General features: G+C 40.4%; 4 protein-coding genes, 1 long non-coding RNA gene and 31 other non-coding genes across 39 annotated transcripts; 20 read left to right on the plus strand and 16 right to left on the minus strand.

The window, feature by feature from the left end:
• Positions 1-6,387: 6,387 nt before the first annotated feature.
• On the minus strand, positions 6,388-9,209 carry LOC124321025 (scoloptoxin SSD14-like). Its single transcript, XM_046783942.1, has 10 exons — positions 9,078-9,209; positions 8,619-8,804; positions 8,326-8,546; positions 8,061-8,253; positions 7,798-7,995; positions 7,474-7,723; positions 7,212-7,402; positions 6,900-7,140; positions 6,727-6,840; positions 6,388-6,650 (listed from the first exon to the last, which is right to left on the minus strand). Exons 1-10 carry the CDS (start codon positions 9,086-9,088, stop codon positions 6,483-6,485), a joined length of 1,773 nt encoding a protein of 590 aa, XP_046639898.1. The 5' UTR covers positions 9,089-9,209; the 3' UTR covers positions 6,388-6,482.
• Positions 9,078-11,779, minus strand: LOC124321027. 2 transcript variants are annotated; one of them, XM_046783944.1, is made up of 6 exons: positions 11,700-11,779; positions 11,186-11,237; positions 11,055-11,112; positions 10,848-10,973; positions 10,619-10,783; positions 9,078-10,543 (listed from the first exon to the last, which is right to left on the minus strand). In XM_046783944.1, exons 2-6 carry the CDS (start codon positions 11,204-11,206, stop codon positions 10,449-10,451), a joined length of 465 nt encoding a protein of 154 aa, XP_046639900.1. In that variant the 5' UTR covers positions 11,207-11,237; positions 11,700-11,779; the 3' UTR covers positions 9,078-10,448. The 2 variants fall into 2 exon arrangements, with proteins under 2 accessions (XP_046639900.1, XP_046639901.1); XM_046783945.1 differs by lacking the exon at positions 11,700-11,779 and adding an exon at positions 11,481-11,626.
• A 5,127-nt stretch (positions 11,780-16,906) lies between these two features.
• LOC124321024 (scoloptoxin SSD14-like) lies at positions 16,907-22,041 on the minus strand. Of its 3 annotated transcripts, none has more exons than XM_046783939.1 (12): positions 20,202-22,041; positions 19,788-20,142; positions 19,406-19,722; positions 19,213-19,320; positions 18,931-19,151; positions 18,670-18,862; positions 18,395-18,592; positions 18,082-18,331; positions 17,818-18,014; positions 17,505-17,748; positions 17,320-17,433; positions 16,907-17,246 (listed from the first exon to the last, which is right to left on the minus strand). In XM_046783939.1, exons 2-12 carry the CDS (start codon positions 19,983-19,985, stop codon positions 17,082-17,084), a joined length of 2,205 nt encoding a protein of 734 aa, XP_046639895.1. In that variant the 5' UTR covers positions 19,986-20,142; positions 20,202-22,041; the 3' UTR covers positions 16,907-17,081. The 3 variants fall into 3 exon arrangements, with proteins under 3 accessions (XP_046639895.1, XP_046639896.1, XP_046639894.1); XM_046783940.1 differs by having other exon boundaries at positions 19,788-20,151; XM_046783938.1 differs by having other exon boundaries at positions 19,788-22,041.
• Positions 22,042-22,368: 327 nt separating this feature from the next.
• Positions 22,369-29,851, plus strand: LOC124321023 (nuclear factor NF-kappa-B p100 subunit-like). The gene is made up of 20 exons (XM_046783937.1): positions 22,369-22,569; positions 22,695-22,825; positions 22,894-23,069; positions 23,501-23,679; positions 23,752-23,866; positions 23,961-24,099; positions 25,062-25,166; positions 25,234-25,345; positions 26,326-26,450; positions 26,854-26,979; positions 27,045-27,124; positions 27,196-27,606; positions 27,691-27,816; positions 27,885-27,910; positions 27,971-28,305; positions 28,386-28,555; positions 28,671-28,922; positions 28,995-29,169; positions 29,239-29,396; positions 29,468-29,851. The coding sequence occupies exons 2-20, from the start codon at positions 22,696-22,698 to the stop codon at positions 29,561-29,563; spliced, it is 3,036 nt and encodes a 1,011-aa protein (XP_046639893.1). The 5' UTR covers positions 22,369-22,569; position 22,695; the 3' UTR covers positions 29,564-29,851.
• Positions 29,852-30,194: 343 nt separating this feature from the next.
• Positions 30,195-31,020, minus strand: LOC124321028. Its single transcript, XR_006914106.1, has 2 exons — positions 30,614-31,020; positions 30,195-30,435 (listed from the first exon to the last, which is right to left on the minus strand). It is a non-coding gene; the product is annotated as an uncharacterized LOC124321028 (long non-coding RNA).
• Positions 31,021-39,348: 8,328 nt separating this feature from the next.
• On the minus strand, positions 39,349-39,430 carry Trnas-cga. Its single transcript has one exon. It is a non-coding gene; the product is annotated as a tRNA-Ser (tRNA).
• A 13,415-nt stretch (positions 39,431-52,845) lies between these two features.
• Positions 52,846-52,929, minus strand: Trnar-ucu. The gene is given in 2 exon segments: positions 52,846-52,881; positions 52,893-52,929. It is a non-coding gene; the product is annotated as a tRNA-Arg (tRNA).
• Positions 52,930-53,049: 120 nt separating this feature from the next.
• Positions 53,050-53,131, plus strand: Trnas-uga. Its single transcript has one exon. It is a non-coding gene; the product is annotated as a tRNA-Ser (tRNA).
• A 412-nt stretch (positions 53,132-53,543) lies between these two features.
• Positions 53,544-53,616, plus strand: Trnak-uuu. Its single transcript has one exon. It is a non-coding gene; the product is annotated as a tRNA-Lys (tRNA).
• A 508-nt stretch (positions 53,617-54,124) lies between these two features.
• On the plus strand, positions 54,125-54,197 carry Trnar-ccu. Its single transcript has one exon. It is a non-coding gene; the product is annotated as a tRNA-Arg (tRNA).
• A 636-nt stretch (positions 54,198-54,833) lies between these two features.
• Positions 54,834-54,915, minus strand: Trnas-cga. The gene has a single exon. It is a non-coding gene; the product is annotated as a tRNA-Ser (tRNA).
• Positions 54,916-55,539: 624 nt separating this feature from the next.
• Trnas-uga lies at positions 55,540-55,621 on the plus strand. Its single transcript has one exon. It is a non-coding gene; the product is annotated as a tRNA-Ser (tRNA).
• Positions 55,622-56,033: 412 nt separating this feature from the next.
• Trnak-uuu lies at positions 56,034-56,106 on the plus strand. Its single transcript has one exon. It is a non-coding gene; the product is annotated as a tRNA-Lys (tRNA).
• A 508-nt stretch (positions 56,107-56,614) lies between these two features.
• On the plus strand, positions 56,615-56,687 carry Trnar-ccu. The gene has a single exon. It is a non-coding gene; the product is annotated as a tRNA-Arg (tRNA).
• A 636-nt stretch (positions 56,688-57,323) lies between these two features.
• Positions 57,324-57,405, minus strand: Trnas-cga. The gene has a single exon. It is a non-coding gene; the product is annotated as a tRNA-Ser (tRNA).
• Positions 57,406-58,027: 622 nt separating this feature from the next.
• Trnas-uga lies at positions 58,028-58,110 on the plus strand. Its single transcript has one exon. It is a non-coding gene; the product is annotated as a tRNA-Ser (tRNA).
• A 993-nt stretch (positions 58,111-59,103) lies between these two features.
• On the plus strand, positions 59,104-59,176 carry Trnar-ccu. Its single transcript has one exon. It is a non-coding gene; the product is annotated as a tRNA-Arg (tRNA).
• Positions 59,177-59,820: 644 nt separating this feature from the next.
• Trnas-cga lies at positions 59,821-59,902 on the minus strand. The gene has a single exon. It is a non-coding gene; the product is annotated as a tRNA-Ser (tRNA).
• Positions 59,903-60,328: 426 nt separating this feature from the next.
• Trnar-ucu lies at positions 60,329-60,412 on the minus strand. The gene is given in 2 exon segments: positions 60,329-60,364; positions 60,376-60,412. It is a non-coding gene; the product is annotated as a tRNA-Arg (tRNA).
• A 120-nt stretch (positions 60,413-60,532) lies between these two features.
• Positions 60,533-60,614, plus strand: Trnas-uga. The gene has a single exon. It is a non-coding gene; the product is annotated as a tRNA-Ser (tRNA).
• Positions 60,615-61,026: 412 nt separating this feature from the next.
• Trnak-uuu lies at positions 61,027-61,099 on the plus strand. Its single transcript has one exon. It is a non-coding gene; the product is annotated as a tRNA-Lys (tRNA).
• A 508-nt stretch (positions 61,100-61,607) lies between these two features.
• Trnar-ccu lies at positions 61,608-61,680 on the plus strand. Its single transcript has one exon. It is a non-coding gene; the product is annotated as a tRNA-Arg (tRNA).
• A 655-nt stretch (positions 61,681-62,335) lies between these two features.
• Positions 62,336-62,417, minus strand: Trnas-cga. Its single transcript has one exon. It is a non-coding gene; the product is annotated as a tRNA-Ser (tRNA).
• A 419-nt stretch (positions 62,418-62,836) lies between these two features.
• Positions 62,837-62,920, minus strand: Trnar-ucu. Its single transcript is given in 2 exon segments — positions 62,837-62,872; positions 62,884-62,920. It is a non-coding gene; the product is annotated as a tRNA-Arg (tRNA).
• A 120-nt stretch (positions 62,921-63,040) lies between these two features.
• On the plus strand, positions 63,041-63,122 carry Trnas-uga. The gene has a single exon. It is a non-coding gene; the product is annotated as a tRNA-Ser (tRNA).
• A 412-nt stretch (positions 63,123-63,534) lies between these two features.
• Positions 63,535-63,607, plus strand: Trnak-uuu. Its single transcript has one exon. It is a non-coding gene; the product is annotated as a tRNA-Lys (tRNA).
• A 508-nt stretch (positions 63,608-64,115) lies between these two features.
• Positions 64,116-64,188, plus strand: Trnar-ccu. Its single transcript has one exon. It is a non-coding gene; the product is annotated as a tRNA-Arg (tRNA).
• A 655-nt stretch (positions 64,189-64,843) lies between these two features.
• On the minus strand, positions 64,844-64,925 carry Trnas-cga. The gene has a single exon. It is a non-coding gene; the product is annotated as a tRNA-Ser (tRNA).
• A 426-nt stretch (positions 64,926-65,351) lies between these two features.
• On the minus strand, positions 65,352-65,435 carry Trnar-ucu. Its single transcript is given in 2 exon segments — positions 65,352-65,387; positions 65,399-65,435. It is a non-coding gene; the product is annotated as a tRNA-Arg (tRNA).
• Positions 65,436-65,555: 120 nt separating this feature from the next.
• Positions 65,556-65,637, plus strand: Trnas-uga. Its single transcript has one exon. It is a non-coding gene; the product is annotated as a tRNA-Ser (tRNA).
• Positions 65,638-66,630: 993 nt separating this feature from the next.
• Positions 66,631-66,703, plus strand: Trnar-ccu. The gene has a single exon. It is a non-coding gene; the product is annotated as a tRNA-Arg (tRNA).
• Positions 66,704-67,347: 644 nt separating this feature from the next.
• Trnas-cga lies at positions 67,348-67,429 on the minus strand. Its single transcript has one exon. It is a non-coding gene; the product is annotated as a tRNA-Ser (tRNA).
• A 625-nt stretch (positions 67,430-68,054) lies between these two features.
• Trnas-uga lies at positions 68,055-68,136 on the plus strand. Its single transcript has one exon. It is a non-coding gene; the product is annotated as a tRNA-Ser (tRNA).
• A 412-nt stretch (positions 68,137-68,548) lies between these two features.
• On the plus strand, positions 68,549-68,621 carry Trnak-uuu. Its single transcript has one exon. It is a non-coding gene; the product is annotated as a tRNA-Lys (tRNA).
• Positions 68,622-69,129: 508 nt separating this feature from the next.
• On the plus strand, positions 69,130-69,202 carry Trnar-ccu. The gene has a single exon. It is a non-coding gene; the product is annotated as a tRNA-Arg (tRNA).
• A 642-nt stretch (positions 69,203-69,844) lies between these two features.
• Positions 69,845-69,926, minus strand: Trnas-cga. The gene has a single exon. It is a non-coding gene; the product is annotated as a tRNA-Ser (tRNA).
• Positions 69,927-141,785: the final 71,859 nt, after the last annotated feature.

The following is a 141,785-nucleotide window of genomic DNA, read 5'->3' on the forward strand; positions in this document are numbered from 1 at the left end:
TCAATCTCTAAACTATTAAACTTAAAATGAAACATTTGGGTAAATAATGTAATCCATTGACTTGACCTATGTTTTGGTGTGAGCATTTTTTTCACTCTTCATACTTGGGTACAATGGCATCATTAGTGGGGAAAAAAATTGCGATTTTTTCCTGGTTATTTTTATTTCTTAAATATCTCAGGAAAAAACCAAGGCGACGTCTCACGGAGACCACAATGGCTTTTTTTTGGCTACGACCCTCGTTTACTTTCTGTGTAGAAGCGGGAGTTTTCTTCTACTGAAAAGAAAAAGGATTGAAAAATAGTTATGCAGTTCAGCTGGAATGCCTATCTCCTTGGGTGTGTGTTCATGCAAGGGCTCAATTCAATGCAAGGAATGAAGAAAGTTGTTGTTTTTGTTTGACTTAATTCAACTTGAAGGTTGAATTGGGTTGTTATCGGAATTGACCGGTCGGTGGAATAGTTCATTTCCGCTTGGCGCTCCTTCCTTTGGAATTGACCGTCCTCTTCCTCTGGGTGCTTGTGGTGATTGAACTACTCCCGGTGCAGTTTTAGCAGCCCCTTCCCAAAACACGACGTCTTCTACTTTCTTGTTGTTCTCTTCTCCTCCTACAGCTCCTTCTTCCTCTCCTTCCTGCGCTCGTTCTTCCGCTTATTCCTGGATTACTTGTGGCTGATGTTGTATATTGGAGCAGTTACCTAACGGCCTCCTTTGTCCCTGACCAAAACGAATACCTCCGCAATATCTGGGTCTTAGGTTCAGTTCAAGTTCAAGAGCGAAGTATGGTTGTGGATGATTGGAACTAATCCGATATACGGATTTTCAGGTGCTCTCCTGACTCTTGCTTCCTATCGGAGCTGTATGTTCTGTAAGTCTTCAAGATAAAGTGGGCGAATCATTGTGCCGTATTCTACCCTGGATGGCTCTACAATTGAAAGGCGGTGAAAAGCTTCAATTTTTCCCTCGCGTGTGTTCTTGTAGAGTGTGTGGGGGGGGGGAGGATGGGGCCTGTCCCCTCGGGCATCTGTACCAGTCTGCGGGCCTTGGCCCGTTTGGGTTTTTTTTTGCTACAAATGTTGAGAATAGAATAAAAAAGTTCTAAATGGATCTCCACTAAAGTGCTAGAGGATGAAAAAGAAAGAAAATGTAGGCTATCTCATTCAAGTTTTAAGTTCAAATGAACAATTTTATTACTTTTATAGAAGAAATCAGAAATGTTGTTACAGTCGAGTGTCTGTGTGTGAAACGGTTCTGACGCCCCAGGCCGATGCGGTTTTGGTAAAAATGGCGATGACGACTGGAAAATTTCACAAACACTTAACTAAAAATGTTTTAATTCTACGAGGTAAGATTAGAAAAAAGCACATGATGATAGAATAGGGTTTTTTTTATTAAAGTTTGGGTTTTTTAAGTTTTGTTCATTTTAGGTGTTTAAGTTACAAGTAAACGAAATACTTCACAATTATAAAGTTTGAAGGGCCATGTTTTGCAGGGAATAGTGTCAACTTTGCTTACCGAATTGAGATGAATAAAGTAGTTGATGATAAGTTTTAGTATCTGCGATCCGTTTGTATTGGAAGACTGATCAGTACAAGACAGTACAATACACAATCAGTACAACACAGGAAGAAAGGGGGGACGAAAAGGTATGAAACAACGAGCTGTCAATACGAGTGGCCACCTAGCTACGGTATTCCCGTAAATGGACCGGAAGTGTGATGATACAGCTGGATCGCGTCGTCGGCCGTTTGAAACGAGTTTCATTTCTAACAACAGGTGACGTAAGTGATATGAATTTTTTGTAATAACTGTGTCACTCCCCATCAAGCTGGAACACTCGGTACAACAATGCTTTAATTATGTTTGGCAGAATATCCATGATTTTTACGCCAATGATTGCAACTGCTGTTTCGTTTTGTAAAAATTGGTCTTTGATGGTGGTGTCGTTTGCATCCAGCGCATGTCGTTGATGAGAATCTGGTAAGAGCAAGTTTTTTTAAATTGACGTGTTGTTTGGATTTTTGAGGAAAGTTACCTTATTGATGGAGTTGTTTTGACGGTTGACAATGGATAAGTGTTCCGGGTGTCTGACATTCAGGCCCAGTAATTCGGGCCCACGTCTTTCAGGACCACTTTTATTGGGTCTGAACGTCGTAAAAATTGAGCCTAAATGACGGAGTTGAATGTCATTTAGGCCAAAATATAATTTTTTATATTTTTTACAGAAGTTTGTCATTATCATTTTAAATCATATTAAAATGGAACTGCAATACAATGCGGCCCAATGATGCGATAAAGAAGTCAATGGTTGAGCATAGGTTAGATGCATAGCTTTGTCTGCGAAAAAACCGAGGTTTGAATCGCGATTTGTCAGATGGAAAAATTATGACATGATTGGCTTCTCATTTTCATGGATACATTCAATTAGACGCTAGGTTGAGAGGGCTAATGAAATGAATAAAAACCATGCGACCATGAAAGAAGACAAGAAAAAGATAAGACAAAAGCAATTGATGAGCAATCGACTGAAACAAGGATAACTTGAAAGACCAATCAGGCAAGGGAGAACAGGAAAAGCAACTACACAGGGCTGCCACCGAAATCACATGAAGTGGGAGGAAAGTTTTAATTCCGAACATTAGTCATACTGATGCCGTAGCGGACGCCAGATTCCCTTGTGCCAAACAGCGCTCTTTCTGGCACACCAATGGGATCATATGATGGGCCCGCAACAGCAGGAAGACCTATGGCAGGGGAACTCGTCACCCCAAAATTAATGAACATGCCGGAAGCTAGGACTACTTTCAGGGCAGACAGGATTAAGGCTGGGTGGATGCCGGAACAACGGGGTGTGCGGCCCCGGTAGGGCTAACTGCGTTGCCATCCTGATGAGACCCTGTTTACCGTGGTACCGAGAAAAACTGACACTCTGGCACTCTGCTTCCTTTTTTACTTAAGGGGCGTATAGAAAAGACACTAATTTTTCGGCCTACGGCAGGCGATAGAGGTTGCAAACCCTAAATGAACTCTTCTGTAGTCTCTTATTTTAGCAACTGGGGAAATTAATAAATCTGGGAAAATTCGGAAATGGTTCCGATCATAATGGAAATCTTACAGTTAATTTATAAAAAGGAAATGTAAAAAGGGTTTGAATATAAAAATTCCTTCTTAAAATTAAATATATAAAAAGCAATATGAAAAGCCCATTTGCGCCATCAGACAACACGGCCGGCGTCGGAGTGATCCGATACTTTGTGCGCCACTTTTCTAGGCATAAAAAATAGGGGAAAAAATCTGAAAAAAATTCAGACAATAGAAAAGATGTAAAATGACATAAATCCCAAGTTTGGTGAATTTATGTCATTTTTTCGATTTTTGCCACCCGAAAAACCCATATGAAAAATACACGCCGCCTAATGGAACGGCGCGGGGTGATCCCATACTTATGGAGGGGACTGTACAAATAAAGGCGGATGAACTAGAAAAATTTAAATGAACAAATGATTCTTTTGAAAATCCAACTTAACGCAAGTATTACCAAACTTCAAAAAATGAAAATTACACAACTAACTCAATTTTTGACGTTGAATCGGAATATCAGGTCAGAATTAGCCTAAAATGAACAACCGCATGTGTAACTGCGAACGAATTTGTACTTTTACGCACGCTACTATGCGGCTGAACTACGAAAATTAATGAAAATTACAATTCTAATTCAAATTTTTACGCTGAATCGTAAAGTAAGAATAAGCCTAATATGAACATACGCATGTGTATTTAACAGCGGGGGGGGGGGGGGGTGGCGGGCGGGGGCGGGGCGAGCTATATCGATTGAATTCGGAATGCAGAGAGTATAGTATAGGAAGAAGAAGAGTCTTGTCTCGGATCACGTCTCACAGCCTATATGGCTTTATATATAAATATAATAAGAAAGAAAAGAATTTGTGGTGGTGACTCGGTGGCGGTGCATGCGAAAGAAGAGAGGGGGGCGTGCTGGCAGCAACAGCAACGGCACATATGCCTATAACTATAACTGTATACATACATATACATGGATACTTTGTCTTCTTCTTTCAACACTAGTCTATAAAGGGGAGAGTTGTACTAGTTGACGCTTTTTTTGTTTATGAGCCCCCACTTCTTTATTTCTCAATATTTTTTATTCCCGCTAGGCTTAAAAAAAGAGAAAAAATTTGCTATCAAAAGCGTATTTTTAGTTTGTAACAATTTTCTTCGTTTACAACCAAAAGCGCTTTGAAAATGAAGGAGGGTTGGTCGATTCTCGGGGCAATTTGCTGGAGTAAACGGGGTAGAATGGCCCATCCTATTCTTATAGGAAACAACACACCTAGCGATGGCGTCATGAACTAAATTTTCCGAAAAATTTTCCCTCCCATCTCTAACCCAGCAACACAAGTTGCCCCCAGAAAAGGTGTCTTTGTTATTATTGCGTTTTCAAGCAATACTCTTCCCCCCGTCACTACTAAACCCCTTTGTTTCAGAAAGACGTGGGGGAGAGTAAGCAATTCCGTAAACCCGGCAGCAGCGCACGGCTCTCAGAAGTGGAGATCTGAACAATTTTGAGGGTGGGTAGGGAAAGAACACTAATTGTTTTAAAAATTCGTGACTCACGGGTGCCATAGAAGAAACGCAGATCTTTTTTTAAGACCATTTGCGTTTCTCTAGCATTTCCCATAGTGAGTCACAATTGGAACCTAAAGTAAACCCATTTACATATGGGCCTCTCTACTGTCTGGACACTTTTAGGTTCGCCAAACTCCTACCCTTCCCATTATTTTAAAATTCTAAAAAGAATTGGGATTGTTTCTAGGACCCGAGAGAACCTACAGAAAAATTTTCATTCAAATCGAATGAAAATTTGACCACTTTTTCGCCTTGCGAAAACAGCGGTTTCCCGTAAGGTTCTCTCTGGTGTCCGGACACTTTTGGTGCCTACTGTACAACCATTATTGACGTTTTCGGTGTTTCTGCTGAAGAGCGGTCGGTTCCCAAGTTCGAAGTCTTAGGTTCAAATCTGGGTCTAGAAAATGTTTATTTTTTATTTTCCGTGTTTTATTATTTTTTATACAGAATTGATAGAAGACCTAATTTTGTTAAAAAATGCGAGATTCATCACATGTTATTGAACAAAATTCGAATGTTTTTCCTTTGGCCAGGGCATAGAAAAAAAACTGTTCTTTTGCTTAGTCTAGTAACGCTACGCATGGTGGCAGTAGCTGCTCTGATGTCGTTTTCTGGACCGTCCTTACTTTCCTTCTCCCCCTCTTCCACCCACCCGGGGGATCTCACTTTGAAACACAGCCTCAAAAAGCTGTGACGAGGCCTTACGGCCAAATCCTACAAGGTGACGGTACCATCTCCTCATAGACCATAATCATGTTTTAAAATAAACACCAAGGGCGTCCAAGAGGCTTTATAAATAATGGCAGCGTTGCATCGAATCCCTGAAATTCAAATTTTCGTGTATTTTGTGCAGATATCCTATAATTCTTAGTAGTAAATCTGAATAAGTCGTAAACTAAATTTGAATAAGATAATCTAAGTATTGAACTATTGATTTCATGATTTACATGAATTGTTGATCTTTGAGCTTGAGCTTGAGCTTTCAGAATGTGTAAAGGAAGTGGATATGTCTTGATTAGTTTAAAGACTACGAGAAAGCGCTGTTTTTCATGGTGAAATGGCAAAATAATGGAGTGGCACTGACGATTTCGTTTTCCGATGGATTTTCTCCGTGGAGAAGAAAGAAAAAATTTAAATCTTACAAAATATTGAAGGAAAAATAATGACAAACAAAATAGTCGGGGGGGTTTCCTATAGTCGTATCAGTCAGTCCCACATTGCTGCAAAGTAGGATCAGTGTTTTGTGTTTTTTTTTTATTATTATCTATAGCGAATTCTACGGGTTAATTTGAATTTTATATTTATTGCTTATTTTGAATGGCCTACTTTGCCTTATACGTTGCGATTTTTGTAAGGGAGAGTTTCCAGGAAAAATCGGGAAAAATTCTCGCATGCATGGGAGACTTGAGGGGAACCTCAAGGAGATTAAATAATTAACTGTAGTCAATCAGCAATTAGGATCTATGACTATTCGAAACAGAAAAATGGTGTTCATAATAAACCTCATCAATCATTTCAATTATTAATTACATTAACTACTTCTTTTAGATAATAAGGGGATGTTAACGGGATTAGCAACACCAACCTATAAGGTAAATTAATTGGATAGAAGAAACGTATTATAATGATCCAAACGGGTTTACTTACCTGTAGCCTATACAGAATACCTATTAGAACTAACAGAAAATAGCCAGTATAAAATCAAGGTTTTCTCGAGTTTTCTAGGCACTTGTAATATTAAGATTAACGGTTGACTCGTTTCCTGTATAATGGTACATGTTTTACAAATACAAAAAGGTGATATGATAAATTCAAAATAAAACTATCGTCCCTTGATTCTATGAGTTTACTGCGTCGATGCCATCGACACCTCCACTTTTCCCCCAGTCAGAATTTGCGTAAATGAATCCGTCCTTTTCCACCGTTACGCCGCACACCGTAGCCCCACCCGTGTACTCGCCATCGGTTACATTGTGTCCTCTTTCCACCATGTCCTTGATTATGTCCTGTCATATAGATTTCAATAGTTAGCACAGCTTCAAACTATCCGGTAATCGAAGTCCAATAGCAAATAAAATTTACCGCTGAAAAACCCTTTTCATATTGAAAGTTCATGGGAAACAATTGGTGATGGATCCTCGGACTGTCGATGGCTTCTTTGATCGTTTCACCAAACCAGAGATTTCGGATGATTGCCTAATCAACTATATGAGCTAAAATATTTGATATCTTGAATATTCCACATTGGATCTTACATAGGCTGTTGCTGTAGTGATTTTAGTGCCACCGGCCGCTCCTATGACAGAACGGACACGGCCAGTTGTCGAATTGACGAGGATGGTGGGCGTCATGGAAGACAAGGGTCGTTTACCCGGTTCAATGAAATTCACTGGACTGGGAGGCATCTCGTATTTGTGGACGTTCGGGGTAGAAAAGTCATCCATCTCAGCGTTCAGGATTATACCAGTCTGCTCTGAAGCAAATCCAGCCCCAAAGCTGCAACAATTCAATTAACTATTTTAGTAGCTATTTTCTTTTGGTGAAGTGTGCATTGTTTTCATGCTTACAAGTGATTCAAAGTTGACGTGATGGCGACGGCCATTCCATTACCATCCAGGACAGAAATGTGAGAAGTGCCATGATCCTCCGGACTGTAGGAAACTGCGCCGTAAAATTCTGGGTTGTTAGAAGTAAATGAGTCGTTGATTTTAGCGTAGGTTTCAGAAGCCAGAGCTTTAGACGACAGGATATCAATCAACTAGAACAAAAAAAAAAAATAGGTTTAAGGTACTCTACGAATGATTTCGTGACTTTATGATTTGATCTAACCTCGTTTACTTCAGGAACGAAATGAGGGTCGGCCAATTTCGATCGTTGAGCGAAGGCGTGCTTAAAGGCTTCCGCAATCCGATGGTAATTAGTTGGATCACGAGACGACCTTGCAGTGTTTTCGCTTTCAATGTGACCGTCTAAAATGTTGAGGATGAAAGCAGTCAAAATTCCTGATCCTGGTGGTGGCATAGAGTACACTGTAATTTTGTTTTTCAATTCCACTTTGATGGGAGCCTTCCATTCGGGGCTGTTGAACAACGCAACGATTTAATAACTGCCTTGATATAGAAACGGCAAATCATTCGTCATGATTATAATTACCGATATTGCATCAAGTCTTCTTTGGTTATAATTCCACCTTTCTTCTGTATATTCTCAACTAATGTGTCGCCTAGGATTCCATTGTAAAAACTGCCAACACCTTCGCTAGCGATCGTTTTCAATGTCTGAGCGAATGTTGGATTTTTCACAACGTCGCCTAATTTCTTTACTTGGCCCGTTTCCTCATTCAAAAAAACTCTAATTGTAAACGACATCACAGTTTGTAACAGGTTAATACATGTAGGGCAATATAATGAAATTACCGCATTGAAGGCTCTTCCATGATCAATTTCTGTTCCACTTTCAACGCGTTGGCGAGGTGACTGTTGACTTCAATTCCTTTTTCAACCATTTCAGCAGTTGGTAGAACTAAACGAGACCAAGGTAGTTTCCCGTACTTCTGATGGGCAGCCCAATATCCAGCTAATTCACCCGGAACCGCCACGGCCAAACCACCTATACCACACGCAAGAACACCAAGATAGCTAAATTAATTTAATCACGGGGGTTTTCTACCAACTATCTGACCATATTGAGAGCTGGATGACTTCTTTTGAAACATATTTTTGGTGGCGGCGATAGGCGCTACTTCTCGTGCGTCGAGACATTGAGCTGTTTGGTTCACTGGATCGTAGAGGGTCATAAAAAAGCCTCCGCCAATTCCGGCACTCTGGGGATTAACTGCGCCGATGCAAAAGGCGGTGGCGATCGCGGAATCGACTGCATTTCCTCCGTCCTCCAACACCACACTGCAAAAAAAGAAGAAGAATTAAGAGAACCACTCAAATGTTATTAATTATAATTGTAATCCGCGATAATACCGTCCGATTTTCGAGCAAGGTATGCCGCCAGAGCTGACAGCCGCTTTCTTGAATTTTCCCAATTTGGATGGGGTCGTGACCTTCTTGAGATCGAAAATTTCGAATATCATCCCAACGCCCAGTAAGGCCATTAATACCAAAGCAACGGTTGTCCAAAATATTCTTGTCAACAACTTTTTTCTGTTTCTGCATTAAAAAAATAATAATAATAATAATAACAATAGTTTGAAATCGTTAATTATTTATCCGCTGGTTTATACAACAATTTCACAATTCTCAGTTAAAATGCGTCTCTTTGTAAATGATGATGTTATTCCGACTTATAGGCAAACACAGCACAAGAAACAAAACAATGTAAATACGTCATGTCTACACTATTCAAAAATCTGTTGTTCGCAAAACTAGGAAGTTGTCAAGTTGTCTATAAAATATCGAGGAATGTGATAAAAGGTTTCCTACTCTTTTGCCATGATGTGCTGCAGAAGATACGTTGCACAGATGGAACAACGAAAATTAAGAATTTGAAACGACGTAAAACGAAAAACACGTGAAATCAAGGAAGCAGATTTCGTTCGCTGTGATTAACTGTTGATGTGCGCTTTTGCTGTTGTGCGCTGATGGACTTTCAAAGTTGAATTCTTGTTCGGCTGTATACCTTTTTCCAACTGAAGACAAATACAAAGAGAACAACCGGTTTGCCACACTGCTGACCTTGCAGATATACACACTTCACTTCTTTTGTTCACGATTTCGTCTTTCAGCTAACATGTAGTTGTAGCCAATCAAGGCTACCTTTTCTATTGATTTGAAAAAAAAAGTGATGCCTTTTTTTTTAAGATTTACTCACGGCGTTGACCTTGAGTCGAGAGTTTTCAGGTTTCCAAATCTCCGACTCCCCCACTGCACTTTTACTTTTACTCTGCAATAATTGCGTAATGCGGCGTGATGTTTACATCGATTTTTCTGAATTGAATTTTCTTAATGGGCGCACAGAATTCAATTTTGTCCCAACAATGCACTGGGTTAGCGCACGGAGTCACGGTCCTCACGGGCTGGATGACTGGATCACTAAAGTGACGTCTGGTTCCCGTCTCCTCCTCAACCTTCCTTCTCGCGTTATTGCCGGCTTTTATTGATACATCGTCACGAAAACTTCTGGTGTTTTCTCTTTGGATTGAGAAAAAGGGTGTGGCTGTTACACTCATAAATGAGGAAACCTTGACCTCTCTACAGACAGATATGGCAAAAATATGTCAGTTTCAGAGCACGCAAAACTCAGGTCTTTGAGAATGCATTACACTTCCGTTTTCCGCGGAGCCGGTGAGTTTCCCAAGTCCTTCGTCTGGGTAACCAGGACAGACAATGCAATAATCATTAATAACCGAAGTTATTCCCTGGTGACACTCCAACAAACAGTGGCCAGTATCAAACAAAAAGTAACACTATATGGACTAAAGTGTGAATTTCGACACAAGAACGTTGACGGTTCAGGCCTTGTGAAAACCTTGACCGGTATACTATTTTTACCCGAGCCACTTCAGAAACAATTACAGTTGTTTCCGGTCAATACAAGGGCATGCTAATAGATTCAATATTGGGTCAACTCACCAGCAAACTGATAGGAAAATGAGATCATCAAACCAATTGACTACGTTGTTGAGGTTTGAGGTTCACCAATGAATTCATTCAATCGGAGATGATGAGATTTTGAGTTGCAGACCATGAAACATTGCGTTATAAATTTATTTAAAACTTTAAATAAATATTACTGAATTAAATATCTCAAGAAATGCATAAATAAATCGCCATTCAATAATAACATTTGTTGTCTCAGCCGCTTACTTGAGGAATTCCGCTGTAGCAATAATTGCACGTTTGTGATCCATGATTATACAAATATTCTTCAGCATTAAAAGCCGAACCACCTAATCCGAATTGTTTCAACATAATAAAATTATCAACTCGTGTAATTCATTGTTAAATAAAAAATTGAACCAAACCGTTCGACGTTGCATCACAGCATACACCGCCAAGCCTCTGGCAGGATTCAGCCCCCAGACTGTCTTCAGTTTTCAACAAATCGTCGGTGCATTTTACGCTGATGTTGCTGTTATAGCAAGTGTAGCACAGAGCACTGGATTTCATCTTTCTTGGGTCTTCGTTAGCTAACAAATGTAAAGAATAAGATCAGGAAAAAAATAAATATCAAGTAATCTATTTTAATTATACCTTTGTCAATGGCAGGTTCGGTACCGCAGCATGTGCCAAATAATGAAATGCATTTGCTGGCTGTCATAAATTCACCTTTTTCCAGCCTGTCAACTCTTAGTCCTTCACATGAACCCAACGAACCACCTATTCGTTGAATTATCGTTTAGTTTAAAAAAAAAACAGAGGAGCTAAATTTTAAGGGTGAAATGACAAATTCAAACTAACCGGAAACAGTTGATGATTCAAAGCTAAAGGTTATTATTAGCACACAGGCAACTACTGGCTGCACAATAAAACACCAGAATATTAATTGGTATCTAACTAACTTTAAAAATAATTCAAATAATATTTCTTACCTTCAACAAGGAAATTGCCATTTTTTACTTCACGAAGGTTTTGTAAATCTTTCTAAAAAAAGTTTCAATATTTATTTCACAGTAGGCCTAGTGAGCTCAAATATTTATCTTGATGATTTAAATAAAAGCCTATCTAATGTTAATTAACTTTGTCTAAAACCATGGTTCAAAAACAAAAGAGCGGGTTGAACAACAGCAGAACGTAAAATAAAAGCCTATGAAACTTGCTCCCGGACTCGGGAAAGAATAACGGGACTTGATCAATGTATAATAAAAATTCAAAAGAAGCTATCACCCCAAGTCCGTCATGTATTGCATCGGTGCCCCCGGGCTTAAACTCGTGAGTGTCCCGATCGACACACCCAACTAAAGCAACAAAATGATTATGAAATCATTTTTCAAAAATAAAAATAAAAAATCTGATTTCATCAGATGGATATACTGGGTAAATTAAATCTACATCAACGAAAAACAAACGTAAAATAAAAAGTTTGGACCGTTTGTGGACACTGACCTTCTGGGAGATGCGCAGCGGGCAAAGTAACGTAATGGATAGTGCCGGAATCTTTTTGATATTCAAGATTCACTCACGGATGTATGAGAGCCAGGGTTTTTTTTCCGTTAGATTTTCCGTACCTACCCTTTTATCTGGTATTGGCGGACAGTGCCGCCCTATAGGCAACTTTTAAAACAGGCATACTGTTTGCTATTCATATCATAATATTTTTCACGTTTCTTCTTTTTGGTTTGGTGCATAGTATTCTATCACAGGCGATAATGAATTAAAGTTCACGGATGTGTTAGTTATCAAACGATTTCTTCCCCATAATTCAAATGAATTAAATCGCTTCAAAAAACCGAAAGTTTCGGTTTCATCACATCGATACGTAAATAGGACATTTTCGCGCCGGTTTTTGAACCGGGAAGGAATTCAAGGTAAAGCAGAATAAGAACGAGAAAATCAGTAATGGGGTCCACACTCATGCTCGCTTAGATTTGTTGGCTGATCTGTTTACAATGATAGTGAAGCGTCAAGCGCGCTTCCGAAATTCAAGGTTGGCAAAATTAAAGCCAGACTCGTTTCGGGGTGGAGTAGCCCCCGAGCATCGGAGTGCCGATAGCAGAAGGACGAGTACGATCCACTCCCATAAGAATGTGAAAAGATGGCCGTGAAAGGACGATTACCGTGGATCACTTTCAACGTATAAAAAGAGCGCGTTTCTTGCACTAATTCAGAGCAGTTCTCCGCTTGCAATCAGTCTTCAACTCCCAAAAACTTCCACTCAAAAATGTACAAGGTATTTCAGCATCATTTTTCTAATTCATTTTTTATTTTAAAGTTAAGATTAAAGAAATTAATTTTGTATAACTTTATGTTTAAAGGTTTTCGTTTTCCTCGCTATCGTCGCCGCTGCCAGCGCTATGAACTTCGGCTTGGGAGCTCCTCTCCTCTCCAAAGTCAACTACCAGCCAGCCGAGTATACCCACGTCCGACCGGAAGTGACAATTCAGCAGCCGGAATATAAATACAAGAGCGTGCCTGTTCCAGTCCCAGTTGCCCAGCCGTACTACACCGCTCCCGTTGTCCGCAACTTTGTCGCCGCTCCCCAGTTTGCCGCTTACCCCGGCTTCGGTGGCTTCCCATTCGGTTATTAAGCGAAAACGTTTATGATTCCTCCACGTACATTGTTTCTATAGTCTTCGACCCTTTGATCGCAACAATAAAAAAAATTTTTTAACGACGTCAACTGTCAACTTCCGTATCGAAAATCGTAAATCGAGCTATTTTGGTTTATTTTTATATGAGCTGGTATCAAGGCGGGTTAGATCCATTTCTCACAATGGATTCGCGGAGTTAATATGCCAAGTTTAGCATCGAATTTCATTCAATCAGCATTCAATACATATTGTCAGCTGAACTAAACGTGGTTTACTAAGAATAAAAATTTTAATTCAAAATCGTGAGAATAGTTTATATACGATTTGACTACAATTGTGGGAGTCAACGAAATACCCCCTCGATTTTCATTCATCGAAAATCTCTCCATTATACTTATGGGAAAACCTAAGTCCCAATAAACGCTCCCATTTATACAATTTAACACCCAAAAATACCCTTAGAACTCTCTTTTAAAATCTATTATGTCTAGAATTTCCGAATTTCTGAAGTTGTTTATATTCTTACAAAAATTTTGACAAGATTAAAATATTTTACTGTAGATTTTATATCACAGGATCGTTTTTTTTTTTCATTTATTCGTACTTTTCAAGGGGTTTACACACTGCCCTATATGCTATATCATACTGATTAATGAATAATTGAATAGTGACAATTTATTTGGAATAAACCCTTGTATTTGCCTATTTCAACTATTCTTAAGGTGCTAAAATGAACCAAAAAAAGAAGGTGGTAAAGTCGACCAGAAGCTATACCTACAGGTGTGCTGAGCGTCACTATACAGGTTAACGACGCACGCACCAGTCGTTCTGCTTTACTGCTATGCATAAAATATACTACCACTAATTCGAGCGAAGTTGTCCACCAACAGTCAGTCATAAGGTTCTAAAATTTCCATGCAAAAATGTATAAGGTACATCAATATTCTTCTCAGTAGATTGTTTTTAAATAAAAAGATAATTATATTAAAAGAGACGTGTTGCGTTGGAAAGGTTGTCGTTTTTCTCCTTATCGTTGCTCCTGCTAGCGCTATGAGCTCCGGTTTAGGACCTCCATTTCCCCAATAGTCAAATGACAGCCAACTAAGTACACCCACGTCCGACCTGAAGCACCAGTTCAGGAGCGTACAATTCAAGTACAAGTACAAGAGCGAATACAAATTCAAGAGCGCGCGTACCTGTCCCAGTTCCAGTCGCCCAGCCGTACTACACCGCTCCCGTTGTCCGCAACCTTGCTCCCCAATTTGCAGTTTATCCCGGCTTCGGTGGTTTTCCATTTGACAAATGGGTTATGATTGGTCAACGGGTGCGTTATTCACGATACAACCGCACGGTATTAATAATATGTCAGGTATCAGGTCTAGCGTTATATTTTATTTTGTCAGCTGAGCATAACGTGTTGGTTACTAAGTATAGACATTTTATTTCATAATCGTGAGAATAGTTATATGATTTGACTACGACTGTAAGAAATAAACGTATGATACCCATCAATTTTCATCCATTCAAAAAATGTCTTTTTTTTATAGTATTCACACTTATGCTGTTTTTCTCCTCTTTTTATTGTTTTAAAACAGACGATCACTGAGTTTCCTGCAGTAATTTTATTCCCAAAGGATGTACAAAATAGAAAAAAAATTTTGCCGAAGATAAATGACGTTAATATTTCCCCCTCTAAACATTAAAAGTGAAGTTCATCAAACAACATTCAAGAATTTGAGCACAGGTTGGAAGAATCAAAGCCAGACTCGTTTCGGGGTGGAGTAGCCCCCGAGCGTCGGAGTGTCAATAGCAGAAGGACGAGTATGATCCACTCCCATAGGAACGTGAGAAGATGGCCGTGAAAAGACGATTACCGTGAATCACTTTCAACGTATAAAAAATCGCGTTTCTTGCACTAATTCAGAGCAGTTCTCCGCTTGCAATCAGTCTTCAACTCCCAAAAACTTCCACTCAAAAATGTACAAGGTATGTCGGCATCGCTTCTCGTTAATTCTTTTAAAATTAAGCTAGATAATTAATTCTAGCTTTATGTTTGAAGGTTTTCGTTTTCCTCGCTATCGTTGCCGCTGCCAGCGCTATGAACTTTGGCTTGGGAGCTCCTCTCCTCTCCAAAGTCAACTACCAGCCAGCTGAGTACACCCACGTCCGACCGGAAGTGACAGTTCAGCAGCCGGAATATAAATACAAGAGCGTGCCTGTTCCAGTCCCAGTTGCCCAGCCGTACTACACCGCTCCCGTTGTCCGCAACTTTGTCGCCGCTCCCCAGTTTGCCGCTTATCCCGGCTTCGGTGGCTTCCCATTCGGTTATTAAGCGAAAACGTTTATGATTCCTCCACGTACGTACATTGTTTCTATAGTCTTCGACCCTTTGATCGCAAAAATAAAAAAGATTTTTTAATGACGTCAATTGATTTCAAAATCTTAAATCGAGCTATTGCGGTCTATTTTATATGGTATCAAGGTGAATAACGGGAGCGATTCATTTCTCACGATTTACATGGAGTTAATACGCCAAGTTTAGCATCGAATTTCATTCAGTGCGTGTTGTGCTGTTGTAAGCTGAACTAAACGTGATTACTAAGAATAAAAATTCTTATTTCAAAATCGTGGGAATAGTTAGACGATTTGATTACGTCTGTGGGAATAAACGTAATAACCCATTGATTTCCATTCATCGAAAATCTCTCCGTTATACTTATGGGAAAACCAAAAACCTATAATAACGTCTCCCATTCATACATCAATTTAACACCCCAAAATGCTTCCTTTCTTTTGTTTTAAAATTAGTTATGTCCAGAATTTTTAAAAGCGTGATTATGTTTAAAATACAACATTTGAACAAGTAGATTGGATAAAAAATGTTAAGGATTTTTATATGACGGGATATTAATTTTTTATTTTTTTTTCAGTAGGCATTATCGTAACACTATAATATGAATAAAATTCACGGAAAAAATTACTGACAATTTATTTGCAGTACACCTTGCTTGGAGTTGTTATATTGACCTCCTTTATCTGCCAAGTTTGACTATTCCAAAGGTGGGAAATTTGATCAGAATCGGTGCAGATGTGCGGTACGTCACCATTTAGGTTAACGACACGCATTCGCCGTTCTGTTTTGTATAGCTGCACTAATTCAGGGCAGTTGTCCGCCAGCAGTCGGTTCAATCAAAAGGTTCTAAAATTTCCACGTAAAAATGTATAAGGTATTCCAATATTATTCTCATAGATTCTTTTCAGATTAAGAATAAGGAAATTAATCCTTTAGCTTCTTTTAACCGGAAGTCACAGTTCAGCAGCCGGAAAATAGATTCAAAAAAGTGTCTGACCTGCCTATCCTAGTTATGGTCGCCCAGCCGTACTATTACACCGCTCCCGTTGTCCACCCTCTCCTATCCCCTATGAACTTCGGTTTGGGAGCTCCTCTCCTCTCCAAAGTCAGCTACAGTACCAGCCAACCGAGTACTCCCACGTTCGACCGGAAGTGACAGTTCAGCAGCCGGAATACACACATAAGAGCTTGCCTGTCCCAGTTCCAGTCGCTCAGCCGTACTACACCGGTCCCGTTGTTCGCAACTTTGTCGCTGCTCGCCAATTTCCAGCTTATCCTGGATTCGGTGGTTTCCCATTGGGTTATTATTAAGCGAAAACATTATTATTCCAAAACATATGTTGGGCTAACATTTTAATGATGTTTATCAATAAGGATAACGGGTGCGCTTCATTTCTTACAATATAAGCTCACGGTAGTCATAGATCAGGTTTAGCACTGAATTATATTGAATACGTGTTGTCAGCTGAGCTAAACGTGGTTACTAAGCATAAAATTCTTATTTCATAATCGTGAGAATAGTTATATGATTTCACTACGACTGTGGGAAATAAAGGTATGATACCCGTCAATTTTCATCCATTCAAAAAATTTCTTTCTTGTATAGTTTTCACACTTATGCTCTTTTCTTTCCTCTTTTTATTGTTTTTTAAATCAGATGATCGCTAAAATTAGATTTCCCGCAGCAATTTTTATTGCCTAACAATGGGCAAAATAGAAAAAAAATATATTGCCGAAGTAAAATGACGTTAATATTTCCCCCTCTAAACATTACAAGTTAAGTCCATCAAATAACATTCAAGAATTTGTGCAAACAGGAGAAATTGTTAAAAGGTTGGCATTATACGTTTCAACAACTGTTGAATCGAAGAAGAGAGGGGCCTTCTACAAGTCAACTGGGTCGATGCCTTGGACATCGCCACTTTTCCGCCAGTCAGAGTTGGCGTAAATAAATCCATCCGCTTCAACCGTAATGCCGCAAACGACGGCTCCGTTCCCAGGGAACTCGGTGACGCTGTGTCCTCTGGTCGTCATGTTGTTGACAATGTCCTGGGATTTAAAAAAAAAAGCGAATAGCGAATATAGAATTCAATCTTTCTTATCGTCAAACGAAATTATTTACCGATGGGAAACCCTTTTCGTATTGAAATTTCATCGGGAACAGCTGGTGGTGCATTCTCGGACTGTCGATGGCCTCTTTGATCGTTTCGCCGAACCAAAGATTTCGGATGATTGCCTGTAAGTTAATAAACTCGGTTGAATGAATTCAAATATTTGGGTGAAATATCTTATTAGGCTCAAATCTACATAGGCGGTCGATGTGGTGATTTTAGTGCCACCAGCCGCTCCTATGACGGAACGGACCCGTCCAGTTCTCGAGTTGACGATGATGGTGGGCGTCATGGAAGACATGGGCCGTTTGCCCGGCCGGATGAAATTAGCCGGACTGGGTGGAACTCCAAAGTAGTTGATGACGTTAGGTGATGAGAAGTCGTCCATTTCGTCGTTCATCAGGATTCCGGTTTGCTCCGAGATCCATCCAGCGCCAAACCTGCGAGACGAAATGCAAGAAATTTGTGAAAACGTTTGAGCTGATTGGTTTGTCTTGTATCGTCCGCACTTTAAGTTGACAGTTGAAGTCACTGAAACGGCCATTCCGTTGCCATCAAGGACGGACATGTGGGCAGTGCCGTGGTCCTCCTGATTGTAGGTAACAGCACCGTAAAATCCCGGATCGTTGTAAGTAAACGAATCGTTGATTTTTGCGTAGGTTTCAGCGGCCAGTGCTTCCGGATCTGCCATCAGAGTTCTAGTGAACTAAAATTATGCAATCAAAACGGGGTTTAGGTTATTTTCGTTATTATTATTATTATTTTAATTCCACCTCATTCACTTCCGGAACGAAATTAGGATCGGCCAATTTGGTACGATGGGCGTAGGCGTGTTTGAAAGCCTCCGCAATCCGGTGGTAATTCGTCGGATCGCGGGATGCCTTTCCATTTGTCTCTCCTTCGAGGTGCCCGTCTAAAATGTTGAGGATGAAAGCGGTCAAAATTCCTGATCCGGGCGGAGGCATGGAGTACAACGTGAAATTGTTGTTCAATTCCACTTTGATGGGTTTCTTCCATTCGGGGCTGTAAAATAGTGATTGCGTCAATTCAGAAAAAGGTATAAATCTTTGGTAAATCATTAATTACCGATATTGCATCAAGTCCTCCTTGGTTATGATTCCGCCTTTCTTCTGGATGTCCTCAACTACTTTATCGCCTATGATTCCGTTGTAGAAGACGCCAACGCCTTCGTTAGCGATCGTTCTCAATGTCTGAGCGAATGGTGGATTCTTGACTATGTCGCCTAATTGTTTCACTTTGCCGGTTTTTTCGTTCACGAAAATACTATTTCCCCGATAAGGTTGAAATGATAAACCATTACTCTCAATTTCAAGTGATTTAAGATTAACTAGTGCAATTACCGCATCGAAGGCTCGTCCAAAATTAATTTCTCGAATTCTTTTAGCGAGTTGGCAAGGTGACTGTTGACTGGAATACCTTTCTCGGCCATTTCAGCAGTCGGCAGGACTAAACGGGACCAAGGTAATTTCCCGTACTTCTGATGGGCGGCCCAAGAGCCGGCCAGCTCTCCCGGTACAGCCACGGCCAAACCACCTTCATTGACAATTAATTGAATAGTAAAGGAAATAGTTGAATTGCTCAATCCGGAATTATATCCGCACCTCTTTGAGAGATGGAAGCGTTTCCTTTGAACATGTCTTCGGTAGCAGCAATAGGCGCCACTTCTCTTGCATCGAGGCTTTGAGCTACCGGACCAACTGGATCGTAGATAGTCATGTGGAATCCTCCACCGATTCCGGCGCTCTGCGGATTAACTGCTCCGATGCAAAAGACCGTGGCGATAGCGGCGTCGACTGCGTTTCCTCCATCCACCAAAACATCACTGCAGATAAATCAAATCATGGAAGCGATTGTTCGTTTCAAATTCAAAATTCAAAATTTACCGCCCAATTTGTGAGCAAGGAATGCCATCTGAGCTGACAGCCGCCGTTTTGAATTTGCCCAGGCGGGAAGGTGACGGAGGAGGGAAAGGTTCGTCAGCATCCGCTAATCTAAATTTATTCAAGCACAAAGTACAAACCACACAATCGAATAAAAAAAAATGAAATAAAATTAATTGTAGCTCAGACAACTTACTTTGGTTGCTCAACTTTAGGAGGACTAGGCTGTGGCTTTCCGGAAGTCTCGACTGTCTTGACGACATTGGGTACGAAAGAAACGTCCTGTTGATTGGCGTATCGATAAGTGTAATATGGAAGGGTGTACGGGTAGTTAAGGTATGGATAAGCGTTGGGGTAGGCAAGAAAAGGAGTGGCCATAGAGTGGGGGGACACTCCTCCCGGATAGAATCCGGCATACGCATTATTATTGTCAATGAACCACCCGAAATTATCGTAGGGTGCCGGAATTTGGACGAATGCTTTGGCACCCAAGCAAAACAAGAGCAGCGTGATCTGTTGTAAAATATTTAAATGAAATCCAAAAATAGAACAGTGAAAAAATAATAAAATTAACTTACAATCTGCATGTTAACAGATATTTTCCCCGCTGAACGTAGGGAAATAAGAACAATCACAATTCGACTAATGCGGGAAATATAAGACAGGCAGACCAGTTCTCCTGCCAGCAGCAAAGCCAACTGACAAATACTTGAACTTGTTTTAGTTTGGTTTCTTTTTAAAACATTGGCACGGTTTTCTGTCCAATGAAGTGACATGACAACAGCGTACGGCGACTTATAGTTAAACCATAATAAACTTCCTTGTGGGCTATGCAAATTTTTCGCAATGACCTTGCTAAGAGCTTACATTTTCTCTCCGTCAACGCCTTGTCAGGGTTATCACTATTATTCTGTGGATTTTTTCGGGTATATCCTGCCAAAACTAAAAGTCATTTATAATTCACTTAGTTACAGGCCTTGAACGGAGGACACCTGGTAAAATTCCCCGTTCTTTCCTGGCGAGCGAAAGTAAAAGTGTATATTGAGATGTTCACGGGTGCACTGTAAGGATTCACGAACGGCGTTCCCTGTCGGCCAAAAACGTGAAAGGACTTATTTGCCAGTGGGCTTGGGCCAGTCTGTATTATAATCGTATTTATAAACAATTGAACTATTGATGATCGATACTACTGGTTTTCAGAGGCACGTGACTGGTGTTAGTGTAAGTACACGCACAGCGGAAGACCAAATATTTGATCACGTTCTTTCATCGATAGACAGGGTGTGGCAGCCTGGCAGTCACAAGCTTGAGGGTTGGGTGGGGTTGTGAACAATGTCACCTGGACGAAAATGCTCCAGTTGCTGAATCTAGGAAACAAAAGAAAACTCCCTCAAAGATTAATCAATGGTTCCAGATACCCGGACGTCCTGGTGACCTTCGCCCGTTGATCAGCTCGATTTGCGATCGTCTGTTTTTAAATCTAGTTAGCTATCAAAGCAATCAATGCCAAAGGTGAGCAGCTACAGTTCCCGTTACACTTGTTTTCCCATGCTGCATGATCTACATTCTTCATTTTTTGTCAGCGACTTGAAGCCCTCATTTCGATTTCCTTAGAGATGCGCATAAATGGAAGATGTCAGTCCAAATTGTTATCAAATTACATAACAAATTAAGTGACGGGAATTTGATTGGAGAGATATAGCGATATCGTTGTTCTGGCCCATCGTTATTTTGGCATGGAACTTCCGCCTCCCTCTCTCGTTTGCAAAGAGATTTTCTCATAGAAGTATTGAAAGTATTGGAAATAATATATTTACTTCCCACAGAGAAGCAGTAACGGGCGTGCAGCACAAAGATTTCAGGAGTCTATAGCTCTGATTTAAGCATAGATAAAGAAGACTTATGGTGTCTTATGGTGACTTACGTGGTCTTTATCTGTGATTTAAGTACCTGAAAATCTGAAATCTTTGTGCTGCACGCCCGTTACTGCTTCTGTGGGAAGTAAATATATTATTTCCAATACTTCTTTCTATACTTCGCGTGCGAAGCAAGGGATCTGCATTCCGTTTTTGCACCAAAAGCCCGGAGGGAACCTTGCAACGCAAGTCGTTCGGTGCAATATTATTCGCTATTTTTTAATATTTTTGTACCTATAATTAAGTATTTCCCACTTATTGCCTGTACCATTAGATGTGTTACTCAATTGGTCATCTTTTAATTTTTACTTCAAGCTCAAATGCAATCTAGTCTATTTTATATTAAAATTATTCTTTAGTTGTTTACCCTTCTTACATGCTATCCCCGACAAGATTATGGCGGTCATTTTGATGATAAGCCTTAGAAGTGTACTGACCATAAATTCTTAATTCCCTAGCAAGAATCTAAAACTATTTAATTTAATTTATTAAAAACAAACGAGTTAAAAAAATTCAAAAGAGGTCAGACCCAGACCAAGTTGGAAACTCGAAAGCGAACGAGGGGTCTGATTATAAACACCTGTAAATAAATTTTGTTATAAAAGTAATTGTAGCCTATTTTAAAAATGAACGTTTTCAACGGTATTGTGCATGGAATATTCTAAATACCATACTATATTATTTTAAATATTGCAAAATTTGCGCACGTCATTGCTGTTTGCATATAATATTCGATAACATTTGATTTAATGAATGCACCAGCGACTTGCCATGCTAATCTTTGGTGTTGGAATCAAAGTCGAGATATGAAACGTAACATGTGCATACCACCGAAAGTTTGTTTATTACACATTTATGGACTGGGAAAGTGGACGTCTCTCGAGTGCAACATGAGGCAATGTATCCACAAATAAAGGGGAAAAACCCACCAGTTTTCGAAAACATAGCGTATGGAATTAGAATGTACATTTAAGAAGCGGAGAGTTATGGCGCTGTCCGCTGCGGCAGATTTTTTTTTGTGTTGTCAAATTCACATTTTTATTTATCCAAAGAAAAACTACGGCTTCATATGAAAGTTTAAAAAAATATTAAATATAAATTAGCTGAGAAATTAATTTTTTACTTTAAAGGTTTTTAACTTTTTACAATTTATAATTGTTTGTGTTTCAATTTTACGCCGACAGAGGTCTTAGGTTTTACAACTCCGACTATGGAATATAATCGAAAGTTTTGTTTATACACATGGGTTTTCCCCTTCTGTCATATCAATGAAGCTTCAGGCGAAAGATTGCGCGAGCAGTGCTAAATTTACTTATAAAACTTTGTAACTTTGTGAAAGGTTCCAGTTTGAACGGTCTTTGTTGAATATAACACGCAAATCGAAATGATTTTTAGCTAATTCGTTTGCGTTGAATTAATACGAGAATTCTTTCGTGTATTCAAGGTTAGTTCCGTTGTGTATCTTATGAACTGTGTTGACTGTTGATATACATTATATCATTTATATCTCTTTAACATATAATCAAATGTTATTTAATAAGTATGATTATTAAAATTAAAATTATGAAGAATGCATCAACCAATTGGTAGTAGTCCTTACTCACCTGAATCATCACATTCCTCAAGTTCTCCGATAAGCCACAGCTTCTCCAGTGGAAACTCTCCTATGATGTGTGCCTCACCAAACAGTGCCTACATGGGTAATCAGCAGTTTTTTTAAATGAATTTATGTTAAAATTGTGTAAAATATGGATTCATTTAATTACAGGAAATTCTCCCAGTTCAATTCCTATCAGACCAGGCAGGCTATCCCCATGTTTATCTATACTTAATCAACCACAAGGGAAGTTTCGTTTTCGTTATGCCTCTGAAATGACTGGAACACATGGATGTCTTATGGCAGAAAGCAAGGAACGGAACAAAAAAGAATATATTCGTGTTCAAGTATGTTTCACTTGCTAATGTAAATATTTACCAACTAATCCATAATTTCAAATCTGGAATCTTAAGTATTTAATTATAATTACTAGGTTGTAGTAAATTATATATGGGTTGAATTATCATTCAAAACTGTTGATCTTTAATCTCCACTTTATAACTCAGAAGTCAGAATACCTTAATTTAAAAAGAGAGGTAGGGGTTAACGCCAAGCGATTCCTGCTATTGCGTTTAATGTTATGCCGTTGTAAAACAGTGTACGATAATTCCACCTATAGAACTGTATTTCAACTTTTTCAGTTGACACTTATTTCTGTCACACATATTAGTTGTGTTAGAATTAGTCTGTTTTGTATTGGTATATTTTCATTTTGCCAATTATTCACAATTATTTAGAATTAATAATAATGCCAGTATTACTAAATGACTGTCTTTAGTTGGAAGGCTGTCAAGATCGAGAAGCTATTATTCGTTGTACATTAGTTACAAACAGTTCAAAACCTGTTCCACATGTCCATCGTCTTGGAGGGGAAGGAAACTCCAATGGGAACAATGGGAACGAAGGAGAATACCAAGAAATGATAGTCTCCGCTGGTAAAAACGAATGGACTGCAACGTATGTATAGGCTACTCAATAAAATTGTTAATAATAGTAATAATAAAATTTTTTAAATATTTTGTTTTAAAGTTTCTCCGGTTTAACAATTATACACACAGCGAAAAAACAAGTCCGTGAGGTGGTTGAAAGGCGTTTGATAAATGAACTGGGGAATGCACCCATGAATCGTAACCAAGGGCAACAGGTATGGAGTTTTCAATGATTATATTCTATTTTAAGTAGTCTTATTTGTTGTTGCATTAGTAAAGTTATTTAACATTCATCCCCGGTCATTATAGTTGAAGGACGAAGCAGACAAGATAGCCAATACAATGGATCTTCATTCGGTTAAACTAAAGTTTGAGGCCTTTGTGGAACAAAACGGTTTTCGTGAACAGATCTGCCCACCTCAATATTCCCAAGCTATTCACAATTTAAGTAAGTTTTAAAAGATATCTATAGTAGTGGAAAATGTTGCTAATTAAAACTACCGCGTTAAAGAAGCGTGAAAGGAAAACGGAAAATCTAATTCGTCGTCCTAAATTTCGTATTTTTTTATGCACGTACTGTAGTTTTTAATACTAGCTAAGTATATTAATGGAAAAACAACAATAACCAAGGAGTTTGAGCGTTATTCATTTTTATTCCATTTTATATTAATTAACGGTGACCATTTTTTTTTTTTATTGTTTCGATTATTTCTCTCCACTTTCAGAAGCGTAAAAAATGACGCCTTCGAAATCCAAGTAGCAAAGTCATTTTTAAATAGTTAAACGTAGGAATCCACTCAAATCAATTTACATGTGAAACCTCATTTCGGATTGAGAATTTTTGTAAAAAAATCACATTGATTTGATTCAAGTAAAAAAAAAATTAATTTAAATCGATTCGAATCAATTTATGTTAAGATCTTTATCCACAAAACATTTGTATGGTTAGTACAGAAAAAATAAATTACTTTTTAATCATTTAAAGAATAAAAGCACAAAAATCGAAATTTAAAAGGTTTCCATAAAATTGTTATCCTGTCTGTGCTTCTTTAAACGATTATAAAGTATTTTGAATGACACACATTTTGATACTTTTACATATGATTTTATTTTAAAAAATTACGGAAATCAGCATTAATGTATACATAAAAAAATATCCGCAATAACTTCAATGAATATTCACCTTCAAATTTTCTATTAATTCAATTGACCCGCGAATTTGGATTTTGTCAATTTAAGTTAGACTTCATTTTAAGTTTCGAAAAACTCGAATTCGAATTTCGATTTATACGGGATTTGATTGGAAGTCCTAAACATGAAGTGGATGTTCAGTCTTCCTAAACGAAGTGGAATTTTACTAACGCAGCAATACTGTTCTAACCTAATCTTACCGTGTTTTTCAAAATCTAGAAAGCACTCATGCTGGAGACTTACGCATCGTCCGAATAGATAAGGTCTATAGTTGTTGTACGGGACAGGAAGAGATTTTCATCTTCGTGGAGAAAGTCAATAAAAGTAAAATAATTAGATTAATTTCATGCAACATTTTCCATCTAACATCCAATTCAAAATTTTATTACAGAGGACATCAAAATTCGTTTCTTCGAGACAGATGAAAACGAGCAAGAAATCTGGAGTGCATTTGCCGACTTTTCTGAATTGGATGTTCATCATCAATATGCTATCGCATTCAAGTAAGTTATTACGGAAATTGTGTAGCCATCTTACAAGTATGGAAAATCTTTTTTTAGTCCACAACTTTTACTGTAGTCAAACTACCAGCTATGTTGATAATAATTTAATGAACTCGACAGCAAAATGCGTTTTCATTTTAACAAGTAGTCCCCCATTCCAGTTCAAGAAAATATGCGGAAGCCGTATTGCAACAGGAATCCGGAAAGGGATTTTAGAAATCCGGACCGGGTCTTTCGTTTTCAGCACAGATCGGAATTAAATTAGCTATAGTTTGGGATATATTTTTTGGCCGCTAATCATGAAATCGTTTCAAAAGCGAATGAAAAAAAAAGCTAGCGAGTGGGAAGGGGGTATAACGTGAGTTCCTAGAAATAATTTTTTTTTTTTTTTTTTAATCATTTGAAAGGCGGCCTACTGTTAAAATAGATGTAATATAAATAACCTATTCTTCAATTTCACACTTTTTATTACGCGGTATTTTTAAGCTTTGATAATATAAGAGTTTATGATTGAATTTATTTTCCCGATAGACGTCGTACTTGCCACTGCAAAGATACTGTCAATTGTTTACTGCAACATATTTTGCGGCAATAAGTAAAAAAATATGTCTTTTACCACGGGACGAACTGAAACATTTTCAAATTTCGTCTCCGACATTCTTCTTTCAAACAACTAATTTTCATACATATGTAAAACATAAATTTATTTGTGGTGTTAAACTTTGATTGTATGTTGCTTGAAAATCTTGAAAATTCCTTTACATATCCGTACAAGAAGTGGTATGAAGAGAAATGTTAGACTTATAAAATTTTTAATGGCATTTCATTCTGGAAATAGTCACGAATGTAGTCATGAACGCAATATTGCCTTTCAGTCATTTGAATAACTACAGCCTTTCATGACAAATGATACATTTAACCAGTGATCCATATAATATTAGCTTACTTATATTTTGACTACAAATATTTTTCTACTTTAGGACTCCCGCTTATCAAGATCCGAATATTCAATCAGATGTGACTGTTCAGTTCCAGTTATATCGGCCCAGCAATCAATCTACCAGTGAAGCCAAATCTTTCACCTATACTCCAAGAGAAAGAGTTGGTAAACGCGGCTATTTTGCATTTCTTACTTCAAAAATATCATGTCGATATTACCTGTCACTCACTCCTTTATTATTAAAAAATAATATTAAAGAAAAGCTGCAATCAATATTAAAATTTTGTGTTCAACGATGTCCCAACGATGTTATCAAGGGTTTCAAATCGTTTCGTTCGTCGTTTTCTACGTTAAATGGCTATTTGAACGATCATGTTTAGCCTTGTAGCACTGAAATCCTATTTGATTTCAAGAAATGCGCCAATTCTATTAAAATTTTTGTTTACTGGGGTTTGATTATATTAGGTTAGCCCACTTAAGCAAGACTTAGAAACATATCACAATGTAGCCTTGTCCGTGCACGTCTCTATTTCTTTACAGCCTCGCTTAATTGTTATTAACGTTTTAGGTATGAAGCGACCTCGACGAGATGTTCCGTTAAACTCCGATTCTAATACCAATAAAAGAGATTATAATGCGACGCGGACATTACCGAATAATGATCCTGTTGCTCCTAATACATTTCCCTCAAATTGTAAGTTTCATCATCAATTATCAATTTTCAATTTCTGATAAGTGCTAGTATAATTCTCTTTCCAGGCCCTTCTGGTGATGAAAATGGAACACCAAGCTTTACGTCTAATTTCGCAGACCAACAAAGGAAATGTTATGAAACCTCGGTAAAACATTAATAAAGTGTTATTATTTTATTGCCAAATGATTGGATTGACTTGTTAATGTTTTAATAAAGATGATGAATCCTTGTAACATTTTTGAAACTACGCCGCATATGATGGAGCCATTCAATTCAGTATATCCAAATGCAGCTATACCTGATCTACAATGGCCGACAATGTCGGCTACCACAATTCCCTATTCTGAATCAAATGATCAACAATGGCGCTCACAATTAACACAAAGAGGTGCTACTGACGAACCGCTAAGGGTGCCCTTTGAACTGGAAAATTTAGCTTGGCCAGAACTCAACATTGAACAGGCTGATGACGATCTTTTGGCAGAACTTCTAAAATTAGATACTTATGGCTCAGATGCATCTGGATCAACTATCGATGCACTTACTCCGCAACTAAAACATATGAAGATATCACCAAGGAAGTCTCCTTTCAGTGATTTTAAGCCTTCCCATAGGATTAACCAATTAGTAAGAGTTTTTCTGTACACTTATTTTGTGTTATCGTTTGAAAAGTGGTGCACTTGTTACATATTATAAATCTATGCATTGCAGGTTTCATCACCAGTTACAACATCCAAATTAATGTCTGCTTATTCAATGAACATGGCCCGGGCGATTCGCTGGTACGCCACGACTGGGGATTTGGGTCATATTTTGACTCGTATGCGACATCTTATGGTATGTCCATTAGAATTCCTCTTTTAAAATCACCTTTTTATTTATTTGTGTTTTTTTTCCTTCTTCAGGCAATGCAAAGTGAAGATGGAGACAAGTAAGCCAATTTTCGCTAATATTACTTAAGTGAGTTAGTTTAACTGGACAATTTTTGTAGTGCACTCCACGACGCTCTTATTCACAATCAAACCGATGTTGTGCGCGCTATACTGCATGCGGCTTCCTTTCATAACACAGAACTGAATTTCGTCAACGCTCAAAATAATGCAAACCTGACACCTTTACACATTTCTGTTCTTAAAAACCAAATCGAGGCTACAGCTTTGCTTTTGCAAAGCGGAGCAAACCCTGGATTGGTTGATGCTAATGGAAATTCCCCAATTCATCTTGCTGCAATGGACAAACATCTCATTGACTGTCTTCAATTACTTTTAAATACTTCCAGCTGGAAGCCAGCCCACGCTCTGAAGTTGAATATGAGAAATTACGCTGGTACGCATAAATTAAAAATAATTGATTGCGGCTTTAATGAAGTAGGCCTACCGTACTCAAATTCTCGTTTAAATATTTAGGTCTTACTCCTTTACACATTGCGGTTAACGCAATGAACGTGAAAAGCGTAGAATTGCTACTTGCCAAAGGAGCTGATGTCAATTGTCATGAAACAAAGCGCGGGAGATCAGCTTTACACATTGCCGTTAAAAAGCAATCGGAAGAGATGGTGACGTTATTGCTGAGCTGTGTATGTATTACCGTAGTCTACCATGTACTTAAATTACATGGCTTATTGTTTTATACCTTTATTAGTTTATATTCATGCAATAATTTTATGGCCTTGTTTTTTTTTTTCAATTTAGACATCTTTGAATGTGAATATGCAAAGCTATGATGGAATGACTGCTTTACATCTGGCTGTGTTGGACGAACTTGATAAAATCTGTAGTTTATTATTAAAGAGCGGGGCGGATCCCTCAATTCTTAACTACGTGAATTCTTCCGCATCGTCGGAAAATGAAGAATGTGACGAAAGTGACCACGAACACTTGTTGGGAGATGGTAGTGTTGAAAAAGGACAAAGTTCCTTAGATTTGGCACAGTGCAATTTAACGGTATAACAATCAAGAGGAAACAATATCAAGATTAATTTATTGACTCATTAAACTTAATAACTTGAATTTTAGATAGCTGAAGTGTTACGTGATGGTACTCGCTCGTCAACGAGCTTGGCTCTCTGCGAAACTAATTTTTTGGTGATGGATGAAGATGAGCGGAAAAGTACCGCATCGGACGCTACTTCAAATAGTAGAGTTTTAGACTCGGGCATCGATTTGATGACTAGCAAAGAGTTGCCTAAAGGTAATTTACCAATGCACTACAATATATTCACATCATCATTTTATAATATGAATAACACGCATTTTTCAGAGCTGGACAAACGTATCATCAGTGACTTGGCTAACATATTAGATTCTCCCAACAAAGAATGGGAACAGTTGGCCGATAGCCTGGATCTCTTATTGAGCATGCGAACCGTTTTGGACAAGCAGCAAAGTCCAACCACGTATTTGCTATCAAATATGGATGTAATTAATAGAGTAAAAAAATTTCTAGTCGTCTGTTTGTAACACATGATTTTTCTTTCTTCAATTTTTAGCTTTGGGAAGTGTCGACTCAGATCGTATTGGAAAAACTGCATTTCCTCAAGTTCACAGATGCTGCGACGCTGCTTGAAAATTATTTGGCAACTTAATAAAATAATAACCAATTAAGTATTTGCTAGTTAAAAGAAATGGACTAAATTGTTCACTTCTTTGAAACAACGCTGTAGCTGTATTTCTTATATCCATCGGGTAACAATTAAGATTATAATATGCGTTTAAGCTGTTATTGTTTTGGCAAACTGCGTAATTTTTTTGTTTGGGATGATATATAACTTTAAATATCGTCGGTTGGACCAAATAAGTTAGTTTTCAAATATTTTATAGATAAGGTGTTGGAAAATAAAACGAAAATAAACAAGATTCTTTTCAGTTACTAACTTTCGCCACCCAACGTCGCACTCTTTTTTTTAGCTTAAGCTCTAGTAATACTTAAGGTTACCCTAAAAACTATATAGGATCACCACGAAAATTGTTCTTTAAAATGGCGTTGAATAAAGGTGCAGATGATATCCTGTTTCCATGGTATAATAGCTCTAAGGTAGGAAGACTTCATCAGAAGTTCCCTATGAGGGGGGGGGGGGGATAGGCGCGTTTTTCAGGAATGTAGATATCGCTGCTGTCAGCCAGGCTCGAGATTGTTAGGTAGATATAAGAAAAAAGCATGTTTAGGGGTAAAATTTAATCTTAGAATTAAGTTGGGGAAATATAACATTTTATGTGTATAGCTTACACTTAATCTTTTATTGTTCATGTTAAAAAATTGATAATAATCAGTTAACATATTAACGGTATTAATTTTGGCAGGCTACCACTTATTTCTCCAACGGTGTTGCACATATTTTAAGGGGGTATGAGAAGTTAGAACAAATTCCCCATTTCCAGTTCCCCTCGATAAAGGGGTGCACGGGGTTCTCTCTTTCATTGGGGCAGGATATGGTCTTTGTAAACAAAATGCCTTTTTCTGAAAAATTAACAATAAATAACATTTGCTTATTAAACCTTAAAATTTGTCAAAAATAAAAAAAAAATGTAATAAATCGTGTTGCCCTACATCGATTCTAAATGTCTGTAAAAAAAATTAATGAATTATCGTGTAAATTGAGATTTGCATTTTATGAAAAATAGCTTTCTCTGCCCACCTCAACTGCAGTAAAATTTAGTGTCCCAAATTTCGCAAAACTTCTCTTTTTTTAAAAGGTCCATATTTTCTAAAATAATGGGTCTGAAATTCAAATTTTTTGTAAACGATAAAGAAAATAAAGAATGTGACGAAAGCGTGACCACGAACCATAGCCTTCTACAGTCACGGCCACAAGGCTGTAATTCACCCTGGGTGTCAATTTTGTTCGAGCCACCCACCGACCCTCAGCTGCCTGTGGCAGTTATATCTATGCCACATGCGTTGCCATTTTACGAAAGTATGATTTTAAATTCCTGTTTTCCGCAAAATCTTCTCATCGTTTCCACCACGATTCACTATGAGTAAGCGAACGGCAGCCTAGTGGGTATAGCGGTGGATTCTCATTAGAGTAGTATTAGTTTCAAATCTATGCAGATAATAATCCATTTTTAATCATTTTTTCTTGTTTTTGCTATATTTTTAAAACGAAATAGATGGAATGCCGAGATTCTGTAAAAAATGCGAGTTTTTTCTAAGGGTTCCCGTAGAGCTCAAAAGTCCCCATGGAAAGAAATGGGAAAAGGCGGAGCTAAGAAAGAAAAAATACCCCCACGTGACCGAAATCGGTTCGCGCTATTGGCTCCGTCTCGATTTACCGATCGATATAAAATTAAGGATTGCTCGAGGGTCGCGAAGCGACCCGATGAGCAATCGGAATTATAAGAAATATAGAACGAGACCTTAACGGTGTTGAACTCTTTATTTTAGCTCCTCCAAAGATACAAACAAAACACAAACTGGCAACGCCGCCGCCTCCCAGCCGGCTATAGCCAGTCCCCTTTCTCTTCAGAACTTTTTGCTCTGATTATCGCGAACACAAACATAATGAAAAACATGATATGAAAATGAGAAAATTTTTTATCTGTGTTGATCCATGGGGAGTGAATTGCTTGTTAATTGTTGCCAGTCTTCTGGAAGGGACGTTTCCTGAAATAAAGACAAAAAAATATAAAAGATTAGACAAAAAAGGGCAGGTGAGGGCGGGAAGAATGAGACCGTTAAGGTCTCGTTCTATATTTCTTATAATTCCGATTGCTCATCGGGTCGCTTCGCGACCCTCGAGCAATCCTTAATTATAATCCTATATCTCTCGACCTTAACGGTGATTTTAAAGACACCTTTATTGTGTTTGTGTGAGCACTGTGTTAGCAACAGAAACCAAGCTAACACGATGATAATAGCGTTTAAAAGTATTTTCTCTTGACCACGAAGCGGCCTTCAGAATCTGGTCTGCCGGCACGCCCAATTTAGCCACCTTCGAAGCAGCCGAACCTCTAGTCGAATGAGCCGAGAAGGACTGATTAATCCCGGCATCTAATAAACACTGCTTGATCCAACGAGCGACCATAGAAGAACCAACTGGCTTATAAGGCTTCTTTGTTCCAAGAAAAAGGGAATCTGATGACTGATCGCGCAAGGAAGTGGTCCGGTCGATGTAACTTTCGAGGCATTCAACTGGGCAAGAACGACCTGTTAGCCTGGGCAAAACGAACGAACGTAACGGCCCTTTACTCTGATTCTTACTCCAACGAGAGATTGAAAAATTTGCAGCCTGAGGGGAAAAACTAATGGATGAGAGGGAAATAGCGGCTAAATCCGAAACTCGCAGAAGCGAAGCCAAAGCGATCAAAGTCACCAATTTGTATGAAAGAACCGCGAAAGACAAATCTGCATTGTCCTTCGCGGACATAAAGAACTGAATTACATCATCCGGGTCCCACATAACGTCGTATCTCGTACGAGGGGGCTTCGAATTAAAAATACCTTTCAACAACTGAACTACAAGGGGGTGCTCCCCAATATTATGACCTTCTAATGGCTCCAAAGTCATTGACAACATGGAACGATGCAAGTTGATAGTACTTTAAGCTAAACCTGAGCTAAAAAGCTCGGTTAAATATTGCAAAACGATGCTTAAAGTGTTTGACAAAGGATCGGAACCCCTCGCCAAGTTCCAGCGCAGCCAATTGTTCCAGGCCGACTGATAGGAAGCGACAGTAGTTCTTCTTGAACTGGCCAACAACATCTCAATGACCTCTGACGAAAAGCCTCGCAAAACGAGGCGTTGCCTGATAACCTCCAGGCGAACAGAAGGAATTTCCCCGATTGCAGAAGAGGATGAGGCTCCAACAGACTGGAGTGTAATAGAATCGGGTGCGATCTGAACACGCGCGGCATTTCTACTGCCATCTCTATCAGAAGTGGAAACCAGGGTTGGGAGGTCCAGAGCGGGCAGACCAATACCATTTCTGCTCTCTCTTTCTTGATCTTTGCAAGACAGCGAGGAATCAACGCGAAGGGGGGAAACAAGTACCCCTGAAGGGTCGACCAACTGATTGAAAAAGCATTCACCGCCATGGCATTCGGTTGAGGCATCCAGGACACGAACTGAGGGAGCTGAGCGTTCCACGCTGCCGCAAATAAGTCCACTTGCATTGGCCAAAGGTTGTGGAGAAGTCTGAACGCTTCTTGATACAACATCCAATCGCTTGCGTCCAGCGTGGAACGAGATTCCCTGTCTGCAACCGAATTGAGAATACCAGGTAAATGCGATGCTGTTAAGGTCAAGCTACGACTTTCACACCAAGAAACAATCTTCGCGGCAATCGCCGTCAGCGAACCAGAACGTGTACCCCCACACTTATTTACATACGCCACTGCGGTCGAATTATCCAAAAATAAATGCACTGAAATGTTTGCAGAATCCTTTGTAAAAGTCTGCAAAGCGAACAACGCTCCCATCAACTCCAGCTCATTAATATGACGTGAACCGTCCTCTTTAAGCCAGGGGCCCCGAGTCGTAATACCATCACACACAGCACCCCAACCCTTCAACGAAGCGTCAGAACAAATCTCTAAATCGGGGTCAGAAAGAAAAAACGCTTTCCCATTTGAGTGTCTAAGATTGGCCACCCACCATTCGAGATCGGCGCGGGCTTCCGTAGGCAAAACCACCGTCTTATTTAAATCTTCAAAATAACGAACTGAACGAATGTAAAATTTCTGCAACAAACGACAGTGTCCTTGGGCAAAGGGGACCGTTGGTATTGCCCATGAAAAATTTCCCAAAACGGACGCCAGATCTCGTAATTTGACAAGATTCTGATTTAACAATAAGACACAAGAGGCAATAATAGATTCGACCTTAGTCTCGGGCAGCGAGAACGATAATGCCAGAGTATCCACTTGGAGACCCAAAAATTCGATGACTTGGGTAGGGGAAACTTCAGATTTAGCCCAATTGATAATGAAACCGACAGAAATAAACAATTCTGTCACAATTTTTAAATGACGCTGCACTTCCTCGGGAGACTCCCCCATGATAAGAATATCATCTAAATAAATAATAAACCGAATTCCCATCGCTCGTAACCGACGAATAATAGGCTTCAACAGTTTCGTAAACACCCTGGGGGCTGAGCACAAACCAAAGGGTAGACAAACATATTCGTATAAAACTCCCTTCCAAAAGAAACGTAAATATTTTCTATGCTGAGCGGCAACGGGAACCAAAAAATATGCATCTAGCAAATCGATTTTAACAAGCCAATCATTCGGTTTTAACAAATACTTGACACTGTCCAATCCTTCCATTTTGAAATGCTCGTAACGCACAAAAGGAATTCAAACGCTTTAAATTAAGAATAGGCCTAAATTTTTTAATGCCCTTAACCGTTTTCTTAGGAATAACAAACATGGTACTAATAAAACCAGATTCTGTCTGAAATTTAATCTTGAAAATAGCACCTTTTGCCAATAAAGTAACAACTTCTGCGTCACATAAGGCTGATTTTTCGTCATCCATTACACATTCGGCTGGAATAGAATTCTGAATTGGTGTCTCAATAAAATCAATCAAATAACCCTCTTCGATAATACGCAAGACCCAAGGATCGTCAGTTAAAGAGCGCCAAGCTGTGACAAAATGAGAAAGTCGACCGCCGACGGGAACAACAACATTAGAATCCACAATGGGAATAGTAAAATCCACGTACTTGTTATTGTAGGATCCAGACTGCTGATTGCTGTACTGCTTCCCTTTGCCGGAGTACTGCTGCTTGTTCCAGTTCCAGTTGTAACCGCCGCCACCAGACTTGAAATTGGCGCCACCGCCTGAACGACCGTCGCCTCTGCGATTTTGGAAATTGTTATGGCCTCCACGGCTAAAATTCTGACCGCCAGCGCGTCCAATTTTGTCCAACTTGACATCAGCAGCAGCCTCTTTTTCCAAGGCATTAATGAATTTCTCGCCAAAGAGATTATGATGATCGCGTGTAGAGAAAAGAAGTGGATCAATCAGCATAGTGGAATACTTGGGGGCAACATGGCGCATAGCATTCGACCGACGCATCTTGGAGAGATGAGAAAACACGTGGCACACCATACGAATAGCCGTCTTTATCGGTAACTCAGCGTCACATCCACTCGGCATCGAATTGAGCATGAAAATGAGAGGCTCCAACGCGTCTTTTACTTCTCTTTGCAGTCCAAGAAGCTGCTTCTCCCAAAAGTCTTTCAACTTAATTGAGGACGAATTAGGGTCGTTGACCAAACGAAGCCATTTACGCACCATGGACTGATCTAAATTGGGAGCCATCAACTCAAAATCTCCTTCAAAAGCTGGCTTGTAAGAAGCACGCAGAGTAGTAGCCTCCTTGGACTCGATGCCCTCCTTCATCCATTTGCGAATCTCACGAACACGTGAACGAGGAACCATAGACACATTGGCTACACCCGCAGATCCGCTCGAATCGTCGCCATCCTTGCGAGATTTCTTGGGAGAAGGTGAACGAGAACTAGACGGGCCACTTCTAGAGTTGGAGTGAGATCTGGAACGCGAATAGGAGCGAGAACGCTTACGACCACGTGAGCGGCAATCACGAGAGCGGCTACGACCACGCGAATCACTACGACGAGAACGGCGACTCGGCGAAAGAATTGAAGAAGCGCCACCCATCGGAATCGATAAAGCGTTTTCTGAGTCACTTTTCACTGAATTTAGAGCAGCACGCCTTAACTTAGCCGAATCGGAAGAAGAAACACTAGAAATACTACCACCCGCCATTACACAACTTTACTCGGACGGAGCTAAAAAAGTTCTGAAGAGAAAGGGGACTGGCTATAGCCGGCTGGGAGGCGGCGGCGTTGCCAGTTTGTGTTTTGTTTGTATCTTTGGAGGAGCTAAAATAAAGAGTTCAACACCGTTAAGGTCGAGAGATATAGGATTATAATCAGAAATTCAGGGAAGCCTATACTCCCTGCGGACCCTGCCACGCGATTTTCAACCCACGGTCCCAGATTTCTTAGTTGCCGCCGAAACAGAGTTACACTCATTCGAGTAATACGTCGATAATACGCGTAATATAATTTTCCCTTGTGGCAACGACTCTGCAGAAAAGTTTGGGAAATCAAAAAATGATTTTTATAATATTTTGGCTGTCCAACTCGAATTTGCATGAACATTTTTACTTCAAATGAACTGTGAAGATGTAAAGAAGCTAAAATGACAAAAAAACGTGTTTGCTGACTTTTGCAGGGGAAAATTTGATAGTAATTTGAGTAAAAAAATCGATAGCATAAAATGTGAAATATTTCCCAAACAAAAATTACATGATTCAAATTTTTTGAGAAAAAACGCATTTTTTGTACTTTTAAAAATAAAAAATAATACTTTAAACTAAAGCTAAGAGTCTGAAATTTGGACCACACAATACTATAAGCCTCTAAGACATCTTCACCAATTTTCGTGAACCTGTGTTTATTTTAACTTAATTTTTTTCAAATCAAATTCGATAATTTGTTCACTTTTTAAATTTCGCACCACTTAGTGGCGCAACCTTCGATTTAGTGGCGCTTGGTCTTAAAAAAAAGTTTATCCTTATGACAACATGTTCTGGTAGATAAATCAGCCAATCAACGGATTTCAATATGCTCAAAAGAATTTTAATGATTATATGGTCAAGCGGACTTCTAAAAAATTCTTACGTTCGCGCCAGGCGAACGCGTATTTTTTTTTTCAAAATCACTCTAGGAAAAATTTGTTTTTATTGTTATGAATTGAAAAAGCCTAGTGGCGATCAAATTCGTGAGATGGTCGCCATAGGTTTTGATCGTTTTCATATGGAATCACCCAGGTGTGAAATTACATAAACATTGTAATGTTCTATGCACAAATTTCTCATCATTAGGTGCTATATGTCGAAAAGCTAAAGTGTTTTCCACTGTAAAGTGTTTCCCACGATTGATTTTGAATCTATGTCAATTGATTTAATGTCCATAAGTGAACACTGGACATAAGATCTATGGTCCTAAAAGTATATCTTACAATTTAATTTATGATTATTTTTTCGATGTAATTCACTGTGATCTCTCTTTTTCTTTTTTTTTGCATCATTCGTTTCTTCAACAAAAGGTGTTGGTGCTCTTTACGTGAGACGCCGATCACGGGTTAGAATTGAAGCTCTGCAAAGCGGAGGTGGTCAGGCACGAGGGATACGTAGTGGTACAGTTTCTACTGCACTGGGCACCTAAAGTGTCCGGACAAACGAGAAAACCTTATGGGAAACCGCTGTTTTTGCGAGGCGAAAAAGTGGTCAAATTTTCATTCGATTTCAATGACAATTTTTTCGTAGGTTCTCTCGGGTAACAGGAACAATCCTAAATTTTTGTTGAATTTAAAAATAATGGGAAGAGAAAGTTTTTGTCCGGGGCAAAAGTGTTCGGACAGTAGAGAGGCCGATATGCAAATGGGCTTACTTTAGGTTCCAATTGTGACTCACTGGGAAATGCTAGAGAAACACAAAAGGTCTTAAAAAAAGATCTGCGTTTCTTCTATGGCAGTCGTGAGTCACGATTTTTTAAAGCAATTAGAATTCTTTCCCTTCCCACCCTCAAAATTGATTTCGTTCAGATCTCCGTTTCTGAGAGCCGTGCACTGCTGCCGGGTCTACGGAATTGATTATTCCCCCCCACGTTTTTCTGAAACTTAAAGGGGTTTAGTAGGGACTGGGGGGAGAGTAAGCAATGACTTGTCCTGTCCAGGGCCATCACATATACTAAAGACCTAAAGACCTTTCGTTCTTCTGTCACTGTGTACTCCCCTACTGATTTTAAACTTGGATGTTCTCCCAAAAAATGACTAGAAATCATTTCTGGCGTCACTTGATCAAATGTTGTGTAGTTACATTAACCAATAAAATGCCACAAAACGCAGATAGTAGGATTCGAACCTACGCTCCAAGATATACACTGATTTCATTTCAGTCGCCTTAACCACTCGGCCAGATCTATGTTAACTATTTTAGCAAAATATTTCGAAACTATCATTACCTTTTTAGAGTGAAAAATATTTAATGGAAGAATTACAGTGGCCCATAAGAGAATCGAACTCATGACCTCCGCGTTATAAGCAGAGCGCTCTAACCAACTGAGCTAACAGGACTATGAATATTTGAGTCCCTTATCGGGCGGCAATTCTTTTGATTTTAGTTAGTATTGGTCGTTTTCCACCATTAATTATCAAGTTAATATCATTTGAAATCATTCACCATTATGGGCGGAATTCATAGATGTTCATAGACGACAACACGAGTTCTCGTGGTGTTTCTTTATGTCCCTTCGATGTGGGGAAAGTGCGAACCAAAAGGAAGTACATTCAGATATAGGTCGTGGAACATACACAAATAATGAAATGAGATAGTGAGAAAGAGTATCCCTCATTGTGAGAGTAGAAAGCCTTGCTATTTGATACAACTAATTGCAATAGTAAATGTATGTCCACTTATAGAACTCGAAAGCTGTAAATAGAGTTTGTAGTTAAGATTATTCAAAAAAACATGGTTTTCAAGAGTGAGACGATGCCCACAGACGGTAATCGCTGTATGTTTATATAATATAACATGGGACGTTTGGCTATCTTCTAGGGAAAAGCTTTGCAATATAACGTCATTCATCGAATAGGAGATTCATTATTACTCTGCCTTTGTGGCCTAATGGATAAGGCACCGGCCTCCTAAGCCGGGGATTGCGAATACGAGTCTCGCCAGAGGTAGCGAGCAACCGAAACTATAATGATCGAAAATCGTCGTTAAATTGGCAATTACTTTTCTTTTGTTTTACTGTTTTCAAGCAAAAATTTTCATTTGTCCAAGTGTTGGGAAATCGTTGAAATGGCATGCTTAAACTTGGAAACCTTTGCCAGCGAGAATTACTTGGCAGCGGAACTTATTCTGCTGTTTTACAGGTGAACTCTGACTCTCTCATCCTCCTCTGCCGTCTCCACTGGTTCCTGGAGCAACAACGCGCTGACTTCAAGACGCTGGTCATGATGGTAAGGTGCATTCTCGGCAACGTGTACTTGTTGTCTCTCATCTACTTTTAGAAACTATCTAAACCTGGCCTACGATCACAGACCTCGACTTCGATGAACCTGACTGTTCTTACTACTCGTACGGATCATTGTTGAGAGCATGCCTTATCCAGGGTCACCCCGTTGATTAGTTTGTCTTGTCTTGACTTATCTTGTCCAGGGTCATCACATATACTAAAGACCTAAAGACCTTTCGTTCTTCTGTCACTGTGTACTCCCCTACTGATTTTAAACTTGGATGTTCTCCCAAATATGACTAGAAATCACTTCTGGTGTCACTTGATCAAATGTTGTGTAGTTACATTCACCAATGAAATGCCATAAAACGCAGATAGTAGGATTCGAACCTACGCTCCAAGATGGAAACTGATTTCGAATCAGTCGCCTTAACCACTCGGCCAGATCTATATTAACTATTTTAGCAAAATATTTCGAAACTATCAGTACCTTTTTAGAGTGGAAAATATTTAATGGAAGAATTACAGTGGCCCGTAAGAGGATCGAACTCATGACCTCCGCGTTATTAGCACGGCGCTCTAACCAACTGAGCTAACAGGCCTATGCAATTTAATTAATTTCTTAATTTATTAATCAAAGTGTAAGGATCGGCTTAACTATATGTATCTGTCATGTACTGTGTCCGGAACCAGCCACGGGAGCGCACGAGCAGCCAGCCAAGTATAGCGGCGCATCTACAGTTGCGCGCGCATGCGCAACACACGCGCATGCGCTACCCGCGCTCATACGCAGTGCACGCGCATGCGCACCAGGGACGCGCGCAGTTCAAGTGCGGGTGCACGCGTGCAGCTCAAGTGCGGATGCACTCACGACCTTCACAGTAACTCCGTCCACCACCGTCTACAGTTCAACGGCGACACCGGCGTGACCTAAATACCCAGACGATGACTCACGATGACTCACGCGTCTCGGGCAGTATAAAAGGCCCCGTGTTTCCCTCCAGAAGGCAGTCTGCTCCGGACTCGCCTCTGGTAATATAAGCCTTAACTATATCTTGTGCTCTCTTGTGAACTGTCTGCTTGTACTGTATGTGTAGTGTTAAAGTGTAATACATAAGCGTCATCCTCTGATGATCACTTGTGTGTTATTTAGTATAAGTAAAAGTAAGGTCTCGAACGACCCTTACAATTGGTGAACGTGCCATTTCGAACTTTGCCATTTTGAACGAGTTTTTGGACTCTGCCATTTGCGTGGATTTATGAACTCTACCATTTGAGTGAGTTTATGAACTCTGCCATTTGAGCAAGTATTTGAACTCTGAAATTTGGGCGAAAGTGTCGAAGTGTTTCCACACACGCATCTACACATCACCACGTCCGCAGACCAGAGGCAAACGAGAATTCTGAGAAAGAGCTGTCGAAGGGACTCTTTCAACGAATTCTCCGTCAACAGAGTAACAAAGGCACTCTGTTGATCAACACGGCCATAGTTCGAGAGGCAAGCGAGAATTACGAGAAAGAGTTGTCGAAGGGACTCTTTCAAACGAATTCTCCGTCAACAGAGTAACAAAGGCACTCTGTTGATCATCACGGCCATAGTAGCTGAGCCAACGAGAATTTTGAGAAAGAGCTGTCGAAGTGACTCTTTCCGGCAAAATTCTCCGTCAACAGAGTAACAAAGGCACTCTGTTGATCTACCCATCTACACATCACCACGTCCGCAGACCAGAGGCAAACGAGAATTTTGAGAAAGAGCTGTCGAAGTGACTCTTTCCGGCAAAATTCTCCGTCAACAGAGTAACAAAGGCACTCTGTTGATCAACACGGCCATAGATCGAGAGGCAAGCGAGAATTACGAGAAAGAGTTGTCGAAGGGACTCTATCAAACGAATTCTCCGTCAACAGAGTAACAAAGGCACTCTGTTGATCATCACGGCCATAGTAGCTGAGCCAACGAGAATTTTGAGAAAGAGCTGTCGAAGTGACTCTTTCCGGCAAAATTCTCCGTCAACAGAGTAACAAAGGCACTCTGTTGATCTACCCATACCAGAAGCGGAACCATCAAGAATTCTTGAAGGAGCCATCAAAGTGACTCTTCAAGACGACGGATATCACCCGTTGACTCTTCAAGTCGACGGATATCAACCGAGGACTCTAACAACGTGGGAAACTCAGCACGGAGACAAGAGCTTCAAGGTCCTACATGACCGACGAATATCAATCAAAATTGGAGGTAAATACAAAATCTGAGCCATCTCCTTCAATTAAAGAGAGCGTAGAGGAATCACCAGGCGCTAACGTTCGAAGATCCGAAAGATCAACCGCAATAAAAAATCGATTGGAACAATTAAGCACAAAAACCTTGGAACTAAAACATAAAATCGAATACGTAAGGAATAAACCACAAACTGAAAGGAGACTAACTATACTCGCAAATCTAGAAAGAGAATTAATTGCCACCGATAAGGAGCTCTTCGATACATTTGACAAAAGTGCAACCCCAGACCGTGTATTCAACAAAAGCCTGACAAACGTCGAGAAAGAAGACACATTTAAACAAACAGAGACAGACGAAAAAATGGATGGAGCTAGGGCGATACCACTAGGACTACTGGGTCAACAAGGACCACCTGGTCAACAAGGGCCACCAGGCCAACAAGGCCCACCAGGCCAACAAGGGCCACCAGGCCAACAAGGACCACCGGGACAACCGGGGCAGGATGGCCAGCCGGGGCAAAATGGCCAACCGGGGCAAGATGGACAACCTGGACCACCAGGTGCTCCAGGGCAAGTTGGTCAGCAAGGACCACCAGGCAACCAAGGACCACCAGGCAACCAAGGACCACCAGGACCCCAAGGCCCACCTGGACCTCTAGGACCACAGCCAGGGCCAGGAGGAATTGATCCGGCAGATTTTCGCACTTTTTCAGCAGCTATAACAGCGGGAATGCTAAATCTCGCGGCAGTAAATTACAGAAAAGATATTCCCGAATTCAGCGGTGACCTTGATGATAATACTACATTTGAGGAATGGCTGAAGAAAGCTAATCGAGTAGGAACAGAAGCCGGTTGGACAGATGATCAGAAATTGAATTTTTTTCAATCGAAGCTTATAAGAGCTGCAGCGTCATATAATAACTCGCTGGGACAAAATAATAAAGCAAACCTAAACGTATGGACAACAGCTATGGAAGCTGGATTTAATGACGCAACCATTCAGGATATGAGAAAGGCACAGCTCAGCAAGATAGAACAAAAATTCAACGAGCGCATTCGAGAATACAAAAATCGCATCGACGAACTATACAAATCGGCTTACGGTAGAAACGCCGCAGCAAGCCAGGACCCAGAGGTCATTCAACTGAGAAATGCTCTTAAGAAGGAAGCTTTGTTGAAAGGCATGCGCTTGACTATAAGGACAAGTCTATGGAATAGTTTGAAAGCAACAGACACCTCACACAAGAATCACTCATCACAAGAATGTGAGCAAATAGTAGACCTGCGTCGACTCACAGAAGAAGCTGAGTCACACAAGAAAGTTGAACAAGAAAAGAAGGAACAACAGTCGGAACTGCAGCAAATAATGAAAGCAATAGCTAACATCAATTTGTCTGCAGGGTCCGCTGTGGCAGGAGCAGGAACCGTAGCACACATAGCCGAACAGAAGCAAGAAGAACAAAAACAGGTGCGTTTTGCAGAAAGGAACCGAAGTTATAGTCCCAGAAATAGAGACGGACCGAACATTGAAGAAACAAACGGTCGCGCTCGCACATATTCGCAGGGACAATCGCAGCAACGAGATTACAACTGGAGAGGAAATCGCCAACAAAGAAACCAAGGAACCCAGACTCAAAGAAATAATCAACAAAATAGTGACTCGAACTCTTGGGATAATCCAAGAAACGAAAATCTCTCAGCTGAAAGGGACGACAGAACATGCTACTTTTGTAAAAATAGAGGCCATATCAAAAGAGCATGCCGAAAATACCAAAGATGGCGTACCGAAAGTGCAAGGGCAACCCAAACCCTAAGAGAACATTCAAGGAACACGTTCAACAGATACAGAAACGCACGGAAATAATCGCATACGGCCATACTTCAACAAAAACATGTATGCCGCCGCCGTGTAAAGTACAATACAAACCATTTACTATAGAAGTCACAGTAGGTACCAAACGAGTAGCAGCATTGATCGACACGGGATCAACTACAAGCGTAATTTCAGCAGAATTCGAAAAACAAATACCGTCATCAGCAAAGAAAGAGCAAACAATAGACAACCTCAACCTAATCACGGCATGTGGAGACCCTACGGCAAAATTAAAAACAGTAGAGCTGAAAGTAAAACTACACTCAGTGGACGACAATCTAGTTACAAATAACTTCCATGTAGTACCTAACTTAGCAGTCAGCTGCATTTTAGGAATGGATTTTATAACAAATCTCGAATTCAGATTGAACACTGCCAGCAGGCGAATTTCTTACAAGAATGACGGTAGACAATTTCACCTAATAGCCAGCATATCAGAACTACAACCATGTCAGGTCTGTGCCATAATACATCAGAAGCTCGAAGAAGAAATCAAGAAAGTAATCCAAAAGACAGAAATACGAGCGGAGGATCTACGAAAAGTATTGGAAGGAAATAAAAACATATTCGCCACTTCAGACGCAGATTTTGGCAAAGCAATTGGAGTAGAGCACTGCATAGAGACAGTGGGACCACCAATTTTTATGCCACCAAGGCGTCAGCCAAGAGTTATGTTACCAGTAATCGACGATCATGTAGAAATGATGTTGGAGAACGACGTGATCGAAGAAAGTACGAGCCCGTACAGTTCAGCAATTTTATTAGTAAAGAAAAAAGATGGAACGATACGATTCTGCATAGACTTCAGATTCTTGAACGATATCACAATAAAAGATAAATTCCCAATTCCTAGTATCGAAGCGATAAAAGATTATTTGAGAGGAGCAAAATTCTTCTCAACTCTCGACTTCATCAGCGGATATTGGCAAATACCAATAAGGAAGAAAGACAGACACAAAACGGCATTTACAACACATAATGGTCATTATCAATTCAAACGAATGGCGTTTGGATTAACTAATGCACCTCCATCTTTCCAACGAATCATGACTAACATCCTAAGGAAAGTGATTGGAAAATTTGTGTTAGTATACATCGACGACGTGATAATATTTTCGAAAACAGAAGAAGACCATCTCAGGCATATTAACGAGACATTTGCACTCATTCGAAAATCAGGAATGAAATTAAAGCTAATAAAATGCTGTTTCTTCCAATTGAGTGTATTGTATCTCGGACACATAATGTCAGAGGAAGGCTCTGCTACAGATCCAAAGAAAATCGAAGTAGTAAGGAACTATCCAAGACCGGAAGATAAGAAGGAAGTAAAAAGCATCAACGGTTTCTTCGGATATTACAGAAAGTACATAGAAAATTATGCCGCAATCGCTCATCCACTTACGGAACTAACGAAAAATGAAGTTGAATTCATTTGGGGTCCAGAACAGGAAGCAGCTTTCCAAACATTAAAAATAAAGTTGACTACAGCACCCATCCTAGCACACCCAGACTTTACAGAAGAGTTCATAGTGCAAACCGACGCATCTGGTTATGGCGTTGGAGTAGTCTTGGGGCAAACGCAATGGGTGAAAGGAAAAAGAAGAGAGGTAGTAATCGCGTATGGATCAAAGCACCTAGCAAAAGCTCAGACTATCTGGTGTACTTTGGAAAAAGAACTTTACGCCATTATTTACGCTCTGAAAATCTTCCATCCATATCTCTACGGTCCAAAGTTTACGGTATATACGGATCACAAAGCGCTAGTAGACCTATTAAAGAAACCTTTAGGAGTGGAAACAGCAAAGGTGACAAGGTGGGTCCTGCAAACACAGTTGTATAATATGGAAGTTAAGTATCGACCCGGCAAGTCAAACGGAAACGCAGACTTCTTGAGTCGAATACCAGTTCCAGCAAGAAAATATCTACCTTCAGGTGTGACAACGGCGCCAATCTGTCTCATCTTGAAGGACCTAACAACTGACCAGGAAAAAGATACCTACTGCAAGACAGCCCGGGAGAAATATGTAAAGCAATTAAAGAAAACCGCAGTAAAGGAGGAAGTGAGAAAAATACAAGAAAGACAAAGGAATTCAAGCAAAAGATATTCCCTCAACCCACGGAATTACAACTGGTCACTGCCTCTACCCGCAGAAGAGTCTGATTCAGAAGACGAGGAATTCAAAGTCCTGAATAATGGATTATTGGCAACCAGTTACGGAAAAATCCTAGCCCCAGAATCTTTAAGAGAGAAAATTCTATTCAGATACCACGACGACCCATTGGCGGGACATTTGGGAACAAAGAAAACAATAGGCAGAATACGTTGCCGATACTTCTGGCCTGGAATGGTCAAAGACATTAAAGCATATGTAAAGCAATGTGCTATATGTGAAAAACGCAAGGCTTTAGGGTCTAGTAAAGCACCACTAGTACCCATCACACCGCCGGACAAGCCTTGGCAGCTAATGGCAATGGACATTGTAGGTCCATTGGACGTAACAGAAAATGGAAATACGTACATACTCGTCATGGGCGAGTACTCAACAAGGTACATGATAGCTGCACCCATGAAGGACCAGACAGCGGATAGCGTACACAACGCATTCAGAGAGAAAATTATCCTAACGCATGGAGTTCCAGAAGAAGTATTAACGGATCAAGGAAAAAACTTCTTATCAAAAACTATGGACGATTTCTACAGTCAACTAGGCGTGAAACGGAAGAAAACGACGGCGTACAGACCTTGCTGTGATGGACTGGTCGAACGATTTAATCGTACCTTGGTAGACATGATGGCCAGCTATCTATCAACTAGTACAAACAAGTGGGACGACTACTTATCACATGCAACGTTTGCATACAATACGTCGGTACACGCCAGTACGGGATACACACCGCATTACTTAATGTTTGGACGAGACGCAATGGAACCAGGAGACGTTCAACCACCAGGAAGGAACGAATTAATAACGGATCGAAATATGATATTCGCAAAAATGTGGCACCTAGCAAAAGAAACAGCGAGAGATCGCATTATGGAAGCACAAGAAATACAGAAAGCCTACTACGACAGCAAAGTCAATCCAGCAAAAACATACAAAAAAGGCGAAAAGGTACTGATAAAAGTAGATGACGATATTCCAGGAAAATTCAACATGAGATGGAAAGGACCATATACAGTACTGGAAAAGAAATCGGATGTGAACTATAAGTTACTGACGCCAAAAGGAAAAGAATACGTCACACATGTTGATCGAATGAAAATGTGCAATAGTGAAAATCAATCAAGGACCACAAATCTAGCAGGACAAACAGCGGCCGTGACAAAAGCAAATGAAACTGAAACAACTTCAACAACAAGTGCAGCAGGATCAGATGCTCTAGTCACAGCCACCAACAATCAACCCAATCAAGCAGATGTAATGGCGACCGAAAAACGAGTTGATGAAACTGTCACAGATGCAACAACTACTGTGACAGAAGCACAAACTCAAGTATCGGCCACCAATATTCCAGCGATTGATATAACGAGTAAAGACGTGCGACAGACGGACGCGATATCAGCAACAGCAAAAGCCACAGTCTTAACTAAAGCTGTGACTAATGCTGGCGCACAAATCGCACCATCGGAAAAATTACAAACACAAGCAACGAGTAAAGCACCAAAGAAAATCAATCAGGAAGATCGTACAGTGACTACGACCAAAGTAAAGGCAAAAGTCACAGCCTCACCAACAGCTGTGACAAATGCCATCACTAAGGTCGAACCACCAAGAAGAATACTTACGAGAAAAGTTACTTTTCCAAGGAAATACAAAGATTTCGTCGTGCATACTAGAAAAAACTAGAAGAGCAGATGAGTAGGGTGTATTGTGATAAGATACGTATTAAAATATTTTATCACACCTCTTCCTCTCTGTCTTTTCTTATTTGACCAAGTGTGCAACTAGACGCTACAAATCTGCATCACCTTCAATTACAGATGATTTTCGAGCTACTCATCATTGGAGCAAGTTTTCAAGCGACATGGGGGAACAACATTACCGTATGCGACTGCGGACGCGCAGAAGTGATCGGATTAATGGACATTGAACTAATACTGCGACAAAACTATAGCTTCAAACCAATCGGTGTTGGAAGCCTATAATTTCTATGTAACGGAGGAACCACACACAATATGGAATGCAGATCTGTGTATGACCTGGCGAAAAGAAAGAACAACTACGGGATATTTCTTTGGAGCATTCGATACCATCGACTCGATGAGCACAACGGTAACTACGAAAGAAGAATGCAAGCAACTCGTCAACACTCACATGTGCGACGGCAACAAAATGAAAGAAGTCAGTAAGAATTTATACGAATATAGAGGAAATCCTAAAGAAAAAGGCACTTGGATGCAGAAAATTACAGAAACGAAAAAGAACTGTGCGACAAAGAAAGTTATTTTGCATAGAGATTGCCTTACCTGCCCAGTGATGTCTCCATTTGGTGTGTTAACGAACAAAACGGAAGTGACGACAGTGATAACACGCGACGTAACCATCACGTGGGAGGACCCAATCCTACAGAAAGACGAAAAATGCAAATTAAAGAAAGTGATTAGTGCTACTGGAGTAAAAACGAAACAAGACGACGGATCATTCAAAATGATAGACGAACTAAATCAACTGGAATTTCACTATGAAGAAAGACCGTATGATTTTTGCAACCACACGTTTTTCAAACTATCAAATTTGAGAAATGCATACATCGAGCTACCCAAAATAGCTGACCAACAAGCTATGCTCTTGTTCAATCGTCAACACGGAATGTGTTTGAGCTATAAAACGCTCAAACTAGTTCAATGTCAGCCGGTTGAAGAGCAATGGTACAAACTTTCTCAAGCGATGGTTATACTATCATTCAAAGATCCATCTTCCTGCATGGGATTCATTGACTATGAATTACAACATACCAGCAAGCAATGTATAATGGAAAGATACCCATACTACAAACCATGGCCCATCCCACTGGTTTGGAACCCAAAAACAAAGCAAATAACAAATGGAATGCACTGCCTAGAAGCTTATAAAGACCTTAGAGTAGAAGCAGTAAACTGCTCTGAATCAAAGACAAATCAGCAATGGCTGTTTGAACCAGACAGAAGCCAAATGATTGGTTCAAGAGAAGAAATCGGACCACTATTGGCCCAGCATCATCAATATATAGAGGATAAAAATCTTGAAAGAGAAAATGCCTTACTCAGTGAAATAAAAGAAATCTACTGCGGAAATCTACAACACAGGAAATATACTACACAATTGCTAGCAGAAAATAATGGAATACAAGCGGCTATAGCTAACAACTTACCTCGATGCAGTCGATTGAAGCCCAATGGAGTGCATCTGATTGTGCAACAGTGTAAAGAAATGAACGTTACAGTTCGAGGAGAGAAAACGAAGTGCGGTTATGAGCCTCGGTTCGACTCTTATACTATCGGCCGGGACGGCTTTTCTCTCCACCCATTTCAAGAATGTTTTTGGAAAGATCAAATAATAAATCTTAATGGTCAGTCATATTCATGGAATGAAACAACAGAAAACTTTACACTTGTGCACCCCACTTACCATCTGGCGACGATAAATTTACAAGAAAAGTTTCCAAATATTGACGATAACGAGTTGGAATATCAATTTCTTCAACATAAGGCCTACGAAACAAGTGAATTTGAGCAGCAAAATGTATTGAACGAGCTCATAACAAGAATACATGAAGAAGGAGGCGACTCAATTTCAGAGCTCACGCTGAACAAACATGCTGAGTCTCGATTTTGGAGCCTAAGTAACTGGACCACTTCTTTGAAAACAAGCTTGATTTCAGCCACAGTTATCGTACCCATAGTCGCATTTGCCTGCCTAGCACTGTGTTATTACAGGCTGAAACAAATAAAGCATCAAAAAGAGCTAACAGAATTTGCTCTACAGCTGCAGACTAACAGAGCAGTGGAAGGAGTTTAATTTCGGGAAAAACAAGCATAAATTCACGTATCAAACAACGGAAGAGAGAAGCAAATAGCATGGGAAAAGATTTCAACCAATAACAAAATATCGACGACTAGTTTCCAGCCTCAGCCAATAGGAAAGGCCGGGCGGCCATCGCGAAAGAGGAGGAGCCTCAAATTATGCAGAACTAGGGTCGCGGAGGCCAGCCCCTTTTTCCGATGGGTGTGGCCATCTAACGGAGGACTACAGCTCCTCCCACCCTCCTATACCAGTACACAGTAATATTTCTTCAAGCTCAAGAGGCAAACTGCCACCCCACAGATGTTCAGCTATAATTCACACGTATATACAGTGCATACAAAAGTTCACGCAACATGTACACGAAAATAATACCCAAGAAAATACTGAAGAAGTAACAAACTATAAATCTCTTTGCGTGGGAAACACGTACAAAGTCAGAAAAATCAATATCAGCAACCCCATTTTACACTCAAGAAATATAAGTAGGCCTAACAGATGTTCACGGATACAATATCATATCAACAAAGAAACTGGTATATAAAGGAGAACGACGGCCTACAAAATTCAGAAGAACTTTTCAGTACAAATCTTGCACTCAAACAAGAACAACCAGTAGACATCGAAATGGAAGTAGACGAGCAACCCACACTGTCTGTAAACGAGCAGATCGAGGCGGCTGCAGCATCAGGAGCAGCGGCAGCAGCGGCGGATGAAGCGGCCTACAACTTGCGGCCCAGACCCAGACTACCAGACGCTGACGACGCTGCCTTTCTTCTAGCCAGTAGAAGTAACACCACCATACACGCCATGGAGTTGCTGCAGGAGCCCCCAAGTCAATCATACCCTCAATCAAGATCAGCATTCACCTGCGTGCGTGAAATCATCATGGACAAGCCAGCAGAACCGGCGCAGCCTGAAGAAGACATAGAGGTAGAAGACGCGGAGGTAGAAATCATCGCGGAACGAATCATAAGCGACTGGAGGCAATTGCATCAAAATTTGATGCATACGTCTCCTGCATCGCCGGACGAGCGAAGAAAAGAAGAGGAAGCGCCTACCCAAGGACCTGCGCTTCCCCCAATCAGAATGAAGAAGCGGTCGGCGTATACCACCGACCAGGAAGTAGAGGCATTAATGACGCATCAAGGCAGCTGGGACATCGTGGACCCGCAGCCAGCAGAAAAAAAGTCAAAGCGTCATCAAGAGGGACCTTTCGAGGTGGAAGATAGTCTGCCGGGGCATTTGAAAGAGCTCCGGCGCACACTAACACGCCTTCGAGATACCGCAAAGCAGGCTAGGCGGAACTTAGACCAACTTCGCCGCCTTGCTTACGACGCTGACCTCATCCAGATCGGGATCCAGCAGCTGGTTGGCGAAAGGATGTTGGAGACCGACTCGGATTTAAAAAAAAAAGTAAACATTATTCTTCATTTTTTTATAAACAAGACATGTATCCTGTACTTTGTTTTTACCTTCAAATATTGTATCACCTTTCGTCTAAATATCTAGCAGCTTATACAGCTTTTCTTTTTACTCCCAAATAAAAAAAAATTTAAATGAGAATAAGGGCGTAGTAAAAAAAAAAAAAAAAAAAGCCTTTTGCTCAGTTAAAAAAAAAAAATAAATACAAAAAATATATAATAAAATGAATGAGGGAAAAATCGAATTGTATTTTCAATAACACTTTCTTTGTTGAGATACATTGATCAGGACAAATTAAAAAAAAAGGGTTAATGACGATCTGGGAGTATAACTGAATACTCGTCATCAGGCGACAAAGTATTGAGTATACATCCATCTGTGTACGGAAGGCGCGATAAGCAGCGATCCGTTCCAAAGTAGTTTGGCCTATAAAAAAAAAAGAAAAAAAAAAGAAAAAATTTACAATAATAATAAATGAAAAATGTACTGAGCATTCATAATTATGAACGTAGAAAAATGTTTCGAAACAACTTACTTGTTAGTAAAGCCCCCAGATAGGAAGCTTCCAAAACTTGCTGATAGCCGAAATCATAGGGAGACGGAACACGAAAGCTTTCTTCTTCGGCGGGGAGGTGTGTCGGTGGAAAAATAGGCTCCAAAGGAGGCATACTGCTACGGCTACTTGCCCTTTCGGGAACAATTTCAATAACAGAAGGCGAGGCAGGGGAGAAGGGGAGTTGATCGCGTGCACGACGTGAACGACGTCGTGACGTATCATACACTTGTGAACTAGGTTCTGTGAGTGAACTAATATCCGATTCGGCGTAATTTACACTTTTGCGCACTCGCTTAGAACGTGGCATCTTCACAAGTGGACGAACAAAGTGAGAATGAATCCGTACAATACATACAAAATCTACCCTAAAATAAATTTTGCCAGAAGCAAATTTGTTCGCCAGTTTTTAAAGAACCTCTACTCTCACATGCGGGGTAGGCAGCCAAGAGTATATATTACAAAGTCAACTGGTTGTAACTATTCACCCTCCCGTTCGGGGAAGCGAGACTAATATATATGTCAACAGCTCCACTTGCGCTAACCACCCCCTCATTCCCCTTAGCAGTAACAGTAACCACCCTAATAAAATGTAAGCGTACTCCACTTGTCCTATCCACCCCTCTCTCTCGGTCAGTAGCTAAAACAATAAATAGCCTAAAACATATAAAGAAACGAAAAAAAAAATGTTTTTTCTAACAATTTGAATATTAATTTGGATTTTATATTTCTTTTTCCATCATTTTATGAACGGAAACAACATATAACCATTTACTTTTAAACACATTTCAAAAAGAGGATGACCAGTATTTAAATTTTATGTCTTTGAAATATGATCTTTTATTTGTCTGCCTTCATTTCTGGACAATGTTTCACTCTCCATTATTCCTTTTCAGTTTTGTATGACATGTATTTTGAAATATTTTTTCAATAATCATGTATACTGTATTAGTGTACCGATCCTTATCCCAAATATTTTGATTTGCCCGGAGTGCAAATTAAAGAGGGGGAGTGTGTAAGGATCGGCTTAACTATATGTATCTGTCATGTACTGTGTCCGGAACCAGCCACGGGAGCGCACGAGCAGCCAGCCAAGTATAGCGGCGCATCTACAGTTGCGCGCGCATGCGCAACACACGCGCATGCGCAACCCGCGCTCATACGCAGTGCACGCGCATGCGCACCAGGGACGCGCGCAGTTCAAGTGCGGGTGCACGCGTGCAGCTCAAGTGCGGATGCACTCACGACCTTCACAGTAACTCCGTCCACCACCGTCTACAGTTCAACGGCGACACCGGCGTGACCTAAATACCCAGACGATGACTCACGATGACTCACGCGTCTCGGGCAGTATAAAAGGCCCCGTGTTTCCCTCCAGAAGGCAGTCTGCTCCGGACTCGCCTCTGGTAATATAAGCCTTAACTATCTCTTGTGCTCTCTTGTGAACTGTCTGCTTGTACTGTATGTGTAGTGTTAAAGTGTAATACATAAGCGTCATCCTCTGATGATCACTTGTGTGTTATTTAGTATAAGTAAAAGTAAGGTCTCGAATGACCCTTACAAAAGGTTCATTCATCATTAGTTAGGTATACTCTGTGTGTCTTTAGAGAGAATGATTTAAGTTATCTACCAATCTACGCTATATCAGCAGCCAATTTCAATCGTTGCAGCAAAGGCAATGCAAGCCAGTGATAGTCATTGAGTGTTCGAGATATATTTGTAGTTTTATTGATCTGACATGATTCCCCATGGTTAACTTCTACTCACCATGAACTAATAATTTCGTCATATGCTATTAATCGTGGCGGGACTCGAACCCGCAATTTTCGGATAACTACTTTCATAGAAGTCCGACGCCTTATCCATTAGGCCACACGACCTACACTTAAATAAAGTGCTAGGATTTTGCAACTCTCATTTAACCTGCTCTTCAGTAAGGTAAAACGGAATTTTCGGTAAACCAAAATAAATATTATCACTAGATTGTCTAAACATTTGGGGCAGTTGTGGCCGAGTGGTTAAGGCGATAGACTTGAAATCTATTCCTCTCTGAGGGCGTAGGTTCGAACCCTACCAACTGCGGTGAATTGCCATTTGTTGCACATGCTAGTATTTTCTAGTGGAACCACTCATTTTCAATCGTTTACTAATATCTCAAATTTACGCATTATTACAAATATGAACTGTGCAGTCATGGGTATCCTAGGTCCCGGGATCTATCTCGGAACCGTGGAGCCATGACCTGTCAATTGGTGTTTCCAGAAACGTGTCTATTTTTCAGAGGCCAGTTCCGAAATGCATTATGGCGGTCTTTAAGTGTAGTTTACAAACATCAAATGTAGTCAGAGACAAATTATATGATGAAAGAATGTGTACCCATTTTGTTTACGAAGAATAGAAAAACGTCCATACTTCCGTCCGTAAAAGATCTATAAGCAATCGTAAAATTTAAAAATGAACTCGAACCGGAAACTATTGCAATACCAAATATCAAGCCTGGTTAGCTCAGACGGTAGAGCGCGGGACTTTTAATCCTGAGGTCAAGGGTTCAAGTCCCTTATCGGGCGGCTAGTCTTTTGATTTTAATTAGTATTGGTCGTTTTCCACCATTAATTATCAAGTTAATATCATTTGAAATCATTCACCATTATGGGCGGAATTCATAGATGTTCATAGACGACAACACGAGTTCTCGTGGTGTTTCTTTATGTCCCTTCGATGTAGGGAAAGTGCGAACCAAAAGGAAGTACATTCAGATATAGGTCGTGGAACATACACAAATAATGAAATGAGATAGTGAGAAAGAGTATCCCTCATTGTGAGAGTAGAAAGCCTTGCTATTTGATACAACTAATTGCAATAGTAAATGTATGTCCACTTATAGAACTCGAAAGCTGTAAATAGAGTTTGTAGTTAAGATTATTCAAAAAAACATGGTTTTCAAGAGTGAAACGATGCCCACAGACGGTAATCGCTGTATGTTTATATAATATAACATGGGACGTTTGGCTATCTTCTAGGGAAAAGCTTTGCAATATAACGTCATTCATCGAATAGGAGATTCATTATTACTCTGCCTTTGTGACCTAATGGATAAGGCACCGGCCTCCTAAGCCGGGGATTGCGAGTTCGAGTCTCGCCAGAGGTAGCGAGCAACCGAAACTATAATGATCGAAAATCGTCGTTAAATTGGCAATTACTTTTCTTTTGTTTTACTGTTTTCAAGCAAAAATTTTCATTTGTCCAAGTGTTGGGAAATCGCTGAAATGGCATGCTTAAACTTGGAAACCTTTGCCAGCAACAATTACTTGGCAGCGGAACTTATTCTGCTGTTTTACAGGTGAACTCTGACTCTCTCATCCTCCTCTGCCGTCTTCACTGGTTCCTGGAGCAACAACGCGCTGACTTCAAGACGCTGGTCATGATGGTAAGGTGCATTCTCGGCAACGTGTACTTGTTGTCTCTCATCTACTTTTAGAAACTATCTAAACCTGGCCTACGATCACAGACCTCGACTTCGATGAACCTGACTGTTCTTACTACTCGTACGGATCATTGTTGAGAGCATGCCTTATCCAGGGTCACCCCGTTGATTAGTTTGTCTTGTCTTGACTTATCTTGTCCAGGGTCATCACATATACTAAAGACCTTTCGTTCTTCTGTCACTGTGTACTCCCCTACTGATTTTAAACTTGGATGTTCTCCCAAAAATGACTAGAAATCACTTCTGGTGTCACTTGATCAAATGTTGTGTAGTTACATTCACCAATGAAATGCCACAAAACGCAGATAGTAGGATTCGAACCTACGCTCCAAGATGGACACTGATTTCGAATCAGTCGCCTTAACCACTCGGCCAGATCTATATTAACTATTTTAGCAAAATATTTCGAAACTATCAGTACCTTTTTAGAGTGGAAAATATTTAATGGAAGAATTACAGTGGCCCGTAAGAGGATCGAACTCATGACCTCCGCGTTATTAGCACGGCGCTCTAACCAACTGAGCTAACAGGCCTATGAATTTTTAATTTATTTCTTAATTTATTAATCAAAGGTTCATTCATCATCAGTTAGGTATACTCTGTGTGTCTTTAGAGAGAATGATTTAAGTTATCTACCAATCTACGCTATATCAGCAGCCAATTTCAATCGTTGCTGCAAAGGCAATGCAAGCCAGTGATAGTCATTGAGTGTTCGAGATATATTTGTAGTTTTATTGATCTGACATGATTCCCCATGGTTAACTTCTACTCACCATGAACTAATAATTTCGTCATATGCTATTAATCGTGGCGGGACTCGAACCCGCAATTTCCGGATAACTACTTTCATAGAAGTCCGACGCCTTAGTCATTAGGCCACACGACCTACACTTAAAGAAAGTGCTAGGATTTTGCAACTCTCATTTAACCTGCTCTTCAGTAAGGTAAAACGGAATTTTCGGTACACCAAAATAAATATCATCACTAGATTGTCTAAGCAATTGAGGCAGTTGTGGCCGAGTGGTTAAGGCGATAGACTTGAAATCTATTCCTCTCTGAGGACGTAGGTTCGAACCCTACCAACTGCGGTGAATTGCCATTTGTTTCACATGCTAGTATTTTCTAGTGAAACCACTCATTTTCAATCGTTTACTAATATCTCAAATTTACGCATGATTACAATTATGAACTGTGCAGTCATGGGTATCCTAGGTCCCGGGATCTATCTCGGAACCGTGGAGCCATGACCTGTCAATTGGTGTTTCCAGAAACGTGTCTATTTTTCAGAGGCCAGTTCCGAAGTGCATTATGGCGGTCTTTAAGTGTAGTTTACAAACATCAAATGTAGTCAGAGACAAATTATATGATGAAAGAATGTGTACCCATTTTGTTTACGAAGAATAGAAAAACGTCCATACTTCCGTCCGTAAAAGATCTATAAGCAATCGTAAAATTTAACAATGAACTCGAACCGGAAACTATTGCAATACCAAATATCAAGCCCGGTTAGCTCAGACGGTAGAGCGCGGGACTTTTAATCCTGAGGTCAAGGGTTCAAGTCCCTTATCGGGCGGCTAGTCTTTTGATTTTAGTTAGTATTGGTCGTTTTCCACCATTAATTATCAAGTTAATATCAATTGAAATCATTCACCATTATGGGCGGAATTCATAGATGTTCATAGACGACAACACGAGTTCTCGTGGTGTTTCTTTATGTCCCTTCGATGTAGGGAAAGTGCGAACCAAAAGGAAGTACATTCAGATATAGGTCGTGGAACATACACAAATAATGAAATGAGATAGTGAGAAAGAGTATCCCTCATTGTGAGAGTAGAAAGCCTTGCTATTTGATACAACTAATTGCAATAGTAAATGTATGTCCACTTATAGAACTCGAAAGCTGTAAATAGAGTTTGTAGTTAAGATTATTCAAAAAAACATGGTTTTCAAGAGTGAGACGATGCCCACAGACGGTAATCGCTGTATGTTTATATAATATAACATGGGACGTTTGGCTATCTTCTAGGGAAAAGCTTTGCAATATAACGTCATTCATCGAATAGGAGATTCATTATTACTCTGCCTTTGTGACCTAATGGATAAGGCACCGGCCTCCTAAGCCGGGGATTGCGAGTTCGAGTCTCGCCAGAGGTAGCGAGCAACCGAAACTATAATGATCGAAAATCGTCGTTAAATTGGCAATTACTTTTCTTTTGTTTTACTGTTTTCAAGCAAAAATTTTCATTTGTCCAAGTGTTGGGAAATCGCTGAAATGGCATGCTTAAACTTGGAAACCTTTGCCAGCAACAATTACTTGGCAGCGGAACTTATTCTGCTGTTTTACAGGTGAACTCTGACTCTCTCATCCTCCTCTGCCGTCTTCACTGGTTCCTGGAGCAACAACGCGCTGACTTCAAGACGCTGGTCATGATGGTAAGGTGCATTCTCGGCAACGTGTACTTGTTGTCTCTCATCTACTTTTAGAAACTATCTAAACCTGGCCTACGATCACAGACCTCGACTTCGATGAACCTGACTGTTCTTACTACTCGTACGGATCATTGTTGAGAGCATGCCTTATCCAGGGTCACCCCGTTGATTAGTTTGTCTTGTCTTGACTTATCTTGTCCAGGGTCATCACATATACTAAAGACCTTTCGTTCTTCTGTCACTGTGTACTCCCCTACTGATTTTAAACTTGGATGTTCTCCCAAAAATGACTAGAAATCACTTCTGGTGTCACTTGATCAAATGTTGTGTAGTTACATTCACCAATGAAATGCCACAAAACGCAGATAGTAGGATTCGAACCTACGCTCCAAGATGGACACTGATTTCGAATCAGTCGCCTTAACCACTCGGCCAGATCTATATTAACTATTTTAGCAAAATATTTCGAAACTATCAGTACCTTTTTAGAGTGGAAAATATTTAATGGAAGAATTACAGTGGCCCGTAAGAGGATCGAACTCATGACCTCCGCGTTATTAGCACGGCGCTCTAACCAACTGAGCTAACAGGCCTATGAATTTTTAATTTATTTCTTAATTTATTAATCAAAGGTTCATTCATCATCAGTTAGGTATACTCTGTGTGTCTTTAGAGAGAATGATTTAAGTTATCTACCAATCTACGCTATATCAGCAGCCAATTTCAATCGTTGCTGCAAAGGCAATGCAAGCCAGTGATAGTCATTGAGTGTTCGAGATATATTTGTAGTTTTATTGATCTGACATGATTCCCCATGGTTAACTTCTACTCACCATGAACTAATAATTTCGTCATATGCTATTAATCGTGGCGGGACTCGAACCCGCAATTTCCGGATAACTACTTTCATAGAAGTCCGACGCCTTAATCATTAGGCCACACGACCTACCCTTAAAGAAAGTGCTAGGATTTTGCAACTCTCATTTAACCTGCTCTTCAGTAAGGTAAAACGGAATTTTCGGTACACCAAAATAAATATCATCACTAGATTGTCTAAGCAGTGAGGCAGTTGTGGCCGAGTGGTTAAGGCGATAGACTTGAAATCTATTCATCTCTGAGGGCGTAGGTTCGAACCCTACCAACTCCGGTGAATTGCCATTTGTTTCACATGCTAGTATTTTCTAGAGAAACCACTCATTTTCAATCGTTTACTAATATCTCAAATTTACGCATGATTACAATTATGAACTGTGCAGTCATGGGTATCCTAGGTCCCGGGATCTATCTCGGAACCGTGGAGCCATGACCTGACAATTGGTGTTTCCAGAAACGTGTCTATTTTTCAGAGGCCAGTTCCGAAGTGCATTATGGCGGTCTTTAAGTGTAGTTTACAAACATCAAATGTAGTCAGAGACAAATTATATGATGAAAGAATGTGTACCCATTTTGTTTACGAAGAATAGAAAAACGTCCATACTTCCGTCCGTAAAAGATCTATAAGCAATCGTAAAATTTAAAAATGAACTCGAACCGGAAACTATTGCAATACCAAATATCAATCCCGGTTAGCTCAGACGGTAGAGCGCGGGTCTTTTAATCCTGAGGTCAAGGGTTCAAGTCCCTTATCGGGCGGCTAGTCTTTTGATTTTAGTTAGTATTGGTCGTTTTCCACCATTAATTATCAAGTTAATATCAATTGAAATCATTCACCATTATGGGCGGAATTCATAGATGTTCATAGACGACAACACGAGTTCTCGTGGTGTTTCTTTATGTCCCTTCGATATAGGGAAAGTGCGAACCAAAAGGAAGTACATTCAGATATAGGTCGTGGAACATACACAAATAATGAAATGAGATAGTGAGAAAGAGTATCCCTCATTGTGAGAGTAGAAAGCCTTGCTATTTGATACAACTAATTGCAATAGTAAATGTATGTCCACTTATAGAACTCGAAAGCTGTAAATAGAGTTTGTAGTTAAGATTATTCAAAAAAACATGGTTTTCAAGAGTGAGACGATGCCCACAGACGGTAATCGCTGTATGTTTATATAATATAACATGGGACGTTTGGCTATCTTCTAGGGAAAAGCTTTGCAATATAACGTCATTCATCGAATAGGAGATTCATTATTACTCTGCCTTTGTGGCCTAATGGATAAGGCACCGGCCTCCTAAGCCGGGGATTGCGAGTTCGAGTCTCGCCAGAGGTAGCGAGCAACCGAAACTATAATGATCGAAAATCGTCGTTTAATTGGCAATTACTTTTTTTTTGTTTTACTGTTTTCAAGCAAAAATTTTCATTTGTCCAAGTGTTGGGAAATCGCTGAAATGGCATGCTTAAATTTGGAAACCTTTGCCAGCGACAATTACTTGGCAGCGGAACTTATTCTGCTGTTTTACAGGTGAACTCTGACTCTCTCATCCTCCTCTGCCGTCTCCACTGGTTCCTGGAGCAACAACGCGCTGACTTCAAGACGCTGGTCATGATGGTAAGGTGCATTCTCGGCAACGTGTACTTGTTGTCTCTCATCTACTTTTAGAAACTATCTAAACCTGGCCTACGATCACAGACCTCGACTTCGATGAACCTGACTGTTCTTACTACTCGTACGGATCATTGTTGAGAGCATGCCTTATCCAGGGTCACCCCGTTGATTAGTTTGTCTTGTCTTGACTTATCTTGTCCAGGGTCATCACATATACTAAAGACCTAAAGACCTTTCGTTCTTCTGTCACTGTGTACTCCCCTACTGATTTTAAACTTGGATGTTCTCCCAAAAATGACTAGAAATCACTTCTGGTGTCACTTGATCAAATGTTGTGTAGTTACATTCACCAATAAAATGCCACAAAACGCAGATAGTAGGATTCGAACCTACGCTCCAAGATGGAAACTGATTTCGAATCAGTCGCCTTAACCACTCGGCCAGATCTATATTAACTATTTTAGCAAAATATTTCGAAACTATCAGTACCTTTTTAGAGTGGAAAATATTTAATGGAAGAATTACAGTGGCCCGTAAGAGGATCGAACTCATGACCTCCGCGTTATTAGCACGGCGCTCTAACCAACTGAGCTAACAGGCCTATGAAATTTAATTTATTTCTTAATTTATTAATCAAAGGTTCATTCATCATCAGTTAGGTATACTCTGTGTGTCTTTAGAGAGAATGATTTAAGTTATCTACCAATCTACGCTATATCAGCAGCCAATTTCAATCGTTGCTGCAAAGGCAATGCAAGCCAGTGATAGTCATTGAGTGTTCGAGATATATTTGTAGTTTTATTGATCTGACATTCTTCCCCATGGTTTGTGGTTAACTTCTACTCACCATGAATTAATAATTTCGTAATATGCTATTAATCGTGGCGGGACTCGAACCCGCAATTTTCGGATAACTACTTTCATAGAAGTCCGACGCCTTATCCATTAGGCCACACGACCTAAACTTAAAGAAAGTGCTAGGATTTTGCAACTCTCATTTAACCTGCTCTTCAGTAAGGTAAAACGGAATTTTCGGTAAACCAAAATAAATATCATCACTAGATTGTCTAAACATTTGGGGCAGTTGTGGCCGAGTGGTTAAGGCGATAGACTTGAAATCTATTCCTCTCTGAGGGCGTAGGTTCGAACCCCACCAACTGCGGTGAATTGCCATTTGTTGCACATGCTAGTATTTTCTAGTGGAACCACTCATTTTCAATCGTTTACTAATATCTCAAATTTACGCATGATTACAAATATGAACTGTGCAGTCATGGGTATCCTAGGTCCCGGGATCTATCTCGGAACCGTGGAGCCATGACCTGTCAATTGGTGTTTCCAGAAACGTGTCTATTTTTCAGAGGCCAGTTCCGAAATGCATTATGGCGGTCTTTAAGTGTAGTTTACAAACATCAAATGTAGTCAGAGACAAATTATATGATGAAAGAATGTGTACCCGTTTTGTTTACGAAGAATAGAAAAACGTCCATACTTCCGTCCGTAAAAGATCTATAAGCAATCGTAAAATTTAAAAATGAACTCGAACCGGAAACTATTGCAATACCAAATATCAAGCCCGGTTAGCTCAGACGGTAGAGCGCGGGACTTTTAATCCTGAGGTCAAGGGTTCAAGTCCCTTATCGGGCGTCTAGTCTTTTGATTTTAGTTAGTATTGGTCGTTTTCCACCATTAATTATCAAGTTAATATCATTTGAAATCATTCACCATTATGGGCGGAATTCATAGATGTTCATAGACGACAACACGAGTTCTCGTGGTGTTTCTTTATGTCCCTTCGATGTAGGGAAAGTGCGAACCAAAAGGAAGTACATTCAGATATAGGTCGTGGAACATACACAAATAATGAAATGAGATAGTGAGAAAGAGTATCCCTCATTGTGAGAGTAGAAAGCCTTGCTATTTGATACAACTAATTGCAATAGTAAATGTATGTCCACTTATAGAACTCGAAAGCTGTAAATAGAGTTTGTAGTTAAGATTATTCAAAAAAACATGGTTTTCAAGAGTGAGACGATGCCCACAGACGGTAATCGCTGTATGTTTATATAATATAACATGGGACGTTTGGCTATCTTCTAGGGAAAAGCTTTGCAATATAACGTCATTCATCGAATAGGAGATTCATTATTACTCTGCCTTTGTGACCTAATGGATAAGGCACCGGCCTCCTAAGCCGGGGATTGCGAGTTCGAGTCTCGCCAGAGGTAGCGAGCAACCGAAACTATAATGATCGAAAATCGTCGTTAAATTGGCAATTACTTTTCTTTTGTTTTACTGTTTTCAAGCAAAAATTTTCATTTGTCCAAGTGTTGGGAAATCGCTGAAATGGCATGCTTAAACTTGGAAACCTTTGCCAGCAACAATTACTTGGCAGCGGAACTTATTCTGCTGTTTTACAGGTGAACTCTGACTCTCTCATCCTCCTCTGCCGTCTTCACTGGTTCCTGGAGCAACAACGCGCTGACTTCAAGACGCTGGTCATGATGGTAAGGTGCATTCTCGGCAACGTGTACTTGTTGTCTCTCATCTACTTTTAGAAACTATCTAAACCTGGCCTACGATCACAGACCTCGACTTCGATGAACCTGACTGTTCTTACTACTCGTACGGATCATTGTTGAGAGCATGCCTTATCCAGGGTCACCCCGTTGATTAGTTTGTCCTGAGTTTGTCTTGTCTTGACTTATCTTGTCCAGGGTCATCACATATACTAAAGACCTAAAGACCTTTCGTTCTTCTAACACTGAGTACTCCCCTACTGATTTTAAACTTGGATGTTCTCCCAAAAATGACTAGAAATCACTTCTGGTGTCACTTGATCAAATGTTGTGTAGTTACATTCACCAATAAAATGCCACAAAACGCAGATAGTAGGATTCGAACCTACGCTCCAAGATGGACACTGATTTCGAATCAGTCGCCTTAACCACTCGGCCAGATCTATATTAACTATTTTAGCAAAATATTTCGAAACTATCAGTACCTTTTTAGAGTGGAAAATATTTAATGGAAGAATTACAGTGGCCCGTAAGAGGATCGAACTCATGACCTCCGCGTTATTAGCACGGCGCTCTAACCAACTGAGCTAACAGGCCTATGAAATTTAAGTTATTTCTTAATTTATTAATCGAAGGTTCATTCATCATGAGTTAGGTATACTCTGTGTGTCTTTAGAGAGAATGATTTAAGTTATCTACCAATCTACGCTATATCAGCAGCCAATTTCAATCGTTGCTGCAAAGGCAATGCAAGCCAGTGATAGTCATTGAGTGTTCGAGATATATTTGTAGTTTTATTGATCTGACATGATTCCCCATGGTTAACTTCTACTCACCATGAACTAATAATTTCGTCATATGCTATTAATCGTGGCGGGACTCGAACCCGCAATTTTCGGATAACTACTTTCATAGAAGTCCGACGCCTTATCCATTAGGCCACACGACCTACACTTAAAGAAAGTGCTAGGATTTTGCAACTCTCATTTAACCTGCTCTTCAGTAAGGTAAAACGGAATTTTCGGTAAACCAAAATAAATATCATCACTAGATTGTCTAAACATTTGGGGCAGTTGTGGCCGAGTGGTTAAGGCGATAGACTTGAAATCTATTCCTCTCTGAGGGCGTAGGTTCGAACCCTACCAACTGCGGTGAATTGCCATTTGTTTCACATGCTAGTATTTTCTAGTGAAACCACTCATTTTCAATCGTTTACTAATATCTCAAATTTACGCATGATTACAAATATGAACTGTGCAGTCATGGGTATCCTAGGTCCCGGGAACTATCTCGGAACCGTGGAGCCATGACCTGTCAATTGGTGTTTCCAGAAACGTGTCTATTTTTCAGAGGCCAGTTCCGAAATGCATTATGACGGTCTTTAAGTGTAGTTTACAAACATCAAATGTAGTCAGAGACAAATTATATGATGAAAGAATGTGTACCCGTTTTGTTTACGAAGAATAGAAAAACGTCCATACTTCCGTCCGTAAAAGATCTATAAGCAATCGTAAAATTTAAAAATGAACTCGAACCGGAAACTATTGCAATACCAAATATCAAGCCCGGTTAGCTCAGACGGTAGAGCGCGGGACTTTTAATCCTGAGGTCAAGGGTTCAAGTCCCTTATCGGGCGTCTAGTCTTTTGATTTTAGTTAGTATTGGTCGTTTTCCACCATTAATTATCAAGTTAATATCATTTGAAATCATTCACCATTATGGGCGGAATTCATAGATGTTCATAGACGACAACACGAGTTCTCGTGGTGTTTCTTTATGTCCCTTCGATGTAGGGAAAGTGCGAACCAAAAGGAAGTACATTCAGATATAGGTCGTGGAACATACACAAATAATGAAATGAGATAGTGAGAAAGAGTATCCCTCATTGTGAGAGTAGAAAGCCTTGCTATTTGATACAACTAATTGCAATAGTAAATGTATGTCCACTTATAGAACTCGAAAGCTGTAAATAGAGTTTGTAGTTAAGATTATTCAAAAAAACATGGTTTTCAAGAGTGAGACGATGCCCACAGACGGTAATCGCTGTATGTTTATATAATATAATATGGGACGTTTGGCTATCTTCTAGGGAAAAGCTTTGCAATATAACGTCATTCATCGAATAGGAGATTCATTTTTGCTCTGCCTTTGTGGCCTAATGGATAAGGCACCGGCCTCCTAAGCCGAGGATTGCGAGTTCGAGTCTCGCCAGAGGTAGAGAGCAACCGAAACTATAATGTTCGAAAATCGTCGTTAAATTGGCAATTACTTTTCTTTTGTTTTACTGTTTTCAAGCAAAAATTTTCATTTGTCCAAGTGTTGGGAAATCGCTGAAATGGCATGCTTAAACTTGGAAACCTTTGCCAGCGACAATTACTTGGCACCGGAACTTATTCTGCTGTTTTACAGGTGAACTCTGACTCTCTCATCCTCCTCTGCCGTCTTCACTGGTTCCTGGAGCAGCAACGCGCTGACTTCAAGACGCTGGTCATGATGGTAAGGTGCATTCTCGGCAACGTGTACTTGTTGTCTCTCATCTACTTTTAGAAACTATCTAAACCTGGCCTACGATCACAGACCTCGACTTCGATGAACCTGACTGTTCTTACTACTCGTACGGATCATTGTTGAGAGCATTCCTTATCCAGGGTCACCCCGTTGATTAGTTTGTCCTGAGTTTGTCTTGTCTTGACTTATCTTGTCCAGGGTCATCACATATACTAAAGACCTAAAGACTTTTCGTTCTTCTGTCACTGTGTACTCCCCTACTGATTTTAAACTTGGATGTTCTCCCAAAAATGACTAGAAATCACTTCTGGTGTCACTTGATCAAATGTTGTGTAGTTACATTCACCAATAAAATGCCACAAAACGCAGATAGTAGGATTCGAACCTACGCTCCAAGATGGACACTGATTTCGAATCAGTCGCCTTAACCACTCGGCCAGATCTATATTAACTATTTTAGCAAAATATTTCGAAACTATCAGTACCTTTTTAGAGTGGAAAATATTTAATGGAAGAATTACAGTGGCCCGTAAGAGGATCGAACTCATGACCTCCGCGTTATTAGCACGGCGCTCTAACCAACTGAGCTAACAGACCTATGAAAATTAATTTATTTCTTAATTTATTAATCGAAGGTTCATTCATCATCAGTTAGGTATACTCTGTGTGTCTTTAGAGAGAATGATTTAAGTTATCTACCAATCTACGCTATATCAGCAGCCAATTTCAATCGTTGCTGCAAAGGCAATGCAAGCCAGTGATAGTCATTGAGTGTTCGAGATATATTTGTAGTTTTATTGATCTGACATTCTTCCCCATGGTTTGTGGTTAACTTCTACTCACCATGAACTAATAATTTCGTCATATGCTATTAATCGTGGCGGGACTCGAACCCGCAATTTTCGGATAACTACTTTCATAGAAGTCCGACGCCTTATCCATTAGGCCACACGACCTACACTTAAAGAAAGTGCTAGGATTTTGCAACTCTCATTTAACCTGCTCTTCAGTAAGGTAAAACGGAATTTTCGGTAAACCAAAATAAATATCATCACTAGATTGTCTAAGCATTTGGGGAAGTTGTGGCCGAGTGGTTAAGGCGATAGACTTGAAATCTATTCCTCTCTGAGGGCGTAGGTTCGAACCCTACCAACTGCGGTGAATTGCCATTTGTTTCACATGCTAGTATTTTCTAGTGAAACCACTCATTTTCAATCGTTTACTAATATCTCAAATTTACGCATGATTACAATTATGAACTGTGCAGTCATGGGTATCCTAGGTCCCGGGATCTATCTCGGAACCGTGGAGCCATGACCTGTCAATTGGTGTTTCCAGAAACGTGTCTATTTTTCAGAGGCCAGTTCCGAAGTGCATTATGGCGGTCTTTAAGTGTAGTTTACAAACATCAAATGTAGTCAGAGACAAATTATATGATGAAAGAATGTGTACCCATTTTGTTTACGAAGAATAGAAAAACGTCCATACTTCCGTCCGTAAAAGATCTATAAGCAATCGTAAAATTTAAAAATGAACTCGAACCGGAAACTATTGCAATACCAAATATCAAGCCCGGTTAGCTCAGACGGTAGAGCGCGGGACTTTTAATCCTGAGGTCAAGGGTTCAAGTCCCTTATCTGGCGGCTAGTCTTTTAATTTTAGTTAGTATTGGTCGTTTTCCACCATTAATTATCAAGTTAATATCAATTGAAATCATTCACCATTATGGGCGGAATTCATAGATGTTCATAGACGACAACACGAGTTCTCGTGGTGTTTCTTTATGTCCCTTCGATGTAGGGAAAGTGCGAACCAAAAGGAAGTACATTCAGATATAGGTCGTGGAACATACACAAATAATGAAATGAGATAGTGAGAAAGAGTATCCCTCATTGTGAGAGTAGAAAGCCTTGCTATTTGATACAACTAATTGCAATAGTAAATGTATGTCCACTTATAGAACTCGAAAGCTGTAAATAGAGTTCGTAGTTAAGATTATTCAAAAAAACATGGTTTTCAAGAGTGAGACGATGCCCACAGACGGTAATCGCTGTATGTTTATATAATATAACATGGGACGTTTGGCTATCTTCTAGGGAAAAGCTTTGCAATATAACGTCATTCATCGAATAGGAGATTCATTATTACTCTGCCTTTGTGGCCTAATGGATAAGGCACCGGCCTCCTAAGCCGGGGATTGCGAGTTCGAGTCTCGCCAGAGGTAGCGAGCAACCGAAACTATAATGATCGAAAATCGTCGTTAAATTGGCAATTACTTTTCTTTTGTTTTACTGTTTTCAAGCAACAATTTTCATTTGTCCAAGTGTTGGGAAATCGCTGAAATGGCATGCTTAAACTTGGAAACCTTTGCCAGCGACAATTACTTGGCAGCGGAACTTATTCTGCTGTTTTACAGGTGAACTCTGACTCTCTCATCCTCCTCTGCCGTCTTCACTGGTTCCTGGAGCAACAACGCGCTGACTTCAAGACGCTGGTCATGATGGTAAGGTGCATTCTCGGCAACGTGTACTTGTTGTCTCTCATCTACTTTTAGAAACTATCTAAACCTGGCCTACGATCACAGACCTCGACTTCGATGAACCTGACTGTTCTTACTACTCGTACGGATCATTGTTGAGAGCATGCCTTATCCAGGGTCACCCCGTTGATTAGTTTGTCTTGTCTTGACTTATCTTGTCCAGGGTCATCACATATACTAAAGACCTAAAGACCTTTCGTTCTTCTGTCACTGTGTACTCCCCTACTGATTTTAAACTTGGATGTTCTCCCAAATATGACTAGAAATCACTTCTGGTGTCACTTGATCAAATTTTGTGTAGTTACATTCACCAATGAAATGCCACAAAACGCAGATAGTAGGATTCGAACCTACGCTCCAAGATGGACACTGATTTCGAATCAGTCGCCTTAACCACTCGGCCAGATCTATATTAACTATTTTAGCAAAATATTTCGAAACTATCAGTACCTTTTTAGAGTGGAAAATATTTAATGGAAGAATTACAGTGGCCCGTAAGAGGATCGAACTCATGACCTCCGCGTTATTAGCACGGCGCTCTAACCAACTGAGCTAACAGGCCTATGAATTTTTTAATTTATTTCTTAATTTATTAATCAAAGGTTCATTCATCATCAGTTAGGTATACTCTGTGTGTCTTTAGAGAGAATGATTTAAGTTATCTACCAATCTACGCTATATCAGCAGCCAATTTCAATCGTTGCTGCGAAGGCAATGCAAGCCAGTGATAGTCATTGAGTGTTCGAGATATATTTGTAGTTTTATTGATCTGACATGATTCCCCATGGTTAACTTCTACTCACCATGAACTAATAATTTCGTCATATGCTATTAATCGTGGCGGGACTCGAACCCGCAATTTCCGGATAACTACTTTCATAGAAGTCCGACGCCTTATTCATTGGGCCACACGACCTACACTTAAAGAAAGTGCTAGGATTTTGCAACTCTCATTTAACCTGCTCTTCAGTAAGGTAAAACGGAATTTTCGGTAAACCAAAATAAATATCATCACTAGATTGTCTAAGCATTTGGGGAAGTTGTGGCCGAGTGGTTAAGGCGATAGACTTGAAATCTATTCCTCTCTGAGGGCGTAGGTTCGAACCCTACCAACTGCGGTGAATTGCCATTTGTTTCACATGCTAGTATTTTCTAGTGAAATCACTCATTTTCAATCGTTTACTAATATCTCAAATTTACGCATGATTACAAATATGAACTGTGCAGTCATGGGTATCCTAGGTCCCGGGATCTATCTCGGAACCGTGGAGCCATGACCTGTCAATTGGTGTTTCCAGAAACGTGTCTATTTTTCAGAGGCCAGTTCCGAAGTGCATTATGGCGGTCTTTAAGTGTAGTTTACAAACATCAAATGTAGTCAGAGACAAATTATATGATGAAAGAATGTGTACCCATTTTGTTTACGAAGAATAGAAAAACGTCCATACTTCCGTCCGTAAAAGATCTATAAGCAATCGTAAAATTTAAAATTGAACTCGAACCGGAAACTATTGCAATACCAAATATCAAGCCCGGTTAGCTCAGACGGTAGAGCGCGGGACTTTTAATCCTGAGGCCAAGGGTTCAAGTCCCTTATCGGGCGGCTAGTCTTTTGATTATAGTTAGTATTGGTCGTTTTCCACCATTAATTATCAAGTTAATATCATTTGAAATCATTCACCATTATGGGCGGAATTCATAGATGTTCATAGACGACAACACGAGTTCTCGTGGTGTTTCTTTATATCCCTTCGATGTAGGGAAAGTGCGAACCAAAAGAAAGTACATTCAGATATAGGTCGTGGAACATACACAAATAATGAAATGATATATTGAGAAAGAGTATCCCTCATTGTGAGAGTAGAAAGCCTTGCTATTTGATACAACTAATTGCAATAGTAAATGTATGTCCACTTATAGAACTCGAAAGCTGTAAATAGAGTTTGTAGTTAAGATTATTCAAAAAAACATGGTTTTCAAGAGTGAGACGATGCCCACAGACGGTAATCGCTGTATGTTTATATAATATAACATGGGGCGTTTGGCTATCTTCTAGGGAAAAGCTTTGCAATATAACGTCATTCATCGAATAGGAGATTCATTATTACTCTGCCTTTGTGGCCTAATGGATAAGGCACCGGCCTCCTAAGCCGGGGATTGCGAGTTCGAGTCTCGCCAGAGGTAGCGAGCAACCGAAACTATAATGATCGAAAATCGTCGTTAAATTGGCAATTACTTTTCTTTTGTTTTACTGTTTTCAAGCAAAAATTTTCATTTGTCCAAGTGTTGGGAAATCGCTGAAATGGCATGCTTAAACTTGGAAATCTTTGCCAGCGACAATTACTTGGCAGCGGAACTTATTCTGCTGTTTTACAGGAGAACTCTGACTCTCTCATCCTCCTCTGCCGTCTTCACTGGTTCCTGGAGCAACAACGCGCTGACTTCAAGACGCTGGTCATGATGGTAAGGTGCATTCTCGGCAACGTGTACTTGTTGTCTCTCATCTACTTTTAGAAACTATCTAAACCTGGCCTACGATCACAGACCTCGACTTCGAAGAACCTGACTGTTCTTACTACTCGTACGGATCATTGTTGAGAGCATGCCTTATCCAGGGTCACCCCGTTGAGTTTGTCTTGTCTTGACTTATCTTGTCCAGGGTCATCACATATACTAAAGACCTAAAGACCTTTCGTTCTTCTCTCACTGTGTACTCTTTTACTGATTTTAAACTTGGATGTTCTCCCAAAAAATGACTAGAAATTACTTCTGGCGTTACTTGATCAAATGTTGTGTAGTTACATTCACCAATAAAATGCCACAAAACGCAGATAGTAGGATTCGAACCTACGCTCCAAGATGGACACTGATTTCGAATCAGTCGCCTTAACCACTCGGCCAAATCTGTGTTTACTGTTTTAGCAAAATATTTCGAAACTATAAGTACCTTTTTAGAGTGAAAAATATTTAATGGAAGAATTACAGTAGCCCGTAAAAGGATCGAACTCATGACCTCCGCGTTATTAGCACGGCGCTCTAACCAACTGAGCTAACAGACCTACGAATTTTTAATTTATTTCTTAATTTATTAATCAAAGGTTCATTCATCATCAGTTAGGTATACTCTGTGTGTCTTTAGAGAGAATGATTTAAGTTATCTACCAAGCTACGCTATATCAGCAGCCAATTTCAATCGTTGCTGCGAAGGCAATGCAAGCCAGTGATAGTCATTGAGTGTTCGAGATATATTTGTAGTTTTGTTGATCTGACATGATTCCCCATGGTTTGTGGTTAACTTCTACTCACCATGAACTAATAATTTCGTCATATGCTATTAATCGTGGCGGGACTCGAAACCGCAATTTTGGGATAACTACTTTCATAGAAGTCCGACGCCTTATTCATTAGGCCACACGACCTACACTTAAAGAAAGTGCTAGGATTTTGCAACTCTCATTTAACCTGCTCTTCAGTAAGGTAAAACGGAATTTTTGGTAAACCAAAATAAATATCATCACTCGTCAATATCAGTCGTCTGCTAGTCGCGCCATGAGAAGGCTGCACAATTCAGAAGCTCCCTGTTTTATGTGATTTAGCTTTTTTAACCTATATTTACCGTGTGTGTTTTACAAGGTTTACTGTACAGTTTCATCTCGTACACTTCCTTGCCCAATTAATTGGATTCCTGTCCATCTAAGTGCAACTGAAATTACGTTCTCAAATCCTCCCTGAATCTGTCACTCTGGTTCTTTTTTCCACCGCCAGTGGAGCCACTTGAACACACTGTTTACATCAATCAGCAAATGTGTCCTCCTATCGACCGCGATTTATTACTTGCTCTCAAATCAGTTGGTGAGCAGCTGGAACTTCTTAGCTGGACCCCTTGCAAAAATCATCATTCGTTATGGCAGCACAACCTTCTCAGATCTTCTTTTCCACGAACAAGAAGAAGCTACCGGGGGGGGGGAAGAGCTGCTGTCGTCAGATTCGAGGCTAGATGTGCTCTCTACTCCGTGAATCCTTACCAGTTTGCTCGGCCCGCTACCTCTAAAGAGAAGAAGATCCCTCCTCGCGTCTCTGTTCCCAGGCTCGGCTTACTGAATGCCCGCTTGGTTTGCAAGAGAAAACACGACATAGCCGATCTAATCATCTCCTCAGGGCTCGACTTCCTTGCGATTACCGAGACGTCGCTCAATGTCACCCATGGTGATCACATTTTGAAATCGGCATGTCCTCCTGGCTACATGTCATTACACGTTCCTCGTCTGGTCGCGAAGAAGAAGAGGGGTGGTGGTGTCGGTTTAGTCTTCAGGGCGTCTTTTAATGTGAGGACAGTCCACCTTGACATCTCCCTGACTAGTTTTGAGCTCCTCTGCGTCCAGATCAGTTCATCTACCAAAACTATCTGACTCTACGTCATCTACCGTCCGCCAGAGCAACCTGGTTTTCCAACATTTTTGACTTTTCTATCAGAGTTTCGTACTCTACTTGAGTTTGCGGTCGACAACAACGAGGAGCCAGTTATCGTCGGCGATTTCAACATTCATGTTGACGACTCTAACTGCAACAAGGCAACAAGGCTGGAATCAGCTTGTCTTGGGTCGTACTCATAGTGCGGCTCATACACTCGATCTCATTCTCACTCGCAGTGGAAGCAAATTCGTCTCCGACGTCCAGGTAGCTGGCCTCGTCAGCGACCACCACCTCGTGATCTGTTCCGTCGGGCTTCACCGTCCGGTGACGGAGAGAAAGTCATTTTCTTTCCGTACCTACAATTCCATCGACTTGGATTCTCTGCGAGCTGACCTGTCCCAACTACCATTAATTACTGCTCCGGCGTTCGTTCATCAAGACCAAGTAGCGACTCCGGATTCGCTTGTCGACCTGTTTCAAAAGATTCGTGGCGTCGTGGAGTCGCACGCCCCGCTGAAGACTAGTGTGGCGGTGCTTCGTGACCCTGCCCCGTGGATAAACTCCGACATTTTTGTGTTTCAGCACAAACTTCGAAGAGCTGAGAGAATCTGGCGTGGTGGTGGATACCTTCAAGGCCATTTTGAATCATACAAGTGCCTTCGCTCTGAGTATCGAAGACTTTTATTTAAGGTGAAGGCCGACTATCTCTGTTCTACTATTGCCGTTTGCTCTGGCGACCAGAAGAAACTATACAAGATTGTTGACTCATGGCTTGGTCGTTCTAAAGAGCGATCACTCCCGATTCATCAGTCTTCAGCTAATTTGGCCAACGCCTTTTCTTCCTTCTACAGCGACAAGGTAGACGCAATTAAGGATGAACTTATTGGTTCTAGAGCTAGGATTGATCCAACCAGTGTCATTGGCTCGGTCCACTTTTTGGACACTCGAACAGACTCTGATCTGCTCACTGAGTTCTCCATCGTCAGTATCGAGGAAGTCCATCGTGTGATCGTTGCCTCCCCCACAAAATCCTGCGGATTGGATCCTATTCCCACTGGTATTCTTAAGAAGGTGGCGCCACTGCTCGTTCCAGCGATCACTTCCATAGTCAACCTATCTTTCCAGACCGGCGTTTTCCCTCAGAACTTCAAGCACGGTCTCATTACGCCTCTTCTTAAGAAGCCAGCACTCGATAAAGAAGTTTTCTCCAATTATCGACCAGTAACTAATCTCTCGAGACGGGTTATTAGTTCCACCAATCGCGGCTAATCAACGACGACAAATTGATCCATCGGGCCTGGAGAAACTGCAGGGCGATGTACGGCTACCCCAATTACGGACGTGGCGTAACCGATGGAACGATTTTTGGCAATTAAACCAATTAGCGACGTACCCGGCTAATGAACAGACGGCGGCTCTACGAATGGCTTTGGATCCATCCATGCAGCAAGTGGTGGAGGTGGCTCTGAATATTTTACCCACGACGCTACTAACACCCGATGAAATTTTAGACCAAATTGCAGACTACGTGCGGGCCAAACGAAATATTGCCCTCGATAGAGTGGCGTTCGAAGAATGCCACCAACCCAACACGGAATCTTTTGAAGATTTTTACATCCGGCTGCGGAGGTTAGCAGACGCGGCAGATCTCTGCGCAACTTGTGTCGACGCTCGAGTGGCCATCCGGATTATGGCGGGAATCCGCGACACAGAAGCGAAAAGGAAACTTCTAGCACTTACACCATTCCCTTCAGCTCAACAGGCGATCAATATGTGTAGGAGCGAGGAAGCGGCGAGGATGAATGAACGTTCTTTAAGCAATCAGTCGTCAATCAACCACGTGCGTCCACACCAGCGTAACGACGCAACTGCAGCATCGTGTGGCTCATGCGGTCGCAACATTCATCGCCCCGGAGAAGCTTGTCCGGCTACCGGAAAAACATGTCATAATTGCGGAGGAAGTAATCATTTTTCCCCGCGCTGTCCAAAACCCCGGAGAAGTAGTAATACAGGCCAGAGTGGAGGCGGCACCGGCAAGAGTGAGGGGGCGCAACCTGGTTCTGGTGGTAGCAGCACGGGCGGATTCCCATCTGGACCACGCACGAAAGGAAAAATCGGTCGAATCGTTGTCGGATCGATCCGGAATCCTCGTCGATGGCGGCGGGCACCCACCGTTTCTCTCCGCGTCTTAGACGACAAAGGCCAGTTCCTTTCGACCATCGACAAAGTCATACCGGATGGCGGAGCGGAAGTGTCTGTTGGCGGCCTAGATATTTTAATGGCTATTGGTATGACAGAGAAGGACTTAGACACATCATCATTCGACTTGGTAATGGCCGATAAAACAACGCCACTAATTGTGATCGGGCAGGTCACCATTGTGACGGAATATGAAGGCACTACCACCACTCTTACCATAGTCATCAGTCCAGAAATATCGGGCCTATTAATCTCTTGGTATGACTGCATCTCACTCGGTATTTTACACGCCGACTATCCTAAGCCGGTCCGCTACGCCCACATCAACTCCACGTCAGTGAAGGAGTCACACCAGGAGGCAGCACCACCGTCGTCCATTCCGGAATCGATCGCGGGCGATCCAACGGAGGAACAGAAGAACCGCATGGAACAGGCTTTCCTCGAGGAATTTTCGGATGTGTTCGATCAAAACGAGGAGCTCGGCTGCATGGAAGGCCCACCAATGGTCATCACGCTAAAAGATGACGCGTTGCCGTATTATGTTAATGGCGCACGGCCCATTCCGTTTGCCGACCGCCCACAAGTCAAGAAAAAGCTTGATGAATTAGTGGACAAGAAAATCATCATCCCCGTCAACGAACCGTCCGACTGGGCGGCCCCACTGGTCGTGATGCGTAAACCGGATTCATCTATACGTCTCACTAAACTCAACCATCATGTCCAAAGACCCACTCATCCGACACGCACACCTCGGGACGCGGTGGCAGAGATCGATGGCCAGGCAAGATTTTTCTCCACCTTCGACGCGACAAACGGTTATTTTCAAATTCCTCTTCATCCAGATAGCCAACACTTGACTACATTCATGACGCCCTGGGGGCGGTACAAGTTCTTACGCGCTCCCATGGGCCTATGCAGCTCTAGTGATGAATATAATAGACGCGCAGACCTCGCCTTTGCACAGGTAACTAATACGTCGTCGACGATATTCTCCGATTCGACTCCAATTTTGCCGACCATGTGAAAGGAGTGCGAGAAGTCTTGACCGCGGCAAGAAACGCAAACATCACACTAAGTCCCAAGAAATTTAAGTTCGCCCAACCGAAGGTACAATGGGTGGGATATCAGATCCAACACGGAGGTATCGCCGTTGATCCGGAAAAACTTAAAGCCATCTCCGAATTTCCTCGCCCAACGAACATCACAGAACTCCGTTCCTTCATGGGATTAGTAGAAAAACTCGCGGGATTTTCTGTGGACGTAGCAACGGCCAAACGACCGTTACGCCCCTTGCTGAGTTCGAAAAATCTCTACGAATGGACAACAGACCACGAAAACGCGTTCTCGGCAGTTAAAGCAGCATTGAGCGCCCCGCCCGTCCTCGCCCATTTCAACCCGGAGTTAGAAACGGCCCTTCAAGTCGACGCTTCACGTAAAAACGGAATGGGTTACGCGCTGCTCCAACGTCACGACACTGTGTGGAAACTGGTCGACGCAAACTCACGATGGTGTACCGATACGGAGTCAAGATACGCCATCGTCGAACTCGAGTTGGCGGCAGTCGAATGGGCAATGAGGAAATGTAGATTATACCTTCTCGGCCTCCCCATATTTACGCTCACGGTCGACCACCAGGCTCTTGTAACCATTCTCGACCGTTATACACTAGACGCAGTCGACAACCCCAAGTTACAACGCTTAAAGGAGCGTCTCACACCGTATGTTTTCAACACGGTATGGCAAAAGGGAAAGGACCATGCCATACCCGACGCACTATCGCGCTCTCCTGTAAACGATCCGGAACCAGACGACGACGAGACGAACAAGGATGTTCAGCTTTTTTCACAGCAAGCGACGCTTCGGCGAATAGCCGCGGTCGGGGCCGTCACACCGACAACAGAAGACGAGGAGGAAATTACGGCGCTCTAACCAACTGAGCCAACGGGCCTCATACCATTAAATGGTCAAGAGCGAAGAAAAACCGATAACCCTCCAAAAAAATCAAATGTAGATAGAATGACAGAGAAGGGATTCGAACCCTTGCCTCCAAAGAGACTGGTGCCCAATTCTAGGGCCATAGACCACTTGGCCGCACTATCATTATTGAAATTGTTCCCTAAGGTATCAAAATTATTCCATCCCTGCAGATTCTTCGTGAGATTTTTCACTTTTTGGAACTCAAAGGGTGAGATTTATTTTCAATTTTTTTTAATTGGATGTAAATTTCTTCGCTTGTTATTGCCTTGATATTGTTGGCATGTGCGAACTGAAATCCTATTAGAAGCAGTATGTGTAAATATTATTGTATGTAATAAATGTAGTAACCATGTTTTCTATGGTTTTAGACAAAGAATTTGCACAACGGCTTGTAGAAAAATTCTAAACAGTGCTGAAATTTCTCCCTGTGAGAGAGATCACCCTGGGTTCCCTATTAAAGATACTGTCAGACCCTCCACCAGCACTTCTCTACCGGACATTGCAGCCATCACTGATTCTGACGTAATTATTTATATCTATGAATTTAAAACATTTATTTTAACAAAATGATTGTTGATGTACATCAGAATACCAGGAAGCCTACTACTACAATTGCTGATAATAGCAGAAATGTCGCAGGTCATGGCCACAGTCGTGCTGGAGTCAATGCTCTAATTCAACGTGGTAAAACTGAAGTGCGTGGACGTGGCCGTGCCAGGGGAGGAATTAGAATCAATGCAGGACGTGGCTGTGGTAATTCAAATTGCCCAACCACTACGCTCCCTTCCAATAATCAAGACGAAGTAGAAGAAACAGATGGACTTGCTTGGTCTGGTAAAGATCCGGCGCAGTATGCAAACAATGAGGAAAATGCTGAAGATGGAAAAGGTCTCTATTGGTTCAAGGAATCAAGAACAAATCTTCTTCTTGCAACATACAAACCACTTGAAAATAAATTTGCTGGACATCATCAACCAATGCAAATGTGGGAAAAAAATAGCTGGCACACTACAAGAAAAAGGTGCAAAAGGTGTCAAGTGCAAGGGCTCAAATGTGTCAGAAGTGTCAGCCAGAAGAGGAAGTCCAAAACATGGGAGAGGCCTGCGAGGAAGAAGAAGAAGGTTTGGGGCAAGCCATTGGAGGAGAAGAAGAAGCTGGAATCGAAAACATAGTGGAACAAAATGAAGAGGGAGGTGAATTCAAGTTGAAATGATGTATGATGTATGATGAAAAATTGAAAAATACATGAATTTTTAAAGTGTTACCAGTGTTTGTTTTGCTTATTTTCCTCTTTTCTTTTCCTGTTCTTCTTTTCATCTGTCACACGAACACCACTGTTATAAGAGGTGAGTGATTTTAAGTATTTTTTTCATCTGTCACACGAACACAATTGAATTAAAAACTCATTCAAAACTTAAAATTTCAAACTTAAAATCATCACTCACCTCTAATAAACGTAATGCCGCTGAAAAGAAGCAAAACAACAAACCAGACTTAGTGTTTGTCTGCTTCGGTTACCGTGGCAACGCAACTCTGCGGCAACCCAAGGCCTTATTCCCTGAGGGTAAAGAACCCAAAACAGGTAGAAACCCCCCGAACCAATCAGCGCGTGAGCACAAATTTTTTCGCCCCGCCCAAGAGGCTTATTCTTTTATAGTATAGGATAGAATAGAATTAAGAAAATGTTTCAAATGAACTTTAAAGGCATCTATTTAATCTTTCTAAATCGGCTAAAAGAAATGTTTCTGTCATTACAGGAACTAACATATAACCACTCTGTCCCATCCAACCCCTATCCCATCCAACCCCGCTCTCCCCTACATTCAATTGTAGATCGTTGTTGGCTATGCTGGTGATTGTAGTTGAGCTGTGTCCAATAAAAAAATATTACCGCTTTTGCTTCTCAAATATCTTTTTCATACTTTTATACCTGGTTTAGGAAACCATCATTTCTGTATGGTTTCATCAGTCGTTCACTCAGGGGATATGCAGAGTCTCCTAGTATGTAGAAATTTTTGCCAGCTAATTTTTCATCTATAGCAGCAGAAAGTGATGACACACCATAAATCCTGGCATCGTGCATTGAACCAGGCCAGTCTGCACTAATGCCCAAGAAACATTTTCTAGAGTCACATACAACCTATATTTTTACTGATGTTGTTGCTTTCCGATTGGTATAGGCTGCCAAATGCCTTAAAGGTTATTTTATTAATATATCCGTTGTGTCAATCATCCCTAAAATCAGTAAAGAAGCAGTGAAAACAATGAACACATAAGATGAGGTACAGTTCCGGTTGTGCAAGTACCTATTGTTTTTGGGAAATTAAGTTTTAATACCACTGCTTCCATCTCTACTCCATTTGGCTATTTAATACAATCAACAGCTCGTTCTCCAATAACTATTAGAGTTGTTTTCACAATATGATGGGCGTTCCCTGGAATAAGGTTAAGGGACTAGTTAACATCTAGCTTTGGCAACTACAATGTCAATCTGAAATAAAGGTCCAAACCTATCTGCAATTTGGCGGAAAGTTTCTTGATTCCCTAGCCACCGTATGGTTACTAACAATTTGAGAGAAAAGGGAACTTCGATGTGTTCTCCACGTTGTATGACATCTAAACTTACGAATTCCGTTAAAATATGTCCTGTTCATAATAAGGAAAATATATTATTATTATGTGAGACACACACCGTAAAACATTATATGTAACTACATGGAAAGAAGTTCGTGACATTCTAAAGTTTTAAATAAATTGTATGTCGGGATATCTAGGCAGCGTTTGTTGGATGAAATTCAACATACCGATTCGAGTATTTCTCAAAACTCGTTGCAGAGTTCCTCTTTCGTCTTTTAACCACACTTGTAGGGGAGAACGTGACTGGATGAGACAGGGGTTGGTTGAGACATCGCCCTTTTTTGTATGTTGTATACATTTTAAAAATTTAATTTTTTTACAGATAATAAAAGATAGTGCACCGCAGTTCTTTATAAAAAATTGTAAACCATCAACTCATAGGTTTGATCTTAAGTACTATTAGAGTTTATGAAAAAATACTCAATTTTTTTACCTTTTCTTAAATTAATAAAAACTATAAATTTATTCAAGCTAACTTAAAAACTTAACAGAGTATTCGAATGGTCATGCATTTTACTATTTACTCTATAAATGCTAAGTTTTATCTGCTTTATTTTAGCTGTATTAAATAGAAATTTAAAGAAACTTCATGAGGGGTTGATTTGGACAACGGCAATGGGGCTGTATGGGACAATTTTGACCATCCCAGTGAGAGGAGCCTAATTAATTATCGATAATGTCCCCTTCCCGGCCAATTCACATCGATTACTATTTTTTCGAAATCTCAAACGTAAACATCGTGACTGCTAAGTTGAAACAAAAATGGCTAATCACCCTGTTGGAATAGTTTTACGTCACGTGGGATATTCCACAATTCCAACCATGGAAGAACTTTCAGTGATAGGCTTGGATGATAATGGAGAGTGCATTGTTCCTTCGTTTACAGTGGTTCGTGAAGGCTATGGGAAATGTTGTACACACCTACCAGGTGTATTTGCTAACATCCGTGAAGACCCACGATTCTTGACTCTTGATTGTCTAGTTCCAATTAGAGGGACTTGTGGGAAAGGAATAACTTCCGCTGGTGTCATATGCTGAAAATTATCTAGGCTGACATGTGGGGAGCGTTCTTCATTTTGATGCACTAAAAAACTGTTTCAGCTAATAAAAAACAGTTTCAAACTAATGCAGTATTAGTTCCACATGAAAGACTTCCTCCTTGACTAAATGTGGCCGAATTTGCATTTTGCAACGTCTGTTTAACTGTAAATGTAATAAGGAACCATATATATAGTTCTCTATAAAATTTAGTTTAACGTAACGCTTATTACATGGTAAAATAATATTTAGCTGTAGGACAAGGTCATTTGGAAACTCTTCCTGAGTTAATCTTTGTTGACAATTTTGAGTAACTTCTACTTCTTGCACTTGAACAGCTTAAAAAAGAAAAGAATTAATGAAATGTTCCTACTCAAACCTTTAGGTAAATCGATGACTTCTGAAAGAGCAAACATATGTTCCGGAAATGTATGTCTATTAAGCAGAAAAATCCCACATGCTGCAAAGGCCGACTTGATGTTTATTTAATTTAATTCAATTGATTTATTATTTTAATTAATTTTAATTGTTTATTAATTAAACCTATTATTGTATGTATTGATGGTTAATCCAGGGACGTAATATACAGAAATTCGCTGTCCAGGGTGTTGCATAATCCAATCATGGTGTTTTGTTTTAAAGTCTTGTTTCAGGGTCCAAACAAGCACCTTTCGAGGGGTTGTGTAACGTGCGATGTGTGAGGTGGTATAGTGAAAAGAACAATCCATTCTTTTTGGCAAAATCAACAACAAGATCTTATATGACTAACATGATTGTCCATAATCAAAAGAATCGGTTTTTCTGGTGAACATCAGCTAATCTGTTTCTCGAGATGCTGAAGAGAAATCAAGAGTAATTCTGACGTCATCCAGCCAGTTTTGTGTGCAAGTGGAATAAACCTTCTGGCAGATTGATCAAGATTCACATTAACTCTTGGAAACACAAAAACCCCAGGGAAGTAATTTCCACTAGCGTTTACAGACGCCAGCATGGTTTCATTGGTCCCCTGTTTTTGACTTTTGGTTGTTGAAACCTGAATAAATCATAGAATACGTGCTTTATTATAAATAGCGGGGACAAAGTTTAAAATTAAAATACCACCTTCACTCCAGTCTCTGCAACAATCTTCTGTGGCTCAACTATACTGATGTTGGTTTCATCGCAATTGAAAATATCTTCTGCTTGGAATTTGTTATTATTAATTCTAACAAATCATCGTAGAACTTATCAATAACAGGGTGATTTACAGGAGCTGCTCTGGCCTGACTAGTTCGTTCTGGCTTTCTAATGGATAGTTTATTTATACTATTGAAAATACTTTTCCATTTAGAAAATGGGTAAACCAGTCACAGCGTGTTGCGTTGTTTGAAGTCCACTGACTAGGCATTGTGATGTTATTGGCTTTTCCATATGAATATGCCAATTTTCTTGTATCAATTGGTGTGAGAAAATGGTTTAACTTCTGGGCTATTATTAGATATTTTACCAATTCTCCTTCTTGTTGAGAACTAAACACTTGTCGATTGTGATGACTTGCAAGCAGTTAGATCAGTGAGATTAAACTTTTTCGATAAACGATGAAGATTGCTTCGAAATTCCTTCCTGCACTGATTTTCTAAAACTAATCCCTCTTGAATGCTTTAGATACAATGCTCCTTGGATGGCAGATTCAGTTGATGCTGTCCCTCCATTTTTTCTTTTATGTGTACGGGTCATGCATATCTAGTTTGTCCTGCAAGAGAAAACAAATAGCTTAAAGTTAGTTGGCACATATTTTGTTTTATTGTTTATGTATAATTACTAGCTTAAAGTAAAAAAAAACGTATAGAGCTTATTAAGATCCAAAGGTATGGGTAAAGCCGACCCCTTAGCTTCGCGTTGCAGTGTGAAGGGTTGCCGTGAACAGCAGATTTTTATTTGGCTCGCCCGATTTGGTTGCAAGCTAGGCTTGGATTTCGGCTGCTTAGAAGGGGACGTTGTCCTTCCACAGCTTTACTGGTGCTCTCCCGGTTGCGATTAAGAAGGCCTCGATTAGTCGTCCTGGTGTGGTATTTTTCTTTTGAAACATTGTGACGTGGGGCCAACCACTAAATTGGTAAATTATAACCAGGAAATGTCGACCGTCGTCCTCGCCGATGTCAGCATGGAGAAATTCAAAAGGCCGGCTGGATGGTGCATGTGGTTGAAGCTTTGGCGGGAAGAGATGGTAGTTCGCTAGTACATTATGCACACTGGGTAGCTGCGTTGGCAATGTCAGTGTCGATATGCGGTGATATGCGGAAGGGGGCGGTGATCGGTGACGAGTTAAAATGTTTGAAGCCCTTCTAAAAACTCCCGTTATTGTTTCCTTGCCCATGATGATGCAAGACATTCGAGCTCTATCATCGCGTAGCGTGTCTCAGAGGGTCAAAGAAAACGCGAACCGGCCTGCTCCATTTGCCGGGTTCCTGATGTGGCGCGCTGTTTTAAAATAAAACCTAGTCCGTTGAGGAGGTAAACATCGGCGAACAATGTGGTTGGTCGATTTGGATCGTAAAATGCCAGCTCAGGCATTTCAGCCAATTCGGTTCTGGCAGAGATAAGGAGATGGGACACTGCCGTGTTAAAGCGGCCATGACAGTTTCCGCGACACCATCTAACGGCTAATGCCCGCCCTTCATCAGTGTTTGTTGACAGTGGATGTTCGTTTGCAACCATGCGGGATGTTTTTCTCCATTCCTTCAATCTGGACTGGGTTAAGAAGATTATTTTTTTTTTATTATTTTTTTAATGCTATTTTGTTTTCAGCTAACGCCGCAAAAAAACCCAAATTCTGTCATTGAAGAAGTTGAAAGGCTCCATCCTTCAGCAAAGTATAAGTAATGTTACACCCCATTTTTTAAATAATAAATTTTTAAATTGTTGTGAAATACAATTATTAGATACTTGGGCGTATTTTGCAACAGAGCATCCACGGGACTCGTGGTTGGAAACCTTTAATTCAAAGAAACTGGTTATAATTTTAAGACGGCAAAGTAGGCGGCCGCGGCGCCGGAACCTGATTTCGGGTGGAGTAGGGTCGCCCGTCGCGTCCCGGCCGTCCTCAAGAAAAGTCTCCGCTCTCTGCAGAGACTCGCAACTTTGCTCTAGCATAGTTCACCAGCAAGCAAGATGCTAATGTTGTTCGCTACGTGTGAATAATGTGTTAGCTAATTTCTAAAAATTACACTCGTTGTATTTTTCCCTGTAAAAAACAAACAAAAACGATTTGACAGTTAATAATGACAATTAAGAAATGCTCCTTGTAAGTGATCTCGTTCAATGCAATGCAATGCAATGCAATGCAATGCAAGAATTTCTTGTCTGGTCATTTGAAAACTTGTTTGAATGATACGGGTACAGCAGTAGTACATGCGGGTCATTCCATGCGAGCACAACCGTACGTCGTCGTAGGGCAGTCCAGGAACCGGGACGGATGCCTAGGGCGCCAGTGATGGAGTTGTTTGACGGGAGCCACGAGCCAAGACCTCCGATCACGAATGGAATAGTTGGCCCCAGCTTCCCATATTTTTTCACCTTGCGGTTGTAGCCAGCTACGAGGGATTCAGTGGCGTCGAAGGGTATGGTCAAGTTGATTATGGTAGGTGGCGTGGTGGAGGAGACGACGTTGTCCGGGTGGAGGGAAGATTCACGAAATACCTGGTTGACCTGAATTACGTGGCCAGCCTTCCGGATGGAGCACACAATTTCTCCCAGCACTTCATCGTGACGGTGGCCGATGGATGCTAGGTTGACGCGACAGTGGCTGGTGACGTGAGCAGTTGTCTTGATGTCCACCTTGCAACGACGGCATCTTCGGTCAGGGGGAGCAATACCAGGGGTACCCAGAAAGGGGGATGTCAAGTCGGCTCTGATGAATGAGTTTCCTCTCATCAAAGGAGAGCGAAGTGCGGCTGGAAGTAAGTCTCGCCATATCATTGGACGAGTCCAGTAGGAGGCCCTTGGCGACTCTTCTCCGGTGCGGCGCACTGGCAAGTGAGGCAGTCCAGTGATTCCGGATGACCGAACGGAGACCCCAGACGGCTTTGGACAAGGAGCAAGAGAAGTCATCAGCATCCACTTTTGTAGATTCGTCAACGGATACATCAATCTTGACATTCAGCCTTCGGGCCACTTACCTAGCCCTAAACCAGGTGTTAGGGCCGCACTTGTAGAATCAGCTGTCATAAAGACCACCGCGCGTAGAGCCAGATGAGAAGTCAGATAGGGAGGGGGGAGGTTCCACGTGTGAGCTACCCAGGCCTCTCGAGATGTGTTGCTCCAATTGCGAGTGGGCAGAAAGGCGGACGACCGGATCCTGGCTGTCCAGCAATAGGGCAGCACACGCAATGGTCCAGATATCCGCGTCCTGTTTGAGTTAAGAGGCACCAAGCCCACCCGCCCGTCCATCATCAAAGAGAAAGGCCGAGTGGGCTGAGTGAGGGACGTTGGCTATGTCGAGGAGGAAGTCGACGCATCGCAATTCGAACTTGTCAAGAAAGCCTTGCTGGCCAGGGGGCAAGATCGGAGTCGGCTACCAACGTAAGCTTTCCAGGAAGGGAAGAAGCCGGGCGGAACGTAGGGCATGGGGCGAATGGAAAAATGGGAAATGGGAAATGGAAGACGTGGCCCATGGGGATATTATATTATTCATGCTCTACCGCGGCCATTGAGCGAATCTCAACTCCACGGATAAGCAGGCTGTCAGCGGGGTTCGCCTTGCCCTTGGAGATAGTAAGAGAGGAACACTTGGCCACATTATAACGGAGGCCGAGAGCAGCCGCAACCATCAGCATGGCGTCCAGATTTTGTTGTAGGTCTCCTCGGAAGGAACCGACCAAAGAAATGTAATCGTATATCAGTTAATGGTACGCGTATTCCCAGAGACCCTCGTCTGCGAAAACGGGACGAAAACTGGAATGAGCTGCTACTGGCATGTTCCTCTATTTTCCACTTCAAATTTAGATCTACTTTAAAATGGTCAAAAGCAATTCCTCGTAAAGACTACGTTTTTACGAAATATTCAAAAGTGTGCATTAATCATTTTGTTGAAAGTGACATTCTGAGATGTTATACACAATACATTGGTGGAAAGCCTAACTTTACACCATATAAAAAAATACGACTAAAATCTGATGTCATTCCAAGTGTTTTTCCAAGTAAGAAAAACAACAAATTATATTTACTTTACTTCTTTTAATTGTTTATGTTTTTTTACAGACAGTCCAGGTTATTTGTCTAAAAGTGGGAAGAAAAGAAAACCCCCAACTCTACGATGTGATCTCTCAACAACCATCACAAAAAAGCCCAGAATGGATAATACATAGACATCTTTGAACTCTAAAGTCCACTCATGTGATGTTGAAGATGACTCAACTGATATTTTATTTTGCTCAACTTGTACAAATCCCAAAATCTGTGAACAAAATGAGTGTACTATTCCAATGGCACAGGGCAACACTCATTCAACAAACTGTGGAATTGCATTGGAAAAGATTTGTCTACCTCAATTCTGGACTTATCAACAGATTAGTTAAGAGTTATTTACTTTGTTTCAGACAAAAGTTGTTGATTAAACGATCAAGATTGTCAAAGAAATTACTCTAAAACAAATTCAGTTACATTTTGTGTAAATGGAGAAAGCTGTACACCAAAGGATTTTCCAAACTTATTGTCAACAGTACTGGAATAAGAAAAAAAGGAAATTTGATGAGGCGCAAATCTGTACCGGGATTTTCATTAAGGACAACTTTAAACTGAAGTGCAAACTTCTTGCAAGTGACACTTGCTACAAGGAAGATAAAAGGAGTAACATTTGAAACTCCTACGAATGCGATAGCCTAATTTTCAATTCTACAGTGCAAGACAACCCATGCAACAGTGCACAGTTGTTTGTTTGGCAGGAAATTAAAGGATTATGTTACGAAATTATCATGGAAAGAGAAAAATCAAGTTATTGCAAAATGTGGTAAGGTGATAAAAAACTCAAAACGAATACTTTGGGGAAATGTAACAAAACTGCAGGTTAGTCTGTCATAAAAAATAAAAATAAAATGTTGTTAATGCGTATACTTTTTTTTAGATTCAGAGACTGAGAAATGAAATTAAGGCCATACAAAAATCAGCCAAGCTGACGTCCATAAAGGTTGTTGATGAATATCTATCCAAACTTGACGACAGAGTACTACTTTTGTTATCTTCTTGAAGTCATCAGTTCTGAAATACTAATTAAGTACAGTTCCGAAAAACTATTTTCTTTTTCATTATAACAACAAGAATATTTATTTTTTACTTTCATATAACATTGTCTTTTTTTTTAATAAGTAGTGTACCTTTGTCTTGAAAGAACTAAATGTTTCCCACCTTTTTAATTCATTTGGGGTAGCAATAGAAAATGATTTGTAGTATAAAATATCAGTGACTAACTGACCAACAAAAATCTTGACCGTTGTACTGTAGTTTTTTGTTTCTTTTTGAAATTTTTCTATTTTCTTATAAAATCATCAATACTTATGTAAGACATGTTTATGAAAAAAAAATACAATTGATTGTACTTAATTATTATTTCACTATTTATTCTCTACCAAGCTCCAAAGCAAAGCAACCAAGCTTGGCTTTCCATTTTCTGGACTTTCTAGGATCGGCTTGTAATAGAAACTATAGTAACCAAATATGAATGTTCTTCAAAAAAAACAATACGCTATCAGGCTAATTGGCTATTGGAATGCCTTATCTTAAGAATTAAAAGCCCAAAAGCGTATGACCACTTACGGCAAGGTTTGCTTCCTTTCCACATCCCGATACCCTAAGAAGGTTGATAAGAGGAATTCCAGGAAAATTTGGCCTGAATCAGTTCTCCATAGATTCTATTGGTAAAAATTTGCAGGGAAAGCCAAGATTTTTGAGAAGGAGATCCCTTGTCTGGGATGAAATGACCGTCAAAAAAGCAGTAAAATTTTCAAGTCAGAAAATGAAGTTTGGTGGATTTCCAGACTATGGAGAAGATGTTGTTGCTGAGCGAAAAACTTGCGGATCATGCCCTTGTTCTCATGTTTCGCCCATACAGGGCAAGATGGGTACAATCTATAGTTGTTTATGCGACAAGTGGTGCCGCAAGTTCGTCAATGCTTCAGAAATTGGTGATTATAGCATTACAGCCCTTCACACAGTTGATGCTATTGTTTCGAATGTTACTTGTGAAGGCCAACAAACGAATAAGGGTGTACATGGTCTGTTTGGAATAAGTGGACAATTAGAAAATCTCAAATCATGGATTGAATATCCTTGTAATCCAACCAAAAAAAATCATTTTATATTTGATGTTCCACATATTTTTTAATGCATACGAAATTATATAATGTCACCAAACATTTTCAAGTAAATTTCTCTTTTATCTGTGTAAAAGTTAATGAACATTTTTTATTATTGCAGTTTGGTGGAGAAGAAATATCTTATTACGACCAGTTTAAACTGTTGATACAAATAGAGGAAGGTTTTTCTACGAAAATTTGCCCAAAACTGACTCTTTCCCACATTTATCCAGACAACTGGCAAAAAATGAATGTGAAACTAGCCACCAAAGTAATTAATAACATAAAAGGATTGGATTATTGATGATACATGAACTATTATTTGAATGATAGATTGGAGACTGGCTTACGTCAAAAAATGGCAGATAAACTTTTATTAGAAAAAATTGATGTTACTAATAAGTCTGGCTTATCTGTCTGTTAACGTGTTTTGCCTACCAATTCAAATGTAACAAGAAAATATAGAGTTTTGGCTCAGCGCGCATATATAATTTGTTCTGATCTTCATGAAATTTAGTGTGAAGGTTTATAACAAGATTAAAAACTTATGTGCAAGCGTCGTGAAAAAATTACTATTGAAAAAAATGTTATTTGAAAAAAATGCGAAAAAATGCCAATTTTTGGAGAAAATCGACAGGCGCGCATATCAAATTTTATTTTTTTTAGCTCAAACTTGGTGGATAGTCTCATTATATCATAAGAACATATAATCTGAGCGTCCCCCCAAAATTTAAAAAAAAAAGTCAAATATGAAAAAAAAGAGCCCATGTTAAAGTAGCCTTCACAGTTACACACCTGGCCAGAGTTGTCAATTCAGAATATTCCAGTTTTCGTCGCATTTTTGCCCTCTCATGAATGCCTACCATTAATCCTATTCCATGGAAATGTCGTCAGCATAAGTGCTGGCTTTGCGGTAGGCGCAGAAAAGTAGGAAGGCGCTATTCAGTGGACCTTTGGCGCAGCGTAAGAGAGGCTCAGCTGCAATATTAAAAATCATAGAGATCAGGCCATCCCCCTGACGGACACCAGCAGATGTGGGCCTGATGGAAACGATTTAACTCCCGCGACAAATTGGAAGATGTTGTCGGAGTAAATATCCATGAGGATATTCCTGAGGGCATACGATATGGGCAGACTAGAGAATAACTGGAAGAGGAAGTCGCGCGGAAGAGATCCAAACGCGTTAGCCAGATCCAGCCAGCATATGGTAAGATTTCGTTTCTTCAGTTTGGCCTGTTCTATGGCGCACTCAAGGAGCATAGTGTGTTCTTGAATGCCAAGTGCTTCTGGGAGAAAACCCTTCTGCTCCAGGTATAGCTACGAGTTGTTAGACGCGACCGTTGTAAGTCTAGACGAGATGGAGCTGGAAAAAAAGTTTATACAGTGTAGACAAGAAGGAGATGGGGTGGAAATTGTCGTAGTCGTCGTTTGCTCCCTTCTTGTATTGCGGGCAGCTTTCCATGAAGCCGGAACGCCAAATCTCCAAACCGCTTTGTAGAGTAATTCTAGCAGGCAGCCATCAGGGTCAAGTCGGCTGATGTTCTTGTATTCAACGCCATCGGCGCCGGGCTTTGTTTTGGACGCACGCTTGAGCTTCCAGGTAATATCTTCTCTATAAGGGGGGCTAGCCAGGCAGTTGGATTCGTCGTCGGATGGTTGGGTCCAGTTGCAGCTGTCATAAGTGCTTCTGGCATCTTGAATAGCAGTGGGATATGGGCGTTGCTGTTCATAAGCGCCACACAGGAATGCTGCACACAGAATGCAGGGATGCTGACTCAGAAGAGCCAGTATAGCATTGTGAGGACTCGTCTAAGACTATCCTAACGGCTCGCCGGGGGTAGCGTTTGAACATGGCTTGAAGCTTGCTGGCCGTTTTCATCGCTTGGAGTTGTTCTTCTTTCTGATTCTTTGTTGCTGTCTGTACTGGTCGCGCCTACGGTGTGATGGGCTTTTCGTTGGTGGGTTGGTAGGGCGGGGTATTCTGTCGGCGGATGGTACCGATGCATCAGCTTTCACGGTGGGCCTATGCCAGTCAGCAGCGAGGCCACCAGAGATAAAATTTAACTCCTCCCTGGATGAACAGTTTAGAATAATTGGGGCCCAATTATTGAAGAATAGACCACGCTTCGATGTCTGAGGTAGACCGGCTTGGCTCCCCAACAGAGGGGTAAACCACAGCAGCAGCAGCGGCGAGAGGAGAGCCTGGAGAAAGGTGACACGGTAGCATCGCGTGAGCTTCAGTGTCCTCAGATGTTTGAATGGATGGAAATTGAGTTGCCTGCGTGAAGCTGGCGTCAAATCCGGCGTCGAAGTCACATGTGTCTGGAGGAGCGGATGTGGCATCTTCCTCAGATGAGAGATGTGGACTGCAGGCCGGAGGTGAAATTGCCGGAGCGGGAGTGAAACGCCCTCCTGAGCTGAAAGCGCGACAAGATGGCTTGCAGTACTGAAGACCGTAAAGCCTGATGTGCGTATGGTGTTAGAGCAGGCTGTGTTGTGGCAATAGACGAGAGTCGCAGTCGCAGCTTTCCCGAAGCATACGGCCAACGGGAGTTTTAGCCCTGAGGGCACGGGATGGGTACGTGAGTGTAGACGAGGATCAAGATCGGTCATGGCTTCTAGCAGTTGGAGAACGAGATGGATACTACAAGTAGTACGGTGGCTGGTGATCCTCTGTGGCAGTAGGAGCAGAGAGTTGGGTGTTTGCTAGGCGCTTTGCAGCAGCTCGGGCAAGAACCGAGGTGTAGCATTTGTTGGAACAAAACTTACTGCTGTTACTAGAGGTGGTGAAGGTAACAGAGCAGGAAAAATAGTCACAGGCCTTCGTCATTGATGACAAGAGGAGGGACGGCGAGGAGAGATGAAGTAGCCTAGTGTAGTAGCCGGGTGTGGTAGCTGGATGAAGTAGCCGGGTGTTTAAGCCAGGTGTAGAATCTAGGTGTAGTAGCTGGGCGTAGTGGCCGGGTGTAGTAGCCGGGTTTAGTAGTAGTAGCGTAGAGAGAAAAAAATTAGATGGAGTGACGCTGGCGGAGAGTTCGTTGAGAGGCTGACCACCCACCATAGGGCGGAAAAAAACAGAGGCTGACCACCCACCATAGGGCGGACAAACCAGAGACTGCCCCGAGTCGGTGTAGTTGGATCGGTGTAGTAGGTGAGAGCAGTAAACTGAGAGGCGGCTGGCGTCCAGCTGATCAGTAAGTTGCTAAGTTCTTAATAAATTGACTTGCCCGAGCAAAAAGGGATGATGGAGGGAGCATCAAATGATTCCAAAAATTGAAATAATGGAAATGTCCCTTCAGTTAGAGTTAATCATTCGTGGTATTTTTATTTCCAATTTTCCGTGGAACGAACGAGCTAAACGTCATTCCAGCCTATTTCAGTAGCACCTGCCACCTATTGGCGTTGTTGGAGTGCTGTATGGAGGCCACCTGGTGAAGAATGTAAAAAACTTGAAGCTTGAACTAAAAGAGCGTGATGCCGTGATCGGAATTTTTATATGTGGGTTTATGAGTTTAACTGGGTGTCGGCTCCGTTCTTAGTCGGCAATTGAATTAGATGGTCATGCAAAGGTGGTAATCAGCATGCGGGGTTTTCAAACTTGCCCGTTAGTTTTGTGCCCATTTGATTTGTTTGATCAAGTGATGACTGCCCGGCTGATGGAGGATAAGGCGGTTGGACTGCCAAGAGCGAGATTAAGTCGGAGAAATTGCCAGGAAGTGTGGAGTTCCGTTGCAAGCTCGTTTTTTGCTGTGTTTTGTTATTGTTGTTGTGTGCTGCAAGACACAAGCCCCTGTTGACGTTGTTAGCGAGCCACCCGGTGGAAAAGGATAAAAACGCGAGCCGAGTGGACTGCCAAGATGGAGATTGTGACACAGAAGTTTTAACACAGAACGAGCAGCAATATGGTGGTGAGTAATCACAGTGTGTAGAGCATAGCGAGTTTACTAGAGGTGGTGCATTGCACACCACTGGAGTTAAGTTTTTCCCCTCTAAAACCGCAAACCAGGAAGAGCTCACTTAACACACGTCCGACCAGTCCAGCGATCTTCGTGTAATTTAAACGAAATCCAGAATTTGGTAAAAATCGAGATTTAAAAGTGTATATTCTTCGATTGTTGAGTAACGACATATAGGGAAAAAATATACACAATGGCATAGAATAAAATTCGGAGAATCAAGGTATTATACAGGTTAAAGGAAACTTGTTGGAAGAGTAAAAATTTGGGAAAACTGCGAGAAGTGGAACATGGATTAAGCGGATGGGGTGTGCTCCAAGTCATCTAGACGTAGGTCGGAGGGACTCAGGGGCAGAGCCGTTTATTCCAGTGTTGTTGTTGGAGCTGCATGATCAAGGTGGGTCTGGCCACACGTGTGAAGTCTGGCGATTCAGAGCAATCCTTTGATGGCCAGAAGGAGGTTCTCTCCTGGTAGAGTTCCACGACCTTGGGCTGATGCCAAGGGTGGACGCGATGACATCATTTGTTGTCAGCCACGATCCTAATGATCCGACGACGAACGGTAAGGTTGTGGCCAGCGGCAAGTTATTCCTTTTTTTATCGTAAGCCGTCTGTAAGTTTTCCGGCTCATCGAATTAGATGGTGACATCGATGATAATGGGTGTTTAAATGGAGGTGATGAAAAGATCTGGGAGTGTAAGGCTACCCTCCATGCAGGAGTTGACACATGCCGAGTGCCCGGCCTTTGGTGAGGGCGCTGTTCAGACGATCAAGCATCGCGTCGTGTTTTGTGGCCATGCTCGGCTTGTTGTTTGGGCAGAAATTTTGGACGTGTGCTGTAGTCAAATAAGGCGTCTGCATCCACGGCAACTTTTGTCGTTGGGCTGGTACCCGGTGGCTTCATGAAGGGAAAGAAGACCAAGTCTAGACTGGTAGATCAATTCCCTCTCGCCAAGGTTGAGTAGCCTCTGGAAAGAGATAAGGCGTCCCATATCGGGAGACTTGGTCTCGAGAAGGAGACCTCGAGCGACGGCATCTTGTTGGGGAGCTTAGCAGAGATTGGTGGTGTGTCGGCTTCAGATGACCGTGCGGAGGCCAGTACGATCGTGGATCCTGAGGTACCCCTGTTCGTGGGTGTGGACGAGTATCCTGTGGGCCGTGGGTGTGTGACCTGGGTCGTTATCGTGGGCGAGCTCCACCCTGGTTCCCACTTCCGCCTCCTCTGGGGGGTGCTGGTCCCGTCGGTGCTCCAGCCCCTCCTTGTAAAGCGGGGCGGAAACCGGTGTTGGATGGATGTCATGGATACACCGTCCTCCGGGTGGAGGAACGTCTGGACACCGCCTGGAATCGGCTTAGATACAAAGGTGGTGGATTTAAATGATTTGAGTTTTGTAATTTTGGATGCTGCCCCCAATCCTTCCGGGGTTGGTGTCCAGTCGTCGGAGAGGGCCTCCCGTTCTGCGATTAGTTTGTCCATTACCGCCAGCTGGGCCTCAATCAGGGCTTTAGTGCATTTGACCATTGCTCCAAGGGCGATCTGGTTGAGGTTTTCAATGAGTTCGGTGGTGAGGACCAGTTCGGGGTATGGGCTCTGGGCGGTTTGACCAAGGAGAGTTATTGTGGGCCGTCCGTCGCTAAGTTTACTGTAGTTGACAAGGACTGCTCGCTCCAGGTTGTGGAAGGTGGCGTCGATGTTCCCCAGACTGCTTGGCAGAGTTGACGGAGACGTCATCAACCAGTAAGGTTTTGGTGTTGTCGCTGGATGCGTCGATCCTGACCCTGAGTCTAGCTGAGGCACGTGTCCCCTTGAAGAGATGTTGGTTTCTGTGCTGGTGAACCGAATGTCGTAGAGACCACCAGTTTGAGATCCTGAGAGGTAGTCTGATAGTAGGGCTTAGGTTGGGTCAATCAAAAGGGCATTGGAGATGTTTTTGAAGCCTGAGCCCTGGCCACCAAACGGACGGTGCTATCACGACTGTCGAGGAGCTGGGCAGCTCTTACTATGGTCCAAACATCGGCATCTTCAGAGAGACGAAAGGCGCCTAGGCCGCCAACACGTCGGTCGGCGTACCGGAAATCGCTGTGGGCGTTGTGTGGGACGATGGCAAAAGGACGGAGAAAGTCTGCATAATTCTTGTCAAGGTCGTGCAGGAAAGATTTTTCAACGCGTCCAGTTGCAAGGTGATGTTAAATGGAGGAAAGAAGGTTAAACGGGAAAATTTCGAGCATTTGCCATGGCGCGAGATCTGAGTCAGCATCTTTCACAAGGCTGTCGGGTATAGATGAAGCAGGACGAAAAAGGAGGCGGGATCCCATTGGTACCCCGAGGTACTTTTCGTTGTCGCCTTCCTCTAGTGTCCTGATCGGCTTTCCGTCTATCCAAAGGAGGGCTGACGCGTCAACTTTGCCTTTGGTGAAGGTTATTGCAGCACACTTGGCTCCGTTTAATCGAAGCCCCAAAGTGGAGGTGACGGAGCTCGGTGGCGAGGGTGGTCTGTAGCTGGTCTCGGCATGTCATCGGCATATGAGGTAGATTTTGCGGTGGTGCCAAGCATGGGAAATCCAATGTTGTCATGAGCATTGGCGCAGCTGAGAAGATCTCCAGTCGCCAGGTTAAATATTATGGAGCTCAGACCGTCACCCTGCCGTACTCCGGACGTTGATTTGATCGAAAAGAGGTCGTCGTTGACTACAAATTGAGATATGTGGCTCCTGTAGATGTCGGTCAGTGTTGAATGGAGCTCAATGGGTATTGGGAGGCTGTTAAACAGCTCCTGAAGAAAGTCATTTGGTAGAGAGCCAAATGCGTCGGCGAGGTCGAGCAAACAGATGGTGAGATCCTTGCGGAGGTGCTTGGCTTCCCCAATGACAGTTTCCAGAAGCATGGAGTGCTCCTGAATTCCGTGGGCGCCAGGGCGAAAGCCTTTCTGTTTGGCTGACAGCCATTCGTTGTTGCTGGCTACCGTGCAAAGTCGAGACGCGATGATGCCCGACAATTTATTTATTTTATTTATTTATTTATAAAATTTATGTAGCGCATTTTACATACAACAAAGACTAGATCAGATGACACTGAAAAGTATTACTGTCACGCAAATAAATGTAATTAAATTTTACTTTGGGTAGCTCGGATTTAACAAATGCTTCTTGAGGCGGGAACGGAAAGTGAAAACTGAGGGGGCAGATGTAACACTGGGTGGAAGAGAATTCAAAACCAGCGAGCAGGAGCGAGAGAAAGCTTGGTCGCCATGGGTGATAGTACGAAACGGGGGAATTGAAAGGGGAGGGAGCAGAGCAGCCCGGACATTTCGACGGGAAATATAGACGTGAATAAGGAAGGAAAGGTAGAGTGGATCAGAGGAGTTTTAGCAGCGAGGGGGGGGGGAGCGGACGGTCACAGCATCGACAAAGGCAGTGATAGGCAAGCACATTCAGCTTGAAATCAATCCTCCACCAAATAGGAAGCCAGTTGAGGTATTGCAGGTGACGCGTATCATGCTCTCAACGACGAACACGTAGGAAGAGCCTTGTGGCAGAGTTAAGCACCATCTGCAGACGATCAAGTAGAGCAGAAGGTAGACCGGAAAATGTGCTGTTGCAGTAGTCGAGACGAGAAAGAACGAAGGCATGGACGAGGCGATGAGCAGTTGATGCACCGAGGTAGCGACGTATTTTACCGATGTGATAGAGATGAAAGTACGCGCTGCGGCAAACTTTCCTTACATGGAAAGAGAGGGATAGGTGGGAGTCGATTGTGACACCAAGGTACTTGGAAATGACACAGTAAGCGAAATCATTGACGAAGTCATTGTTGGTTTAAATGCATGAACTTCTAATGTGATCTCAAGAAAAATCATTGAAAAAGGTATAACTGGACATATTTCGTTGCATTAACAAATTATTAGTAATGTAACTTTTGAAAAAGGACATCGCGTGTCAGAAAAGCGAAAAAGAGAAATTGTACTCGACAGCTGACAATCTATTTGAAGCTGTAGAATCAAATATTTCTGCGAATCGCGTTTCTGTACTTGATTCATACATACAACCAACCATCACTGAACCTGTTTCATCCAACGACAGTGTTGACCATTGCTCTATTGGACCAGGATTTACAGTTTCTTCAAATCCAAAAACAGGATTAGTTATGGTGACTTAGGTTCACAACCATCTTCTTCACTTTCTCTATGTGATTCTGAAGAAGAAACGACACCCAACACATAACGAATTGAAAAGGTTTCCACGTCCATGAGGTATGACGTTGGAAATCGCAAAACTCCTTTGGTAAGAAAAATAATTATTACGTCTCGCACAAGAATTTTTCGTTACACTTTCTTATTTTAGAATAAACCAACACAAAATGTTGTGGTCCAGGAAAAGGGTCAAAAGACAGTTTATTGTTGTCCGATCAGAAACAACCACTGGAAGAATCACAATTACGCCCTCACCTACGGGCATACCAGCAATTAAAAAGAAGCAACTAGAAATGAAAAGCCTCTGCCGTTCCATATTAACAGTTCCGAAACTTCCAGACATTGGGCCATAATTTGGTAACTGTTTATGATGCTCGATACATATATATATCTTCATGTCTAAAAAAGAAATGTGACAGTAGTAAAATGGTCCAATACAATTTAACAGCATTACGAAAATTTCGCATAAGTAACGGTGATAAATATAGATAGCGTAAGCAGCCGCAAGGCGTATCAGACGACAAGGCCATGAAGTATAGATTTGACAACAATATGAAATATATCTGTCATGAATACTTGTCATAATACTGCATCCGACGCTTCCTGAACCATCTGCTTCAGAAAGGAACAGCCAAAGAGAGTGCCACACTCCTCTGGTTCGAAACGATTGCCTTCTGAAAGGAGAGCCTCAAAACGGGGATCGGTTAGTTTAAGAAAATTTTCTTTGCATTTGATTGTCACGCTGTGGAAGGCATGACCCCACAACTGGAGCGCGGAAACAGATGATGCCGCCATAGGGGTGTTTTTAAGATTGTCGTCCGATGTAACGGCGCCCCAAAGATACAGAAGAGGACGAGAAACATCCAGAAGTTTGTTATGGTGCGCCACGAGAGATTTTTCCTTTGCCTCTGTCTTGGCCGCCTCTCAACCTTTAACTTCTTTAACCCAACGGCTCATCGTATGGTCAAGTTTGGGTACCTGTAGATCGAATGTCTTCGAGTCAAATGACGGAAGAAATCTTCTCTGATCTGCTTGGACTCTGCCGACTTCAGCTGGGAAGTCATCCAACCTCTCAGCTCACGCGAACGGGTCCGATCAAGACGAAAAATCTTTGACGGCGGAGGCAGGATTTCTTCTGTTGGCTCCAGCTCCTCAATAGAAGCACTGCGGGACCTGCTGCGGCGCTGAGGTTCTTCGGGCATCTTCTCGAGTCATTGTTTTTCTCTCTGGTCTTCCACTCTCCGATATTCTGTCTTCCGAGCCTCTACGCGATCTAGGAACTTCTGGTCAAGAAATTCCTGATTGATTACCTTCCGAATGAATGAAAATGTCATCTTCAAACTCTTGGCTGCTACCGCGACGGCTGCTGCGGCTTAGGGTACGACTTCGACTTGGACTTCGATTACGAAAGCGACGGTTAGAACGGCGCGTGGCCTCAGACTCCGAGGAAGACGAAGAAGGGGATGATCGAATTCTAGACATGTTCACACAATGAAAGCTTAAAACGGTCTGAGAAAGCCGAGTCGGCTAGGCCCTGAGGTGATTTCGCACGTCTTTTGTTTTTTTGTTCTCACTTTGAAATAGCTACATCAATACAAGGTCAACACATCACAAGGTCGAGCTACTTATTTATCAATAGAAATTAGACCTACGAGGAAGTAGCGAGATGTGGAATGAACAAAATGCAAAAGCGGGCTGCGGAAACTCGATCATTTATGGCGAAAATATTTTTTCGATCTGGTGACCCTCTTTGGCATTGGCCGAAAAAAAAAAGAAAATCCTGGCAACTTCCTGTCACCACATCCGCGCTTGGCAGGATTATCCTTCTCTTTTAAACTGCGGCGACGGAGGATTAGGTGATTTTTATAGGATATTTTGTAGAGCGGAACAATGTTTGACCCGATGTGCCATTTTCTAATCTGAATTATCCACGATGGATTATTATGCCGGACCCCCTCATACGTCAGTTGATGAAACCTCGGTCATGTCAGCTGCAACTGCCGTACCGCTTTTCTTTCTTTATAGATAGATTTCACTGCATTGGACATCAGTTAAAAATATGTTTCTTAACCTTTAGAGCTTAAAGTCCATAAATGCATTTTTATTTGGAGATTTTATATTACCTTCCTATGAAGTCATCATAGTAATAATCTAAATAATTCAACAATCGATTGACTGATTGCACGTTAGTTTTTTAGTGAGTTATACAGCACATTTAATTCCGCAGCATTTCCTTTTGGTTAAAGGATAAACGTTCACTTTCATTTTAACGCTTTACATTCGCTTCATATTTGTCCGGGTTACACTTTTTGATCAGAGTTTCAGACGTTTTTGTTTTCTTGGGTATAAAATACATCATCAAAAACTCGCCAGAAGTTCTGATTTCCAGGTCGATGTACAGGATAATTTTTTTTCATTTGTAACTGAAACTTTATCGACAATTCTGTTTAATTCGTCAGGAAAGGTACGTCATGATAAAATTAATTCGTTCTTAATTGAAAGTTTTACCACTTGACCTTCATCGCCGCTTTTCATTTCCAAAAATGTATGTATGTATGTATGTATGTATGTATCAATTTATATAGCGCACTATCGCAGATAATCTAATCCGATCTAATGACGCTGGTTAGTTTCCAATTTGGAAAGATGTGATTAAACACATCACCGTATGTTTAACGTCATATCCTTGAAAGCAATCAAGGATCCCTGTGTTATGCGTGCTGCCTTTCTCCACGGCGCGACTGCTACAGGTTTTTGACGGGTTCAGCTGGGTTTCGAAACCAGAGCCTCATTGCCTTTTTCCAAAGCGTTGACGCTCTAATCCACTACACCACCACATCCCCTGTAAAAAAATGTACAGGAACAATTTAAAAATCACGGAAGCTTTTAAGAAGAAGAATTCGTTTGTATTTTTGTCTGATTCATCGTTTCACTCTAACACAACTGATTGATGATATACCATGGTTCTTGGGGAATTTGGGCGTTATGTACATTTGGTAGATTTTGTTCGTATTCAATTTCGGTTGAAATAAAATAATGTGCAATTATTTACAGAACTCCGGCGGCTTTGAGGTCTGCGAGCATCTTGACGACCGAGAAGACAACACAAGCCAAACAAAGAACGCTACAGCATCGTCGAGGCGAAAGGGTCTACCGCGCCCATCACCTGGTGATAAATCTGGCCACCAGATCCCCTCACCAGTACCTATCAATTTAAAAAAAAAATACTGCGTTGATACGTCGTAAGGAAGTATAAAATTACGACGCTCTTTTGTGTTAAAATTACGCACACACTAGTATAATTGCTCTATTTTTGCAAAATAATTAATACTGTGTATAGTGAAAATTCAGATTTGGACTTTGGTGGCCAATTGATGTTAAGTAAATTTTTGGCATGCACGACTAGATTTAAGGTCAGCATTTCAGAGAGTAAACTCAAGTTAGAGGATAAATGACGCAAATTATTGCGCAATTTAATTTACATCAGGTAAAATCGTGCAATTCGTTTACTTGCATATTTTTCGTGTGTGTTTATTCACCATCCAGGTTGGAGCCCTTGTTGATTCGGATGCTCCATTGCAGCCCTTTTTAAAATAGTACATGCTCAAAAATAGTGTCAACCCTTTTAGAGACTGGACTCAAATTGACAATTGCTTAAGTGACACAACCAATTCGTGCAATTCATTGTTCATCAAGTATCAAGTTACTAGAATTTGTCTTTCATTAACATTTATTTATTTTTTATGTTAATGCATCAGGTTGGAACCACTGTTAATTAGTTTGGCTAATTATCCAGCCAAAGGTTGTCGTAGAAAATTTGGCGCAGCACAAAAATAAATTTTTTTGACAGCCTTTTAGAGATCGGACACAAGTGAGAGCTCAAGTGACAAAATATTGTGAATTATACGACGAATAAAATCATGTAATTTTTTTAAACTTCCACCTATTTCAGTGAGTTTAACCCAGGTTGGAGTTATTAAATGGTGGCTCTATGGTAGTCAGTGTTAGGTATCCTAGTGTATTACTTGGTTCAGCACGCATAAGCTGTTCACTCAGCCTCGACTCGATACACGCTGACCCTGAAGCCCTTGCTCTAACAATCTGGGCGGGCTCTAGTGGCCATCGTACAAGACACAAGATCAGCACTTTTTCGAGAAAATGCGGTCCATGCAGCAAGAGAAAGATTCTCAGCCTTTCAGAGAGCGGACTCAAGTTAATTTCTAAATGGGAGACCCCTTGAGTAAATTATTATATATAAGGTAAAGTCATGCTCATATTTTGTGTTACCTGTATATTTTTTTATTAGGTGTGTTTGTTTATCATGCAGATATGGAGCTTTTAATTAAAATGCTCAATGGTAAACCAGTCTGTCGAGTATATTTGAAGCATGTAGAGAGATTATGTTATGATTTCATCGCAAGGAATCTTGATTTATACATGGGGAGAGTAACGGAGATGCCTTTGCTCGGCGCTCCTATGTCAGACCCATCTTAAATTACATCATCGATCGGCAATTTGACAATCTAAGACAAATGTATTTCTTCTACAACGACCTTACGCCTTCGTGGTGCTTCGACTTGCTCAAGAATTGATTCAATTAATATTTAGACACTAATGGATCATCAGCAAAACCATTCACAGGTCAAATGGAAAAAATCAAGAAAGTGAGTCTGCAACAGCGATGTTGAAGTATACGCAAACTCAACCACGAGTTTTCCATTACCAACAAAGTAAGAGTTGTGTATCTAAAAAAATTCAGAAAGCCTTGCATTTTTGGATTAATTCTTTCGCAGTAATATCATTCCCCTCACGTGTCACAACATACAAGGTGAATTTCAACGATGACTAGCTGTGAATACTGTGTTGGACTGTATGTGACATTTATGCCCAGCATGACAGTAAATAAACGATTATGCAGAATATTTTCTTACATATTTTGTTGGGGGGGGGGGGGGGGTGTGAGGTTTGAGTTGGGTTTTGCTAGATGGCGAAGGCAAAGCCGAATCCCAAGGAAGGAACGGACAAGGAAGGACGAGCAAGCAGGTATTCGTGGTTCCCACTTGTTGAAAAAGAGTGAAGAGGGGGCCTCAGGTTGGGTGGTACCTTAATCGTATCCTCTTCCGTTTGATAGAGAGTCTGTTGTCACTGCAGTCCCAGTGTCCAGGGCAGCTGAGAATTATTGAGTCGGTATGTCTGACGAGGAGACAAGTATTGCGGCGGGAGTGGTGTGCTAGGCACGGGGCGGGAGCTACTGCTAATGGGATGTCTGGGAACCTCATTGAACGGCAGTGCTTCCACTCCGATTTTTTCCATTTGGCCTTCGACGTTGCCAGATATGGCCAATTATGACAAAATATAATTTTAAAAATAGCCAAAAAATTATATACATAAAAAATCGAAATCACTCATTGCAGACTTTCTTTATTACAAACAAGTTTTTCTTTGAAACTGTTAGACATTATTTCCAAGTTTACATAAGTAAAAATACAGGAACGAACAATCAAGCAAAACAATAAACTACGATCACAGGATTCAAAGCGTGAGAGATATTGCTTCCTAATCAGAATCAGAACTTACAATGGCAGGTTTGGTTTTCACTGTTTAAGAAAGTTGTAACAGCGAATCAGGAATTGTAACACTAACAGCATTTGCCCCATTACTTTTTAACCAAATCTTTCCCTTCATTAAAATATCGACCGATTTGTCATGAAGGCCGTTTGATGCTTTGGCTTGCTTAGAACTGCTGGTCTCTGAATCTCTATTGGATTTTATGGTTGTTTCGACATTTGACACTAATCCATGAAATCAGAATTTTAGAAACATTACTACTTGAAGTCTTGAATTGCGAATTTTTAGTCTGCTCCACTTTACTTTCGAGCAGCGCCAGAAACGGATGGCTTTGGTACCATTGTTGTGAGTGTAGAGGTGGCTGAATATGTCGTCAGCCACACCGGTCGTGGAGGTGAAATTTACGTCTGGTTGAGTTCCAGAGCAAATCCAGTTGCAAAGAGGACACTTCCTGGGTCAAGAAGGGTAGAGCAGAATGACTTTGTCACCGAGGAGTTGAGTCTCACAAAGAGGGTTAGTTAGGTCGAGTTCATCGAATGGAACCAGTCCAGGACACTTTTTCTCGATGAAAGAAGGCAGCCTGAACGGTCTTAGAGATGTTGCAGCAGTAGCAACATTCAACCAGAATTTTGACTGATTTTCTATGGCTGGTCCAGAAATATTCGGATGGTATCCGAGATGCAGGTTCGGCCAGACCATCAAGCGGAAAGATAGAGCAGAAGACCTAAAAAAAACCGAGATTTTTATTGAGGGGTGGCTCTCCAGAGTCGGAGTAACGACATATAAGATGAGCGTTTGAAAATACATTACGATGATGAAAGTGCAAAAATACAAAAAATACGAAAGTGCGAAAACACAATACAAGATACAAAGAAATAAGGTACAAGTGCGTTTTATGGTGAGACAGAGTGTGCTACTGGGAGGCTGGGGTGTGATCCATCGGACCGGGGAGTACCGGTCTATCATCTTGCATCGGGGAGTTCTTTTGGCCGTGGATGTGCTGCCTGGTTATGGCAAGATACTCATTTATGGCCAGCAAGCGGGTGTAGCGCCTGACTGAGTTCCAGAAGGGGGGAGTGATGCCAAGTGTTGCCGCGATCTGGTCGTTCGTCGGAAGCCACGATCCGATGAAGCCGACGACAAAGGGAAGCGTGGGGCCGAGGTGGGAGTACTTGCGTACCTTCTCCGCATGAGCCGCGAACAAATTGTCCGGTTCGTCAAAGGGGACGGTCACGTCGATGATGATGATTGGGTCCATGGAGGTAATGACCAGGTCGGGGCGTAGGCGGCAAAATCCCCATGAGCGATTGATTCTGGCCTTGTGTCCTGCCTTCTCGATGGATTTCTCCAGGCGGTCCAGAAACCCGTCGTGTCTTTCGGTCCTTGCAGCCATGACGGTGGGGCATGCGTTGAGAACGTGAGCGATGGTCTCCAGTGGGCAGCCACAGCGTCGGCATCTTTTGTTGGAAGGTTGGTCTCTGGGAGCGCCATGTAGTGGGAGGATCCCGAGTCTTGCCTGATGGATCGAGTTCCATTCCTCGAAGTTGAGAGTCGTGCGGCTTGAGATGAGTCTTGTCATGTCCGGGTGCTTGGTGCCCAGCATGAGGCCCCTGGCAGCGGCTTTTTGATGGGGGCGGCATATAGGGCGGCGGTGTGACGAGCCCTGATGACAGACCGAAGGTCTCTCACTGCTTTGACGGATGACACGGAGACGTCATCAGCAACAAACTGGGTTTTGGTATCATCGCTGGATACGTCAATCGGCATGACCAATCGAGTAGATGCTCTTCTAGCCCGTGACTAGGTGTTTGCACCCGTGCTGGCGAAGCAGAAGTTGTAGATTCCGTCATTCTGGGATCTTGACCTGTATTGGGACAGCCTGTAAGCATAGAGGAAGTCAGAGTGGGCATTGTGCGGGACGTTGGCTACGACTCTCAGGAAGTCAGCCCAGCTCCTGTCTAGTTCCGAGAGTAACGATTTTACCACTCAGCCAGTTGCAAGGTGGTGGGAAAGTGAAGGGATGAGATGGCTACGGAAAACTTCCAGTTTCTGCCACGGAGCGAGGTCCAAGTCGATGACTTTGGTGAGGTTTCCCTGGAGGGAAATGGCGGGTTGTAAGAGTAGGCGAGATCCAATTTGGACGCCCAAGTATGTATCGTTGTCGCCTTCGTCCAGGGTCCCTATTGGCTCTCCGTCGATCTTGAGGGGTACAGAGGTGTCCTCTTTTCCCTAGGAAAAGGAGATAGCGGCACATTTAGCTCCATTGAATTGGAGGCCAAGCGAGGCGGCCATAGAGCACATGGCGTACAGCGTCCGCTAAAGGAGCTCGGGACAAGAGCCAACAAGGGAGATGTCTTTTGCGTAGGCTGTGACTTAGAGGTAAGCAATGAAAATAGGGAATCCTTCGTTGGTTGGTCCTTGGGCGCAGTGAATGAGGGGTTTGGCAGCCAGGTTAAAGATGATCGAGCTGAGGCCGTCGCCTTGTCGCACACCGGATTTGGAAGCGATAGAGACGACGTACTGGCCGACCACGAACTAGGATATGTTGTTCACGAACTTTCTGATATGTCTTCATCTTCTCTTCGAGATGGTAGATGTCTGCTAGAATGGACTGGAGCTCAATCGGAATCGGCAGGCTGACGAAGAGTTCCTCTAAGTAGTGGTGTGGGAGGGAGCCGATGGCATTGGCTAGGTCCAGCCAGCAGATGGTCAGGTTCCCTTTCAGATGCTTGGCTTCTTCTATGGCCGTTTCAAGGAGCATGGAGTGCTACTGTATTCCGTGAGTGCCTGGTAAAAAGCTCTTCTGCTCTGCGGACAGCCACACGTATTTGCTGGTGACGTTGCAGAGCCTGGACACAATTACCCCAGATAACCGCTTGTTTAGTGTGGAGAGGAGAGAAATTGGCCGGAAATTGCCAAAGTCAGCGGGGTCGACCTACTTGTAAATTGGTATGGTGTGGGCAATTTTCCAGTCTGCCGGGATGCCGAGGCGCCAGATAGCGTCGTAAAGGACTTCCAGCAGCTCGCCATTCGGGTCTATCTTCGAGATGTCGTGGTATTCGACGCCATCAGCTCCGGTGGCTGTGTTGGTGGCCCGTCTGATCTTGGCAGCAATCTCCTCTTTCGAGGGAGGGGAGTTTAGAACCGAGATTTCTTCTTGGAGTGGCTTGGTCCATTCGCATTGGTCGTATGCCTGGTGCGCTTTGACGATCTTGTCTGGAGAAGGGCGCAGGCAGGTATAGGTCCTTTTAAGGAATTCTGTTGCCACCTCACCTGAACCAGTGTACGGCTGGGAGGTGTCACCAAGCATCTTCCTGACGGCCTGGCGGGGGTACCGAATGAAGAGACGTTGTAGTCTGCTCGCGTTGGAATTGCGAGCCTTGTTGGACTGGCGCTTGATTTTCTGCTGCTGCCTGGACTTCGTCCGCCTTTTGGTCAAGGATTCTTCAACGGCTGGTCAAGGTGGGTGGGGCTTGATGTTCTGCTTGCCTCTACTCTCGTCTCCAGCGGATGTGAGCTTGTGCCAGTACGTGGTGAGCAAGGATGTGACCTCGTTGAGCTCCTCAATGGATGCGACGGCTGATTTCTGAGGGGCCCATCTGTCGTAGAAGGGCCTGGAAGCGGTTGTGTTCGTTACCACTGCGGTTGGAGCCAGGGCCGATTCGGGACGGGATGATGCGTCATTGCTGGCGCTGGCACCTTGAGATGGGAGTTCATCGATGGCCACGAGAGGGTGTGTCTCTTGGACCAGACTGTTGGTAAATGATGAGTGGAGGAACGATGTCTTCAAGGTGTAGACTTGCCTCGGGTTGTGCAGGGCCGCAGCTTAGAGATGGTGATCCGATGCTGGTGGTTGAGTCAGATGGATAATAAGCGGATGGCAGAAGAGCCTCAGCTGGGTGGTCGTTGTCGACGTCCTCAATTGGGTGCCTGTGGGGGTGGTGCATCGCCATACCCTCTCCGAGGACCAGGCATTTTGAGCAGTTCCAGACACGGGTAGCCTTGATTCCATTGTGGTAAGTGTAGAGGTGGCTGATTATACCATCCGCCACACCGGTCTTAGGGGTGCCGTTCACATCTTGCCGGGTTCCAGCACAGGTCCAGCTACAAAGAGGACACTTTTTGGGTCAAGGAGGGTAGAGCAGAATGACTTTGTCACCCAGGAGTTGAGTCTCGCAGGTAGGGCTAGTTGAGTCGAGTTGATCGGGTGGGGCCAATCCAGGACACGCTTTTTCCTGACGTTTTTTTTGGTATTTTTCTTGGTATGGTGTCTTTCTTTCGAAATTTCATCGAGCGGTTTGCGGAAAAGCCGAATCCACTTTATGCATTATTGAAGAAGGGATGGACCAGTGCGGCGTGACCACCTTGCGGCGTTACGACAGTCAAAAGGGGGACCACTTAAATGAGCTAGAATGCTTAACATTAGTGTGGGCATTCAAGAAGCTCCGTCACTACTTTTTCGGTCGACAGTTTCAAGTCAAAACGGACAAAAATGTGGTGAAGTGGCTGTGTAGCAAGAAAGAATAAGAAGGGAAGTTTAAATGCTGGATAATGAATCTACAGGAATTCGATTTTGAAATTCACCATCTAAAGGCTGCGGAGAACGTCGTCGCGGATACGCTTTCTCGCTATCTTGTGAAATGCGAAGATTGTATTGGAGTTAGCGTTTGTGTATTTAAACCGGAAGGATAATCAATGGAAGAATTTGAATTGTGCAGCAGAGTGACGACTCGATTAAGGCGCCGGCACTTCGTCTCCAAGGACTATCAGAATGATGTTGGTGTCGTTTCTCCAGCGCGAAATTATCGCTCATCACGATGTTCCACGACGGATAATTTCTCACTGGGGAACGGCGTTTACGTCGATTGAGTAGAAAGGAACTCAAAACAATTGGGGATTACGCACAGTTTTGCGTCTCCCACGTATCAAAAATGAAACGGCAAGTTTAAGAAAACAATGTGACGATCTTCATGGCCATGTAGGCTTTCATTGACAGAATAAATCAAACTGGGGCGAGTTTCTGTCCGATGCGGTAATAGCTATGAATTCGGCAAAACTGTTGAGCACATGTTTGACTCCATCTGAGATCCTCTATGAAAGAAAAGCCGAGCTCCCTCAAGAAAGCCTATTTCCATGGCCTGGAGAAGAAAGCGAGTCTTATGCCGAGTTCGTGAAAATACTCACCGATCTCAGACTAACTGTTCAAAAGAAGCTGAGAGAACGTCAATTGAAACTCAAACCGAAGATTGACAAGAAAAGAAAGTGGACTAGAGTGTATAATCTCGGTGAACTCGTCCTAGTGATTCGAGATATCAGTAAAAAAGGTAAATCGAGAATATTTCTGCTCCATTTTCATGGGACCCTATCAAGTTGCTAATCGGATCACCCCGATAACTTACATGATTGAGGACGTACAGTATCCTTCAAAAAAATCCGAACGGCGATTTTTATTTAAATAGCCACCTATCCATAATGCGGGAAACTGGGTTTGGTTAATAGGCTGAATTTTGGGGGTAAAGAACGAAGCGAAAGGTGGGAAGAAAGAAACCCTCCCCCTCCGAAATAAAAAGTGTGAAACAAAACCAGACAGGCTGGTTGGAATAGCCGCAGGCTCACTGTCATTTTTTCGACAAGTGACGAGAAAACCAGAAGCTACCAAATCTAGCATTAAAAAGCGGGAAAGTTCAAAGGAATCGCCTTAAGTCATTTGTTTAATAATCGGCAATGAGTTTAAGTCGGTTAAATAAACTTTTCGCGCCATGAAAATTCCAGACAGCCTGTCTGATTTCATTCGTATTTCTTTTTGGGGGGGGAGGGGGGAGACATGGCCAATGGCTAATTACTCCTTTTTCTTTCTTCCCACCTTTCGCTTTGTTCCTTACCCCCCCAAATTCGGCCTATAAACCAAACCCAGTTCCCCGCCATATGGATAGGTGGCTATTTGAAAAAAAATCGCCGTTCGGATTTTTTTGAAGGATACTGTACCTGTGCGAAAGAAGAAAAAAGACCTGGAAACGTTTTCCGGCCCTTAGCCAGCTGAAATCCATCCATCTCCCACGTGACAATGAGTGAGTTTCTGGACCTCGACCGACGAAAGATACGGACCCACTTTTGCCGCTAAGAAAACGGACAACAAGTTGACGCGAAGTTAAATTACCTGGCGCTTACGACGAATTCGAGCTGGATTCTTCCCCGAGTCACGGCGGAGAGACGGATTTTCGTAAGCAATAACAAAAATAACGGTAAGGAAAGGCCGTGTGTTACAGTCGAAAGGTTCCAAGAAAAGACGTAAGAAAGACGACAACATTTCCTAGAAACTGACGAAGAGGAGGTGCCAGAGAAGGAGATGAAGAGAATATAGTCGAGGCATTACGTTGACGAAGGGGGAGAGAAGAGGTCGAACATCATATCAGGAGAAAAAAAAAGTGTCTTTATGCTTTTGTTTGATGACCTTGTGCTCTTATCTTGATTCTATATACCTATTCTATTGGTTGGAATACGTAATACTTATTTTTTATTTAAATTTCATAAGGATGTTCCCCGACATGATTTGCGGCCGTCATGGACTACTATCATCTTTAGTAGAGATAAATATAACTAACAAATTCAATGGTTGCTCAATCTAAAAAAGGAAATGGCTGATTGATTGCAAACAAATTAAAGCACAATTGGCCGAACTAATTGACAATGAATAGTTTGATTTGATGCTTTTTTTTATCTAGTGGCAGGTGCTACTTTTGCGTTTCCCAAACTAAATTGACGTAAGCGATAGCGTTAACTACAATAAACCGACTTAAACGGTCCATTTTCAACGGTAAACTACGTTTTATTGAGAGAAACCTTAAGACGCTCGTTACTCGAACTTCGCCTGAACCAACTGATCGTCCTTCTTCCATAGGAGGTGGGGCGACGTTGTTGGACCAACCAAAAATAAAACCAGAATGAAACGCTACGACACCCATGTATATGTACACCATTCCAGGCTAGCTGAATCTTTACATGGTCGTCTTCGATATTATCTGGAAAGAGTGTCAAGATTCTTGTGTTTTGAATGTTGCAACAAAGGCAGTTTAATAAAAGAAAAGCAAACACATGGATTCACCATCGTTGTTTTCTGTGAACCAACTAAAAGAATTTTTGAATTGAGATTCCTCTTTGTTGTTAATGATAATAGGGTTAATCGAGTTAATTTCGTCTGGTTTCATTAAAGCCATTTGTTCGCTGATAATGTAAATTTTCTCGATTTCTTTTGAGTTTAAAGATGAGATTTCGAGATTGTGGAGGTATTTTACTTCATTGTCTACGGTTCCTTCGAATTGGGATTTTAGTCCAATGGAGGCAACTTTTATGTTTATTTTAATAATTTGCCAATTGTTGTTTACTGTAACGGTTTAAAGGAGAAAGAATGAGAGACTTTAAGTAAACAACTTGAGTTTGTTAAATTAAGTTTATTTTGGAAAACACTTAGAACTAGCTACATCGGTCTTTCGTTCACTCTTGGTCACCTCTGTCCAGGTGTTGATTGGGTCGTTCTTATATGCGTGACGATGGAGTGGTGTCGGAGATCAACTTCCTGCTGGTGTAGCATGTGGTAATATGGGCGTGTAATCCGGAAATTTTTTTGGATTACACGTTTATGGTAATGAACCTGTGTTGTAAGTCTCCCCAAACTTCTGTACTGGAATAACTCAGTTCATCGTGTATCTGAGGTAGGGGAGAGTGGGGTTATTCTGGATAAAGTTTTAAGACAACTTTGTTAGAGTTAAAATATCTTTTAATTCTCGAAAAAAAACTAAATTATCTAAGTACCATTTTGTAACCCATTCTTCCTTTCCTTATTAAAGCTACAACTTTAAAATTTTTTGATGACTAGTAGTTGCCTTTGTAGAATTTTTTTATAGCGAAACTATGCTTTTTTGTAGCGAATAGACCCCCCCCCCCTTTTGGGTTAAACGGTACAGCTTATAAGATAATTTATTTTTAGGCTTTCAGGCAGTTTTAGGGATATATGAATGCCCCAAACGAACAAAACTAGCATTTTCAATCTAAATTGATCAATATTTTTTATGATTATGAAAACAAATAAACGGAATTAATAAAATAAGAAAAAAATTGAAGAAAACAAGTGCATTTTTAAGGGAGGGAAATTTAAGGCGGAGCTTATTGTAACAGACGGATTTGTTTTATCAAGTCATATCGTGTTGAAAACAGGCCGTTATTTCATATAAAATAATTTTCTTATATTGTAAAGTGTGAGGATGTTTTTACAATGGTGCTTGTACACAAGAGGTTAAAGGAGAAACCTCCACCTACTGATAAAAAGATTCTTGATGCTTTAACCATGATTAAAATAAGTGGCAAATCGTATAGAGACGTTGCTTTGTTAAGTGGTATCCCCAAAAAACACTTCATTGCTACGCAAAACGCACGAAAGACCCTTCCAACGTATCACCAAACACGAAAATAAAACCATCATTTCACTATCTTCAAGTGTAATCCCCAACACACGAGAAAGGATTGACAGATATTTGATCAAATCTCAACAGAGAAGCCATGGTCTCAGTCCCACAAAGATGAAAAAGCTCGTCTACTCTTTTGTTATTTTTAATTCCATTCCGGTCCCTCCAAGTTCGGTGAAGTGTGAGACAGCTGGAAAATAATGGTTCACAAATTTTCTGAAGCGAAACAAAGGACTTTCAATCCGTGAATCCACAAGCCAGGCTAGAGCTGCTGGTTTAAATAAAGTTGTTATGAACAATTTGTATGAACCGGTGATTTGTCTTTGATAATAATTATTTCAAAATTGTTAGATATTAAGTTTTGTTGTAGGTTAATGATTACTATGAGAAGTACAAGTTTTGCCCAGAATCAATTTTTAATGGAGATGAGACAAATGATCCTACTGTTGTGGATCAAGCAATCATTTTTGCCCAAAAAGGCAGTCATCAGGTATTATTTTTGTATCTTTCAATAATTGGTCTTAATTAAAAGTTTAAAACATTATAGGTGCATCAAATTACGGATGCTGAAGGAGTCGTTAACGTAACCATGTTACCTTTCGTGAATGCAGCTGGCAAGTTATTCTCTGGTGTTTTTGTTTTTCCTTGTAAAAAAAGTGAAGGACGAAATGAAGAATATGCCAGAAGGTTTCATTTCATTGGCGCAACCTTTGGGCTGGATGACACAGGAGAACTTTTTGAATGCCCTTAAACCTTTACACTCACAAGTGAAATGCACCAAACAAAAGCCTATCCTACTTATTATGGAAAACCACATTAGCCATATGGGCTGTTCTATTTGTGGTTTTGCAAAAGAAAACGGCATCATCCTACAAACTTTGCCACCACACACTTCTCATGCATTTCAACCATTGAACAGAACAATCTATGGTCCATTTAAGTGCCATCTTGCCAAAATTCATTCAACTGGATGAGAGAGCATCCCGGACAACGAGTGTCAATTTATGAAGTCCCACTTCTTTCCAAACCAGCGATTCTGTGAGCATTTACCGAGACTAACATCAAGAAAGGGTTTCAGGCTGTAGGTCTATTCCATTTTGATCCAAATGCCATCTATATCAGTATGTTGTCTGCGTCTATAGTTACAGATCTACCAGGTATAAGTGTCATTAAACTATTTCTTTTGTTTAAAAATGAAATTTGTTTCTACTTTTTTTCTAGCTACAGCCTCTTCTCAAAGTGCCTCGTGCAATAATGGTCTAACGCTATCATCAATTATTAATCATCTTCCTATTCCAGGTTAAATTTGATTTTCTCTTCTATAAAATGATGTAATGTTGGTATAGCTTTCTTTTTGTTTTATATAGATAATCAAACAATTAGACTAGAGTCCCCCCCTCAACTCTTCCTATCTCTCAAAACGTTGTGCAAACTCAAGAAGCTCCTCTGAGGCAGTATTTATTGAGCGTCTCTTCTGCTGGAAAAATGACGTTGACTCCAATTGCTATTGCCTCCTTATTGCAAGAAGCATCATCATCTTCCTCGTGTCAAATGATTTCATCTCAAATCACCTCATCTCACAAACAGCAGCAAGGATCGTCTCCGTCACTGTCAACAACAGCGCCTTCTACCACTGCAACTTCCCCAATTCCAATAACAGAAATGCTGTTATCTACTCCAGTCTCATTTATTGAACCTGTCTCCTTTCATCCACACGATATTCTCCCACTACCTCAAGTTGCACAAGGTGGCCCAAGAATTCCAAAGCAGAATAAAAGACTAGGTGCAACATGGTGTCTTACAAGTTCACCAGAAATGAAGCGGACTCGCAAACAAAATTACCAAAAACAGCGTGAAGAAAAAAAGCAGAAAACCGGAAGACAAATTCTGTAGGAAAGAAGTCAAACCAAAACAAACTAAAAGAAGTAAAAGCCAAATTTACAAATTATTTTTCTCTATAACTATTATATTTTAAAATTCAATTTAGTTTATGACATCTCAACCACGACTACGGTTTCTATTGCATCCAAGAAAAGGAAGAAAACGTCTAGAGTTTTGCTTTCCGACAAGGAAAAAATTGAAACCATTAATCAAGAAACAGCTGTGTCTGTCAGTGTCTAACTAGTAATAAGCAATCAGGTCAAGTTACAAGCAGGCAAAGTTTGAGATTGTAGAAAAGAAAAATAAAAGGTGTGATTCGTTAACCTTATTTCTTGTTCATTATTATTGCTGATAGACATGCTGAAGAAACGAAAAGTTTTGATTTACAACATTTCTCCGTTAATTTCCTCAATTTTACGCAAATTCGGAATAATTTTTGAAATCAAGTGTTTCACATAGTCTTCTTTTTTGGTTAAAGCAGCGCTTTGAATTTCTCCCCAAAGAATTTTTTCAGAGTGAACACGAGTTTCATACTCATCAAACTCTTTCGTTATGTAAAAATACAAAGTCTCGATTGGTATTACATCGCCACTTGCTGGTGGCTAGTAGGAAAAAACACACATTCTTTGAGACCATCGAGTAAAGCAATAAATAAAAAATTATGATTACATTAATTAACAAAAAGTTTAAACATACATAGTACATACTTGTCGTGAACAATTGAAATGGGCCCAACTGTTGGATTTGACGACACAATTTCCATTAAAAAGCCAATCGGTTTCAACTTGACGAATAAGATTGCATCCTTTATTAAATGGTTGGGAGATGCAAGCAACTACTCCAAAACTGTGTGGGATACTGTTCCGTTCATTTCCGGTGTATGAATTTACCACTTTTTTGGTATTGAACCTGTAATAATTAACATTACATTTAAAACATGTGCAAGTTTCCATAAATTTTCTTTTAAAAAAGTGTTACCTGTAATGGTGCTCGTCAATGTAAACTTTTCCTAACCAAAATGGAATTTCTTCTTCGATAAACTGTAAATATATTTAACTCTTTTTTCTGTTTGTGGGGAATTGAAATTGTCCACTGTGATAAATTAGGCCTACTCATTTTCAAGTAAGACGTGAAGCACAATGATCAATCGATGACAAGAAAAGAGCGTGAATGAGATGCTTGACAGTTAGAAGACACTTTTATCTGTGGAATATTTCGCATAACTCATTTAGCTCGAGGAAAAATTAAGTCCTGCCCAAAGGAGGGACTTGTGATACCAAGAAAGACCCGTTTTTCCTGTATAAATAAGGCCCAAAAAAGACTATTAAGAATTCTTTAAATTACACGAAAAAGGAAAAATAAATTTTTTAAATATAGTCTTCAAGTAAATTGAACAGGCTTTTGGATGATTCTAACTAAAAAGTGATAACTAAAATTTATAATCCTTGAACCTGAAGGTTAATTTCAAAATACAAAAAAAAATTCAGAAAATCCACAATTTGGGAAATAACTTCTAAAATAATTAATATTTTTTACCAAACCTTTTTTTACACATACAGTCGCGCCTGAAAGTTTGTATACCTTGTGCTGAAATATATGCATTTTTACTCTGTAGCCGCAAACTGTATTTGGACCCCAATTTTTGCAGTACTAGCTGAACCATAGGTGCGTGTGGTAAAGCCAGAAGAAAATTGGCTTGACTGGGCAGCCGCGTTCACTGAAGCATTCCACACCCGATATTTAATGGACGATTAGTAGCGGCCCACTTCCGGCAACCAGGGGAGTTGGCAGCCACTATGCCCACAATAAGGTAAAATGTAATCTCCTTTTCCCCTAGCCAATGAACCAAGGACGTTCGTCGGACATTTGATCAGTAGAATTAGACTCACGAAACTAAATTGGCATCTCCACAATGCAACAATATACATTATCTCCAACATGGCAACAATATCAGCATTCGTAAACGAATATAGCGCCTAGAAATAGTAGCCGGCACTGCAGCACGGATCGTCCACTACAAGGAGAACTGTAGCACATATAGGTAGAGATGAGAGAGGCGAAAAAGATTCTGAGCCGTTACAACGAGCCGCACCAACGAACGAAACAATCAGTTTCTCCAATTTTAAGACATAGCTTTGTCTCAAGATTCTGGAAATAATTTTTCGTTCAAAAACTCCATTTCTGTCATTGTTTGAAGCTAAATTTATAGTTGTAAATTATAATTCTTCGTGTAATTCCCCAAAATAAATCATTTTCTTTTCAAAATCATGAATTTAATTTAAGACAAATCAATGGCTTTTCATCGACAAATCAAGTTTTTCTTTTTTATTATTTGTTAACAATGACAATGGTTCATATATTAAATGAAATCTTCATTAAAACGAAAGCTTATTACTGACTCATTTTCTAAAATAACCATATAGTTGAAAGCGCAAAAATGCGCATGAAAAATGAAAGATTTTTATGGGAATTTATGTAATGTTTACAAAGGTTGTTGCTTCAAAATGAAGAATTAGCCTTGTTTCAATTTTTGATCTGAATGCGCGATTAAATTCTTTTCGTTTTCACTTTCTGTTATCATTTGAAATTGTATTGCGATTTTATTACTTAAAATTGTATCATAGATGTATTTAATTTCATCATTTTCGATAATTGTTTAGGCATTTTTATTTTGAATTCATAAGCACCAGGTAGGGCAAAGCAAAGTCAGAAAATTTTGTACTTGCAGCTTAATTTTCATTATAATGACAAAGCTGAATCCAGATTTTGCTTGAAGCTAAATTAAGAATTGTAACCCGGAAGTCTTTTCAGATTTAATTTTGGTTGCTGTATTGTATTTTTTAATAGAGGACCGACGTTTAAATGTTTGAAAATCTTATGGGGACGATTACAAGAACATTTTTTCTAAAAATAATTTTTTTTTTTATGGTTGCAATTATATAGCTAGACATTGAAAGAAGCATTGGCTAATTTCAGAAAAATCAAATTCATTTTAATTTCAAAACTTGTTTTTTATTTCGTTGGTTATTTTCGTAATTTATAATCACTGCAATTTTTTATTTTCAAGTAAACTTTTAAAATAACTCGTAAGAAGAATAAGTTGTCAAATAAAAATTATTTATTTATCATGAATTGATTTCTTTCAATTTTGTAAGGAGGGAGGATACGAACCAGATGATCTGATGATGTAAACGGACCAGTCCAGCAAAAGAGAAAGTTTCCGGCCTGCTGCTTTTCTTTGAAATACACCCTCACAAAGAATGTGGGTCCAATTCTGCGAAAACCATACGATATTCTTGTAAATTTTCATCTCTTTTCATTCCTTGCTTTAAACCTTGGATGTTATCCCATGCGACTGTGACTGCAACCCTCTTGCCTGCGATGATGCGTATGAAAACCGTCATTTGACATATCCCCTACCCGTATCAATAGTCGATGAAGAGACAAGACAAAGTCGAAAACGCCAACAAAATTATAATAAAGAAAAGAAAAGAGAGAAATAGAACAAATCATCAATTCATAGAAGTAAGGTATTAATGATGCAACTCATTTATAAGGTAATATTGTACAGGGAAGCACCCATCTCTGGTTGTCTTTTCCTATCGTTCTCGATCCCCAGCACAAATTTTTCTTTTTTTCCGTATGTTTTCAATTTTTGTTTATTCTTCCCCTCTCGTGAGTGCAGACCTTGAGTATTTGCTCTACTTCCGCCACTTAATGCAGATCATATGTGATTTGTTTTTGTATCGGGCTATGGCGTCTCTCCCTGCCACGCCATTTAACGAAGGAGCATTAGCGCATACCGCCAATCTCGCGCTTCTATTGTCGCATAGCTACAGGAATAGATTATTGAAAATCAGGTTTTTTTTGCCGGCCAAAAATTATCAGCCAGAAAATAAAGAGGCGATCGCCTTGTAAAAATAAGAATGTGTGTAATAGTTAATTGTTTTTTTTCTTCCTTAACGATTCTATTTTCTATATAACCTCGCTTTTCCACTGTAAATAAGCATTTTTTTCTGTTCGGGTCCAATAGGAATATAGTAGAATAGCCACTCAATCTCTCTGAAGGCTTTAGAACAGTGTTAAACTTGACATGTGGTTGAAATCGGTTGAATTACTTCGATTAATTCATACCTTAAACAGAAGATTTTTATTTTATAATGAACTTGAATGGTCGACTTTCGTCACAAAATTAATGAGATTGTTTGTATATGCATTTATTGAAGGGATTAAATGCAATCGCACGACAATATTCAAATTAAATGAGACATAATTTCTTCTTTTAAATAAAAAATAAAGAAATGCAAATTTTGAAAATGACCATTCTGGAGAGCCCTCGCCTTTGGACTGTGTAGAAAACTTGGGTTTATAATGTTTCCCTCACATGCAAATGAAATAAAATCAGGAAAAACAAATAAAACTAGAAATCTGATAAAACCATATTGTGCCTCTAGTATTTACCTGTTCATTTTGTGTGGAAGAAAGAACATGATGTTGATGTGGCCTTATCCCTGAGAATTTTCAAAAGAATAATACAATCAAAAGTGCAGCAACAAATTTGTAATTTGATGATGCCATAATGACAGTTAACAGAGAATGCAAAAAAGTCTAAATAGCTACGGATGAAAAAAATTGATACTGCTGAATTGCTGAAAAGTTTCATTTTCTCCTTTGGTTTTGTAATGTATACATTACAAACTAGCTGACGAACAGTTGAGTTGAATCTTCCGAGAAACGAAGATTGAGTTCTAATTATAAGTAGATGTATTCCAATTTACATGAATTGTACAAGAATGGAAAACAATACAATGGCAGACAGCTCAGCTGTCAGTAAATTAATAAATTGAAAATGGGAAAGTGCATATTGGACTCGAAATAATTTTTGGGACATTTGAATAAATAATTAAAAATGAAATGAAAAGGTATTATTTGAATTTGAACAGAAAACTCGGAAAAATTGATTAATAATGATCATGATGTCTTGGAGAAATGTAGGGTGTCGTTGATACTGGGAGGTGGCGCATCTAGTGGTAAGAGTTTGAAACATGAAAGCAAAAGTGAATTTAGTTACATAGGCTGTATTAAATATTTGGCAAGGACCTCCCATTAATGTTTTTATTTTTAATCGCATGTAATAGGAACTGTGGAATGTCAGAATGTCAGCCTCTGCCATGTTTGCGGATTGACATCTATCGGGAGGAATCGCAGCCGACGACTAGATATTATCCATTTCCGGAAATCAAATTTTTTATGGCTTTTAAAAATTCTTCATCGAATTCTTTATGGTATTGAAATAGTGGAGGTTAGAATACACCAACTGGGTTGAGAGCGTACTGCTACCACGGATTGTGCTGTTGAGTTTGAACACGCAAATTGTTTGCCGATTTGACGGCTAGACAATCAACGAAGAACCCATGCAGACGAGGATGTCTTCAGAGATGATAACCAACCGGTTCTACAATCAGTAGAAAAATACAATGTATGACAAAAACGGTTCCACGGAACTCGATTGTAATTTTTTATTATTTTGTAAGCCCTTTTTAGTGATGTTTAGGCAGCTGCTACCTCTAGTTGCAGCAGAAGTTAATGCACACGAAGAAGGTGAATTAATTTATAGGGATGCGTTTTCTCTTTTCAGCCAGTCTAGCAGCGGTAGCTATTATAGCTAGGGGCTGCAAATTGCAGCCCAAATAACACGCTACTGCGATAAAAGAGGTGGGCAATCAATGCAAGTGGGCTGCAGAGAGAGTTAATAATGAAGACAATCTCTAATCCGCGCAAGTCACAACAACCCTCATTTGAACCATCTCATTCCTGTACATATCGTTTTCCAGCAGCAGGGCCAGCACTTATTACTGCTTTCAGTTGTAAGTCGCTTACTGCTTCAGTTGTTACCCCAAGGGACCCATAAGGGACAGCGGTGATCGTATTACAACTAATTTGAAGAAAGATTCTACGAATACTTTCATCCTATAATAAAAAAAAAAAAATTGAGACAATGCTTTGTTTTTGCTTTAGAAAAAAGTTAAGACAAAGCATTGTCTCATGTCATTGGACATTCCGGGCCAGTAATGTGCTTGCCGCGCGCGTTGTTGTGATACCCCGTGGGACGAATGGATTTTTTGGAGAATCTCTGGTCACGCTGCTTGGGGAATCTCGCCAAAGGGGTTTTGTCCAATAAAAAGATGTTCTTGATATCTAGTTAGTCTGTTTGGTGTCTACCACAATCAGATTCAATAGAATCAAAAAGGTATAGAATTTTTTTGGAATCATCACTTTCAAATCAGTGTTTTCATGCATTTTTATTGTTTATTTGAGATCAAAATAAAATTCATTAAATCACTTCTTAATACAGTTTAAAGTTGCAAAATTAATTGTCTTTTATACCATATGAAATCATTCTTTCGGACAGGATGTGTAATTCCATGAACTATTTGTAATAGTTCAAAGTCCAATGAAGTCATTTTTCCAACGATTCCAACGGAATAAAGTGCGGATTTTTATATTTTTTTTTCAAACCGAGATAGTCGGGATTGAAATTCGTGAAATATAACAAAAACCCAAAGTCTCATCCTCCGACTACATCACTTTTAGTTGTATACTCGGATTGTAAAAAAAAACTAATTAACAAAAAATGTATCCCTTTCATTTCTCTTCCAGAAACTTAAAGGATTTTTATAAATTCGTTCAGATATCCGAGATATTACGATTTTTTTTTTCAAAATAAAAAATTTAATTTTTATGAAATTTAGATTTCGATTTTTGCGACATTCGAACCTTGGTCCCATCGAGTATCAAACTATGCATTTGTTCTTTGGCCCAACTAACACATTTATGTTAATTTAGGTGAATTTCGGAATTGAAAACTTCAATTATACCAAGATTTGAACTGTAACGAATTGTAACGAATTGATCTCTTCTCCGTAGAGGGCTTTTCCACTTTATGCTTCCTCATCCCGTTCTCCAATATATAATTGGTTATCTTGAACATCCGTGACTCTATCGAGTCACGTCCATTACTCATCGAATTATCGCCCATTTGTATTCTTATTGTCCTCCTGTCAAAGCTTTCGGGATACCCTTCCCCTCAAGCCATCAAATGTCTACATGTAATTAGGAATAGTCTCAAAATAAAAAAGGTATAATAGGACAACAACCAGAGTCATACAGCAGTCATTAAACAGTCATCCAGCATTCAGCTACCAGTCGTTCTATTCAGCTACCAGTGTGTTGTCAAGGTGGGACGTGTTGAAGACCATGGTTCCTTGTTGAAGACCATGGTCGGAACGTATGGTCGTTTGACTTCTTTTCCAACCCCTTTGAAACCTCACCTTTTTTGAGGGGTATAGTTTATCATTAAAAATTAAGTAAGAAAGTGAAGTTTAAGTAAAATGAAATTTGCTATTACCGAGTTTTAAATCATTGATCTAAAATAAGTAAAGGTTGTGGATAACTGGTGATTTGGTATTCCAGCTGACGTCCCATCATCTGAATTAACCAGAATAAGGGAGGAAGACAATTGAGAACCAATTTAAGTTCTTTTTTAGCCTGCATCACGATCTAAAGAAACTGATAATCCAGCCGAATCGAAAAAAGGTTTTCTCTGATGACAGAGAAATCAGTATTGTCAGTCGGTAGGACTTTTGGCGGAAATGCTGGAATGCAACAAACGTCAACAAACGTCTACAGTTTAATCTCGTTTTAGCTCACTCCATTTAACTCCTCTTTAACATTTGTTTCATAAATTATTTTATCTTTAAGTTGTCTGCCAGAGTTGTTATGTAGGAAATTACCACCGTCACAAATATCAGCAAGAGATTTCATCAACTACTGTCTCGACTGTCAGTTTCAAATTAAACATTTAATGGAATTGAAATGACGTGCCCAAATATTATTTATATATCAATTGCATGTCAATAAGATATGCTTATGTCTCATTTCGAGAGAGATATATCTTAAAAATCAAAATCAATTTTACATATTTTTCTGTAATTTACTGGATTAAAAAAAATACGTATTCAAGATATTAATGTACATAAATATCCCACAAACAAATCCGAACAGCAATTTTTTTTTCAAACAGCCACCTATCCATATTTCTGGATAAACCAGTTAACTAGTATGGAAAGGAAGGATTTGAAGTTCCTGTTAAAAATTAGAAAAATAAGAAAAACAGAACAAGGAAGTAGGTGTATATCTCACTAAAAAAGGATAAGTAAGCAAGACAACGCAACAAAGTAAAAAAATAAAAACCCTTTGAGTTTTACATCGATTTCAAAATTTAGTTTTTTATGGGTCATTTTTGTAAAATGATTTATCGTTAGTCAAATCTTGAATACTTAACCGTTGACAATGCATCCGTTTATATTTGAATGTTTGAGTTTGTGATCCAAACTTTTGAATGGGAAAGACATAAAAAAAATGAAGAAGTCAGTTTTTTTCAAATTAATGAGTCTACCAGGAAATCTGTATGTCTTATTGGAAACTATGAACAAGTTTTGCCAAATATTCATGCAGGTAATTTAGAAAGTGATGCTGAGAAGCATTGCAAGATAGAGTACACAATTATAACCTAAGAAAAAGAAAAAATCAAATAGAACAAGATTTAAAATAGAGGGGAGTAAAAGACCTAATAAGGAAAATAACGTTTCAATCGACGAAAAAATGTTGATAGATGCTTGCGTCGAATGGGCTGCAAAAGTGGCAGGCCCTTTAAAATTATGGAGGATATTGGGTTTTAAATGATTATCAATCCCATTTTTGCTTGTTTTAAAAATTCGTTTACCATAAATTCAATTAATGTACGCAAAGGTGTTTTGCTCGCTTATTTTAAGTAGCGTCAGACAGATCAGAGAAGAGAACAAAGAAAAATGTTTTTTGTCAAAATGGATTGAGCTAACCTTAACGGTTTGCTTTCCGATCCCTTTCAGGAATCAACTTGCAGTCCTTGCTGATTATGGTATCAAGATATCTCAGTGTTATAGTGTAAAGACTGATAATGGATCAAATATGTCAAATGCGGCGAAAAGATTAGTTGGTGAAGTGATTGAAAGCAAAGTAAGGACCGGATAAATTGCGGTCATGATTCGGGTATAATTTTCCCCCTCTCCCATTCCCATTCCCATTATTTTTATTGCATCAATTTTCCTTAGAATGCAACGAGGAAAATAAATTGATGCTATGGAATATGACGTTATTGAAGATGGGACATGGCTTAATGATGCTTTTGTTGAGGCGCCGATATAAATCCTAATCTTCTAGGCTATCGGTGTGCTACAATATGTCATAAAATTGAATTTTATTTATTTGCGGATATTACCACCATCACAAATATCAGTAAGAGATTTCATAAACAATAACTGTCAGGAATGTCAGTTTCAAATTCAACATTTTATGGAATTAAAATGAAATAGAAGTAAAACCCTTCGACCACTCTTCGGTAATAACACATTTAATTAAAATTTCAACTTCAATTTTTCCTCACATTTTTCGATGACAGACTTATACCCCCCAATAAAAAATGTTATTGCCCTAAAACTTATAAACAATGGAGTAACACGACCATTTGTTCACGTCCGACCAGGATCTCTAACAAGGAACCAAGACGTTACGGCCATTACCAGGAACTCAAGTAGCCAAAAAGAAACAATTATTGATTAAAGACGTCGAACGTCCACTATTGAAAGTTTCAAAGCTGTTAGAAATTAAGCCGAAAGGTTTTAATGTTTTATTTTTATTTAAAATGCATTTGATTGGGCATAATTTAACGTGAGTGACATTCAAAAAGGCAATGGAGTCGACCAGACTAAGGGACAAAGACAATTGAGAACCTATTTTAGCTATTTTTAAGCCTGGTCTATGCTATGAAGAAACTGAAAATTTACGTTACTGGAAAACGACAAACTTTACTTACCAGGATTGATACTATGAATTTATCTATCAAAACTTCATGTGAGTTGTATGAAAAAAAATATACGAAAATTATTCAATGTTGTATGGCCCTAGTGGTGCTTTAGTGTATTGTAATTTGTGAATTTAAATAATCTTGTGGTTTTCCAACTCAGAATGTGTTTTGTACACAAAGTGTAGATAATTCATAACAAAGCAACTTAACCATTTACGGTAAAACTACCATCATTATTTAAATCATTGACTCTCTATTATATATAGTATTTGCAAGATTTGTTTTTTATTTACATACTTTTAATCAATTCTTCAAAAAAAAATTTACGAACTCTACAAATCTATTGCATAAAGAAAAATTCACTATACCATAACCACCAAATGGACATTCATCAAAATCAACACATTCATCCTAGTTTGCTCCTCCCATATCACCGAAAGCCGAATTGTCTTTACAAATTTTAGAAGAAAATTATTTCTTCCATCTGGAACATGCTCAACGAAAAGATGAAGTATTTGGATCTTTGGTTTGATTTATCGTCAAACCAATTTATATGGTGCATTATATGAGTCAAACTTGATGTTATTCATTTAAATGCTTCAAAAGCCGTAGATGAGTCAAATGCTTTATTTTCGCAGCTCTAATTTGCATATTTTTAGTTCACACTTCTTTCATAGTATTCAACCCGACAAATGAAAAGATAGTGACATCTTTTGGTAAAATATCTGTTTCTGCTTTAAGATAGAGATCATAAAATAGAAAATCTCGAGAGATCTTAAATTTACATTTTAGGAGTGAACTTGACATTTAAACGGGAGCACAGCCGGTGCAAGTGGCCGTCATTGTTTGATTTTTAACACACACATCTAATGTATCTGATTTTGTTCTTCATGCGAACAGTTAAATTATAAAAAAAAAAACAGTTTCTATACATCTCTCTAGTAGATCAATGCTGTCAGCTGACACGCTTTGTTGGGAAAGCAAAATGTGATGCTTTGAATTCTTTCAATTCCAGCCTTGCCCAAATCTAAAGTCTTTTCGACAGACATCATACCAATTGTAAAGGAAGGAATCTCAGTGATGAAAACCACCTATATAAAAAAGTCGTTTGCTCTAATGTTAAAACAATACTTTATTGACAAGTTGCAAAAGTCTATACTTTAGCAATGTAGAGTTTGTCATTAAAATGTCATAATTTGTATTTAAAGCCAAACGAATGCAAAAAAAATGAACGAGAGAAAGAGAGGAAAAACAACTAAAAACACATACCTGTTTTGATTGATGTAAAAGGGAAAAAGCAAGATACGGTTCCCTCTAATGACATTTCGTTATCGTTAAAAATACAATTGACACATCTTCTCACATTTTTTCTCGGATAGATTCTATGATAGAGTTATTTCTATCTAAATTCTTTTTATAAATTCCTTACCAATTAATTTATTTCGTGTACCAATGATCACCGATCTGGTTTCCAGATTGATGAAGCAAATACTATAGAAACTTAAAAAAACTGGAAGCCTTCATCCACCTGGTAAATGAAAGGTGCTAGACGAAAAGTTAAGTTTTTTGTGCAGTGACTTACAACGAGAATACATTGTCTGCATCTAAAAAATTGTTTTTATTGAAATTAAGATTTAAAGGTAAAATTGTCAAAGTTCTGTTCGAATAAGTTCAGTTCAAAGTTCTGTTCAGTCAAAAAGGTGAAATGTCAAAGTTCTGTTCGAAGAAATTCAGGAAAGAAGGATAACGAACCACGAAAGGACTACGAACTTCAAACTATGAAGGGTTTCGTTACCCAACGTTGTACGTTGTTTTTTCCACGATATATTTTCTTTTACAGTAAACGACGGTTTGTCCATTCCATTCCATTCCAACAAAAGGATTCTTTAAAATTGAAACTGCACAAAGAGAAGTTTCATGCATGTAACCAGATTACTGGTAACCATTTACGTGGAGATGACCCCCAAGTAAGAAGGGTCATAAGAGCCCTTATTAGAAGTCAAAATGCTACATCTTTTATTACTCAATTGTTTTGTCATTGAGAGATTCAAAATGGCTTAAACAAACCAATACCAAGAATCTATAATAAGAATAGAAGTTCCGCGTATTGTGTTTTTGGTGGTTGCACCAACCAAAAACAAAATGGGAGTCTACCTGGTGGAAGACAAAAGGAGAAAGCATCAAGCGAAAGAAAGGAGAAACGGAGATACGATGACTGTGACGACTGTGGCGGAATTCAGAATGCAGTTTATGGCGGTCGAAAAGGCAAAGGCCGGACAATTGAATTTCGGTGGAAATAATCCAATATGGTCGGGTGCTTTTCGCCTATTGGAGAATGCTCAGAAGTGGAGAGTAAGGTAGACTAACCATAATTTTCGGCTTGGTTTGTTTGTACAAAAATCTGAAATCCGCATTACAATGTTTCATTGGGGCGTATTAGGCACAAGGGATAGCTGTGCAACAACTGTTTTTGCTCGCTCACAAACCGCTGATCTCATTCCACACCTTAAAAAAGTTGGTGGGAGAGTACGTTTTTACTCTTGAAACGCGCCAGTTCTTTTTTAGATTCCGAGAGTGAAATGTCGTCTACTCCCAAGAAATTCAAACTTTTCTTGTCGATCGAAGACGACGACGTTTTCCTCCATGGCGTTGATCTTGGCCTGCCGTATGGTTGTTGATTTCAATTACCACTCCTTCATCGTAATATTCAACGAAAGAGACTTCGTTCCTCCAGCAGTTGAAAAACAAGTAACTTTTTTTAAGGAGTCAATAGGGTCAGCTCATTGCAAATTTCCTCTCGAGGTCATCGCTTCATTGGCCAGGGTCACCTCTTTCTTTGTAGAGAGAGAAGGGTAGCATTCCTTCTAGAAACAGCAAACTGTTAGGAAACGCGCCAGTTTTTGTCTAGTTCTCAGAGCGACATGTCAACTCCGAAAAAACCCGTCTTGCGTCCTCTGTCGATGACGACGAAATTTTTGTCATCTCTATTTCGTAGAGCCTGAAGAAGAGGTTTTTGGAGAAGGATGCAGCAACATCTTTTTTTTTTCAATCTTAAAACGATGCTGCAATTGCTAACATCGAATCGGAATTTTCAGACTCCTCTAGATCTACCAGAAAAGTTTGCGACATGCCCAGTTGGTTTCAAACTTTCGAGAAAGAAAGTCAACAAAAAATAAGGTGAAGTTCACTCAATCGGTTGACGAAGACAAAGCGTTGGTGAACTCTCTTTGTTAAAGTGAGAAAAATTCTCAATAAAATAAATTCGGCTCTTGAAGACGTTCAGGAGGAACTTACCTGTCCTAAAGAAAATTTGCTTGCTAAAGCAAAAAAATGACTTAAAACGTCATTTGCACGTAAAACAGGTGCCCAAGGAGTGTGATATAAAGATGATTCGGGTAATTTTTTTATCGTGAGACATTTTATTTGTTTATTTATTTTTTAAGGAAACGTTTGGAGTATGTGACGCTGTTATCCATGTTGACATGGTGGTAGATTTCAACTCGTGATCGCTCTTGGTTCATTTCATCGAAGAAAATCCGTTACACTTGCACTACAGAAACAAATAAGTTTTTTTTTATATAATTTTCATTTAAAAGTTAATAACGTTTATTTTTTTTATTTTTTGTAGCAACAAACCATTTTCTTTCGCAAATGTCCCGATAGCTGTTTATGCGCGTCGCGAAAATGCCGCTGATTCTCCCGTTGCCACCCCATGTTTGAGTTAAGTCCCACAAGAAGTTTTTTTTTTCACGCCGGTATCAAAAATATGCTTGTCGACTGTTTGAAGCGAAGGTGGGATGAAGTGGTGAGGGAAATCTCTAAAGAAAACGTTAAAATTCGCCAAGGGGGGAGGAAATGAGAAAAATGCACGCTTACGTCAATCAGTAAGTATTTATGTTTTTCAAATGTATTAATATAATTTTCTAAATGTTTTTTATTCTTTTTGGTGCTAAGCGGCTTTTTCCTACTTTTTATAGGAGGCAGCTAATAAAAAGCAGTTGGCTGGGCTGACTGGAGGTTGACGAATTTTGAGGAAAAGGAAAAAAAGATATTGGAGTAATTTTTTAATGCTTTATTAATGTTGGTTCGTTGTTTTTTCAACATTTCATTAAATAGAGATAAATAAAAATATCCTTTGAAACAACTCCTTTTCATGCTTTTTCATTCTAAAAGTAAAAACACGTTCTTTATCTGTTAACTTACTCAGCCTTTATTCCACCCTATTCAATGGAATCACGAAATCAATAACGACCAATTTTGGAAAGTGATGTAAGTATATAAATTTCATGTATTCCATTATTCTATTTTTTTCATTTTTTTTCTCAAAGCCTTTGGCATTAAGAAATTGAACTGAATTTGATTTGACCCAGGAATCCAGAATGGAATTGAGTTCGAGACGTTGTCCGTCTGGAATCTGCTAAGTGTCTTTGAAACTATATGGAAACAAATTTACAATCTTTCTATCAAAGCTAAAACTATATTTTAAACCTTCTAGCTTGAACAATCCCCAGTTCCCTTCTGGTCACCATTTCGTAATTATAGTACTATACTAAACTGATAAAGATTACATGTTCGTGGGAGTAACAGAACATGTTTGGTCAAAAGGTCAGCCTGGCAAAAAAAATCGTGAAAAATATACAATCCCTGAGAATTGAATGTCTTCTGTGTGGTAAATATGGGGCAATGCGGATATTTTCCAAAAAACACACAATTGTAAATATAACTGTCAAGAATTTACGACTTTTACAGCTAAATTCAATTCGTGGTATTGAATACAAGTTTAAAAAGGAAACGTGTGAGATAATAAGGGGAAGAAAAAGCAAGAGCGTGACAAGTGGCGACCTGTTCTAGCGAGAGCAAGGTTTATTCTACTATTGTTTGAAAAAAGGAGGGTGTGTGGAATAGGGTTGGTGCATGAATAAGGGATTCCGCTGAAAAAAATATCATTAGAATCAGTTTTTCACGCTGATTCTCATGTTATTATTTTTTTATTTTTAAAATAATAATTTTTCCCGTAATCTCACTTCAAAGTTGAGATTATCTCCCTCCACTTTAAAACGGACCCCACGCCATTTTTGTTGAGCGGTCCTTGAAATGTGATGAATTTTGCTATTTTCTCCCCTTTTCATCCTTTTCGTCTTTTGCCTTTAGGCCCTAAGGGCAAAAAAGGGGGTAAAGGCAGCACGAAAAAGGTGGAAAAGGGGGGAAATTCATCACATTTAAAGGACCGCCCACCAAAAATGGCTTTGGGTCTGTTTTAAAGTGCGGGGAGCCTGACTCAACTTTGAACAGAGATAACGCTCTGAAAAACGAATTTTAAAATTTTTTTTAACATACCATGAGAATCAGCGTCAAAAACTGATTCTAATGATATTTTTTAAGGAATCCCTAATTCATGTACCAACCAAGGTATGGGATGAAAAAGGGTTGCAATGCAACATTGCAACATGTTGCAAAATGTATAACTTACGGATTTATACCTAACATCTTGAGCCTTTAGTAGTGGACAGCAGACACCTTTCATCCGAATTTGTTTCATTTCACTGGGTTATTTGCCGTTTGTGAGTTCATAATGATAAATTTTGAAACCCTGACGTTTTACAATCGAATTAAAAGGTTTTCAATGCGTTTTTTCTTCACACAAATTTAATTTCCTGCAATTCTTCAATTTTTTGTATCGCTTTAATCTATCACTATCCCTAGTGGTGGTAGTTTGCCGCGATAGTATCGTTAGCGGCGATACGGAGGAGACTCAATAGCGCTATCGCAACTTGTGAAATTACGGAGACCATCAAGGTAGAGGATAATTGGTGATTTGGTACACCAGCTGACTTCCCCTTATCCGAATCAACCTAAAAAGGGATGAAGATAATTGTGAACCAATTTAAGCTCTTTTGAAGCCTGGATCACGATCTCAAGAAACTGATAATCCAGTCACATCAGAGTGAACTTCACTCCGATCCGACTGGACTTCATTCAGTGAAGGTCATCTCTGATGCCATACTTTTGTCGGTCAGTAGGAATTTCGGCGGAAGTACTGGAATGACTACAATGATCTGCGAACTACAAGGATATGTAGTTCAAATTGGTCCTCCATTTACTAAACTTTACTAAAACAAAAGCCAATTAGTTCTACTGCTAGATTCGAAATGGGCAAATGAAACACCCTAAGCTAGTCCCTTAGACAAAGGCCCTAAAGTAAAGGCTGAAATCGAATTGAATTTCAATGGTCGAGATGAATATTTTTGGGTTGGGTAGCATATTGGGATTTGACTTTCGTTTGCTATGTTTGCAGAAAGATCTACCACCGATCTGATTGAGGATATTTCTCCAGGTAGGGTGGTGAAGTTTGTTGGATCATCCCAGCAAAAAATGTCCAATAGAGTTAAACATATATAGTATATACATTATGAGCCTATAACAAGAGAAAGGGGCTCTTATTTGATCATTTCTTTATTTTTTACCGTCTTTCTTGTCTTAATTCGACCTCTTAACATCAATCACTACTTATTTATCCACGATAACGCAAACGTTACGCAATCCTATTGTTGGGAATAAAACCCAACAGACGACGACTATGAGATCCGGACGCCGCGTTACTACCCCAGCGCATTTGCGCGATATTTGCCTAGGAAGGGGTTGTCTCAGCATCCTGCTCACTTTCTTCTTCGTGGTTAGACTGCACGTCAGCTACCTGGGAATCCTGGTCTGTCGAAACGTCAACGATCGATACGGAAGAATCGGATGAATTTTCGCTGGACACGTCATCGTCGAGTGATGGCGCATCATCATCTGTGTCCGTATCCTGCTCCCTTGCCTCTTCGTTTTTGGATTGCAATAATTTTTTGGTAGTAGCATCAAAATGCCATACAGCGAAATTGAATCGCCTTAGGATTTTTCTAATTTTTTTTTTGTTGAATCGTTTTGGACAATGTTGAAGTATGGGTATAACTTCTGGTCGACCTCGGGCAAGTTTGCCACATCTGAAAGAAAAATATGTTGGCTTAGGCCAAAGAAAAGGAAGATTAAAAAGAAACAGGAAAATTCATGATACTAACACCCAGAAGCATGTATGTTTTCTTTTTCCCCAAGCCGCCAAAGCTTCCCAGAATCCATCCTTTTCCAGGCCGGCAATTAGTCTATAGGGGACTATAAAAGGTGTAATTTTTAACAACGTTCGTAGATAATTAAAAAAAAGTTTAGTATTTTCTTACTTTTGGTTGTTTACATACAGGTGGTAGGTGTTTTGACGACATTTTCGCACGACACACGACGTCCAGAAGAAAAAGCGGGGGAGCTATGCAATGCAACGAAAATGAAGGGTTGTTGCCTTTCAATTGGCTATAGAAAGAAAAAAATCTGTTTTTATTGTTGTTGTAACCCATTACGATTGCCACACAATTTTTCTCCTCTCTTTCTCTCAAGAGGAGGAATGATTTGGGTTGGACGGACAGAGAAAAGAAAAATGCAGATGATGACGTTAATACATGATTACCAACAGCAGATGATGAGCACTGCTGATGATTACACACACACAGTTGCGTCTAAAACCGCAACGGGAAAACAAGAGACAAGTGAGGGGGAGAATCAGGTGAACCAACTCCAATTTTCCAATCAAAAGTAAAAATACGAATAAATCAAATAAAAAAAACTAAATTGCCGAACGAGCATTATTATTAACAAGTTTGACTGTGTTATTACTTAATTCGTCGAGTTGGATCCTAAGTGAAGATATAAACCTTCCCTTGTTTATAAACTGTAACAGTATAAGTTGTTTCCAAAGTCAAAACTACGTAATTTAAGTTCGAGGTTGGGTAATAATGAGGGACGAGTAAGTAAATTCGCAGACTTGTGGAGTAATTGGAAGATATTGCTCGATATGAATATTATGGATTCGACCAGTGGTCATGTAATATTGAAATTGTGATATCCTCTTCGCCAGATTTGGTCTATGAACTTCTTTTCACAGGTGCCTGTACTTTGTTTTCATCAGTGATTGTCCTTCTTCTTCTCGTTCTAACTTTATGGAACAGAAAATATACAACCGAGCCCATCGAGAACCCTGACAGCTGATGAATCCTATTGAGAAATTCTTATGCATTAAAGTTTTCGTTTTCTTCTCCTTTTGTAAGTCGGGATTATTTTAAGCACACCAATTTGTTCCTAGAGCTTAGCATTTTAAAATACCACCTTTAGCGATTCGCAAATGTCTTGTTACAAATTTGATTTCATATTTCATTGCGTTACTTTTCTCTTAACACTTTAAAAACCAAGGGGTTACAATGCGATTCTTTTTTACACTTGAGACATAAATAAACTTCCCATTCTGCAATGAACCAAGTGAGCATGACCCACAAGAAATCCAGGTAAAATATTACGTCACGTAACTCGAAAGTTATCTAAATCCTTATTCTTTTGTTTACATTTTTGATTTCTGGAAATAGAACTTCCTGATCTCCATCGAGATGTTTTTGGCGGCTGTGGGTCACCATTTCTCCTTCTCTTACCGGCCGTACGTGGATTTCGCTCAAGATCAACATGGCTGCTGTTTTTCCTTTTTTCATATGTGGGATGGCTCGGACGAACGGCAAGATGTCGTGACCATATTCACGTTATCCATGCATCAGTGTGGTGCCGATTTGCTGGAAGGCCGCCCCGTCACGCAACCAAGGATGAGGAGAAGTGAGCCCTGCTCGTACCCGTAACCTCTCAAAACAACTTAATGCATATTCTATCAAGTTAGACAGAAATAAAGATGGGCCAGTTTCATGAATAATATGTCGTTCAACAGTTCGACAGTTTCTTTTTCATCAATGACACCCTCTCCCTAGAAAAGTCTAGCTCGGCTTGCTGGAATTCCGCCTAAGTTCCGGAAGCTGGAACTAGGCTCTAGCTATAGACGTGTGTATACATTTATGTCTACATACCGAGACATAATCTATCAGACTATTTTATTACATGTTTTCAAAATCAACCATCTAACTTTGTCATCTGGGCGTAATTTTAATTCTCTCTCTAAAAGTGCACAAGTATACTATATTTTTCCACATTCATCACTTATCTTAACGTAATATCACCTCCGTCAAACCCAACCAAATTTATGAGATCGCAAATTTCTCATACAGTTATATCTAAAGCATCATTTTTCATGCGTGGTTTGTATAGAATATCGGCGACTCCTTTTTCTTCTGGAATTAAAAGGGACTTCCTATTATATCATTTCTCCGGGTAATAGATTTTCATGCAGGTGATTTATTCTCTTATATTTTATTTTTACACAATAATCAAGCGTCTATTATTGCAGAATGTAGATAGGAATCAATCCGATAAAATATCTTAATTTTGATTTACGCGAGCAGCAGCCGTGACTATAGGGAAAAATTGTATTTCAACCCCCTTATGTTTTGTAATAGCAATCACATTTTCGTTGTTGTGAGAGTGTACGCTGCAATCACGTAGTACGTGTGGTTAGTGTTCGTTTTAGAAAAGGGTTTAACTATTTAACCTTCTCGTACGAGGAATTTTGTCTTTTTATTTGGGATCTTTGGTCGTCCTATATTTACCTAGATTATGAAGAAGAAGAACCTTTTACACATCCAAACTTGTTGTTCGATTACAAAAAGAGAACGAGAGGATCAGACAGAGAAGGAACAAAAGAGAAGAAGAAAAAACAAACGATAATGAAACGTATGAAGAGATGATCAACGTTTCTTAGGAGGGAAGGGGAGGGGGAACGCCGCTTTTTATAAAACAGTGTTTCCGCGTAGTATATTGATCAAAACGTAACATTCCCCCTCGATAAAGAAATATTCGAGAAAGATATGAGTATCAAAATTATAGAGGGAAAGTGCTATGAAGGTGTTATGAAGGTGTGGTGAGTTATGTGCTACGACCGAAAAAGGTAAGTAAGTTTCGGGAGGCATAATGTTCTTCTTAATGGAATCTTGATGGCTTCTGCACTACCCCGATCCTGGTGTGGTTGAGTTCGAAGGTTGATGTCGGTAATGGCTTTCTTAGCATATCAGCAAGCTGGTCAGAAGTTGACACAGAGAATACCGCCCAAATAAGAGATTATTAGTTGACTTCTTCGGCCTGAATTTGTTGGCGTATGTAGTGATATTTCACTCGGATATGCTTGGTTCGTTCATGGAAGACCGGATTTTTCATCATCAGGATGGCGCTTTTGCTATTGCAAAAGAGGTGGTGAAGACGTGGTCTGCTGGATTTCCAGCTGAGAGAGATTTTCACGAAGCCAGACGATCTCTCGACACGCATATCCAGCTGCGTAGTATTCTGCTTATGCCATCGATTGCGCCACGGATTTCTGGAGGTGGCTTTTCCACGCTATTGGGCCGCCGTTGAGAAGAAAGACTTTAACCGTGGTCAATCGACGCTTGTCTGGGCAGCCTGCATAGTCCGCATCCGAGTAGCCTACGAGATGATTCGTTGATTAATTCGAAGAGAAGCATATGCCATGGTCGGGAGTTTTAGCCAGATAGGCCAGAATCGTCTTGGCGGCCTTACAGTGAGGGTTGCTGGGATTCTGGCAGTGACAAGAGACTGCTAAGACCGTGAAGGCGATATTGGGGTGAGTTGTGCCCATCGCGAAAAGAAAGCCCCCGACCAGCGAGCGGTATCGCGTTGACTCTGGATTATCCTCAAGATAAAGTTGATGGCATTAGAATCTGCGTAAATCTTAGATGGATGGCAGTCAGTCATTTTAAACCTTTCCAATAGAGCTTGAATGTAGCGGGGCTGAGTTACGTATATCTTCTAGTTGGGACGATCTCTCGAAATTTCTAGGGCCGATAAAGCTCTTGGTTGGTCCGGACGTCATCTCGGAATGTGTCTTAAGAAATTTAATGATGCCTCGTGCCTTTGTCTTCGGGTTACTTGCGATTAGGCCGACGTCGACCCAAATTACAAGTATTATGAAGTCGTCAGGATCCTCACTTCGACTGAAGTAGATGAATTGGTCAGTGGTTGAGTGAGATAGTCTAAACTGAATGAGGAACGAGTCGAATTTCTGGTTCCATTTCCAAGGTGACTGTTTCAGGCCGTACAATGGTTTGTGTAATCGGCAGACCAGATGCTCCTCACCTGGAAGTATAAAACCTTCGGGCTGCTGCACATAAAAACTTTTCGTCCAGATCCCCTCATGAAAAGGCTGTCTTGACGTCGAGCTGATGAAGTTCTAAGTCCAGCGAAGCCATGATTGAGATATAACTCTGGGTGAATCGTGTTCCGGAGAATAGATTTCGCCCTCGATGTAATCTTGTCCAGGTACTTGCGAAAATCCTTAGGCTACGAAAAGATCCTTGCAGATGCCCTTTCGTTCGCCGTAACCCGGTTTGAACTTGTAGGTCCATCTGCTTCTGATTATGGAGTGACTCGGAGGCAAAATTATTTTCGTCCATTTCTGGTTTTTTATGAGAAATTGGAACCCCCTATCTATTGCCGCTTACCAATCAGGTGCGTCGTCGCTGACTCAGCGTCACGGTACTGGGCAGGCTTGTTATGGACGTAGGCCGAGGCAGCTGTGTTGCCACGGAGCCCACTTTCAATTCGAGATTTGAATCTGGTAGACCACCCTTGGCCGTCAGCGACTAGCTTATCTATAGCTTATCCTTGAGAAGTCTCAAGGTGGTTCGACGGTTATTTTATTAATGTCGAAGTCAGTGAATACGCTGTGAGTAAAAGAAGTCTCTGGGAGGTGGACCGATTGGAAAAACTTCAAGCTCGTTCTGTCAATCCTCTTGAGGAAGCCCAATTTCATAGTGATGTCGGCTCGTCGTTACATCGCGACTGGTATTCACCTTGCCAGTCGATGGGTTCCATAAACGATCGCCCTTTTTTGTGTCCGAGTTGTCGACAAAATAACATAGTAGGCCCTTGGGATCGAGTTTACTTATCTTCTCGTCCAGTACTAGAGTGTTGAACTCGGAGCTAAAAGAACGAGCATTGGTGAGGTCAGGTTTCTTATCGCACCAAGCCTCGTACGGCGTCTTGATTGTACCGGTACAGGGGAGCGTACGGTTTAGGATGTACACCACCCAGCTCACGGCTTCTGCCAACAGTTTCAGTGGGAGGCATTTATTTGAATGAAGTAGAGTTAGCGTGCCTTCCATGATAGTGTGGTTGTCCCTCTCCAAAACAAATTCTGCTGAGGGGTATGACGAAAGGAGCTCTCGTGGCGAATTCTCCGTTTCCTCAGCCAGATCTGGAGCTCGTTGTTCTCGTATTCGGCACCGTTTTCTGAGCGTAGCACGGCAACCAGTCTGAGCATGCAGGAGTTTGAAGAAGTCTTGAAAGCAGTCGGCCACCTCAGATTTGTGTTTTATGAAGCGTAAGACACGATATTCACTTGATTCGTCATGGAATGAGACGCAATATGATGCCTTGCCGATGCTTTGGACCTGCATGGGACCGCAAACGTCACTGTGAATAAGGGCACCAATTCTGTTGGATCTGGTAGAGAGCTGGTTGAAAAGACGAGACGTTTCATCTTGCCAATCGCACATTTGTGACAGCGTTCGAGTGGAGGTTGAACTCCTTGCTTCAAAAGCAGGCCGTCGACCGCTTTACTTTCTACCATCTTGATGATGGTCTGTTAACCGATTTGCCAGGCATTGATGCCATTCTTGAAGAGAGTTCTCTGCTGATCGAGCGACTGAGGCTACGTCTGCTGTCACAATGGAGATATTTAAAAGATAACGCGACTTTCCGACGCGTTCGGCGGTCGAATGATGTCTTTGCAAACGATAAGGGCCTGTGAGCAGGCAAAGTGAATGTCTGTCCCCTTGTTGGTGATTGCGCCGACGGATATCTTGTTAATGCCGATGCTTGGAGCATACAAGACGTCGCGGATCTGGCTCTTAAGGATCCCATTGACTGATTTCAGTACGTCGATTTCGCACTACTCCGAATAAGTCAACCTTCATCCGCCCCCTTCCGCCGATCCATCCTGATCATGGTTGAATGACCCTTACATTTTTCAGTATCAATTTCTGTGAAGTGATGTGTTGCGTTTCTCCCGAATTGAGGAAGAAGTCGATAATCAAATAACGTAAGCCCCGCGATGTAGCTACTCTCTGGAACGGCGTTCGATGACTGATCGGCGACATTTCCCTTGTCTTTAGCCTTGAAGTTTCCGTAGCATGCATTTTCGGAATTTGCAAGCAGTTAATCAACTTTGCTTGTTGCCGCAGTCCTTCTCGTCATGACATACGATGTTGCAGTGGCTGCATAGCATGGAATTTCGCAATTTGCCATTGGATGCAGAAAACCTTACAGGACGACCACTGCCTCTGCCCCATGTTCTGCCCCTCTTTTGATAGGGAGACTGCCTGTTTGCTGCTCTGTGAAATGTATCGGGCTTGTGTGATCGTCTGGCACCAGTCAATGGTGAGTCTGTCTGAATGCGAAAGTAGGTCATCGGCGCTTAGCTCACCGCCATTGCAGATTGACTTCCTACGATCTTCTCAATCAAGTCTGGTAACAAGGTTGGCCAGCGTTATTTCCAAAAGATGAGAGCTCTTTCAGACGGTGATAAAGTTATTGTAGCTGAGCGGAAGAGAGGTGATGTTTTTATTGCATGTGTCATCGTCGTCAGCGAGACCTCCAGCGTCTTTGAATTGTTGAACTATAGTAGCTTGATCGCCTCTATGATCCCACATAGAGGCAATCATGTGTGCTCCGGGTTAAAACGGTAGTTAAAAAGGTTCTGCTGAAAGGATTGTCTCCTTTCAACTGTGTTATGCTGATATCTTCTGGCGGTAGAATTCCAGATGGAGTGGGCCCTGTCACAGGTGAGCAGTGAGTTCTGCTGCTACTCGTTACAGGTGTTAAATAGGTAGCTCTGCGCCAAGTAGTCGATTTTCACCCATTGGTCATTCACAGGTTGGTTGGCAACAACGCCATTGGTCCTCGCCTCCAATGTTCATGTCCGATATCCATCAACTACCGGTACCTCGTTATGGCTTCTTAGAGCGATGTTAATGCTGGATTTTCAGTTTTCAAAATTTTTGCCGTTGAATTGAACTGTTTTGGCTCGAAAGCCATCGTGTGTTAACATTTTTTGGTTGGGTTCCTCCAACGGGCCAAGTCAAATCACAGACGAAAGAGTTTCCATTTTCTTTTTTTTTTCGGGCTGCGCGAGTGTGGCCCGGGTAATTCGACCCCAGACGACCCGCAACAGCAACAACGGGACTAGACACACACATATCTTGTACACCCTTTTTCAAATACACACAGTGTATGTTTTCTAGAGTTTCGGGGTTACACCATAACGAGCTATTACGCCACAAGACCCCCCCCCCTCTCCTTGTCTGCTCCAGAAAACCGGATGGTTTCGCATGCCTTTGAAACACTTTTTTCTCGATGGTTTATACGAAAAGAGAATTTCAGTTTATCAAAGAAAAGAGAAAGAGAAGACATGAGTGAGAAACGACGCTGGCAACAGCTGCTGTCCAACCGCGGTGATGGTAGATCTTGTTTCATTTGACTATAGCCTTTCCTTAACACAAAAAAAATAACTAATACCGTGTATAATATTCGTTCGTTATTAGGAGAGAGAGAGAGAGAGTCTGGGTTTTCATTTGCCCCGAAAACTTGACGTAATGAAAGCGAAATGGCCCCTCCTAAAAACAAAAAAAGCCAGTGAACTGCTAAAAGAACTGCTTTCACTTGCAGAGCTCCTGCCGACGACAAATCGCTCTGGCTTGTGTTTTGTTGCTGTTGTTTCGGTGGCTTTTCCTTTTCGTGTGTTAATAAGGGGAGTAGTTCTTTTTAAAAAACTTGGGCAACAATTAAGCCACAACAACCTGAGACTTTCTATATCGAGGACTACCGAGATTATCTCGTGCGGCTGCAAACGGCAACCACTTTCGCGTATTAAAACGAGGCCAATTGGGCTCTTATATACACCGTTTGGCTGATGGCGTCAATGTCTCGATGAATCACACAGTCTAGTATACGGACGTCCATATTTTTTTTAAAATTCCAAAATAGTCGATGCATTTTCCATCCGTTATTCTTTTTATTTTCTCCCTTTGAATGTGTGTGTGTGTGTGTGTGGAGCCCTTCTTATGATGATTCGAGCTAGGCAACTTTCTCTGGTAGTAGTAGAAATGTCTCTCTAAAAGAAAATGTGTACAAAGAAGAAAATAGCGATTGGTGAGTTGTCGATCTTTTCTTTTCTTGAGAGTGTCGAATGACTCTGGACCCATAACTTGTTCATTTTAGAAAAGTGTTTAACTACTTGAATTTCTCGTAAGAGGAATAATATCTTTGTATTTGGGATCTTTGTCCGTCCTATATTTACCTAGGTTATAAAGGGGAAAAACAAAGAAGTAAAAAAAACGACAATGAAACTTATGAAGAGATGAACAACGTTTCGTAGGAGGGAAGGGGGGGGGGGAGCGCCGTGCAATAAGAAACAAAAAAAAACAAAGAAAACAGCGTTGCCGCGTAGTATATTGATCGAAACGTAACAGTTAGAAAATGTAAAAGTTTCACTTTAACAATGACGCTTGATAGCTTTCGAGGGACAGCAACTCTTTTGGGCGAGGGATAGCAAGATCATGAAGTAGGAATAGAGGAATAAGAAGTACTACTTTATTTATAATGGAGTTAATACAGTTATGCTCTTGTCGTCCCTTTACTCCGTTTTATCTGCACGTGCAAGTGTGCAACGGACGGTTTTTCGGACGTATTTATATATGCAAAGAAAAATCTTGATGTCTTTATTCATTAAAATAAAAGTTTAACATAAATATTTGTTTTCTAAATAAAAGGGCCATGAAATTTCGGGACCATGCCCAGGTTGAAGAGAAAAAAACCTCTAAAAACTTTTTTTACGGGACGGACGCCAGGATATGTGATATATACATACCGCCAGGTTGTATATATCTCAGGTCGTATATAGTACTCGGGTGGGTCAACCTGAGTGGTGGCGCCATCTAGTATTCAAATATAGAAGCTCGTCAAGCAATATGCATAGGGCCGCAAGAAAGACGGAAATCGACAACTGAAAAAATTGCCACTTAATCCTCTATGAGAATTTCGTAGAGAAGAGTAGAAAAAGTGGTGGAAAAGTACGTCTACAAAAGAAGACATTGACAATGACGTGTCACTGCTAAAGGAAGAAGCTTATTATAAATTTTGGGAATGCTTTCAAATTTGTTTAATGAGATAAAAATTAACTAGGATTTTTTAAATTTCGTAACAATTTCAAGTTTATTTTATCAATATTCGTTTGATACTAGCGTTCCCTCTCGATTTGCTTATAATCGATTAATTAATAATTCGATTATAATCGACGGCAAAATTTTCCAATTGACGCATAATTAATTGTTTTTTTTTTAAATATTATCCATTGGAATGGAAGAAAAATTAATCGATTAATGCACCGATTTTCTAAAATGTTATTTTTCTTGTAAAATTTTTTTGTTTTTGCTCTTAGAGGTTAGAGCCACTATATTCTATTAAAAAAAGTTGTCATAGATTTATTTTTGTCTTGTCGGGCTATAAATTGAAGTGCATAGATCTCACTCATTCTTCTGATTTTGTGTAAAATATTATTGTCATATGATTATAATTTCGATTATAATTGAAATAATTTGTTTTTAATTCTATTTATTATAATCGATTTTAATCGACTAAAATTAATGAGAAAAATTAATCAATCGATTATAATCGATGGTAAAAAATTCTAGTCGATTAGAAATCGATTACGATTTTTTATATGATTATCCAATCGATTGGACCATTTTCCAATCGATTTTGGTTTAGTGAGAGCTGTAGATACAAATACAATTTGTAACCGATCTGATATTTATTGAAAAATCCATTGATAAATTAAGAAAAAGTTTTTTTTACCTGATTTTTATCCGGCCGTGACCCGGGCCGGTATATGTTGTGTGTCCCGGGTAACTTTCCACTTTTTTCCCATCCCGCTCAACCCCGTGTTAAAAGACCCCATCTAGTCATCCGTCAACACATTAAAAAAAAGCCTATTTAGCTCCGGGTTACAACCCTACCTGTAGGAGAAAGTAAAAACTTGAAAGTATAGATAGTAAGTAAGCTTGAATGCATACCGGCTTAGTTATTTTGCACGCCATGTTTTAATAACACCGGAAAATTTGCATGGTGAAGATTTAGAAAATTCGCAGTTTTCGAAACTAAAGTGGCCATTGGGTGTCCACCTTCAAGATTCGGTGGCCTGCTATAGGAAAACGCCAATTTATCCCAATGGTGAATGGTAACGCAGATTTTCTTTGGTAAATCTCTCAGGGATTAATTTGTCATCGTCTGATATTGTTCACCTTCTTCTAAAGGAAAGAAGACAGAATTATGGTATAGTGAGTTTATAACCAGTCTACTGTTACTTTAGTCTACAATATCTTCTTGAAAGCTAACAGCATTATGTACAGCACTCGGTGAGAAAAATTTCATCTACACTAACAAAAAGATACAAACGAACAGCACAATGAAAATATGGGAACAGGCAAAAAGGCATTGTAAGATAAGGAACGGCCGGGTGTACGACATTCAGGCCCAGTCATTCAGGCCCAAGTCTTTCAGGCCCACTTTTATTGGGCCTGAACGTCGCTAAAATTGGGCCTGAAAGACGGACTTGAATATCATTCAGGCCCAATATAATATTTTTATGTTCTTCACAGTTAAATACACAAAGTAAAACATCAACTAGAGGTGTAATGGTTAGCAAGGTGAGCTGCTGTTAAGAGGTCAACAGTTCTAACCCGGGCAACGCCTATTTCGATTGAAAATATGTGAAAATTTAATAGATACTCTTTTCTTAGACATCACAGTAAATTCAAAAATAGGAAATGGAAAGAAATTGAATATAAAGCGGAAGTGCTTATAAGGAATTGTATTTCATGATCGAACAGCATAAATCGAAGACTATTATGAAAACATTAATCGGAATCTTCGTTCACCGGACCGTTCCTCAGCTCTCTCAGATCCGCTTTTGAGTGCTTCTTTGTGAGCTTCGCGAGCTGCAAAAACATCTCTTTAGAGGAAATAGGGTGGTCCGGTCTGTTAAAAGATACATCAGAGTAAAAGTAGTGAAAGATCTTAGTTGAACTGACAGAAATTATATATTTAACTAATTTGACCGAGATTCGAACCTCGATATTATAGCATGGCAGCCTGGGTTGCTGACCATTAGGCTACCATTTACTTTTGTTATTGAAGGAAAGCCGGACATTAAAGACACTGACCATTAATTGTCTTTATAAAATTTCCTTTTACTGGAATTTACTATCTCACCTTGTCCGAGTTTCGAACTTCGGTCTTCTGACATAACATCCCGGGCTTATGACCATTAGACCACCGTTATAACGTAAGCCGAGGGAGAAAAATAAGCCATTAATCCATTTATGAACACGCCTCATATTCCCTTCAGAAATTATCACATTTAACTTCAAGCTTGACGAAGAATTGGAAGCCATATAAACATGTAAAGCCATATATTCATTTTTGCAATGAAAAACATGTGGGAAAAAGCAAAAAGGCACATTGTGGAAATTATATGCAGAAAGACAATTAAAGGAAATATATTAATGAAAATATAGGAAAAAATAAGGACAGGAAAAAAAGAAAATTAAACAACTTTGTTTTCCACTATCTCAAAGCTCTTTTGCAGGACTAATTTTCTTATGTGATTATTAAGGACGCGAAAATTGAAAGTTTTGGTACAGGCTTCGCTCACTGTTCTTCAATAAATATTAACGTGAGATTGAGTTGCGTTCAGAAATTCAGCTTCACATCTAGCGGCAAAATCACGCTGACGCACTTTTGATTAATATCTAACACCTTCGGTCAACTTCAATCACAGTTGGTTATAAAATTTAGATACTTACTGGGAACTATCTTCAATTCTTCATGTTCATTAATTCAAGTAAATGAAACAAAGGTTTTGTATCTTGTATACTATTATGTGTATTCGTATTCCTGAGGAATTTAATTCTAGAAATGAGAAAATGAAGATGATTCAGGATAGTTGAATTTTTTATGTGTTGGTTGATAGGAAAAGCCTTGCATTGTTTTGGGTTAATTCTTAAATGTTTCATTGGCCTCGGGGGTGGCCAATGACTCTACGGAATCCTGGTTAACCCAAAACTTTATAAATGATTTACTGAGTAATACGTTCACTTGCTTTCCCTTGTGCCATTCAAATCAGCTTGACGAGTTCTATCGAATGGCGTTAAGTTTGATTAGATTTGAGATTCTATGCCACTCTAGGCCACGGCAAAAACAGCTTATAAAAAAATCACTGTAGTCACTAGACTCTTAAATTGAAATTGTTACTGTTCTCTTATATTTAACGATTTCATTCTGATCTTACCGGTTCCAATGTTGAGAATTATTTGGAGGCAAAATCATACACATAAGCACACAATCGAAAATTTTCCATAACTCAGTGGCGATCAGGCTAATGTTATGAGCTCTATAGAGCTATCGTTTCAATAACGAAATTTAAAAATAATTTCTTACCACCGCTATCTTATTTCTTCCCTCAAAAACCAGTACCTTCCTTACATGTTCTTTTCATCCTGTGTTTTGGAAAATATCAAGTGAATGATCATTCCATGAACATTTCACAGTGTTAGTATGTTTGACCTTGAGGTATCGGTTTCTTTAAAATCATTTTCAGTTTTCTTCTTTGTGTGTTTTGATATTTGTTTGTTTGTTTTATTGTTATGTTTTCAACGTGAATATATTGAATAATGAGCCATACTGTGACATGAATGCAGCGCTATGAATCATCTTAGAATGTCTAATTGCCAACAACTTGCCAAGGCACTTTCTACAGACATTGTCCCCATATATTTCAGTAAATATTTTCGTGCCAGAAAAGGAGGGTGCCTAAAATAAGAAGAAAAAACCAAACGATCTGGTCTTAAAATAGTGGCCGATGAACATCCTTTTCGCCTAAGCTGCTATCCACTGCTCTACCAAAAGAGCTATCAAAAATTAAAATTATGGTTTCTAATTCAGTAAAGGGTGTCGTTTGGAGAATGACAAAACGCAGAATTTCGGATGATAAATTAAGCTCCTAGCGTGAAACTGATTTTTTGTCAGTCGGCTTAATCACTCTGCTTCATCTTTTATAGTCCAAAATAGGTTTTTCGAGTCTTTCATATATTGTCTTCTGAATGGATTAATTAATCCTAGAGTTGTAACAAAAGCGCGGGTCCCCTTTTTTTCGTACACCCTCCTCTCTCCCATTCGTCCCATTCTACCTCTTCTCCCCGTTCTTCCCTAAAAAAAACGTGAACAACGCGTTTAATTCATTTTTAACAAATAAATTGGAATTCAAAAAAATTAAATAATTATATTTAAAAATTCCCTGTTCAATTCCCTATTTCCCTGTTGCAACTAAGTTTTCCTATTATAAACTAGAGTAAAACTTTAAACTAAAATCTAAGGGACCCCCTAAAACCAACAAGAGCTCCACATCACCCAAAGTAAAAAGTCAACTTAATATGGCCGCCGCGAGGTTGCCATGGCTGGGATCGCGTCATTGGTTTGCGTCATTGGTTTGCTCTATAGGAAGTGCATCTTCGGCTTAACTGAAATGTCGGGGTAGAGTCGTTTGTATTCACACAAAAAGTCTGAGTAAAGAAGCTCAAAATATTCCAAAGAACTGTCTGTCAATTTATACATTTATGTAACCATATTTCCACAGCGAATACAGTACGCAGCTTGTAACGTGCGAGATTATTCCTTTCGAGACGGTATGCATACAATCATTCATGAAATTCATTACTATGGGAAAGGAAAGAAGGTCCTTTAGTTTGCAATATCTTTTTACACCTCACCCATGGAGTGCAGCCCGAGAATTTGAGCTCTTCAAGATATTTTGTGTAGTCCTGTTGGTTTCTTAACTTCAAATCTCTTTCTCTAGTTAATATCTGCATATCGTTTCGAGTGGCTTAACAGATGGTGCAACAGTAATCACCGCTAAATCCTTCAACAAAACCGAACATTTGATTAACTGCCAAGTTGTCACCCGTAAAATGCGCCAGTCTCCGCGTAGCACACCTATTCTTGGAACTCCAACTTCTATACCAGTGGTTTCGAATTCAATAATTTCTTTCACAACACACTCAAGTACTTTTTCAACTCAAGCAGCATTTTCTAAATACATACTGTTCACAATTGCTATCAAATCCATATCGCCCAGTCT

Source organism: Daphnia pulicaria, chromosome 1 (assembly GCF_021234035.1).
Source record: "Daphnia pulicaria isolate SC F1-1A chromosome 1, SC_F0-13Bv2, whole genome shotgun sequence".
NCBI classification, from domain to species: domain Eukaryota; kingdom Metazoa; phylum Arthropoda; class Branchiopoda; order Diplostraca; family Daphniidae; genus Daphnia; species Daphnia pulicaria.

Excerpts from the sequence above, each read along its gene's own strand:
- LOC124321025 (XM_046783942.1), bottom strand. Across the intron at positions 7,724-7,797 it reads GAAGACTTGATGCAATATCG|CCCCGAATGGAAGGCTCCCA; the intron begins GTAATTATAATC and ends GTTGTTCAACAG. Across the intron at positions 6,841-6,899 it reads TCACTACAGCAACAGCCTAT|GCAATCATCCGAAATCTCTG; the intron begins GTAAGATCCAAT and ends ATAGTTGATTAG.
- LOC124321027 (XM_046783944.1), bottom strand. The coding sequence starts at position 11,206 with ATGGCAATTTCCTTGTTGAAG. Across the intron at positions 11,113-11,185 it reads TGGCAATTTCCTTGTTGAAG|CCAGTAGTTGCCTGTGTGCT; the intron begins GTAAGAAATATT and ends TTTATTGTGCAG. Across the intron at positions 10,544-10,618 it reads CTGTGATGCAACGTCGAACG|GTGGTTCGGCTTTTAATGCT; the intron begins GTTTGGTTCAAT and ends AATTCGGATTAG.
- LOC124321024 (XM_046783939.1), bottom strand. The coding sequence starts at position 19,985 with ATGTCACTTCATTGGACAGAAAACCGTGCCAATGTTTTAAAAAGAAAC. Across the intron at positions 19,321-19,405 it reads CCTAAAGTTGAGCAACCAAA|ATTAGCGGATGCTGACGAAC; the intron begins GTAAGTTGTCTG and ends GAATAAATTTAG. Across the intron at positions 17,434-17,504 it reads TCACCACATCGACCGCCTAT|GCAATCATCCGAAATCTTTG; the intron begins GTAGATTTGAGC and ends ATTAACTTACAG.
- LOC124321023 (XM_046783937.1), top strand. The coding sequence starts at position 22,696 with ATGCATCAACCAATTGGTAGTAGTCCTTACTCACCTGAATCATCACAT. Across the intron at positions 23,867-23,960 it reads ATCGTAACCAAGGGCAACAG|TTGAAGGACGAAGCAGACAA; the intron begins GTATGGAGTTTT and ends CGGTCATTATAG. Across the intron at positions 25,167-25,233 it reads CGTGGAGAAAGTCAATAAAA|AGGACATCAAAATTCGTTTC; the intron begins GTAAAATAATTA and ends ATTTTATTACAG.